Genomic DNA, 144179 nt, shown 5'->3' with positions numbered 1-144179 from the left:
CTGGGCCTTGACTTTAATACCCCTGTGCTACAATTAGCTATTCAGGTAGTCCTCGACTTACAACTGTTCATTTAGTGACCATTTAAAGTTACAACAGCACCGAAAAATGTGACTTAATGACTATTGTGACCTTTGCAGCATCCCCATCATCACGTGATCAAAATTCAGATGCTTGGCAACTGGCTCATATTTGCAACCTTCTGACAAGCAAAGTCAGTGGGGGGGACGCCTGATTCACTTAACAACCGGGTTACTAACTTATCAGCTGCAGTGATTCACTTAACAACTGTGGCAAGGAATGTCATAAAATGGGGCAAAACTGACTGAACAAATGTTTCACTTAACAACAGAAATTTTGGACTCAATTGGGGTCATAAGTCAAGAACTACCTGTAGTTGTTTAACCGTGGCTTGTTCAGCAAAGCTGGGCATTTAGTCCCAAGCCCTGGTTTACAAACTCTAAAGGCTATGCTCACAAATCAAACCATACGATGAAATGATGATAAGTGAATTGATTGACTGAATACATATTGTGAATGGCAACAATCCGAAACATAATCTTCAGCATCTCCAAATAGGGCTGGGAAACACTTGTGTCTAAAACCCATTAAATAATTGCTACCTGCCAATTTGGATTCCTCCTCGGTGTTTTCTGTGGATCTTGCATTGGAGAGCTGGCCAGCAGACTCTCAAATCAGGTCAATGAGCCCATTCTAACCAGGGGTGGGCTTCAAAATGTTGAGCAAGGGGTTCTCTGCCCAGTAGCTGGCTGGGTGTGGCCATGATGGGCGTGGCCTAGTCGGCTTCCTGCACCACAGTGTGTGTGTGTTGCCCTCCCAGGGCTCCAGAGGCTTTCCTCGAGCCTTCAGGAAGGCGAAAATGGCTGAACTTACCGAACCTCCGGTAGGCCAGTTTTTTTCCCTCCCAAGGCTCCACGCGCGTCCTGAATGTACCTGCATCCAAAATGGGCAGCATGGGGATTCCTGGGAGGAGAGCAGCAGGGTGGGTGGGGCCAGCCAGGAGTGGGGTTTGGGGGTTCTCCAAACTGCACAGAATCTTAGCTAGAGGTTCTCCCGAACTGCTGCGAACCCCCAGCAGCCCATCCCTGATTTCTAACTACTTCAAACTGCAAGTAGGTAAACAACTAAGGATTGTATTAACATATCAGCAAAACAAACAGTGTAACCTGCTTCACCTGCAGGACCTATCAGAGGCCAAAAGTGTCGAATACATGGAGGGATTCCAGCTTACCGGCAGTCCTTGACTTACAACAGTTCGTTTAGTGACTGTTCGAAGTTACAAAGGCACTGAAAAAAGTGACTTATGACCGTTTTTCACAGTTATGGCCTTGCAGCATCCCCATGGTCACATGGTCAAAATTCAGGGGCTTGGGCCACTGACTCACGTTTATGACAGTTGCAGTGTCCTGAGGTCCTGTGATCTCTTTTGCAACCTTCTGACAAGCAAAGTGTGTGTGTGGGGGGGAGATTCACTTAACAACCGGTTTACTAACTTATCAACTGCAGTGATTCAGTTAATAACTGAGGCAGGAAAGGTCTTAAAATGGGCAAAAACACCCCTCCCCCTCCGGCTGTGGTGCAGCAGGCTGACTAGGCCACGCCCGGTTGCTGGGTGGGCGTGGCAAAACCCACTTAACAAATGTCTGACTTAGCAACACAAATTTTGGGCTCAGTTGTGGTTGTAAGTTGAGGTCTATCTGTATTTCTGAAAAGCACAGACGCATAGACATAGATACTGTGTTAAGCCACAATATAATTCAGTGATGGTAAACCTTTTCGGCCCTGAGTGCCAAAACTGGAGCGTGTGCCGGGACCCGGAAGGAGGTAGCTGGCCAGAGCGCATCTGCACAGCAGCCAGCTGCTCTTCCAGGTTCCAGCGGACAGCTGGCATGTGCATGCCAGAACCCAAAAGAGAGAGCTGGCCGGCGCACATGCGTGCGACGCAGGGGTGGGTTGCTGCTGGCATTACTGCTGGTTTGCTGCATGTATGCTTTACGCGTGAGTCCTCCGTGTGCTGCTTAGGCATGCAGAGTTGCCTATTAATTGTTCTGCGCATGCATGGCCAGCCAGGCGGCCCTACCAGTTCGGCAACCTAGTCCCGATGTCCACTACAGTTTCACCCGAACCGATGCGAACCGGTAGCAACCCACCTCTGGTGCGACAGAACCCAGAAGAGCAGCTGGTGACGGCACCCGTGCCCACAGAGAGGCGTGGGCATCAGGGGTATAGTTCCTTTATGGGTAACTTAATGCAAGCCAATAAACCACCGTTAAACAATTCATGTCTTAGTATGGCACAAAACAGTCTGAATTGATAACATTAAGGTACCTGTCACAATAGCTTGACTTTACAGTTAATAAAAACAGTAGCTGCCTTTTCAGGTTACACTTTTTCACCGTTCCATTCATAAATATAAAAAGCGCTGAAGCCATATGGTGGGCCATCTGTTTGAATAGGATAGTAGTTAACTGGGCTTAGAGCTTATGTTTAGCTATTATGTTTAGCTACCGTGTATCTCTGGCTCTACACAAAACAATGGAACAATGAAGTCTATATTAGACTTCCTACACATATACACGCCTCCTTTTTTCTTTGGCACTTTGGTAGATGAGTTTGCTACAATTCCTTTAGTAGTGCACTATGTTACATATCAGTTAACACATCTAGAAACACATTTGATTCAGAAATATAAATTGTATGCTAAGAAATGTTGCATAATACAATATAAATTTCTCCAAATTTTGTTGAAATGCAGAATTTCACTATTGTACTCCTTTCAGCTAGTCTTCCAATCTTAGTTATATACATCCCCCCTCCCCCGCCATCTTTCTAATCCCTCCTCATTTGAAATTGCTTTCTTCTGGCTACAGCTGATCTGGTCAGCCACAGCAGCAGCTGTAGGAACAAGCAAATGCCAGACGGTAATTCATGTTTCAAGAATGTCTCCTGTGGGGGTTGGAGCAATAATTATCCAGTGTTTTTCAGAGTCCCCTCAAATAACCAGTAATAGAAAAAAGGTGTGGTGGACAGGTTTTCTTTCTTTCCATGTCACAAAGACACTAATCACTCATGTCAAAATGCATCTACCATTTTAAAAATAAAATTGAATATGCCTGCAGTTTTAACTATTTTATTGCATTTATTGTATTCGGTAAAAGACCCACTTCATATCTTTTGACTAATGAGGAACGAATGCCTAATGTTGAATAAGGAAATGAAAAATGTAATGCAACCCTTATGATTTTTGGGGGGGAGAGGGAGAGAAATGTCTTAGCACTAAGAAAAGGTCACAAATCCTAATAGCACATACTCTGGGTAATAGTGATTTGTGAAATCCTGAACCTTATTGGAGATGGTAAGGTTTCTTCAAGAATGAAATTAACATCCCTTTCCTCTAGGCTTAAAACTTCTTTTCTGAAAATGCTTATGTCAGAACCTAAGACTTCCGGCCCATGTTGTCTGGACATTTCACTGTTACTCACAATGGGAAGTTATGGTGAATTGCACCTGAGTGGAATCAGGAATGACTAATTCCACTCTTTTTAGACTAAGTAAAATTCCCCATCTTGTTTCCTGATTGAGGTGACCTTTCAATCCATGTTTAACGCCAGGTTCTAACTCCTCCTATTATATATAATATAGCTCAATAATCCTGTTATTCATCTCTGTCTCTGCCTCCACAGTGCCATTCAGAAACTGTCTGAATAACAGTTTCCATGTGGTAAAGCCACTGTAGTTGAGGAAGGATAGGTTGCAGATCAGTTGTGAAAGGTCAGCAAAGCCTTTGGGAAAGAAAGGTGCAAACATGTACTGTGATCTAGATGTCACTTTCAGTACAATTATGTAGGAGGTATCCAGAATAGCAACTACACAGATTCCAAAGACTCAGTTCCAGAGGTTGTAATGGGAGGCTTGGGCCATGCTGTTGGGATACCGAAAGGTTCCATGAGTCCAAAGCTCTTTAATATCTATTTCAAATTGTTGGCCATCTGAGTTCACTTTCTCTGTATTATCTGAACTGCGCTGTAGAGGATTTGAGCTATTGTCTTGAATCCTTAATGAATCAAAGGTGGGTCTATAATCTTGGTAGGAATAAGTATTCAACAGGCCAGGGGTGGGTTCCTCCCGGCATTACTACTGGTTCAGTGCCTGAAAAATTTTGCTCCACATGCGTGCACATTTGCACCTAAAAAGGTCTGCGCATACGCACACCATTTTAAAAAGGGGGGGTGACATTTTTTCAATAAAGATTGTTCTGCGCATGTGCAGAACAGAAAATAAGATTGCAGCGCCGAGGATAGAACCGGTATGGTCATTTGTCTGGCCGAGTTACTACCTATTCAGCTGAACCTCCCCGAACCGGCAGGAACCCTCCTCTGCAACAGGCCATGTTTGGAACCACATTTCCTGTCTCTATCAATATAGACATTTACGTGGCTTTAGTGATTTGGAACATCTTTGATCTGATCAAACTAAAGCCATTCCTGGACAGGGATAGCCTGATCATATTAATCTGTTACCCTGGTGTGGCCCTATTGTATCATTTTGCAGGAATTCGCGTCCTCATGTACTGTCAAGCCCACTTCAGGATGCTGATGGCTGGCTTTAAATCCCACAGAGGGTTGGCATCCAAATATTTGGAGGAATATCTCTTCCTCTTGTATTTTAAGGCCTTCAAAATAAGTCCTTGTTCCATTGAACTATGTTAAGTTCATATAAGATGTAAAGAGCTACAACTAGCATCAATTCAATGTTCTTTTTGATACTGAGTTTGATGCTGATGCTTGTTTGCCTAGGTGTTTCAATAGGTTGCCTCCCTGTTCAATAGCATTGCCTCTTAATTTATTGTATTGATTTTTGTGTATCTATACAATACACACACACACACACACACAACCTATTGGTCATCCTTTTAGAGATATTTTCTTACTTAAACAGAGAAACAGAAGGACCACAGGCAGATTGCTATTGTTTTGAGTTTTAAAATTAAAGTAGAAAATATCATTTTTCTAAAGAAGAAACATGCACAGCAAGATACATATGGATGTTTTTTGTTTAACAAAGGCTGCTTTTGATGACAACATTTATGGTTGATCTGCTATTCTTTTTACCACAATGCTGCATGTTGCCATTTTTACCTCAGAACAGTATGTAATCCCTGCCAGCTTCTCCAGTGAGTTTTAGGAAGCTGTCAAAGACAGATTAAAAATAGGATCGTGTGAGTTCCCGAGGACTAGGGCGGGAATGATCTTCCAGGCGAAGAAGGTGCCAGTTGGAAGGAAGCAATTGAAAAATGAAACATGAGCAAACATATGTGGCAGCCAAAAAAGCCAATGCTATCCTAAACTGCATTAACAGTGGGCTACAATCAAGATCAAGTGAGGTACTAATACCACTCTTTAAAGCCTTAGTAAGATCACACCTAGAATATTGCATCCCATTTTAATCACCACAATATAAAAAAGATGTTGAGACTCTAGAAAAAGTGCAGGGGAGAGCAAATAGGATGATTAGGGGACTGGAGACTAAAACATACGTTGAACAGTTGCTGGAATTGGGCATGGCTAGTTTAGTGAAGAGAAGGACCGGGGGAGACATGATAGCAGTGTTTCAAAATTTGAGGGGCTGCCACAGAGAGGAAGGGATCAAGCTATTTTCCAAAGCACCTGAAGGCCAGACAATGAATAATGGATGGAAACTGACCAAGGAGAGATTTAACCTAGAAACGAGGAAAAATTTTCTGACAGTGAGAACAATCAACCAACGGAACAGTTTGCTTTCAGAGGTTGTGGGAGCTTCATCACTGGAGGCTTTCAGGAAGAGATTAGACTGCCATTTGTTGGAAATGGTATAGGGTCTCCTGCTTGAACGGGGAGTTGGACGAGATAACCTATAAGGTCCCTTCCAATTCTGTTAATCTAATCTAAGACAAAACTATAATAGCTAATGGGTTTGACTGACTCCAGAGATATTCAGTTTCTACTCCATCTGCAGTCTTAACATCCCACTTGGTGACTTTTAGCTCAATCTACCTCATAGGGTGTTGAGAAGAAATATAAGCTGATAGAGCACTATGTATATACCTTGAGTTCCTGAACAAAGATGAAGTATCGATAGATGATAGAGATACAAGAGAAGGAACACATAAAGCAATAAAAATATCCAGGCCTTTCTTCTTGTACCTTATCAATGTTGGTTCTTTAAGAACTGGGTAGGGGAGGAAGGGAAGGATTACAAGACTGGCTGGGAAACTGTCACAGAACATTGAAAATGAACATCGCATTACCATTGCAGTAGCCCAGCAGTCACAACTTCCCCAAATTTTACTATCTCAGAAGTCATGGGTCCCAGATTTTGAACACACATTTGGTAAGTTAACCCATTTGAGGTACCGTGGTTCAAAAATTGTGGTCCTATTTTACACCATTTTGCCCAGTTCTAGGTTGTGACAATAACAGGATGGATGGGTGGATGGGTGGGTGGGTGGGTGGGTGGATGATGGATGGATGGATGATAGATGGAGGGATGGAGGGATGATAGATGGAGGGATGGATGGAGGGATGGAGGGATGGTGGTGGGATGGATGGAGGGATGTTGGAGGGATGGATGGATGGATGGATGGACAGACAGATGCTGTAGATAAATATAATGTAAATAATTTGTATATTCTTCTGGGATTCTTGGAGTACTTATGTATTTGTTTCAATGAATTTTCATGTGCCTTTCTTCATTGGTTATGATCCTGACAAATTATAAGTATTGCACTTACCAGCAATAGTTTTTCTTTTCTTTAAACAACAGTTCACAAAATTATCTTTTTATGTATTTCCTTAATGTTTGCTAGAATGGAAGTTATTCTCCAAACATACAGTCTACTGTACCCTGTTTTGAGGACTTGGTGTTTATGTTTAAAAACATTTTAAAAACCATAATGTTGGGTTATTTTTTAAAAAACAACAACAACAAAATAATAAATAAATATGTAGTATTTGATATGTAAGAAGGTTTTGACCCCCCCCCCCCAAAAAAAATTATCCTTCATTATGAACTACAAATCAAATACCCATTTTTGGCTGGGGAAAAAGCCATGAAGTAATAATACAATTTGTTCATATTTGATTAAATATGAAATTAGAAAAATAGTTTACATATAAGATAGTATTGGTTTAAGATCTTATTGAACCTTATAAAGATCGAACAAGGATGCTTTAAAAACTGATTTGCTGCTTACAGGTCAGTACCTTATGTAATGAACTGTAATTTCTTTAATATGCTATTGTTTTGTTCAGATTTTTCAACTCTGAAAAATAGAAAATACAGTTCTACTACAAAACATTAGTGAATAGATACTAATTCATCAAGGTTTCTTTTGTCTCTTAATCTGTGCTATTTTGCTTGTGATTCCATAAGGCACCAATCAGTTTTTTTTTAAATTCCATCTGCCAACTATCAGACAATTTATCACACCAGACCCTGAAATTTTTGCTTAGGGGTTTTTTTTCCCCAAAAGAAGAATTTGTAATGAGAAGATTGTGCATTTTCTCAAAACTAAGCTACAATATTTTCTTCTTAAGAAAATGCAAATACATTCCTAATTTGCACAGTTAGTTCATTAGAAGACAATGGCCATATAATCTTTTGGCACAACTCCCAGTTGTAACAGCTAATTTGGCCAATGGTGAAGGATGCTTGTCATTCAGTAGCATCTGGACAAACATAGGTTATCTACCCTGATTTAGCCCAGAGCCTCTTACTGCCTCTCTGACCCACCCATTACCACTTTGCAGCTGCATTGCACATCTGGTCTATTCAAGCCTCCGAATAAAATCCGGGGGTGATAGAATAGCCAGCATCATCTCATCGCTTCATCATACATTTTGATGTGTTAAAAACTTCCATTTTAGAAGAAGAAGAGGGGGAAAGGTTGCATTCCACCCCTCTTCCTGTCAAGTTAGTTTCTATTTGCAGAAGGCTTTCTTTTCTTTCCAGATGGGAAGCATTTAAATATATATTCCTCTGATCTGAAATGCATATCAAAACTGTGCCATCTTATTCCCATCTCTTTCCCTTGTTTAACTGAGACTAACAACGAGGCAGATTTTTTCCAGTAAGAGCACTGTTAATGAATGCTTAGATTTTATCTTCGTTGTTTAGCTGAAATCTCAGCAGCTCAAGCAGTATATGTTTCAAGAGTCACTCATGGAACTGTCTATATTTCCCAAGTCTGGATTTGCCTGATATTTTTTTCAACGGGTTGTGTCATTTAATGGTCTCTATATCTTTCCTCTATAGGGACACGGTGGCTCAGTGGCTAAGACGCTGAGCTTGTCAATCAGAAGGTTGGCAGTTCAGCGGTTTGAATCCCTAGTGCCGCGTAACGGAATGAGCTCCCATTACTTGTCCCAGCTTCTGCCAACCTAACAATTCAAAAGCAGGTAAAAATGCAAGTAGAAAAATAGGGACCATTTTGGTGGGAAGGTAACAGCGCTCTGTGCACCTTCGGTGTTTAGTCATACCGTCCACATGACCATGGAGATGTCTGCAGACAGCAATAGCTCTTCAGCTTAGAAACGGAGATGAGAACCGCCCCCTAGAGCTGGAAACAATTAGCACACATGTTGGGGGAACCTTTACCTTTATATCTGTTGTGGTCCAGCAGTGGCCGGCTGAGCTGTTGATGCACCCTGACAGCTCAGACCATTATGGGACTGCTCTGGAGGATGAGGAAGACTCTAAAGGATGTTTGGAGTCAGAGCAGGAACTAGAGAGGTCTGTTGGCCACCAGGTGGTATCAGAATCAGAGAGCAGTGAGGAGGAACAGAGGGAGGTTGTCCCTGATGTGCGTATGCATAGAATTGATAAGAGAAAGGAACAGCTGTGGAGAAGATGTCATAGAAGGAAGTAAGGACAGCTGGTTAAGGGTGTGGCCCCTCCCAAAGAGTTTATAGGTGAAGAGAGGGGAATCTTTGCAGGAAACAACAGTCCATTATACGAGCTGTTGCAAAAGCAATCTGTAAGTTTTATCTTGGGTTCTTGAAGATAACTTTCTAGGCTCCTAGCCAAGGGGTGGCTTTCTCTATGTAATTAGTTGTGGCAGACAGCCAAGCCTGTGTCTGCATATTCATTGGAATCACTGGACAGAACAATATATTTCCTCACAACTCTGATCCATAAACTCTTAACACTTAATATTTCACCAGTTAAATTACTTTATTTAAATGGCCTATGATGAAGTGGAACACTCAAAGCATTGAAATAATACAAGGTCTGGGAAATAGAAAGGAGAGGAGGAGGAGGAGGAGGAGGAGGAGGAGGAGGAGGAGGAGGAGGAGGAGGAGGAGGAGGAGGAGGAGGTGGAGGAGGAGGAATATGAACCCTTCAAGGAGTAACACGAGGGAGGAGAAATGAAATATAATGTCTGATACAGAATTTGTACACTAAAGACAAAGTCAAAGATGGTAGCTTCTATAGAATCTTCTTTGGAGAATCTCCGTTACACTAAATAATATTCCATAAAAGTTAATTGGCTGTGTACCATGGAATAAAATTTAGAAAGTGGTAGAAGATGGATAATTCTGAAGGAAGAGTAATGTGCAGTGTTCCAGAGATTTTAACATGACATTTTCCTAGAAGTTGGCACACAGCTGAATCCAGCTATAGCTGAAGTGTCCTAAATCGTACTGGTTTTAATGGAGGAAATGAAACATTTCCCCACAATTTAAATAAATGGGAATAATTAATTCTATCTGGTTTATGCTCCTATTGCCTATGGAGCCATGAAAACACTTGACTCAAAATAGGTAGCACACAAGGAATCAAATGTTGGAGTAAGAAAGTCATCACATGGTAATAAGTTAGCTTTTCAATTTTTAATACGTCTATAAATACGAATAATAAATAAATAAATAAATAAATAATGATATAATCCAATTAAAGAAAATTTTAAGAATTCAAGAACTAGAGTTTATTATCTATTTTTCTAAAGATCTATCAGTGAATTTTAATTAAATAAGAAGTCCTGGTTCTGATCCTATGTATGTATCTTTAGAGTATGCTCCAGTTAGTAAACCTAACTAACTTTTGAATCAATGTACCCAACAATTTCTGCCAATCTAGCAGTTCGAAAGCACATTAAAAATGCAAGTAGATGGGAGAGCAGCAGAATTAGAATTAACACAGTTGTGGAGGCGGAGGCTTTCACTAAAAAACATAGTGCTCTCCTAGATGAAATGGGGGATGCTACACAAGAGACGAGGGAGGGAGGGGCTGAGTCTCTTCCAACAGACCGGGGGGGGGGGGTGTAGCAACCAGAAGACTCAGATCACAAAAGTGACTTGAAACATTATTGCAATTGTTATTATAATGTACCTTTATGGAAGTGATACAAAAAATGATTGAAGCATACTGATGACTTAGTGTTAAACATAAAACTGCTAATTTTTTATCCAAATGTTGATGTATTTCTATTTTTTTGTAAAAGTTGTGAGACTTGGGGGGACTGCTCTCCCCCGCACGATGTAGCTGTCAAAATTTATTATATTCTTTTTAACCCTTTTTTCCTGGAAAAATTTGCAAAAACCAATAAAACTTGTAAAAAAAAATGCAAGTAGAAAAATAGGGACCACTTTGGTGGGAAAGTAACAGCGTACTGTGCATCTTCGGCATTTAGTCATGCTGACCACATGACCACAAAGACATCTTTGGGCAGTGCTGGCTCTTCGGCTTTGAAATGGAGATGAGCACTGCCCCCTAAAGTCAGGAACGACTAGCACGCATGTGTGGGAGAACCTTTACCTTTACCCAACAATGGAATAAAAACCAGAGCAATAGACATTTCCAATGCATTCAAACTTACTTGAATCTATTAAAAGAACATGGAGAAGATTAGTCAGCATCAATTACAAAGCCAACTGGATCAGCAAAAGCAATCTCTTGATACATATTACATGCCATCTGGAGAAAATACATTTGAGCTTATAAAATTCTGTTATCTATCATTGTCCAGCCAATTTTCTAGTAATTTCCATGGCATAAAAATATTTCATTTATAGAAATCCATCAACAATAAATTGAGATACTTGCAGATTGGGGAAAAAAACAAAACGAAGAGTCCAGTAAATCAAAAATAATTATTAATTTGACTTCATAATGGGACAATGATGTCCTTTTTCAGCAGCATTCCTCAACATGTTGCCCTATAAATATCTTAAACTTCAATATACACTCCAACCATCATGGAAGGACAGAAGAGCTCCTTTGCCCTAGTTTTTGTCTATTCCTGTAGTGCTGTATTTCACCTGACAATGTTAATGTTATGGTCGAATAGTATATATGCAATAAATGCAGTATAAAGTTAGTTTCTTCTTTGGTTTCATTCTTTGGATGAAGTCTTTGTAAAAATAGATTGTGTACTTGACATAATTTTCTTGGCCCTCTGGTCAACAGCTTTTAAATCATATCTGGCTTTCATTAAACTATATATTTTATTTTTAATTAAAAAGGATAAAAGGAAATTCTGAACCCACTAAAAGAACTTTGCAACAGATACATGAGCAAAATATAAGGAAAAATCTAAAAAGTGAGTAGGAGGAGTTGGAGAAATCTGAAAAGCTCCAGGAAAATAAGAGAGCAGTGGGCTGAAGATCACCAAACAATTGTCGGAAAACTTAGTATATTAAACTATTTCAGGTTAAATAGTATAACTAGTCCTTCTTAGCAATAGTTGGATTGGAGAAAGTCTATTTCATTAGATCTTCCTAGCTTCCATTTGAAGGAAAAGAATTATATGAACTCACTAACTTTTCATGGGTATATCTCGACAAATAATAACGTAACATTTTAGGTGGAAACACAAGGAAACTTTTATTCACATGGAAGCATCCACATTATCTGATCCTGCTTCTAGACGTTTTTGGGTTGGTAGGTTGACCTGGCCTGGCTTTGTCAATCTTCTTGGCGCATTGAAAAGAAAGTCAAGAAATGAAAGCGTCTGTTTCAGACACCAGGAAAACTGAGAAGGTAAGAAAAGTTGAAGTTCTAAAAAGACCCCTTTTCACCGAGCTTGCTAATAAAGACGATCCATCTCTTCATTACCATGTTATACATCCACCTCAGTTAGACTTCACAAAAGCGGGAGAAAAGCGGTCTTTATAGTTGTACATGATTATATTTTCCTTTTGTGTTGAGTTCAAAGCCTTTTTTTTTTTTTGAAAAAGCATGGGTAGATTGCTCACAATGTAATGGGCCATTCCCAGGAAATGAGGGGGAAATGGCCTTTGCGGTTTTATATGAATACAATAGGTTATGTATAAAAACAGCTTTAAAAAAAATTAATGCATATTAGCTTCGAACAGCCATATTCTAACACCGTGTGGCTCTTCCAGTAGAGCAGATGAATGGAGGTATAGAAGAAGAAACCTTCAATGACAAAGAGATAAAGGCTTAGCTAAAAGGACCTGGATCTGTGTTTCAGGTAGCTCTATAGGTTCCATCAGGAAATGAGTTATTAGGAGTAAAGAAATCAGAGATCGGCAATACAAAAACTTTTCAGATCCTTCAGAACAAGGCAACGACACTGGCCTTTTACTTCTCCACTTTGTGATGATTTCCTTTGAATGGCGGTTCAGAAAAAGCTGCGAGACGTCTTCCTGTTAGTGCTTTTTCATCTGTTCCAAACATTGGCCAATAATAACCCCAAACCTATTCTTCCCTTTCTTTTTTTTAAAAAAAAACATATATTGACTATAATGACTATCAATTATCTAGTCAATGCATCTGATTTGAGAAAGAGTTAGAGCTCCTCTGTGCTGCCGCCAGATGCCAATATAGAAGTTTGCTAAGATAGAGCAGGAACATAGCGTTTTGCACGGCTGTTCCTTTCCCAACTGTATCCTCCATTGTGGAAAGAAAAACATGTCAACACTGTGACATATTGGCAAAAATTGTGGCCAATTGTTGCTAGCAGCTTTTAGAAACAACTCTTCCGTTGAAAGAAGTGCTTCCTTCTTAGGCTGACATTTGCAAGAAAGCAGGGAAATATGCTAAATGGCTTTCAGAAGAACTCTTCTTCTGTAATGTCCTCACCAGCTAAGGGCAAAGTTAAAAGGATGGGTTAAGAGCTCATTTATTGTATTAATTTTTTATGCTGTTCATCTTCTCTGTTAGTCAAGAGTTCCCTACAAAGAGTTGGCCTTTTGGCTACCTTTATCTATTTGCTTATTACAGTTAAGGCTATCTAATAATGAAAGAACTCTAGAATATGTAAGGAATGGGTAAATTAAACTTAACATTCAAAATAATTAAGAAATAGGCAATCTTTCTCAATATGATGACCTATTGGAGATATATTATAGGCCCGTGATGGCGAACCTCTGGCACGTTGGGTTGCATTTGCATGTTGGGCTGTTTTTCGCCTTCCTGAAGCCTTCAGAGGGAGAAAAACGGCCCAACAGGCAACCCGGAAGTCAGAAAATGGACCATTTCCGGCCTCTGGGGGGGGGGCCTCCAGGGAGTGGGGAAAGTCGTTTTCACCCTCCTCAGGTTCCTAGAAAGCCTCTGGAGCCTGGGGACGGCAACAAACGGAACTACTGGACTCACCGGAAGTCGGAAAACAGGCCTCCCCGAGCTCCAAGAAAGCCGTGCGTGCATGCATGGGGCAGCGTGTGTGTGTGTGTGTGTGTGTGTGTGTGTCACACATGCATGTGCAGGGTGCACGATGCAGGGGGGCATTAAATTAGAGGGTGGGCATGCTGACATGCGTGATAGCGCTTATGCGCGTGCTTTTGGCACCTGAGGCGAAAAAGGTTCGCCATCACTGTTACAGCCATTTGTCCAACAAATATGATGGCATCAGAGTGATGTAGAAAGTGCTATACAATCTTATTATATTGATATTTTGGGACCTTTTTCACCCCATAATCCAGATTCAATGTTTTTCCGATTTCTCTCATATTTTCCCCTGCGGAACCAGTAAGCTGTTTAAGGATGGCTCTTTAAAATCTTTTTAGTTCTTTGCTTCTATCCCATTGGCTTGCTAAGGGCTCACAGGGTTGACCCTAACTAAATTCTAGGGATGCTTTGAAATTTTGAGCCTCAATGTATCAGCACAGCTGTGTACCCAGTTGAAATTGCTGCCTACAATTACGCGTATGGAAAGCTCAGTGAAATAGGGTGTTTTTTTTTTCATCAAAACTCTGCCTTTATGGAAACTTGGCAGAAGTTGACATTTTAAATTAGAAGTTTGTTGGAAGGATGTTGTATTTTTTTTTTTTAGAAAAATTATTTTATTTTTGGAGAACTGCACATGATCATATTAATATAGCAGATACAATTTGTGTCATAGAAAATAAGATGGAAGAGGTCATGGTTGCAACAGCCCTTGTCAAGCCCACTTGGCAGGATTTGCATGAAATTAAGACGAAACAATGGTTATCTTGTGAAACTAATATAATGTCATTATCTGGGCTTACAAATGCACAATTTAAATGCACGGTTTGACCCACAAAGATCTAGGAAGAAGGAAAAATTGGCTGGGGGAAATCAAAATATATTTTAAAAGTTCAAAATTTCACTATTAGTTTCCAGTGGAATGGCATATTTTAAGAATGTAGAGTTAGGATTCCTTCAAGCATGTAAGCAATTGCCTTTTTCCAAGACAGCACCGATCAATTAAAAAGATGATAACTGAACTGGAAGAAATTTTAAAGGTTAGCCCAAAATCCTAATCTGTGCAGGCTCCATTATAGCATCACTGAAAGATGAGCAGCAGCATCTTAAAGACCTCCAAAATAAGAGAATTTAATGTATTGTTTGCCTTACAACATTGCTATAAAATTAATCAGTTATACCATTACATTGTAAGGAATAGCTAAAATATAGAAGCATATATAGCAATAGCACTTAGACTTATATACCACTTCACAGTGCTTTTACAGTCCTCTCTAAGCGGTTTTACAGAGTCAGCCTCATGCCCCCAACAATCTGGGTCCTCATTGTATCCACTTTGGAAGGATGGAAGGCTGAGTCAACCTTGAGCCAGTGAGATTTGAACTGCCGAACAGCAGCTAGCAGTCAGCTGAAGTAGCCTGCAGTACTGCACACTAACCACTGCACCACCTTGGCTCTATATATCCTAGTGTCTTTATCCTAGCTACATTAATGTGCATTCCTCCAGTCTCTGAGTTGGCAGAAGAGTTAGTTAGCCAGCATGGTAGACAGATGCAAGATTCACTGTTTTCATCAAATGCCTTCTTTTCATATGTGCATGCGATGTCCGAACATGAGTACAAAAGATGGAACTTGCATTGCATTGATAAGTGAACTGTTTTCATCATTCCTCTTACCTTTTGGTGGCACCAAATTAATGGCTCTTTCTCTCTCCTGCCTAGGTCTATTTTATCTCAGTAATGAGGGTATAGCGATGGATGCAGTTTTTGCAACTGGATAGGAGAAAAGTTAAAGAAAATTGTTAGTGAACTCCCCTGGCTTCATTTGCCTTATCACCAAGTGTCACCTGCCAACAGGGGGGCAGGGTGGAATCTATCAATAATTTTCCTTAGCACAAAATTGGTTGAGGAGGAGACAAATCTTCGGCATAAGGTAAAGGTTCATCTCGCACATATGTGCTAGTCGTTCCGAAGAGCCAGCGCTGTCTGTGGTCATGTGGCCAGCATGACTAAACGCCGAAGGCACATGGAACACTGTTACCTTCCCACGAAAGGTGGTTCCTATTTTTCTACTTGCATTTTTACATGCTTTCAAACTGTTAGGTTGGCAGAAGCTGGAACAAATAACTGGAGCTCAATCTGTTACATGGCACTAAGGATTTGAACCGCTGAACTGCCTACCTTTCTGATCAAGAAGCTCAGTGTCTTAGCCAATGAGCCACTTTGGCATAGATGCATTCAAAAGAATCTGGATTATCAACTAAGACTTGGATAAAATTTTAGTAATATCCCAAATTGTGGCACAGTATTGCAATTTTGCAACTGTGCTAAACATTTAAAAAAAAACTCACTCATAAGTAACTGCTGCAGAATAAAGTACCTGCAAGGTAAAATGGGGATGAGCTTTCCTGCTGCATCCAACAGGCATGTTATTTGGCTGTCTTTCCTTACAAGCTAGACTTCAGGATTAACTTGGAAGTGGGGAGAATGCAGAGAAACATGAAGAAGAAGAAAAAATAAATGAGAGAGACTGTCATAAAATTAACCTCCTGCAAATCATTGTTTTGCTTCTCTGCCAGAGGTGGGTTGCCAATTTTTTTACTACTGTTTCGGGCGTGATCCCGCCTAGCGCAACGCTTCTGCATTTGTGCAGAAGCATCTGGGTGAGTGGGTGGAGCCTCCTGCTGATACTACCGGTTTGCCCAATCCGGGCTGAACCAGGAACAATGCACTTCTGTTCTTTGCCCTCACCCTTCTCCAATACCGTACAAAAAGTCTGGTGTAATTTAATAAAAATTAAAAGACCCAATCAATTTCTATTAAATTGATCTTCACCAGGTATCAGGCATGCCTTAGGCACAGAGTTCTTTTGATACGGAGGAGCTTATTCCAGTTGACTCGCCCAGTTTATGGACAAAATCTGATGCAACTTTGATGTTTTCATTTGAAACAGAACTAGCATTTGACTCTGCCAAATTTATGTGGGTTTTTTTGTGGGTTTTTTTGGCCAGGGTTTTGATCTATACTTCTTTTTCTCTGTTTTGTGGCTTTCTTCAGGCTGGGTATATGCTACTCTGAAATCCCAAACCTCTGGCTACCTAAATTGGAATGACATATGAATAATTATTTCCTCAAAATGCTATTGTTATTATTAGGCATGACATGAATAAACTTATTGAGAATTCCTCTTGTACGCTTTAAAATCCTCATCTGTTTTTAGATCACTTTTTGTGGTCCTTTCTCTTTCATAGTCTTTGTATCAATATTAAGAATTGTTATAGCTATCTTGGATCTTGATTTAGAAGTATTGTGTTAAAACGCCCTGCTTTTAATTATATTTTATTTCTTATAGGTTCTCTGCCATTACTGAAATGGGAGTGATTTTTCTTGCTTGTATTTTATGCTGATCATGACCAAAATAGAGGCTTCATTTGATGTTGCCATCGTTGTTATTTCGGAGAATGCACACTTTGTCCAGCAAGCAGCAGACAGCACAAACACAATCATCTAAGAGAGTTGTTTTTCACACCAGCTGGTCTTTATCTTGTTCATTTTCAATGATGTAATTTGCAGGGAGGATCATTCTGACTGACACCATCATGTGTGAGTGGGTGGGACAAGCTTAAACCTGTCACCCCCACAGGCACTTGCTTTGAAAATTCATCCCCCCACTTTTCAGATGCTGTTAAAACAAAGGGAGCCGAGAGAGCGAAAAAGGGAGAGAGAATGTAACTCTGCTTGGGGGTAATTCAGCCTCGAGCATATATCTCAACACATTCTTTGATATCTGCTCAGTTTATCAAACCAAAAATAATTATTTAATTGTAATAATGGAAGTATGAAACCAATTTTGTTGTATTTAAGTACAATGACAATAAAGATTATATTTACTTATGTGTACCACTTGATACCGTAATAATATGAGTATGTATATGTCACTCAAGATATCTGGGCAGGGAAGATTGCAGTGAAAGTAGTTCCTGTAAATTCAAAAACTTCATATCTGAATTGTGTGTGTGTGAGAGAGAGAGTGGGGGGGGGGATATATTCAATCTGTTTGGAATTACAAACTTCTTATGCTTCACTTTTCAGTGCTTCTTTTTAACACATGTAAAACAAGATTTGATTAACCATCCTACAATCGCTGAGCTTTTCAATTGTTCCGTTAAGTTTAGACTATCTTAATAAATTGACACTTACTTTCAGAACGAAAATTATGGGATTATTTATCTGTTTCCTGTCATTTCAACCGATTTGATGCCTTGAATTTGCTAGAGTGTTAAAAAAAAAAGTCATTTTGGTCCCTTCTCTTAAATGTATGTTGCTGTAATTACAATAAAAGTACAAAAATGCTACACCAACTTAAAACTCTAATTTCTTATTGGGGATCTTTGTACTTCTTTACTGTTGTCCATAGCGTTTTCAAGGATTTTGCAATCCAAATTATATAAAGTGCCATGGGAATTAAAGAAAACAACAAGCCTACCAATATATCTTTGGTGCTGCTGAAGTAAAACAAATGAACAAACAAACATTTATTACGATCACAGACCAGCATAAGAATCTCAATATATTTTAATGGAGTAAATTTGTGCACCACCCCACACAGAAGCTACACAAAGGCTGAAATAAGCCTCAGAACATTAGCTGCTATTTGAGCAACAGCAACACTGGGGGCAGTAGCATCATTCAACAGACTCAGGAGCAGGTGCTGTTGATGGAGGGGAAGAAGAAACATCTTGCCCTTGGGTTTTGGTGGAATATGCTATGCTTTCACCACTCAAGAGTGCCAAAACAAGATTCCAGAATGCTTTTAACCACTTAGCAGGTGCCTTCTTCCCAATTAAGAGGCACATCAGCCTTTGCAATTTTGGCGTTGTCTACGAGTTTTCCACAGTGCAGTCTCAAATTGCTTGAGGCCATTTTAAGGAATTTATTTCCTGATTTCTCCACTAGGCCTCAGGAATACCCTGATATTCAGTCCACACCATACCACCTTTGATTGGCAGTTTCTTCTGCTTCGTTACACCTCTTGTGCTGGTTTAATATAACAACAATACCTTTTACCATTATGCCTGCCATTTAAGCTAGAAGGGGAAAGTAGCAGAATGCTGACCAGTTTTGTCTTGGGGGGAAAAAAGGGAAATGTATAGTATAGCCTTTATTGTGATTGTACATTGTGTATACAATGAAATTATACATCATGTATACAACGAAAGTGCCATTGTTTCATACAGCAATGAACTTGTTAAAAAAAAGGGCCAACTTTTCATCATGCCTTGGGTGAAGCAGTTGTGGGATTCAAAATATTTTACTACTGGTTCTGTGGGCATGGCTTGGTGGGCGTGACAGGGGAAGGATACTGTAAAATCCTCATTCCCTCCCCACCCCAGGGGAAGGTTATTGCAAAATTCCCATTCCCTCCTGATCAGCTGGGATTCGGGAGGCAGAGAATAGATGCTGGTGGGGCCAGCCAGATGTGGTATTTACCGGTTCACTGAACTACTCAAAATTTCTGCTTCTCCAGAACTGGTCAGAACCTGCTGAATATCACCTCCAGGATGAAGTTGTAAAAAATATAGCCTGGGTTGACAACAATCAGGGACAGAAAATTTTCTGCTGTAGAGCACACAGCCAGTTGGAATGGTGGCTGTTGTGGCCCAGCAGGAGCTGTTGGAGCTGCCATCAGACTCCGACAGCGAGGGTCCCTATGGGTCGGCTCTGGAGGATGTGGAGGACCCTGGACAGGGTTCCAACTCCGAGCAGGGTGCAGAGAGGCTGATTGGCCACCAGGAGGCGCCTGAGCCTTGGACCAGTGGGAAGGAGACAAGGGAGTGTGATCCAGATGTCAGAAGTGAGCGGTTCCTGGATGCTCGGCACCGGAGAGCGTGTCGAGAAACGGGTAGAGCCCAATCTGGGGAGACTTTAGGTCGGGCGCAGGCCGAAATAGAGGTGGACAGCCCTCCATGGCACATGATCTCAGCAGCGCACATACTCTTGTCGGGCAGTCTGCAGGGAATTCCAGCCCATGCCTTGGTTGATTCCGGGGCTACCACAAACTTTATGGATGAGGCGTTTGCTACAAAGTATGATGTCCCTCTGTGTCCGGTGGACCCACCGATGCGTGTCGAGACCATTTTACGAGGAAGCCGATCCTGAAACACCCTGATCCCCATCGTCCCTTTGTAGTGGAGGCGGACACATCTGACATCGCGCTGGGGGCGGTGTTACTGCAGGCTCACGCCCCTGATGGTACCCTTTTCCCTTGCACTTACTACTCTCGGAAACTCAATCCTTCCGAGGGCAATTACACCATCTGGGAGAAGGAGTTGTTGGCTATCAAGTTGGTGTTCGAGGCCTGGAGGCATCACCTGGAGGGGGCCAGGCATCAGGTCGAGGTCCAGACGGACCATAGGAATTTAGAGTTTTTGACCACGGCGCGTAAGCTGAACCAACGCCAGATCCGATGGTCTCTTTTCTTTGCCCAGTTCAATTTTAAAGTGACGTACATCCCTAGTGCGCTGAATCAAAGGGCGGATGCCCTGTCTAGGAAACCGGAGTACTCTGACCCTGCAGACTCATTTCCACCCTGGACTGTTCTACCTGTCGAATCCTTCGCTGCAGTTCAGGAACTCGTGGACTTACAGTCTCTGATACGGGATGCGCAGCAGGACGATGAGTGGGTGGAACAACGGAGGGCAGAGGTAGGGCCGGCTTCCTCGTGGACCTTTGATGATGACCTTTTGAGGTATCGGGAATGGCTCTATGTGCCTGCAGGGCCCCTCCGTGGACTGGTTCTCTCCCAGTGACACTCCAGCAGCAGAACATTTTGGCCTTTTCAAGACATTGCACCTGGTCTCCCATACTTTCTGGTGGCCCCGCTTGCGACACAACGTGCGGATGTACGTCACGCCGTGTGTGCAGTGTCGACAGGCCAAGTCAGCAACGGGAGCTCCTCCAGGCTTGTGGCAGCCATTGCTGACCCTGGACAGACCCTGGGGAGCTGTGTCCATGGACTTCTTGATGGAACTGCCTCTGTCTTCAGGTTTTACCATGGTCATCGTGGTGGTGGACATGCTCACCAAGATGGCACTTCATCCCCTGTCAGAGATTGCTGACAGCCCGCGCCACCGCCCACATGTTCATCCAGCACGTGTTCCGGCTGCTCGGCCTACCTGACCGGGTCGTATCAGATCATGGGACACAATTCACAGCCCAGTTCTGGAAAGGGCTGATGGTGGCTCTAGATGTCAGAGGTTTGTTTGTCCTTGGCGCACCATCCCGAAACCGATGGGGGGACGGAGAAGTTGATTGGGATTCTGGAACAGTACCTGTGCTGCTTCGTGAACCAGCAGCAGAACAACTGGGTGGAGTACCTAGCCGTGGCGGAGTTCACGTTTAACAACTCGCAGCATACCTCCACACGGACAATGCCCTTCATGGCGAACATCGGGTACCACCCTCACTTTTTCCCTCTCACCCCAGTGGACTCTCTGGTTCCCGCAGTGCAGGACTTCCTCTCTGAGCTCCAGGCGATCCACCAAGTGGTGCGCCGCTATCTGAATCAGGCAAAGGAGGACTACAAAAGGGTAGCAGATAAATCTTGATGTGCGGTGCCAGAGTTGGCTGTGTGAGATCATGTGTGGCTGTCCACACAGCATCTTCCATCCCACCGGCCGACTAAGAAGTTGGACCACTGGTATCTTGGGCCATTCCCCGTGGAGGCCATCATCAATCCAGTGGCCTATCGCCTAACTCTCCCACGCTTGATGCGAGTGCACCCGGTATTCCATCGCTCGCTCCTGATCCCTGAGCGGTCGGCTTGTCCTATCCGCCGACCCTCTTCCCCCCAGTCGTCATCGGGTGAGGTGGACATGCGGCCACCGCACGAAGTGACCCGGATCCGTGACTCGAGATGGCTCAAGGGATGGTTCCAGTATTTGGTAGACTGGTCGGTCGAGGGGTCGGATGGGGGAACCTGGACCGATGTGACGGCCATTTATGCCCCTGCTCTGGTGCGAGCCTATCATGCGCAATATCCCTCGAGGCCACATCCCAAGTGTCAGACCCGGGGGAAGGGCCCTGCAGTGAGGGATAGTGTTGTGGCCCAGCAGGAGCCCTTGGAGCTGCCATCAGACTCCGACAGCGAGGGTCCCTATGGGTCGGCTCTGGAGGATGTGGAGGACCCTGAACAGGGTTCCAACTCCGGAGAGCTAATAGGTTGCGCAGTTACAGGAGGTAATTGTACTCGGCTGGTGACAATTAGGTTCCTCTCCAGACTATAAAAGGACTGCTTGTGCACACGCCCCTTTTGCAGAAGTCAATGCATTAACTCATATTGGAGAACAGTATTGTGAGCTTGGCAGGCTGGATTGCTGCCAAGACGTATCTGTGGTAGACTGCTGCCCAGGCTTGTCTGTGCCGGTTTGCTGCCAAGGACCTGTCTGTCTGTTAATAAATTCCGTAAAGTCTCTTTGGCTCGGAGTGTGTTGGTGTGGGATGAGGGGGGGTGTCAGAACAGGTGGCCATGAAATGAAGCAGACAAGTCAAACCAGACAGAATCAGAAAACATCATTTTTGACCCATCACAGCAAAAAAATGGGTGGAGCTTGTCTTTGCTGGAGTGATGAGTGGGGTAAAAGTCAAAATCCTCCTTTTGAGAAATGGTCAGTAGCCACTACTTGTGCTACTGGGACAAACTACTGTAGTTCTGTTGACCAGCCCTGTGGTATTAATTACCTGAACAATAGGCAATGTTTCAGAAGTTCATAAAAATCTATAAAAGAGAATTGAATTGACATTGCATCTCTGAATTGCTTTGAGACAGGGGCGTCTTTCCTCTACCAATGTAAGTCTCATGTTGACAAAATATAAATATCCATACTTGGGGAACGCTATGATTTTGTATTTGCACATGTATCCCACTATTATCTAACTACACTATGTCATACGGGCAGAGGAAAAATAAGTAGTCTCTTTAAGCATAATTATGTTTAGTCAAAATTTTAAGTTGTGCTAAAATTAAGCTCATACCTTTAAAAAAGAAAAGAGGTGGGAATAAAAACATGAGAAAAAAACAAATTCAGCTTTGAAGACAGTGCTTTTTGGAAAAGCTTAGCGTTAACACCAACACTATTCAAGTCCCTAGTTGATCGGTTGAAAAAAAAATCTTCACTGGAAAAAGGCTTTTAATATGAATGAAAAGGTGCATTCAAAAAGAAACTGCATCCAAAAACAAAGAGCATTTTTTTAAAAAAAAAAGTACTGCTAAAACTGTAGTTCACAAGAGTAAACATGTGTTTAGTTGCAGGTACATAAAAATAGGTTTTGCTGCCCTGTATACCATTGTACTGCCAAAAAGATAGATTATATGAAAGTGTGCTGAAAATAAAGAATTTCTATTATTTCCTTTCTCAAAACAATAATATTTTCTAATGTTTTTAAAAAAACTTGAGAGGACTACAGGCAAAACCGACAAACAAACCAGAAAGCAATCTGGTGACAATGCCATGGAGATCCATTGTTAAAAGTAAAACCTGGAAGAGATTCTACGTCACTGCACACCAGTGAACATATGTGTCTGTCATTCAGAGACGGTTGCCTAGCTGTTGCATTTATACTTATCTTCTAATTCCTCCATGTTTCAATTGGAACCGAAAAATGTTCATCCACCTGCCTCCCAAAAGGAAGTTGGACCAACTAATCAGCATGCAGGACTCACATCCCCACACAACATGTCGTTGAGATTTCTGAGGTATGAACGTCAGTCTTGTCTGCAATCATCTACAGACGGATGGTTACCCATCAACCCCTTCAGAGTGTAGTTATGCGTCAACACCTACCCGCCCCACCATTGTGGACAAGTCTAAACCAAGCTTAAGGGAACAAGGATTAGCCAATCTGGAATGAACATCTTGTGTCAAAACATCTTTGCTTATTTTATGTATCACATAAAGTATCATCCTGGTTTGGCTGCAACAAATTGATGTGGCTAACCCTACCAAAAGATGCCATGGTTGTTCTAGATTGTTTTGCATATTTAAAGCCTTCTGCAACTTTCTGTCTCAGATGCTGGTTAAATGTAGAGATGGCTTGAAAATCCACCTCCTGTGTTTTGGATATTAATATGCAATGCTGAATTAACCGGATAAAAGCCCTTCATATTACTTCCTCATCCTGGCATAAATGTTACAACTGTTTAACAGTTTATTACAATCAAAATACCCATTCACAAATCTACTTTTAGAAGTCTGACTCATGGAGTTATTTGACTATTTTAGAGGCACCCATAAGCAGCAAGACAACAGCAAACTGCAATTATGCACCACAGTTGTACATGCTTGATTGCCTCGGTTATCAAATGCGAAGATAAACAGCTGCATGGCCATTGCCTCCTTCTACAAATGGAATCAAAATAATCCTGCATTCAATTTTCCATCATCAATTCCCCCACTTAAAAGGACAACCTGGTCATTTCCCCTATCCCCCTCCAACAGAGATGCATGGCTACATTTTAAAAAAAAATCAAATGCAGAGATCCAGAAAGCTTGTGCCATCTATATATACAAGGCAATGAACAGAGCAATGCATAAGAAAACCAAGGAGTCTACGAAATACCATGCAAAATCTGCCCTGCAACATACATAGGACAAATGAACAGGAAAATAAATGCACGCATCGCAGAACACAAGAACTCAGTAAGAAAAAAAGAAAAAAAGTTCCTCCCTTTTCCAGCACCTTAAAGCTACAGGACATGAAATTAATTTTGAAGGAACCAGGTTAATCTCCAAAACAGAACACTTCAACAAGAGAATAATTATGGAAGCTATCCAAATAGAGAAACACTCCCACAACATGAATAAACGTGACGATATCTCCTGCTACCAGACATCTGGAAACCAGCCCTAGTCAACAAACGAGCCCTACCCACCACCTAGGTCATTACAACACGAAACAACAATAGACACACAGCCAGTACCAATCAGCACCAAACTACCAATCATGATACAACCACACAACCAATCATTCCACTTACTGAAACAAAGCCAGCACTCCACACACACACACACAACAAGATTTATAGAAAGACGGCAGCTCCAATCACACTTTAAGCCCAAAACCCAGCCTGAATATGGTGAGTGAGACCTCACTGAAACGTTGCCAAGACAATCTCAATCTTACACGGGAAAAGACCCGAATACAACAAGACTAGCGTACCTACACCCGTGAAAATCTATGAATATATATATAACAAAGTCCAGGTTCGAATCCCAGTAAGGGTATGACTAGCTGATGAGAGCTAAATAGCTTGTCTCTACTAGTCTCCCTTTATTTATTTATCAGCAGAAATACAACATATATATATATATATATATATATATATATATATATATATATATATATATATATATATATATATATATATATATATATATATATACACTGTATGTATATATATGTGTGTGTGTGTGTGTGTGTGTGTGTGTGTGTGTATGTATGTATATAGGTTGGATAGTAGGTTGGATAGTTTGGCTTGGTAGTCCAACCTACTCCAAGACCCTGCTTACAAACCTAAAAACACAGACCCTGCCACATGGAAAAGAAAAACTGGACAACTTCCTCACACATCTCAACAACCTACACCCCAAAATACAATTCACCATGGAAATAGAAGCAAACAACCAACTTCCCTTTCTGGATGTCCTAATCTACAAAAAACCCAATGGCTCCCTAGGACACACCATCTACCAGAAAAAAACACACACCAACCGCCACTTAAATGCACAATCCCATCACCACCCTGCACAGATCAACTCTGTAGCCAAGACCCTCATCTCCAGAACCAAACGCCTAGCCGACAAAGACCACCTGAAAACTGAATTACACAAACTCACAAATGTATTAATCTCCAATGGATTCCAAAGAAAAACAATCACCAACCTAATCCAAAAGGAGACTCCCCCAAAAAACCAAGATACAGAACAGGAAAATGGCATCGCCCTCCTCCCTTACATCAAAGGCACCACAGATAAAATCAGCAAAATTCTCCACAAGCACAATATCAGGACAGCCTTCACCACTGACCAAAGAATAGCCAACATCTTAAGAAACCCCAAATACAAAATCCAGCTAGAAAACCAAGGAGTCTACAAAATACCATGCAAAATCTGCCCAGCAATATACATAGGACAAACAAACAGGAGAATAAATGCACGCATCACAGAACACAAAAATGCAGTAAGAAAAAAAGAAAAAACTTCTTCCCTTTTCCAGCACCTTAAAGCTACAGGACACGAAATCAACTTTGAAGGAGCCAGGTTAATCTCCAAAACAGAACACCTCCACAAGAGAATAATCATGGAAGCCATCGAAATAGAGAAACACCCCCACAGCATGAACAAACGTGATGATACCTCCCGCCTACCAAACATCTGGAAACCAGCCCTAGCCAACAAACGAACACCACCCACCACCCAAGCCGTTAAAATACAAAACAACAATGCACACACAACCTGCACCAATCAGCACCAATCTACCAATCATGATACAACCACACAACCAATCATTCCACTTACTGAAACAAAGCCAGCACCCCATCCCCTCCCACCAAGACTTACAGAAAGACGGCAGCTCCATTCCCATTTTAAGCCCACAGCTTGAAGATGGCAGGTGTGATCCTGCCGAAACGTTGCAAAGACAATCTCAACCTTACACGGGAAAAGACCCGAATACAACAAAACCAGCATACCTACACCCGTGAAAATCTACGAAAACAAATATATATATATATATATATATATATATATATATATATATATATATATATATATATATATATATATATATATATATATATATATATATATATACATACATACATACATACATACATACATACATACATACATACATACATATACATACACACACACACACACACACACACACACAAATACATACATACATATACACATACACATACATATACACTAGCTGTACCCGGCCACGCATTGCTGTGGCCCAGTCTGGTTAAATGGAAAAGAAAGAAAAGAGAAAGCACAAGTTTCTAATATGTTTAATTTCACAATGCTTGTGGGTATACAATATTTTTTGTTGTTCCATTGTCTGTGCAGGTATAGAGATTGTCTGGTTGCCAGAAGCTGGAGAGAGGCCGAACTGTTCTGAATATACTATACTTACAAAATGAACACTATGGTAAACGACACAGCTCAATTCCAACGCAATGTCACATGAAATAATTAAATCAAAATGAAAATAAATCGAAATCTATAAAAATCAATATAACAATGCAATTGGAAACATTGAAATGGAATCGTGAAATATTTAGTATAACGTGTGTTGCTTTGACGTCCAGCAGATGGTGCTGATTTTCAAACAAGCATGTTTTTACAAAAAAGCATGTTTTTACCTGTCACAGGTGTGATATCTATATAATATACGTATATAAAAACATGTGCGTGTTCGAATGCAACGTTGTGTCAAAATTTCAAAGCAATCGGTGAAGAACTTTAGGAGATTTGAGATTTTGAGCAAACAAACATTACATTTTCATTTATATAGATAAAAAGCTGGATACCAGTGCTTTGTGATGAAACCATGTAATCAGGCTATACAGAAGAAATTGGCTCAGTGGTGGTTGGTGATTGAAATACATAAGGGAATATTTCTCCTACAGTCTTGAGCTTGGACACAGTTCCATAAGTGGAAGGCGTAGACATTTTGGTGAGGTAGCGACATTTAGTACTGTAAGGAGCCTCAGAGCGCTCCTGAGTGAAGGAGTGAAGTGTCTGCCAGTTTGAACTGAGGTAACAGAACGGGAGGCAACTGGCAATTGGAACAGAGTTCTTTTCAGGTGGGGAGGGGGAGTAGAACTCCTTAGCATCAGAGCGTGTTAATTACCATATAAGAAATACTAATGATCTGATGATCATTTTGAAAAATATTTTCTTAGCGAGCACCTAGAAGCCAAGAGGAACATATGTACCAAATTTCATGTTTGTAGGCTTTACAGTTCTGGAGATTTTGTGATGAGTGAGTGGTATTTGGCTTTTATATATATACTGTAGATTAGAGTAGCAGTCCCCAACCTTTTTGGCTCTGTGGACTGGCAGTAGTGGTGGTGGTAGGGTATGATTTTGTGTGTGTGCGCACACCATTTGTGCAAATGGAACTTCGCACACTCTCCCATCACTTGTGTGGGCCAGTTGCCAATGGGTCGAGGATCGGTAACGATTTGCAGACCAGGGGTTGGGAGCCTCTGTACTAGAGGACATTTAAGTTCTCAAAATACTAGAATTCAATTCAGTCTTCCCCAATTTGACAGTGTTCTGGTATGTTGGACAGAATGGCCAAAAAATGTACTGCTAACAATGGCCATTCCTGAGCTGGTTAGGGACTCGTTTTAAGCAAGAACTGGATTCTTGTGCCATAGTAGCAAGCAAGAACGCTACTGAGGCCCTTGGAATGCTAGAGGAAGAACAAATCTCTTAAGCTTGCATTCTTCATGGGCACACAGACAGGACTGCCTGTTTTTGTTTTCATCACAACTTCAACCATCACTGTAGTAATATATTGCCACAGCTAGCTAATTTAGATCAGGGGTCCACAACCTTTTGGGCACTAGGGACCGGTTCCGTGGAGAGATATTTTTTTGCGGACCAGAGTGGGCATAGCTTTGTGCGCTGCCTGCATCCCATGGATGGGGCTTTGCTTGTTTGTGTGGCCTGGTTTCTGGCATGCCATGACTTGGTGCTGGTCCATGGACCAGGGGTTGGGCACCCTAATTTAGGTTACCTTTCTCATGGAGTTTTCCTTCTTTTAGATTCTCGCGGCCTCATATGTTTTTGGCTGGATTCACAGATAATCCTTGACTTACAACCATTTGTTTAATGACCATTCAAAGTTACAACAGCATTGGAAAAAGTGGCCTATGGTTGTTTTTCACACTATGAAAAACACTGCAGCATCCCAGTGGTCATATGTTCAAAATTCACTTGGCAACTGCCATGTATGCTTGGGCAGGGGGTTGGACTAGATGATCTACAAGGTCCCTTCCAACTCCGTTAATCTGTATCTTTAAAGACAACCTGAGTAAGCTCTTGTCATTTACAGACACCACAAGGTGTATTCTATAAGTTTAGTGGAAGTACTGTTTTAGTTTCAGAGGCCATTTCATCCTTAACCTACTGATTTTTTAAACACGGTATGCTTAACAAAACAAACAGTCCTTTCAGTGATGGGCTTTTTTTCCTGCTGGCATGGAAATGTAGAGAGAAAAGGGGAATCATGACTTTCAACTCTTTCAATTTTCCTTTATGTTGACCATGCATGAAATATGCACCCGATTCAGTGGTGGGATTCAATTTTTTTTACTATAGGTTCTGTGGGCGTGGCTTGGTGGGCGTGGCTTGGCTTGGTGGGCGTGGCTTGGTGGGCGTGGCAGGGAAAGGATGCTGTAAAATCCCCATTCCCTCCCCACTCCAGGGGAAGATTACTGCAAAATCCCCATTTCCAACCGATCAGCTGGGACTCGGGAGGCAGAGAATAGATGGGGGCGGGGCCAATCAGAGGTGGTATTTACCAATTCTCCAAACTACTCAAAATTTCCGCTAACAGTTCTCCAGAACTGGTCAGAACCTGCTGAATACCATCTCTGACCCAATTGAAGCATTTCCCCCTCGAAGGAACTCCCATTACTGTCAGTGACTCTTTCATTACAAGTGCTTTGAACAGCAAGTTAAGGCCTCACTTGCAAAACAGGTATGAACTCACAATCCTAAGTACACTTTTCAACTCATTTAACACAATCAAAAAAGTGTTTAGATAAGGCTGAGCTGCATTTCAAAGCGAGCTTGCTTTCCTGGAAGACATTCTCCACCCAAAAGAATAAACACTATCTGTAGTTATTCCAAGCATGCACCTCCGGTGACTCGTAGCTGGAGGCTAAAAGTTGCAAGGCGGTGCCTGGCTTCACTTGCATATTTGTATCTAAACGGTGTTTGCTGAATTCACCTTTTCAGGTATAAAGATGGAGGAGGACATTCCGCGGACATTTTTTCCAACTCAATCTGTAAAGCCTGCCTGAAGGAGCAATATTAAGAAACACCCACGACTCTGAAGGATTTTAAAGTCTGTCTCGCTTATAGCCTGACCTCATAGTTCCACAAAGGTAAAAAAACGATGAATTAAAGAACTTTAAAAGCATTTTGGAATTTATATATGGGGTATAAATTAAATGCCTCAATTTCTATTTTACAGATTATCTGATTGACTTTCAATAGTAAGTTGGGATTTCAATGTATTCAGTCCAGTTCAGTCTGATCTTGCCTTTTCTAATAAATTTTGTTGCACTTTTTTGTGTGTGAGCTGCAGCTCATTTCATCAGACGCATCCTGCAATTAAAAAAAACAAACACCATATGACTTTTATTCAGATAAGGCACTACAGGCTGATTATTATTATTTTTTACTATAAACCAGTATGGCTTTCTTCCTACAATTTACTGTAAAGCAATCGCAGTAGCTCTTGACTTATATACTGCTACACGGTGCTTTATAGCCCTCTCTAAGTCTTTTACAGAGTCAGCCTATTGCCTCCAACAATCTGGCTCCTCATTTTACTGACCTCCAAAGGATGGAAGGCTGAGTCAACCCTGAGCCGGTGAGAATCGAACTGCAGCAGCTGGCAGTCAGAAGAAATAGCTTGCAATGCTGCATTCTAACTATTGCACCACTGCAGCTCTTAAGTATTCCTGTTAAAATCCAAGAAAGCAAATACCAGTAGCTGAAATGTTTTACAAGAGAGGGGGGGGGTTGTAAATTCTTTATCTTTCATGCCTTCAAGTCAGTCTTGACTCCTGGCCACTGCCTGGACAAGTCCCTGTAGTTTTCTTGGCAAGATTTCTGGAAATGGTTTGCTGCTGCCTCTCCCTAGATTGAGAGAAAGAGATTAAATGGCTTTGTGTCTAAGCAGGACTAGAACTCATGGTCTCCACTTTCTAGCCTGGTGCCCTGAATCACTGTTAACAAACTAATGCTCAAGGATAGAAAGCAGTAATTCATACAATATACCACAATTCATACAATATATAGGAAATGTCCTTCCCTCCTTCCCTGTCGTTTTCAGATCAACTTTCAGAAGCACCACTTAAGTATGAAAGAATGTTTCAGCAACCCATCAACTCACACAACCAACAAAAGCAAATTAAACAAATCCATTAATGTTGCAAGGAGAAATATACTTACAGAAACATCTTGTCTCGAATGTCTATTCATCAGAATATTCTCAAATGATTTAGAATCAGTTTAGGCTATTCTAAAATGATTAGGCTATTGTGTCATTCCTATAAATCTACTTTGCAGTGAATAGTATAATTCGAATAAGTATTTCTGATAAGTAACTGATTTTTTAAAAAATTACAACTAAAGGCATTGAGATATCTGACTCTCTGATTATACATGTGTGCAGGCAGAACAGTAGCATGGTAAGGAACCGTTCAGACTTATGACAGAGTAGTACAGTTTGTGGGCGCACTGAGGGATTATAAAGGAAACCAGAAAACCACAACAACTATTCAAACCACAAACCACTTGAATTTCTAGCCATGACAATCTATTGCTACATTCCTTTGTGGCTGTTTTGTATTCAGAAACATGAAATGCAATGACAATGCTGGGCTAGGACCAACCTAGATTGCCTCGTATGGTGCATTGAGAGCAGGATTTCGAGGCAGAGTCCACCACTCTGTTTAGCTGGCTGATTGCTTCTTTTGGGACTGAGTAACAATACTACCTAAGTGTCTCCCAAACAACATTTCTTGAAGTAAAAAAAGGAACTTCCCTATGATAAAAACAGGCAATCTTACCCTCGTCAAATTTTTGAAGTACAATTGCCTCTAACTAGATATATTACCTAAGGGGACGCAGTAGCTCAATGGCTAAGATGCTGAGCTTGTCGATCAGAAGGTTGGCAGTTCAGCAGTTCGAATCCCTAGCGCCACATAACAGGGTGAACTCCCGTTACTTGTCCCAGCTTCTGCCAACCTAGCAGTTTGAAAGTACACAAAAAATGCAAGTAGAAAAATAGGAACCACCTTTGATGGGAAGGTAACAGCATTCCATGTGCCTTCTGCATTTAGTCCTGCTGGCCACATGACCGTGGAGAATGTCTTTGAACAGTGTTGGCCATTTGGCTTTAAAAAAAGAGATGAGCCCTGCCCCTAGAGCTGGAAACGACTAGCACGCATGTACGGGGGGAAACTTTACCTTTTGAGATATAGTACCTAAGAGTACTAGAAGTTAAAAAGTCCAGACGAGAGGAAGTCTATCTTTTAAAAGACTACTGCCATCCCAAAGTCATGAATTTTGGGTTCGGGTCATCACTAACTGTGTATAATGTGATAACTTCAACAATCCCATGATGGCTTGAATCCTATCAGAGCCGTGGTGGTGCCGTGGTTAGAATGCCGTATTGCAGGCAAACTCTACTGACTGCCAGGAGTTCGATCCTGACAGGGCTCAAGTTTGACTCAGCCTTCCATCCTTCTGAGGTCAATAAAATGAGGACCCAGATTGTTGGGGAAAATAAGCTGACTCTGTGAACAGCTTAGAGAGGGCTGTGAAGCACTATGAAGACTAAGTGCTATTGCTAGTGCTGTTAAAAAGGAGCTTCTCTGAGCTAGACTATATTGCCTAATATAGAAGAAGTTACTGAAGACAAATTGGATACTTTTCAGTTGTGTTGGACCCATTCCTAATGAACCTGCCATGATTCCTAATTCTAGTGACCCTACTGGGGAAGGCTATTAAACAAAGTCTGAATCTTCTGCGGAGGTATGGACAACCGAGTGCATATCATTTATCACTGAATAATGGAAAAAAATGTAAACTGATCCGTCAACCTGTTGACCAACCAAACATGGTATAGAGAATTTCTTGCATGAGATCATGTAAGATTGGATAACGATTTGTCTGAAGTGGGGTAGGTTTTTTTGCCTAAGCAGGGGGTTGGACTAAAAGACCTCCAAGCAGAGGTGGTATTCAGCAGGTTCTGACCAGTCCTGGAGAAGCAGAAATTTTGAATAGTTCGGAGAACCGGTAAATACCACCTCTGACTGGCTTCACCCCTATCTATTCTCTGCCTCCCGAGTCCCAGCTGATCAGGAGGGAATGGGGATTTTGCACTAACCTTCCCTTGGAGTGGGAAGGAAATGGAGATTTTACAGTATCCTTCCCCTGCCACGCCCACCAAGCCACGCCCACAGAACTGGTAGTAAAAAATATTGAATCCCACCACTGCCTCCAAGGTCCCTTTGAACTCTGTTATTCTATTCTAAGAGTATTTGTTTATGAAAATCTGCTAAAATATAGCATGCTTGGGAGACCTGGAATGAAGTAAAGAAGAGTCTGAAATATTACACAATATTTTGCACATACACCTAGGATCCGAAAGGCTGTGGATTTTTGTAAGGCATAATGGCTTTGGCTTAGGCATTGAATCTGGGCATTGTGATTTGTACAGTGCATTTTATGGCTTAGTTATTATAGTGTGTGACTCAACCGAATGTGGGCCATTCAGTTAACTAAAACATGGCTTAGAACATTGTGCACATGCCTCATGCTTCTCTTCAAAGTGCAGAGAATAATCAGTAAAATGGATCATAGCAGTTAAATTATTAGGAAATTACGATCAACTCATATTTAGGACATACATAGGTGCATAATGGTGAATGTTCTATAAATAATAAATATAATATAAATAAACACTTCTGGAAGAGAAACAATGGGGCAAAGGTGAAAGGAAATTAGTCTTCTGCTACAGGAATCCTTTCCTGCATGGTATAAAAGAGGTTGCAGTTGCAAGAGGAATTGACTCAGAGGCTAGTTTGTTATAGTACATAATAAGGATAAAGGGGGAGGATTTATTATGTGACATAAAAAGCAAATTTCAATGGATAATAATCAAGATTGTATGAGAGTGGCAGTATTCACATAACAAGCAAAGGAAAAGAAAGGGGAAGTACTGGAACTTGGAAAGCTGATAAGATTGAGAGAGTGAAAGAGAGAATGATTCAGAGGTGGAATCCAGCAGCTTCTGACAAGTTCTGGAGAACCGGTAGCAGAAATTTTGAGTAGTATGGAGAACCGGTAAATACTACCTCTGACTGGCCATGCCCCCTATCTAATCTCTGCTTCCAGATTCCCAGATCGGGAGGAAATGGGGATTTTGCAGTAAGCTTCCCCTGGAGTGGGGAAGGAATGGAGATTTTACAGTAACCTTCCCCTGCCATGTCCACCAAGCCACGTCCACAGAACTGGTAGTAAAAAAAAATTGAATCCCACCACTGGTTACAAGGTGAACACTTCCAAGTTGTTGCTGAAAAGTACACGGTGAACAAGTGGAATGATTGACAATCTCTCTGAATACTTAAACTTAATCTCTGCTATGATACCAAGAACTCATCATTCATGCTGAGACTAAAATGTAAGTACAGTATCAACTAAACTGAATATCATGGCTGTCTAAGAACTACAGAGCTGTCCAGATCAAAAAGGTCAGCAGTTTGGCTGTTCGAATCTCTAATACAAGTCTCCTGCATGAGTAGGGGGTTGGACTAGATGACCTCCAAGGTCCCTTCCAGCTCTGTTACTGTTTACTGACATAACATCAACCTGACCTCTATAGCACAATATACTTTTTATTTGAACAAAATTTTTTATTAGTTTTACAGAATTTTAAGGAAAAAGGGTAATGGGTAAGGTTACAAATTTTGACAGCTACATTATGCAGGAAATGGCACTCCCCCCGGTTTTCATAACTTTCACTTGTTAATACATTAGATAATTATTACTTAGCAATATTTTGACAGCATATTTTTACCTTATATCTTCCAATAAATTCAATCTATTTTATATTAAACAGAAAAAAAATTCCCTGTATCAGCAATTGCATTATTTTTCTAACTCACTTTTGTGATCTAAGTTTTCTCAATGTTGCCTCTTTCCCCCCCCCCCCCAGCAAAGCTTCGGCACCTCCCATGTCTTGTGTGTCTCGTGTTGTATCATCAGCTTTATCTAGGAGAGCTTTGTTTTTTTCCATGAAGGCCTCCGCCTCCGTAGTTGTATTAATTCTAACTCTACTGCCCTCCCAGAATATCAGCATACCTTCTGGCAAAAGCCACCGGAACCAAACCCCTTTTTCAAATAGTTTTTTTGCTAAAAGCGAATATTTTTTTCTTTTATCTCTGACTTTCTTTGGGATTTGTTTCAGGATGACTGTCTCTCTATCCTTGTATTTTAACATTTGCCCCCTTTGTGCACTCAGGATCTCATCTCTTGTAGTCTTTCTAAGAAATTTAATGTGAACCTCTCTTGGAACATTGTGTGTTCTAGATAAGCTGAATTAACTCTATAGATCAGGTCAATATCCCATCCCAACTGCTGTCTGTCTTTTTTGATATATTCAGCCAATAATTTTGTCATAATCTCCCTCAAATATTCATCATCAGCCTCAATTACATTTTGAAATCTAAGGGAAAAAGGCATCCTTTCAAATTCCATTTTTATCTGATGATTCTCAAGTTCTTGGTTTCCTCTCTGGACCCCCCTCACCTCCCCCCTCACAATATACTTTTTGATTTGACATTTCCATCTGTCAGAGAAGATGGTGGAGGGAGATGTTCCGTTATCATGGTTAGTTTTCTATCTGGAAAGGCAATCAACAGTCACCCCTCCCCCATGTAATTAAAATGGATGATCCTGATGATGAAAGAATCTGAGGGGGAAAAATCTCAGAGCATTTTTTGTGTGCGGCTTGTTGTTTTTGGAAACTTGGATCTCCTATCAACGCCCCATCCATTCTGTTTATGGTATGGCGAAGTTCCAGTTCAATGGAAAATTATATATTAGAAGAAAAGATCTGAGCACAAGAGGAAAGCTTGTAGCTCCTACTCATGAAAATTATCCAATAACATATGTGGTTTTGGTTTTTCAGCTACAAAGTACAGGCTAATACGACATTTGTCTATAATTCAAATATTTCCTCTACCATAAAAGGTTAGGAGATAGGGGATGGGTTGATCAAGTCGATAATAACTGGATCTAAAGATTCACAGAGTGGAAAGTGCATATATTTATGAGAACATAGAACACAAACCAGGAAGTAAATAAAGCAAAGATAGATCATCTTTAAAACATGTACTTCTGTTTAATTCAATAATCTCCTAGTGACCTTTACTTCAAAGGTAACATGAGGCTAAATCTGTTTTTTTTTTTAATATGCATTAACTGAAGACCATATCATTACCTGGAGTGTACATAAACATTACCTTCTATTTTACCAGTTTTTCATTTTTTAATGTACCCTTTTGATCATTGCTAATATTTTATTATTGTCGACTAGTCTATTACAATTCGACTAAAAAATTCCAGAGGTATCCTTTCTCCAGACGTTTTTTAAAAGTCCATGACTATTGATACCCATTTTTCAATATAATAATGAAATGGAGTCATAATGTCAGATAATATGATTTTTTTCAATATTCGAAAGACACATCTACTAAAGATCAACTCTAAGTTATCTAAACAATCATTCCTGTTCAGTGAAGACTCAGTTTTCCACTTACTTGAAAATATACTTTGTTATTTCTATATGAACAGATTTATATAGCTGTCCAATTCACACAACTCAGTATTTCCACTGATATTTATTTCCAACTAATAATATAGATAGTTCTCAGTTTACACCCACAATTAAACCCAAAATTTATGTTGCTAAGTCAGATACTTGTTAAGGGAGTTTTGCCCCATTTTATGAACCTTCTTGCCACAGTTTTTAAGCGAATCACTGCAGTTGATAAATTAGTAACATGGTTAAATGAATTTGGATTCCCTCTTGCTAGTTAGACCCCGGGGCAGGGGGTGCGATGTTGTCACAGGGGGTCCACAAAGGCTTGAAGAAATGTTGTGATTTAAATCTTGAGTTAAGTCTTGGGGGTACATGGCCCCAAAAGGTGAATTTTGTGGTGAAGAAGTCTATGGAAGTCTATGGTGAAGAAAAGGTTAAGAACCACTAGGATAGAAGGCCGGTTTTTCTATACACGTGTTGAGATAAATAATCTGCAGACACCAGTTCTGAAAAGTTGGGAGGGAAGGAATCTAATTTTTTGCAGAGAATTTTGTCCCTGCTCTCTAGGGACAACTTTGTTACACTTTAATCTGCCTTGGCTGATCTCATGCATCCTGTTATTAAAGGTTTCATTGCAAATAACATCTGCTTTCATTGTTCAAAAACAAAGGAATATCAGCATCATGGTAGGATGATAGGAAGACACAATGCTGACTATAACATCTCTGAATTACAGCTTTAAAAGGCATTTTAAAGAGAACATTTAAAAGTATGTGAAAAACTACTATGCAGTCTTAATCAATATGTTCAGCACATCGACGAGGGAAGCCATGGGAAGGAAAAGAGATTAAAGTACAGGTAGTCCTCAAGTTACGACCACAATTGAGCCTAAAATTTATGCTGCTATGTAAAACATTTGTTAAGCGATTTTTGCCCCATTTTATGACTTTCCTTGCCACAGTTGTTAAGTGAATCATTGCATTTGTTAAGTTAGTAACATGGCTGTTAAGTGAATCTGGCTTCCCCATTGACTTTCCTTGTCAGAAGGTCGCAAAAGGGAGTCACGTCGTGACTCTACAACCGTCATAAATGTGAGTCAGTTCCCAAGCATTGGGATTTTGATCATGTAACCATGGGGATGCTGCATCGGTCGTAAGTGTGAAAAAGGGTCATAAGTCAGTTTTTTCCAATGCCGTTATAACTTTGAATGGTCACTAAATGAATAGTTGTAAGTCAAGGGCTCCCTGTAGCTGGGACTGATTTTGCCTGTAGCCTGTCATATTATGGCTTCTCATACAGGTGGCTATGACATAGTTCTTTGCAATAAATTCATATTATATGGGAGCCATATTGCTTTTCCATCTCTTGATGTTTAGGGATCTGCAAAGTCATAAAGCAAATAAGACTTGTTGAAAATAGGTACCTTCTGTGGCATCTGGAAAGGTTGATTTTCACCCTAAAACACTTCATTATTTTACTGCTAGTTTGCAAATGTGTAATAAGAGGTGGAAAGTGGTAAGTGATGATTGAGGGGAGCAAATGCATTTGTTTATATATAATGCATCTATTCCCCACCTTAGTTCTGAAAACTTAAAATGGCTGACAAGAGGATCTACCCTAACCATAATCTGGTGAATCCCTCAATAAGTTCTTTGGTCAAGTGGAGACATGAACCTCCGTCTTTTGGTTCAACTCCAACTCTTATTCACTACCGTTCTTTTTCTGCCACCGCTTGACAATGTTGTCACTTTTCCGAGAGCCATACGTTTTCATTTCTAAAAGCCTTGTGAAGCTACACTAATATTGCTCTGCAGGGAACTGTAGACCATTGGAGAACACTTGGTCCAACTGTGGTGGGTTTTGACAATCTCTGATGTTCTGTGTGTGGGTGTGCCCAAATTAAGCAGGCTTTTTTTGATCTGCTTCACTTGTCACATGAAATTTGAGAAATTTGGTTTGACCCTTGTTAGAACCTCCTGTCATCAGATCGCTTCCCTTTCTTCATCTCTTTGAATGAGTCACTGTTCTGAAAAATATTAAGGGTGACATTAAGTCCATTCTGGTGCTTAAATTGCATCTGGAAAATGCAAATATCAGTCACTGGGGGAAGCACATCATTATCGGAATCTCAGATGGCAGAGAGAGTTCAAAGTGCTCCTTTGAAGTTAGCATCGCACTGCGAGGAAGTCTCCCAAAGGCACCAAAGTTTTGAATGCTCCATAGCTTTGATTATTATGAATAATAATAGTAATAATCCTTTGCCATATTTTAATTTTTTTTTCACATGTATATCTTTAGCAGATACTTTGGTTCACAGAGGGAGTCAGATTTCTTTGGGAATAATCATCTTTGCCAGATTTATATGCCGCCTTTCATTTAGAAGCTCATGAGAAATATACCACATTCCCTCCTTTGTATTTTTTTTCTTCCTCAAACTCTGTGTGTGTGTGTGTGTGTGTGTGTGAGTGTATTAGAAAGCAATATACAAACTTTTTTTTATAGAAGATCTCTCAATGGTAGTTTTTCTCAAACTATAAATATCTCCTTGGGGCCCTTGTTTTGTCATGGGTAAGATAATTTTCTCCAACATGCTCCATAACCAAATAAATGAAAATTATCTGTCTCGTAATTAGTAATTTACCAGGCCGGGGGGGGGGGGGGGATACACACAAAAATCACTAGGAGGGATGATTATCAGATGGACTTCATGGATTAGACCACAGAGAAGGCAGGAGCTTGGTTACTTCTATGTCTATTATCACCAGGGCAAGTGATGTTTTTGAGCCACCAGCTTGCTAGAGCTACTCTCAAAGCAGTGGTGGGATTCAATTTTTTTTACTACCGGTTCTCTTGGTGGGTGTAGTGTGTCTTGGTGGGGGGTGGCAGGGGAAGGTTACTGCAAAATCCCCATTTCCTCCCAATCAACTGGGACTTGGGAGGCAGAGAATAGATGGGGTGGGGCCAGTCAGAGGTGATATTTACCGGTTCTTCAAACTACTCCAAATTTCTGCTACCGGTTCTCCAGAACTGGTCAGAACCTGCTGAATACCACCTCTGACTCAAAGTGTCAGTCATTAGGGCCAGAGAGGATGGCATTTAAAAATGTCTGCTGGAGTGTTTCATTAACATCCATTTACCAGATACTGATGAGTGAAAGTACACTTTGTCATCCCTTCTGAATCTCCAGAATATTCTCTATGACCCCTACTTACCATTCTCCTTTCTTCTAAACAGATAGGTAGATTCCTACAGGAACTAATCCAATTTTCATTTTCTAAGAATATTTATGGGCATATATAGCTTTATAAAGCTTTTTCCTTTAAAGTGAAATAAAAAACAAACAAAAGGCGCACAGGATCATCAGGCACAAAGGGAGACAATAAGTATTTTGGTGCCCACGTTGCCTATCCCTCTCCTTGTAATAAGAGAAATTTTGTACTGTACCAACAAAGCCTAGATTTGTCTTGATGAGGTGTGCAAGTCAAGACAAATTCTCCTGGCTGTATTCCCAGAAAATAAACATTAATATTTAGTATTAACATTTGTTATAGATTACAATTCAAAGAGACTGCCACATTGCAACACCACACACTCTGAACAACAATTATTCTGAGAAGTATTATAGATCTCAGGTGGGCTCTGAAAAGAAGATTAGGTTCTCCACTCCCCTCAAAAAGCCTTTAAAACAGGAGGGCCCTATTTTCTAAGAGTAAGACATTGTACATGATTTTCCCTACTTTTTGAAGATACCTAGGTGTCAACCTAGGTATATACTTAAACCTCAGAACCAATGCTTTGGACTTTACCTGGAAACCTATTGTCAACCAGTGCAGGACCCGCAGCCTATAACATGGCCAAAGTAGTTTTTATCTCCAGCATGTGGACTCTTCCACTTTGCAGCCACTGTAAGTTCCAACCAGTTCTCAAAGGAGCCCCATGTGGAGAGCATTGCCATAATTCCTTCTGGTGGTGATGAGAGCATGAGATACCATTCTATGTTCCCTCATTCCCTATATGACAACAGATATTGTATTGTATACCCAAGATTGTCCCTAGCCATTGTCTCTCTGGCAACCCAACAGCAGTAGCCGTGAATTCAGGAGGAAACTCAAGTCACAGACCTGCCATTTCAAGGAGACTTTCACCCTTCCAATGTTATAGCCTGGACAAAGAAAGAATAAAATGGTTTTCTCTCTTGTTAGGGTTTGAATTCAGCTTGTTTTATCCTATCCAGACCCCTACAGCCTTTGAGTAAGAGGTTGATATGCATGGTACCTCGGTAGAAACAATCACCAATGTTCTGATGGTTGTTGTTGTTAGTGGTGAAGTCGTGTCCAACCCATCGCGACCACATGGACAACATTCCTCCAGGCCTTCCTGTCCTCTACCATCCTCTGGAGTACATTTAAGCTCACACCTATTGCTTCAGTGACTCCAGCCAGCCACCTCATTCTCTGTCGTCCCATTTTTCTTTTGCCCTCAATCGTTCCCAGCATTAGGCTCTTCTCCAGTGAGTCCTTCCTTCTCATTAGGTGGCTAAAGTATTTGAGTTTTATCTTCAGGATCTAGTCTTCTAAAGAGCAGTCAGGGTTGATCTCCTGTAGGATTGACTGGTTTGATTGCCTTGCAATCCAAGGAACTCGCAGGAGTTTTCTCCAGGACCATAATTCAAAGGCCTCCATTCTTTGGCGCTCAGCCTTTTTTATGGTCCAACTTTCACACCTATACATTGCAACTGGGAAAACCATAGCTTTCCCCAGTTCCGATGGTATCTCATCCTAAATTGACAGATAATACCTCCTCCTCCCCCAAAGCTGGATCATGTAGATATTAAAACATATGGAAGAGAGAATTGAATCCTGATCACTGCAACAACTTTTCTTCTCCTCTGCCCTTGATTAGAATTGCTTTTTTGGAAATATCAAAAATAGTATTCTCAACCTACAAGTGATCAGTAATGGATGGAGTGCCCCTATGGAGGTTCTGAGAAATGATGATCAGCCACAACAACCAATGCTGTCTCAGATCAAAATTATGACTGAAAGGTTTTCCTTTCCTTCAAGGCACTCTGCAGCAGAAGCAATATCACCTGTTAGACCACCTTTCTGGAAAAGGGAAAGATGGAGAAAAGTTGATAAATGTCCAAGACAGCTAAGTACAGGGAAGAACTTTTGAGAAAGGATGTACCAACACCTCATTAAAGGCATCAGACACAGTTTCTTTTTCCCAGAGATACTGACTACTGTATTTTCCTCAATCAGCTACAAAGTTGGGTATAAAATAAGTATAAAAATGGTTCAAGCAAGCTATTGGCTTAAGACGATTTTTCAAATTTAAAAACCTCAACAATACAAAATTTGAAAATAGCCATTCATAAAACAAGTTCTCACTCTTAGAGAATCTTCAAGCTTACACATTCCCATCTGGAATCAGTTGAACTGATTTTAATAACAAAATCTCTTCCAGGAGCAACCCAAGCACAAAATCTTTATTGCAAATGTCCAAGTGATTAGCTTACAAAGCAGTTGTTTTGAGCCTTCTTTTAGGCAAACTTACTGCCAAAAATGTTTATTTTTGCTACTGATGTTGCTTATTTCAGGTCTTACATGATAATGACAGTTGTAACAGAAACTAAGTTGAGGGGCCTCAAGAGCAGCCATAGTTACATCTGCTTGAATCCTTTGAGTTTGTGCGGTGTTGTGATGGCCACCCACATGTTGTTTAGACCCCTGCCCAACCTGTCTGGGTGCTGGCTGAAATAGTAAACATATCACTTCAAGAGTAAAAGGTCCTTCTTTATGTTTTTTTAAAAAGCAACTGGTTGTTGGCTCCAAAATAAAATAAAATAAAATAACTAACAACTCATTCTCTTTCTAAGCAATCAGTCAAATAAACAAATATGTAATGGTAAAGGAATTGTTGGAAAACCTGTTTGGTATAGTCATTAAAGACATGAAGTTAGGAACAGGAGACTGTGAGTTCTAGTCCTGTCTTAGGCACAAAGTCAAAGTGGATGACCTTGGATCAGTCACTTTCTCTCAACCCTAGGAAGAAAGCAATGACAAAGCATTTTTGAAAAAAATTGTCAAGAAAAGTTTCAGGGACTAGTCCAGGCAGTCTCTGAGAACATGAATGAATGGAAGAAGAAGAAAAAATGAATTATTAGTATAAAAATACCATACATCATATCTTTCTACAAGATCATTCAGCTCAGTTCCAGACTGGAGCTCAAACTCAGACCTTAAACTGTTACCGAGAACCCTTATACAGTCACATGAAGTACATTAATATTTGATTGTATGCAGTGGTGGGTTTCAAATTTTTTTAGAACCTCTTCTGTAGGTGTGGCCTGCTTTGTGGGAGTGGCTTGCCGGCCATGAGACCGAGTGGAAGTGGTTTGGCAGTCATGTGACTGGGTGGGCGTGGCCAACTTGTAAAATGTGGTGAAACTCACTTAACAACTCTCTTGCTTAGCAACCAAAATTTTGGCTCAGAAACTCTGGCATTTGAAGCACGCAAGTCTTAAAGCTGTCAAGTTACAAGACCCTTGTACCCCTAACTCTTTAGAAGAAAAAAACCCATGGGTGTTCAAACTTGACAGCTTTAAGACTTTAAGGTTTCGATAGGACTCTTAGAGGTGTGGGGGGGGTGATTGGTGAGCCAGCCAATCAGTGAGCGGCGGGCAGGGCAAGCGTGGTCCGGACGGGTGGTGGGAGGGAGCTGGAACCGGTTCTAAATGGCACGGTAGATTTGTGGAACCTTTTCCATAGAAGAAGTTAGAACTGCAGGAACCCACCCCTGATTGAATGTAAATAAATGTAAAGAAATACGGATATTCCTATTATACAGTATATTACAAAGAGCTGTTCCCTCAACAAGAATACCCTTGGCATTATTCTGAATACTTCACTGAAAGAATAATTTTCTTTGTGTAGGCTCAAGGCATAATAAGATTATTGAAAAGCAAATAAACGAAATACCTAAGAGTGAAATCAGATAAAATAAGCATGCTGCTCCTAACACTTCCCTTCTATACATATACAAATCCAAAGTGGACAAGTTTAACAGTAGTCTGATTTAAATCTGCCCGACTGCAAAAAGCTTGGAAGCACAGTGATAACATTTTGATTTCAAAACCATCATTTTTTTCCTTGACATTGCATTGTGCCTAGGACTTTCAAACTGTCTTAAGTCTTCCCTGCTACAAGGTTTCTTTCATTTAGCTTCCACTTCCAATTTGCTAACTGGGGACACTTCCAAACAGCCTCCTTATCCCAATGTGAAAGTGTTCCACCAGCATTTCCAGAAGATATGACCAGAAGCTGCAGTATCTCATCATCTACCTTCAGGTAAAGGAATTTCAAACTAACTCTATATGCTATATTCTGAAATTGGTGTTTTCCCTCTTATCCCCTTGTCGATCTAGACCAGTGATTCTCAAATGTTTTGGTCCCAGGACAGCCTTAGTTTAATTGGGTTATATCTTATCAATGCTGTATTAGAAATTAAAGCTGAGAAATTTTAAAATGTATCTATCATCTATCTATCTGTCTGTCTGTCTGTCTTTCTGTCTGTCTGTCTGTCTGTCTGTCTATCTATCTATCTATCTATCTATCTATCTATCTATCTATCTATCCATCCATCCATCCATCCATCCATCCATCCATCCATCCATCCACCCACCCACCCAACCAACCAACCACCCACCCATCAATCAATTATTTGTTTGTTTTCATGGACTCTTTGAAAGGGTCTCAGGGACTTCCAAAGTCACCAGACCACACTTTGAGAAATAATTTTGCAAGAATGTATTTGTCCAGATGTGTTGGACATTTTGGAATATTTGGAGCAACCTACTGAAAAACAAGCTGCATTGCTCTTAGATGTAGAGGCCTTTGACAATTTGAACTGGACGTTCAAAGTTTTGGAAGTTGTGAACTTTGGAGATGTAGGAGAAGAGCAGGTGGGAGGGGAGGTAAGGGGTGGAGTTAAACACATCATCAGTTTAGAGTCCTTACATTCCCACAAGAGCTGCAAGTCCAATTCCTTCTCAATTCCGTTGACCCATATCTAATGCCAATTTAATGTTGAACTTTAATTGACCAGATTCTTGTGTATAGGCTTGAATAAATTTTCGATGCTATAATCTTATGAATGGTCCTGATTCTTTGCGCCTGATAGGAAGGAATTTTGTAAAATGTGTAAGATCAATTAACACTTCGCAGAAAACTAAAAAAAAACCTGGAGATTTAATGAAGGTTTGTGTGAAACAAAAAGGAGCAAGATAGGATGTCCACTGTCTCCTCTCTTGTTTACTTTGGTTCTTCAAATACTAAATAGAAATAAAGCCCGAAATTAGGAAAAAGAAATACCAATAACAGAAAGCTGTAAAAGTGTAATTGTGATTTTAATGTTTGGAAAAGCATTTTTTAAAAATAATAATAAAAAAAAGAAATATAGGATGAGAGAACCATGGGAGTTAAGTTTAAAAAAGAAACTTATAAGAGCTTTTGTTATCACTTGATGTTGGTTTTGGGAAATTATTTAATGGGAATTGAAACATCAATGGCAAAACTAAAACCATTTGTTGCATTAGACAGTTTTAAGCTCAAAGAAATAAAAATACAAAAATGTCAACAAAAACATGAAAATAGAAGATCAAACGGAACTGATGAATAAAATGGCTTTTAAAATCAAGGAATAATAAAAGATTTGAGTATCATGAAGACAAATATGAATTATATGTTATCTCAAAATAACTATATCAAAACACAGAAAGAAGTTAAAAAAGACATAAGATGGGAAAAACTACAACTGTCATTGCTGAGGGGAATTTCTGTGATAAAATGGAAGCTTTTCCTAGAATTATGTCTCTTTCAGATAATCTGTTTTGACAAATCATTTAAACAGAAGGGTATACCTACATTTGTGTGGCAGGGAAAACAATCTTTATTTTAATATAAGGTGCTACAAAATGCAAAGGAAACAGGAGGATTGGGTCTATCCAATTTTGAAACTGCATTTTGCAGCTTCTTGTTTGTTTTGGATGAAAGAGTGGGTGTGGCTAAGAAATAGAAGGAATTAGAAGGTTAAGACCTGCAATTTGGATGGCATAGATATTTATGGTATGATAAAGTTAATGTGGATTTTAAAAATCATTATATTAGACATAACATATTGAAATATGGAATAAATAAAAATCTAGGATATACCTGTGGCTCTCAGCACAGGAAATATTTTATAGATAGGAAATAATAGGCTAACCTAAACTTTATGGTTTTTTGCATTGCAAGACCATGTTTGAAGTAGAATTGTATACAAATGAGAAACATGTAATTGCTAAAATAAATAAACTTTTATTGAAATTTGAAACAAAAGGGGAACAAATAAAAGAATGTATGATAAAATGGGATTAAAAATTTGCTTATAATATACAAATGGAACATTGAGAAAATACGTAGTTGAAAGATTGAAATTTATATTATGTTATAATCTTTAATATACGCCACCAGAGAAATTGTTTAGAATGTATGTATAAAGCCACTTCAAATTTATGTTGGAAATATGAACGACAAAAAGTGACATTTTAACCATGCCTGATGGACAAGTAAAAATGGCAGAAAATTTTTGATTCAAATGCATACTTATTTGGCAGATTTTAAAGACTATTATAAAATTGAAACCAGAGGTTTTTCTTTTGGCATTGATGGATAAATAGTTGGGGGGAAAGTCATGGAACTTTGTTTTTGCATATAGTAACTGCAATGAGATAACAGAGTGTCACGATTTGGCCTTGCCCACAATGGGGAAATGATTGGTGAAGATAATGGAACTTGCTGAGATGGCCAAATTGACTTTTTTGATCAGAGGAAAAATAATATCTATGTTTATTGCTGTCTGAAAATCCCTTGTGGACTTTTTGCATAAAACAGAAAAAAATAAATGTATGATATATGGTTTTGACAATTAGACAGGATAGATTAGAGAAAGAAGAGAGTTATTTTGCAACTATATAGTAAATTCATAATTGTTGTGGTAATTAATGTGATTACAGACTGCAGAGATATATTAGGGTAGAGAATATATTGTAAATGATATAAAAAAATATAAATAAAATGTGCAAAATCCTATGAGATCACCAAAATGTCACAGGCTCTAACATTTTCATGATTTTTTCAGGTAGCTTTTAATATTTTTATTAGATTGATAAATAGATAGAAACATGATCTGATGTGGACTAAAATTCTAGTTTAACCACTCTATCAATATTATAGAACAGAATATTTAAAAGGCTTGACGTCCAAATAAAGTTTAATTATAGCAGATATTCAACTGAGCTGGGATCATATTAAACTTATTAAACAATTAAACCTCAGGCATTATGATGATTTCATATTCTTGTCTAGATATACAGCAATAATGAAGTAAATGTGAAATATCAAACAGAAGTATAAACCAGAAAGCTGGTTTAGCTAAGATGAGAAACAGTGGAGACAGGGAGTTACACTTGCAGCATTAAAAAAAAGTCCTTCAGAAAATAACAGGTTTGTTGGTACTATGACTAGCAGTCTGAAAGTTTTGAAAAGTTTACATTTTGAACACAAGAGATTGTTTGTCTATAAAATGTATAAACAAAAGCAATAAATATTTTTTTCTGGTGTAGCATGTATTTTTATCTACCAGATCTGTTCCAGTCCATGGTACTCTAGGCAAGGCTAGGAAGGACAGCTGGTTAAAACCCTGGTAAACTCTGCAAAGTAAACTAAATATATATGCAGTGATATACAATAGCATCATTTCTATGCAAAATAACAGTCATTTTATAAACTCTTATGAAACACAATAAATGAAAGTGACCATGTTAAAGGAGAATGAATATTAAGTAACATAACTGGATCCTCCAAATTAAGAAAAGCTGAATTTAATTTAGTCTGCTTTTTTCTTAGAGCATATTTTGTATACATGTTAAATGTTTTAAATTATAAGAAAAATACATGGTTAAGATTGCACATTGCGGTTTAGAAAAACAAATAATTGTGATCAGCTTTTCATTGCATTTTGGCCTACAGTTGTACACTATTAGTCATTGCTTCATACTATCTTATTAAAAATAGAAGTGACTACATTTTTGTGTTTCTTTTTTCATGCATGTACTACATCACCATAATAGGATTTGGTAGAACTTGAACTAGAGTTGCTATGATTGTTTTAAATTATAACCTTCAGGTCTGACTACAGTATAATCTATAATTACAGACCTAGTTTAAGCTTACAGAAATTGTGGTCTAATTGTATATAAGGAGAAATTCCGTTGCCTTTCAATTGACTAAGCCAGTCTACAATTGAAACTTGATACCACTTCAACCAGTAAGCTTTCCTTAAACCTCAAACACTTCCTTTTATGACATATGATACCAGAAGAGCATGCACTTTTTAAATTGTATACACATATCTGTGCAAGAAATTAGAAAAGTTAAAATTTGGAGAAAAAAAAACCCTTTTCAGGCAGGTTTCTTCATTCTTCCAATGGAACTTTTCTAAAGCTCTAAGTATATCGAAATGCACTACTACTTCAGAGGGATTTGTTTATCTATGAAAACTTTAAGACAGAAAAATAATGCAAAAATGTAGGACATAAATATAATCTTATAGATTTAAAGCTATTGCATTAAATTTCAATAAATTATCATTTAAATATATGTAAATTAAAATACAGCTTCATATTTATTTGTTATCGCCATGCTTTTACATCAACTGGAAAATGGGAGCGTGTTTAATTTCTTAGTGAATGGTATTTTCTTATATATTCAGAAAAGAAAGAAAAACAAGGAGAGAGAATCTATGGCTCTAAAAATGTTGCTGAATAAACTATTCCAGGGCCCTTAGTTTAGCCCTTAGCTGGCTGAAAACTGCTAGGAATTAGAGTTGGAGCAACAATTCAAGGACCCTACATACAGTATCTCTCCATTGGAACAGAAAAACATTTCGGTTGGAATTATACACAGCATAATGCGCTATGATTAATAGAAAAAATCTAAATTGACTGGATTCATGCAACATGTTAAGCCATATATCATGATGGAGAGATCACAATTATTAGGTTCCAACAACATACCAACTGCAACATATTCAACCAACTGTAAACAAACCACTATAGTTTAAGGACGTTGGTTAGTTTCGGGAATCTCGTCAACTTAAAATATAGTTGGTTTAATTTTGACCGAGCTGAACTCAAATATTGTGCTTTATTCAACAAACGAAAAGTATAAATAATAAATAAATAAATAAATAAATAAATAAATAAATAAATAAATAAATAAATAAATAAATAAATAAATAAACAAACAAATAAATAAAGTGGTTCCCCAAACCCTGGAGAAGCATCGATTCTCTGTAAACCAACTATGATGTCTAAAACGCTCAAATAATGGCCAGAAAAATCCACATGGATGTCAAAGCACAGGATTTTGCTAGCAATTCCAGCAGAAATCTTGTTTGTGCAAAAATATTGCAAAAAATTGTACACACACACACACTCACTCACAATCTCAAATACCTCCTTCTGGGACAAGATACTTGGGTGCCTGTGCAGCTGCAAATGTTTTCAAAGGTTGCATATTTTTAATATATCATGATGACATGACATAAAATACCATGATGACATGACGGAGACGTTTCTTCACCACATTTGCTCTCTCACTACCTCAGTAGCTTTCAGTATCACTCATCATGGTATTTTGCTAGTCCAATCATATGAATTGGGGGTTGGGAATCAGGGAAATGTGGCATGGCCATTACTATTTGCAAGAATGCTCTTAAAATACGGAACAGATTATCTGTATCACTGTTTCTCACAATCATACTGTTATTTACTTCAGTATGAAACTGAGTGAGTAGCTTTTTTCATAGATCTGAATGAGGAGAGGTTATGCATGTCCTCAACTGGTGTCTGGATTCAGTGAATGGCTAGATGACAGCCAATTAACTGAGACCGAATCCCAATAAGATCCCTTTGAATGGTGGTTCTCTGGTTTGGGAACTAAATAATCTCTCTCTTAAAAATATATACTATTGTGTATTTTAGTGCCATTTTTGAGATTCTTTGATAGAGGAAGTATATGTGCTAGTCACTCCCGACTATATGGGGTGGTGCTCATCTCCATTTCTAAGCTGAAGAGTCAGTGCTATCCAAAGAGTCTCCGTGGTCATGTGGCCGACATGACTAAGTGGCGAAGGCACACGGAACGCTGATACCTCATTTTTGTATCTGAACAGTGGACGAGTGATCTGGGAATAGGGGACTTAGTCATCACGCCCCTGTCATGGTCAGACCACTCATCCCTCCGGCTGGACTTCCCTGGCGCTATCCCCCACCGCGAGGAGGCGGAACCAGACTCTACAAGCTGGTACCACCCCAGGCACCTGATGGAATCTGATAGATTCCAGACGGAGCTTGGGCCAATACCTGTAGCCTTGTCCCGCTCCCGCTCCGAGGACCTAGTGACTGCCTGGAATAGGGCGACGACTGGGGCCTTGGACCGGGTTGCGCCTTTGCGACCTCCCCTGCGGCATCGACCCACCCGGGCTCCTTGGTTCACTGAGGAGCTAAGGGTGATGAAGCGCCACAGGAGACGTCTAGAGAGCAGGTGGAGGTCCTCACGCTCCGAATCTGACCGAACACAGGTAAGAGCCTATTTGCGGACTTACCTTGTGGCAATAAGAGCGGCCAAGCGCAGACATTGTGCTGCCCTTATTGCGTCCGCGGATAACCACCCTGCCGCCCTGTTTCGGGTGACCCGCTCCCTTTTATCGCAGGGGACGCGAGAGACACCCTTACAGGGAAGAGCAGAGGAGTTTGGGGAATATCTTCAGGACAAAATCGATCAGATCCGGAGCGGATGGACCTCCGTCAGTGGACCAGATGAGCCGTCAACAGCGAGTCTTGAGAGACCATTCTGGGAGGAGTTTGACTCTGTTGCCCCCGAGGATCTGGACAGGTTGCGTGGACGGCTACGACCCACCACATGTTCAATGGACCCGTGCCCCTCCTGGCTGGTACTGGCAGCCTGGGAGGTGACACGAGGCTGGCTTCTGGGCCTGGTGAACGCCTCATTGGGTGAGGGTTACTTACCAACCGCCTTGAAAGAGGCGGTGGTGAGACCCTTGCTCAAGAGACCTTCGCTCGACCCAATGGAGCTAGCTAATTACCGTCCAGTCTCCAACCTCCCCTTCTTGGCGAAGGTTGTTGAGAATGTGGTGGCGCAGCAGTTTCCACGACACCTGGACGAATCCGACTATCTAGACCCACGCCAGTCTGGCTTCCGACCCGGGCACAGCACTGAGACAGCCTTGGTCGCGTTGGTTGATGATCTCTGGAGGGCCAGAGATAGGGGTTGTTCCTCTATCCTGGTCCTATTAGACCTCTCGGCGGCTTTTGATACCATCGACCATGGTATCCTATTGCGCCGGTTGGAGGGGATGGGAGTCGGAGGCACCGTTTTGCGGTGATTCGGCTCCTACCTCTCCGACCGGAAGCAATGTGTGTTGACAGGGGGGCAGAGGTCGTCCCTGAGGCCACTCACTTGTGGGGTGCCGCAGGGGTCGGTCCTCTCGCCTCTCCTGTTCAACGCATATGTGAAGCCACTGGGTGAGATCATCCGTGGCTTTGGGGTTGAGTACCACCTGTACGCTGATGACACTCAGCTGTACATTTCAACCCCAAACCACCCCAACGAGGCTGTCGAAGTGATGTCCCGGTGTTTGGAAGCCGTCGGGGTCTGGATGGGGGACAACAGACTCAAACTCAACCCCTCCAAGACCGAGTGGCTATGGGTACCGGCACCTCGGTTCAGCCAGCTGACACCATCGCTGGCCATAGGGGGCGAACAACTGTCCCCTGTGGAGCGGGCGCGCAATTTGGGCATCCTCCTTGATGCCCAGCTGTCACTGGAGGACCATGTGGCAGCCGTGGCAAGGGGGGCGTTCCACCAGGTTCGCCTGGTGCGCCAAGTGCGCCCCCTACTGGACCGGAGTGCCCTGCGCACGGTCACTCATGCGCTGGTGACGTCTCGCCTGGACTACTGCAATGCCCTCTACATGGGGCTTCCCTTGGGACGCATCCGGAGACTGCAGCTAGTTCAGAACGCAGCCGCGCGAGTTATCATGGGGAGTACACGTTACTCCCACGTAACACCGCTCCTGCGCGAGCTGCACTGGCTACCTGTGGCCTTTCGGGTGCGTTTCAAGGTATTGATCACTATCTTTAAAGCGCTCCATGGCATAGGACCTAGATATCTGCAGGATCGCATCCTACCACACACGTCCCTGCGACCTATTCGCTCACACAGGGAGGGACTCCTCCTGGTGCCGTCCGCTAGGCAGTGTCAGCGGGCGACACCTAGGAGTAGGTCCTTCTCTGTGATGGGCCCAACCCTCTGGAATGACCTCCCCCCCGACATTCGAACCACCACCGACCTCCGTTCCTTCCGTCAAAAGTTAAAGACTCACCTATTTCAATCAGCTGGCCTGGGACTTTCTTAGTTTTACCTCCCGGGGATTTATTTTAATTGGGTTTGGGTTTTTAATCGGGGATGTTTTTAGGGTTTTAGAATATATTTATTTCTTGTACAGCCTATCTCCTCCATCCAAATGTATTTAATTGTTTTATGATTGTATTTTTATCTGCATTGACTGTACACCGCCCCGAGTCCCTTTTTGGGAGAGGGGGCGGTCTAGAAATCCAATAAATAAATAAATAAATAAATACCTTCCCACCAAACTGGTCCCTATTTTTCTATTTGCATTTTTTACGTGCTTTCAAACTGCTAGGTTGGCAGAATCTGGGACAAGTAACGGGAGCTCACTCCATTACACGGCGCTAGGGATTCGAACTGCTGAACTGCCGACCTTCTGATCGACAAGCTCAGCATCTTAGCCACTGAGCCCCCGTGTCCCAGTAGAGGAAGTAGCACGTGTTATATAAATTCATAAATTAAAACAAGAGATTGTGGTATCATATCATTTAGTTTTTGTTTGTTAAGTGCAATGGTAGGTTCCTGCGGGTACGGTCTGGTATGGCCGTACCCGTAGTAGCGGGAGCAGCTGATAGCATACTGGTATAGTGGCTCGTTTGGCCTATCCACCCGCATTTTATACCTGTTTTTAAAGAAACCAGCCAATTGTGCACAGCGTGCAGTGGCTGCGCGAGCCCCAACAAGCAACTGGGCATTGCAGGGGCAGTGGATTGCACATGTGCACGCAGCGCATGTGCAAGAACAGTACGTGCGGCTCCATGAGCAGTGTACCAGTATTACCAGTACCAGTAAGAGCAACCCACCACTGGTTAAGTGTCTTAAACTTTGTAAGAGTATAAAGAGTATTTTAGATATAAAGTTTCCAGCATCCTCTCAAGGAGGCAGCTGATCCAATGCAGGCTCTTAGCTGAGATTTGGGCAATCTCTCTGAATATCCTTGATGACTACCGCCTCTAATTTTGTATCTACACTGTGCTGTATAAGTGTCTTATAGTTCAACACATCTTTAAATAAAAATGGTATGCTTTCAAAAATAATACAAAAACATACCAAGATCTAATTATATCTTTTAATCTTTATTTTGTGAAAATTCTACAAAAAGTAAAATAAAAAAAATAACAGACGTTACATTATTATAACACTAATGAGGTTAATTATATATCTAACTAAAACAATCTTTATAACTCATTAAATTTAAGGCTGCAATTCTAAACTTTTTTATTAGGAAGAAAGCTTCAATGATGGCATAAAGTAGGGTTTTCTTCAGAATAAACATGAATTTAAAAAATCTCATATAAGATAAAGTGAATAACTATAAATGTAAGCACTCAAGACTGCTTATGGGAAGAGTAGGAGTATGTGTAAAAGGTATGAGGAACTGGAAATGTTTTAACCTTAGCAATACATAAATGTTACATATTATTGGGCTTTACTCATTATTATTATAATTATTTTTCAGGGTAACCCTTTCCACAAAGCAAATAACTTAAGATTTTTTTAAAAGCAAATACAATACAATCTAATACAATACAAACAGCTTTAAAAAAATCTAAGCAAAAATATTGTATGCTATCAGTCTCCCCATCTCAAGAGTGTTTATGGTTCAAGAAGACTCTTGTTATTCTGTTCTTTTCCAAGAACCTATCAGTAAGATTTAGATTGCATTTTATACGGTACATAATTATATATTGTGCAACATCTTGCAGTTCTGAGGAGTTATTGACTGTATAATGATTATAACCTCAATAGAGAAAACAGAATACAATATTCAAACCAAGAGTTTAAATTTTAGCTTCTGTCTTGGGACCAAATATTTTACATTTTTCATAGCTGTTGCCTTGATATGAAATTGGAGATAATTAGATTTCCTACAGATTTATTGGCAGTTACTGTTTTCCAATTAGCATCTTCCAGATATGCTGCTGCTGGCAATAAATTGAAAAACAGGAAAATGTGAGGAATTCCAGATGGCAGGACCTTAGTTTCACCTTCTTCAAGATCTTTTTCAGACTGGAATGTTGAAATATGTTCCACAACCTTTGGAGTAAGATGAAGATGAGGGACCGCTCGTTTCATGGAGTTCAAATTTCCATGGTTTTACTTTACTACCAAGTGACAATGTTATATCCTACACTAGCCTTTTTCAGTGTGGTTCATCCTAAATGCATTTCCCAACAATTCCTGTAATTCTCAGTCAGTGCAGCTAATGCTAGGCTGAGTATGACAGAAAGTATGTCAGATCTTATTATAGCTTTTAGACATGTTTAATATGAGGAAAAGTTTGTCCACGTAGCTCATCCAATTTAAACAATTGTTTGGATTGTTTGGATTAAAATATTATACACACACACACACACACACACACACACACACAAATAGTGAACATACTGTAAATGTACTGCATGGTGACATTTCTTAAGGTGTACACAACCTTATCCAACATACAGATTTTCTCTAATTTTTCTCCATTGATATTCCTAATGTAGATGCAAAATGTAGATTTATACACATTGACTTCAGTACAATTTACTCTCAAATCAGTATGCTGTGATTACAGTTATAACTTCAACTTGTCATTGATATAAAATATGGTGATGAAACTTTAATTTAAAAAAAAACTGGGGGAGGAAAGCAGGTGACAAATTCTGTGGAAATTTGGTCCAGAAAAATTCTTCCTTCTTCTTTGATAGGAGCATTACTAACAATTATGTATTGTTTAGTTTCCATTACCATTTTTTCAATTTTTGTCATTCTTTTTAAAAATTTCTCATCTAGAGCTGCTTGAAAAATCTTAGTAAAAATATTTTATTATATTATATATTTTTGATTTTAAAATCTTAGGTTGTTTGTATTGTATTGTATTTGCTTTTTTAAAAAATCTTATTTGCTTTGTGGAAAGGGTTACCTTGAAAAATAATTATAATAATGAATAAAGTTCAATAATAGGTAACATTTATGTATTGCTAAGGTTAAACCATTTCTAGTTTCTCATACCCCTTTATACATACTGAGCAAATAAAATCTGGGTTGTCCAAAAAGTGAATAAACGGTAAGTTAGCCCCAAAATGCCAACCACTTGTGCTGTTGAAAAAGCCAACCCCTTCCCCTATCTTCTTGATTCTGACTCTGAACTGCCTAGGAAATAGAAAAAAACAGAATCTTTTATTTATTTATTTTTAAATAATTATGCCTCGTCACGTTTTATTAGGCAGGGAGCGAAAACGCCAGCAGGGTGGCAAACTCAATAGAACAATAGACGCGGCCAAGTTTTCCTGACCTTTTCCCTGGTTGGTATCGCCCAAAGCTCTTCCCCCCCTTTTATCCCGGGATGGTACATCCCAACAGATGCAGGCGTTTCCTTCGAACTTAGACTCGCTCGCTTTTCGCCTTTCCCCCTTCAGGTCTCTCACCTCTGATCCCGCCCCCTGCTTCGCTGCCTTCGTCTCCCTCGGGAAAGAGGGGAAGGGGAGGGGGCAGAGAAAGAAAGTCGTGCTCGCGCTGGGCCGGATAGAACTCTTTGTGCGGGGGAAAGAAGTGAAGCGCGCGCTCGCCCGCGCGGTCCCGAGGGAAGAAGAAGAAGAAGAAAAAGAACCGAATTCTAAAGCGATCGCGCGGGTGGGCGAGCGGGCGGGCGCGCGAAACCGAGAGTCGGACGGGTAGAAGAGTTGGGAGTGGAGGAGGAGGCGGCATGAAAGAAAAACGCAACCGATGAAAAACAACGGCCGGCCCGGGGGCAGCTGCTGTCGAGGGGGGAGGCGCGAGTCGGACGATCCGTTGCGCGGCTTGGCTGGTGGGGAGAGCCAGGACGGGAAGCTGCAATTAACTGGAGAAAGGGGAAGAGCCGCCGCCGCCGCTGCTTAGGATCCGCTCTTTATCTCAGGTAAGTGCGAGGAGGAGGAGGAAAATAAAACAAGGGAACGGTTAGTTTGAAAAGTTGGGAGGGAGGGAGAGACGGAGGGCCTCGAGCGCTTCGCCAACGGGGGACCGAAAGAGGGAGGAGAAATCCGAGTTGGCAGCGGCTCCATTGTGAGCCGCTCAAATCGCTGCTTCTTGACTCGGCTCCTCCACCTTTCCCGAGGGGGGCTGCTCGAATGAGGGGCTACTGCTCGTTCGTGATCCTGGTGGAAACACCGATTTTTTTATGATTGGCATTTCTGGTAGGGAATGCAAGAAACCCAGATTCGTGGGTAAAGGAGAGGAGGAGGAGGGGTAGGTGGGTGTTGGTGGAATAAGTGCTCCGGGGGGGAATGAGAGATTAGTTGTAATGAAATCCAGGTCTCCCTTTAATTTTCTATAATTTCTACTTTTCCCTCTCTAAGGGCCTTAGACCAGTGGCTCCCAAACTTTTTTTGGCCATACGCCACCTAAATATCTTTAAAATCCTGATGCCTCCCGCCCCCTGTCATATAATTCTTCACTTTATTCAAAAAGTGAACTCTACCGATGCGGAGGAAGCCTAAAAGGCCATTAACTTGGTTTCAACAAGGTTCAAATTGCCCCCATTAAAAATCAAATTGCCCCCCTATGGGGTGTGGGCCCGCGCATTTGGAACCACTGGCCTAGGAGAAGGAAATGGCTAGTTAATAAATTACCTTTTGGAAAGGAAAGAAGAGTTTTTGTGGGAGGGAGGGAGGGAGGGAGGACAGGCAGGGAGAGCGAGAGAGACAGAGACTCCAAATCTTCAGAAATGCTTCATGCCTGGAACGAACAATTTCTTTCCCAGTGAAAAATGTTGTAGTTGGATCCTGCGTGAAGGTTGCACACTTTCAATAGTACACTCCTTAATCCTGAAAGGGGAAGAACTTGCCATAGTTGTTCATCGAAGAGGGGAAGAAGAATCAATTATTTTTTGCACAGGTTGAAAGCTATTATCTGCTTTTCCATTGTTTACTATTTCATGTGTTACAAAGGCAAGCCTTGGCAATGAAAATATCTTTCACTGTGTGGGGCAGAGTCTCTGTAAGATCCGCCTTGTGTGAACTTTGAGTTTTAAAGATTTTTTAGTTATTTTACCCCCGTCCCTTGGCTGATAGATCACATTTTAAATAATTTTCGTCCTGTTCCTTAGGCTATGGAATTCCATTTAGGGCACAGGATGAAATACGTAGTATAAATGAGTGATATCTCTGGCTCACAAAGTGTTGTTGGTTTTTTTTGCAGATATTTTTCAGGATAAGAATGGATCAGCTATGGTGCTAGAATCTCATTTTTCTAGATACATTCCTGAAGTGCTTGTTGTTTTTGTGTGCGCCTCTCCTCCTCCTTCCCACCACATATTTCATTGCTCTTATGGAAGAATAAAATGGTGAGAGGCGTCTTCCAGTCTCATTCTCTCTCCAGGCTGTAAGAGGACTGTATCACATTGTGGGAGCAGCACTGGCAGCTGCTGTTGGTTTTCACCTCTTCAGACTCTCATTTGTAAAGAATTAAAGGCTTTCTCCATTTGACCATGATGAAGACTGAAGGCAAAGGAGACAGGACTTTAAGAAGTGCTTCTCCACACAGAAATACCTATAAAACTGATTTTCATGCAATTAAGTGCAGCTTTGATTCAGTGACTATTGATAATGCTTCCAACAAGTCTAATCCTCAGCAAAAGTTGACCAACTCATCCAATGGAGACGGTAATGATCCACATGTCCGTGGCAGAGCTGTCTCATATGGCAACAGAGTGCACAAGATCAAAAACATGTTCATGCAGATGGGTGGCTCTTCCAATTCACCATGTTGTGAAAACAGTTCACCCTCTGAGCCCCGAATTATTAATAAAATAACTTCAGCTGATCTTGCACTTCCTCCTCCTAGTAGCCCATCTTACCTCTGTGTTCAAAAAAATAACCTACTCAATAGTGGTTCCTTTGGTAGTTCCCCGGATCCTTTACCTGCATGCTCATTCACTGATAAAATTATCTGCAGCAAAGAAGAGGGAAATTTAGACAAAGCTACACTAGCGGAGAAGTTTTCTGAGACCAGGAAACTGTTTGAAAGGAACATTAAAAAACCAAGTTCACTGGATAGAAGTCCTCCCATTAAAGGTGAAAGAATTGAAGACAGGAGACGACATGGTTCTACTTCTTCTGATGGCAGCAGCGTGACAGATCACTTTAATTTCAATATTGATGTAACTTCTCAGGTTGCTGTAGATAAAACAGAGAATCAAGGAAATAGTGATCAAAAGGGGCATCAATCTACTGGCAGTTGTAAATCCTCTTCACTGAATGCAGGACCTATTTCTCGAAGACTGGAGAGTTTCTTGGCTGACATTGACAATGACGACTTCAAAGATACTTTGAAAATGAAGGATACCCCAAACCTTGTTCAAACAGTGTTCTGTGGCTGGGAATCACCAGGAGATAGGAAAGAAGTGTATTTGCCGCAAAATCAGCCCGTTGTAGAATCTGCCCTTTTGATAAGCAGCACTTCTACTGAAAGGAGTGAGTTAAGTGATACAACTGAAGTAACTTCTCAAACAGATCAAACTGCCGAAAGGGAACAACAATATAAACCCAGCATATCCTCTAAAGTGGATAGAGCCCCTATAAAAATTTCCCAAGTAGAGGTAGCTAGAGCTGAACTGATCATGGTGCAGAACAAAACTTTAGGGGATAACAATGAAATCACTGGGGAAGTCAATGTATTTCAGAAGGAGAGGCCACTCAGATTTCCAAGTTGGAAAGAGGAGAAAAATGACTGTACATTTGAGGAAATGGAAGAATCTAATGAAGATGGTGCAGTTAATCAAAAAGGAGCAAGAGAGTTAGCGTTTCTGGATAAAATTCAGGAACAAGAGCAGGTCCATGTAAAACCTGTAGGAGATGGTGAAAAAGAAGAACAAGAACAGAGAAAGAAGTTGAGTGGGTTTTCTTCCAGTGCTTTTGGGATAGAGAACGCCGCTTTCGATGATGACAGAGAACCAGAACTACTTAGCCAGGGCCCTGAAACAGAAGAAACCTTGCAAGAGGAGGAATATAACTATAATAGTGATTACGAGGAACTTTCTGGACTTTCTGAGGAAGAAGATCCTGATCCAGCTAGAAGAGTGAAGTTTTCTACAGCCCCAATCAAGGTAAAGCTTCATGAATGGGTATAAAATATAATTATTGTTGCTAGTTATTTAAATATAGTAATTATAACAATGAGGTCTATTAGTATATTCATTAGTAAATGGATGCTTTGAAATTGGTCTCTTAATTACAGTCTCCCTTCCAGATAAGGATTTCTAAAGTATTTTGAGTTCTAAAGTACCTTTCCGTTTAAAAAACCAAACAAACACTGGTTCAGTTAAGCAGAAATGAAATCATGACCAACCTGACTGCTGGGACAGGCTAAGTCATTGGTTCCCAGCCTTTTTTTGGCCATGCCCCACCTAAGCATCTCTAAAATCCTGTGACATATAATTCTTACTTTACTCAGCAAGTGACCTCTGCTCACCTGGAGGAAGCCTAAAAGGCCATTAACTTGGTTTAAACAAGGTTCAGATTGCCCCCCATTAAAAATCAAATCACTCCCCTGTGGGGCCCACATGGAAACCACTGTGCTAAGTGTATAATGCCCGTGTTTCATATCCTGTACTGACTGATTCAGCTGCACTGATGTCTAGGCCCATTCTTGGTGGTGTTATTTAAAGCTTTGAATGGCATGAAACAAATAAAAAGGAAATGGCTTTTTAATTATCTTTGGTGCGCTCAGCTATATGGGAGAAGGCCTTCTCAATTGTTATGAAATGTCTTTTCCAGAGAGGTATATTTGGCACCCCCAATTATGATCTATAAGATCTGTGGTGGCGCAGTGGTTAGAATATAGTATTGGAGGCTAATTTTGCAGTTTGGCAGTTCAATTCTCACTGGCTCAAGGTTGTCTCAGCCTTCCATCCTTCCAAGGTCGGTAAAATGAGGACCCAGATTGTTGGGGGCAATAGGCTGACTCTGTAAACCGCTTAAAGAAGGCTATAAAGCACTATGAAGCAGTATATAAGTCTTAAGTGCTATTGCTATTTGGTGCCAGCAAATGTACTGCTCATAGATATTTCTGGGTTTTGTACATAGATTTTACATTCTTACACTGTGCTGTAATAGTTCCTTTTACATATAAATATATTTCTGGTGTGATTTATTGTATTTTTATTCTTTAGCTTTATTTGATTATTTTTAATTTAAAGTCCACAAATGAACTTTAGCTCTTAAAGTAATGTGGGCAGTCTTCAGTTAACAATGGTAATTAACACTGGAATTTCTGTGACTAAGCGTCACAGTTATAAAGTGCAATATCACATGACTATGCCACTTAGCAATGAAAATTACAATATTCACAGTTGCAGTTATTAAGTGAATCACAACAAGTCATCATGGTCACTATTTGCACCATCTTTTCTGGCTTCCCTGTTGACTTTGCCTGTAGGAAACTAGCAAAGAAGGTTACAAATTGTAATCACATGGATGCAGGGCAGTGTGTGATTGCAAGCCAGGTCCACATTGCAATTACATGACTATGGGGACCTTAACCAATGTTAAGGACAAAGCCCAGTCATAACTACTATTCATTGACACTGTCATAAGTTTGAGCAGTCACTGAATGAATAGTTCTTAAGCGACGACCATCTGTAATGGCAATAGTAGTAATAATTTAGGATATACCTTATGTGGGTATAATATCAACTTTTGAGAGGTATAGAACTATTTTCTATGTTAGATTAAATGAGGGAGGGAGGTATTGTGTTGGCATTTTGGTTGCCAGTCACGGGTCAATAAATTCTTTTAAGATTTAAAGACAGTAGGCTCAGATCAGAGTGAAATGCCAAAGAAAAAGAATAGAAAAAAGGACTAGGGGTAATATGATAGCAGTGTTTTAATATCGAAGCAGCTACCACAAAGTTAATTAATTAGAATAGAACTGGAACGGACCTTGGAGGTCTTCTAGTCCAAGCTCCTGCTCAAGCAGGACGCCCTATACCCGTGATGACATGGGTGGCCACCTCTACACATGTGGAACATGGAGCCATTTCTTAGGGCATGTGAGGCGTTGACCTGTCAGCTCCAGTGCATGCCAGCTCATTTCAGCCTTCATTTTCAGCCGTTTTTTGCCCAAGGGCGAAAAATAACTCAGTTTTCAGTTCAGGAACAGACTTCCGGTTTGTGTGTTGGGCGTTTTTCTCCCTCTGGAGGCTTCAGGGAAGCCACCTGAAACCTCAGGAGAGTGAAAAACAATCCAATGCGGAAACCAGAAGTTGGGGAATGGACTTCCGGGTTGCTTGGACAGCCATTTTTCTCTCTTCAGAGGCTTCAGGGCCTCCGGAGGGGGGGGGGGAGGTGGTTTTCACCCTCCCCAGGCTTCTAGAAAACCCTGTGTGCATGTGCGGGGCAGTGGGGTGGGGGAGTTCACGCACACATGCGCAGGGGGCACAGCACAGGGGGGGCATTAAGTTAAGGGGGTGGGCACATGAGCGCGCATGATAGTGTGCATGCTCGTGCTTTGGGTACCCGAGGCGAAAGAGGTTCGCCATCACTGCCCTATACAATTTGAGACAAGTTGCTGTCCAGTCTCTTCTTAAAAACCTCCAGTGCTGAAGCACCCACGATTTACAAAGGCAAGCTGTTTCACTGGTAAATTGTCCTCACTGTTAGGAAGTTTTTCCTTAATTCCAGGTTGCTTCTCTCCTTGATTAGTTTCCATCCGTTGTTTCTTTTCTTGCCTTCCGGTGCTTTGGAGAATAGCTTGAGTCCCTCTTCTTTGTGGCAGCCCCTCAAATACTGGAATTCTGCTATCATATCACCCTTTGTCCTTCATTTCTCTAGACTACCCAAACCCAGTTTCATTCTTCCTATGTTTTAGTCTCTAGGCCTTTTAAACATCCTAGTTGCTCTTCTTTGCACTTTTCCCCCCCAAAGTCTCAGCATCTTTTTATAATATGTTGACCAAAACAGGATGCAGTATTCCAGGTGTGGTCTTATCAAGGTTTCATTAAGCAGCGCTAATATGTCACGTGCTTTTGATTCTATGTCTCTGTTTATTTACACACCCACCCTCACACCTTTCAGAAAATAATAGTTATGCAGCATCCCCCCCAGGGCTTCAGGTTTATGGTGAGGTTCAAATTGTCTGAATTCTTTTACTACTTTTTATTCTTGAAACAGAGTATAAACAAGAGATGGAGATGACTTCATAGCACCTCTTATCAGGGACTTGATCATGAATTTAGATAGTGAATTTTTAGGGAAGATGGATTCTCTAGTAGTCATAGTCATGGAATCAATACCTTTGGAATCCTACTTCTTTGTTAATGGGAACATTGCTCTTATTCCCCTTTCCCTTGGAAAGTATTAGATTAGGGAGCTGGTGTGGTCCTCTTTATCTTAATAGTTATAAGTGATGATAAGTAACAGATAAATGGTAATCCAGAGAGATTAACGATAACAATGATGCAGTCTGCAAAATTATGCTAAGTAACTTCTTTTAAGTGCATGTGTGGAATAATATACAATGTTAGCTGGCTAGCAATTTTGCCCAGGGATATATTGATTAACTACGATGAACATCAACCATGTTTTTTAAAAAAAGAAAGAGAAAAGTTTGTGAATTCAGGACATGTGACTCATCCCTGTTTCTTTGAGCTGTACTAAGTTATGGTTTAGTACATCTTTTTCATTGCTTCACCCACAGATAACATTGCACATTCCTTTCATTTTCAACTACTGTGGGCAAAGCGCAGGTTGGCTAGCAATTATGCAAGCTGAATTCCAGCTTATCCAGAGAACATCATATGGAAGCCAGATACAGTGAAATGTACAAACATTACTAGTATGTTAAAAGAAGAAATGAATCAGTATTTTTTAGCACAGTAATATTATCGTTAATGTTGTAATAAATATAATATTAATTAAGATTCCCTTTAATATTTCTGCCAAGAGTGATAAAATGTCTTTGGCTGTAGGTTCCAAGTGAGCAAGACTTGCATATTTAAAAGTGGAAAAATAACTTGTGCATATTAGTTAGATCATTACGTTGGAAACATTAAAGTTTTCCTGATTGTGATTTTTTTAAAATTTGGAAATAGTTCAAAATTGAGTGTAATTTGCAAACTATAAAAGTAGGATTGCTTGTTTTTCATTTCCAAACAGAGATAAAGAATGAAATTACTATGCATGATGGTTGTAAATATCCCAAATTCACTTGGGTGAGATGGGTGGTGCTGAAATGTAATAAATAAATTCTATAAATCAATCAATATTTGAGGCTGGCCTGGTTCAGGTTATCATTCCACATTTGATAAAAAGTAATAGGAAAAAAATAGCTGATTGCCGTATGTAATATATCACTTTTAAAAATAAAAATGAAGTACAGGTACTTCTTGACTTTACAACCATTCGTTTAGTGACCATTCAAAGTTAGAATGTTGCTGAAAAAAGTGACGTATGGCTGTTTTTCACTCTTCAACCATTGTAGCATTTCCATGGTCATGTTATCAAAATTTGGACCCTTGGCATCTGGCATGTATTTATGATGGTTGCGGTGTCCTGGGGTCATGTGATCCCCTTTTGCAACTTTCTGACAAGCAAAGTCAACGGGGAAGCCAGATTCACTTAATTGGGTTAATTCATTTAATAGTTATGGCAAGAAAAGTCCTAAAATGGGGCAAAACTCACTTAATAACTGTCTTGCTTAGCAGTAGAAAATCTGGGCTCAATTGTGGTCAGAAATCTTAAGTGTATTTCTTGAATGGCTGATGCTTTCTCCTAAAGTTTATAGTTGAAGTTGTGGAAGATTGATTGGATGCCTATATCCCGGTCAGTTCCTCTTTAGCAGTTAAAAATTGACTCTGTTGTTGGCAAGAAAATCAATTGGAGCAGGACTTTTTCCTTTGTTTTATGTTTGTGTTTCAGTCTTACTATTATCTATTGTTTTTTTTTCCAAGGTTACCCTAGCTCCCCCCCATCCCCCAAAAGATTTTAAGATGGTTATCAAAATGCTCTATGTTTCTCTTTGGCCCCATGTTAAGATCTGTTAATATCTGTTTGTTTATTTTTTAACAAAGTAGATTTTATTTCTTAAACATTGAAATTTATAGCTAGGAAATGCATTAAATGAACATTTTATCTCTATACTATTTGGGGACTTTTCCATTTGTTCTAGGTTTCTTCTGATAATACATTGCAGTATTATCCACCTCTGTGCTCTTTACATTTTTTTAAAAAAATTATCACATTCATAGCGTCTATTTGTAAATATTTAGCAGTGTCGTTTTTTCTTTCTTTAGTAAGAAAGATGCTTCTTTTCTCAATACATAAAACACATGGAATTATTCTGTTTTTTTGCACCTCACATTAAGATTTATAGTAACAATTTCTCATCTAGACTACCATAACCAATCTTGTATTTATTTTGTACAATGACAATAAAGACAATACTATACTACATCATATTTGTATATTTCAGGATTTCAAGTAACACCTTCAATGAAAGAAGACTCCGAGGCTTGAGTTTCCTCAAAGTTCCATTTTTATTAGAGAGGTCATATTGGCACATCTGGGAAACCCCAAATCTGAAAGTTTCCAGGTTTTCCCCACTCTAGTGAAAGTTTAAGTTTCTGCCCAGCACACACATGTCCAACCCATTGTCCAATCAGGCACCATCCCAACTAGAGATGCCTCCCAGTCACACCACTCAAGGTGTAGGGCAAGATGATCTTTTCTGAGAAAGGAATTTTATTTAGATTATATATCTCCCATACTCCATATAATTCCCCCCTCCCATTTTCCCACAGTAGAAAATGTGGCAGGCCTAAAGGCCCAATATAAACGATGTCTTCCAGGCCTGACACCATATATAATTTAACAAAAAAAACCTCTTGCAATATCTATCCTTTTAATCTGTTTAATCAGCCATATTGGTATATATGGAGATGAAGTTGTTGCATAAACACAGATCAAGTGGGTTTTTTAAAAAATAAACTACTTATTGCTGTAATTTATGTTTTTTAATTACAAACTTATCTGTACTAATTTCTACAGGGTGTATTTTGTTGTTGTGCGATGGTGGTATATTAGGCCTGTTAAACTCTCTAAATTAATAGAAAGTAAAAATTAATATTAAATATAACATAGGTACCCAGAATATTGTGTATATTTTTTAGATTATTTTTATAAATAACTCAAGGCGATGAATTTATCTAATACTCCTTTGTTCTCCTGTTTTCCCTACAACTATAAGAGGTAAGTTGGTTGAGAGAGAATGACTGGCTCAAAGTCACCCAGCCAGCTTTCATGCCTAAGGCATGATTAGAATTCAGCCTTCAACTGGTTCAAATTGATTCTTATGAACAAAAATCAAAGAAGTTAATATACCTACTGTTTTTTCTGTGTTACAAAGTGCTTGCGCTGATGCAAATGGACAATTAGAAGAAGCACCTGTTTGGTTAAATGCAGTAAATTAGCATAATCCATAATAACTACTGGTGCTATTCATATATCAAAATTCAAAAGGACAAAAAAACTATGGAGTTCAGACAGTCCTTACAAAAGAAAAAAAGGATGTGGTGGCATAAAAATATTTACTAATGTATGGATGGTACATGTTCAGACATGCTTCTGTTAGCATCTGCAAAGCAGGCACAGTTTTTATATTGATGTTTCAATCAGTCAGGCTTGTTTGCATTTGGCTGACTTACTCAGACATATAAGAGCTTTCATTAAAATATTCCCAAATAAGATGTCTTATATAGTTTGCGGCACTGAAAATGAAGGCACAGATCAGGAACAGAAACACATTCCTCAAATCATCAGGGATTTAGGAATATGTCCTATTCATTGCTGCTTTTGCTTTCTATAATTCTCCTGCTTTCTTTTATAACCATGGTTCTCCTCAGAAACAATGTTATCAATCCAGCCCATGGTTAGGATTTTCTTTTGATGAAAACCTACAGCTAGTCCTTGACGAAGGACCATTCATTCAGTGTCTATTCCAAGTTAAGACAGTCCTGAAAAATGGACTTACAGCCTGTGTTTAAAGTTATGGCAGTGCAGTACTTTAGATGTCACATATCAAAATTCAGGAGCTTGGCACCTTGCCCACATTTACAACTATAGGGGCACTTCAGCTCACCTATCTCATTTACTCCCTTTTGGATGCTGTGTACGCTGCCTTGTATGGCAGCAAGCAGTCCCAAAACTATGTACCTCTGGGACTGCTTCCCCATGCTCTGGGGAGCCTCAGCTGCCCCAGCCTGCACCGACAAGCATTTGTTCACCCAGCTGCCTTCTCTCAGTTTCCTACACTGATCTTTTGCGCCCAGCCACTGAAGCAGTATTTGCTGCCTTGCTGTGTTTGCTGTCTCCTTTTTGGACCCTTGTCCACTATGTTACCCTGGGCACTCCAACTTTTCCAGCTTCCTATACATGGCTCCCCGGCATTGCACTATCCATGAAGCCCTAGTAAGCATCAGCAAGCATTCATTTACCCAGCTGCCTTCTTTTCCATTTCCCTGCACTGACTTTTCTCTTTTTGAGCCCAGCTGCCACGGGCTGAAATAGAGGCACTTTGTTGTCTTCTTTTTGGACCTAGCTTCTCCAGTGAAGATATCCTACGTATGGTTTGTTGAACAGTGTCTTCATTAAACACTGTTGGAGGATGCTGCCCTCCAACAAGCAAACAGCACATTGACTCCAGATTCAGTTGCTAATTTTGAACTTCATTCGGTGCTAGACTCTATTCTTTGAAACATTTCTGAAAGCGTATTTCATTTTATTTGTTTTAAAAATTATGTGGCCAATCATCTTGTGAGACACAATTCAAACTAGTCAATTTTTTTGTTCTTTGTTTCTATGAAAGCCCTGTCGTGTACTTCTAGCCTAAGTTCTCAAGAGGATTGCAGATGTTAGATACAGCATAACTGAGAATACATAAATACTTCTCAGTCCAAAAATTAAGTCTATTATTGCCTCAAGATTGAAGACATACAAAAACAGGTTTTTTTGTAGCTCAGCTAAAAAGTATGTGACAACTCATGGTTTTTTGCAAAGAAAAAGACAATATACATCCATGCTCCTTCAGTTTCTACTCCAACTTACATAAATAAGCTGACTAAATGGTTCCATGTCCTGCATAGTAACAGCCTATGCTTATTTACCCAGAAGAGTCTTAAGGATTTAATACAGAGGAAATATCTATAGCTTTATCCCCCTGGTTTATGTGGTGTTGCATTTTTCCTCGTGTGAATGTTCATATGTGGACTTCTGCATATTTATATTTGAGAGAGTAGTTAGTGTGTGAGAGAAAGTAGTTTGTAGACTACTTTGTAGATTGTAGAAGCATATGGAAGATCAATTTTACTAACAGATACCTTATTTTACAGTTTAATCACTTGGCAATTCAGTTAATACTAATTTAAATTTTTGTCTTTTGGGGGGATGTAGATAGTGACCAGTATGTTTGCTCATAGGTCCACATTTGTTGCAGGGGATTAGTTTCAGTGGGAGTTAGCAAATACTGTTAACAAAGAAAGACGTCAGAAAGCATGGATTTTTCTGTGTTTATCACCTTTTTTTCCTGTCTATTTTTCCATTGGTGGGGTATTAAATTTTAAATTCAGCAATATTATCTCTTTGTGTAAATGTAATTATCGTTTTCTGAAATCGGTTCCTAGTTTTGTTAAGCATATCATTCAGTACATTTTGCTTCTCAGCCTTTTGGCTAAGATCAAGTGCTTCAGGTATAATATAGAATAACATAACATAAATCCTCTAATATTTTTTAAATTTAAAAGCTGCACTATCAATATGTGATAGTCCTATTATTGAAAAATATCATTTTTCAAATGACAAGATTAAAGATTTTATGGGCTTTTAGAAATTACCAGGAGGTAATTTGCTGTGTGGTCCACATACCCTCAAACATTGATTTGCAAATGGGTATAACATAGGCATGTTCTAAATTGGTATTTAATTGACATTTAAAACTATTCAACTTGCATGGATAAAAAACGTTTTTAAAAATACTGTATTTTTTTTAGGTATTTAGTACTTACTCAAATGAAGACTATGATAGACGCAATGAGGAGGTGGATCCTGTGGCCGCATCAGCAGAATATGAACTTGAGAAAAGGGTGGAAAAAATGGAGGTTTTTCCTGTGGAAATTGAAAAAGGTACAAATCTCGAATGTCTGTCCTAGAAAAACAGCAAGGCCTTTTTAATGTTTATGCCTTAATTTTGCATCATTGATATTGCAAAACCTCTAATTAGGTATAGCATTACAAAGTCAAGAATATAAATTGCTTTTAAGCTTAAGATCGTCTTCTTAAAAATTTGGATGTATAAGGGCTGGAAAATATTTTAGAAACGTTGAAAGCGCTATAAAAAGCAAACATTTTTAATATATTAGTCCTGAGAGAAAAAGTCAAAACCCATATTGAGGCAATGTCATTAGCAAACCTTAAGGCAATGTGTGAACTTTCAGACTTCATCTCATTTATGTTTTCTGAATGCATCAAGAAAAATAGGGTGAGAATTAGAGAAACGTGGTTGTGCTAAGTAGTATTGGGGTTGATGTTAGCCAATATTTAAATAGTAATGTTAAGTATCACCAAGTTTAAAGCTTAAATCTGTTAGTTTGGGTTAGTTTAGGCAAATTCCAGTTCTTAAGTCTGTACAAAAATTACCTAGCTTGGCATTATAGTTTATCCTTTGGATTCTTTAAATACATCAATATTTCAGTTTTTATTATAAGCATAGGTTGATTTGTCTTTTAATATCTATCTTAGCTTTAGGGAAATAACCAAAGAAGTTATTACATTTAAAGCATAAAAATAATGCCAAAATTGATTCATTAAAAATGAAAGACCTGGTGAAGAAGGTCTATCTTTATTCTTTTTTTCACTGGACAGTGGGAACTGAACCCAGCTCCCAAGGGACTGTATTCCATAGCCTTGGATCAATAGGTGCTATATAGATAGGTTTCTGAAAACATGGACATCTTCAAAAAGGCCTTCTATTGCTATTCATATGACTGCAAATAGTCCCTAAATTGTTTAGGATTTAAAGGCCATAGTAACACATTAACTTTTGCCAGTGAGCAATTAGCAAGTTCAACAGGCATTTTGTGACCCTTGTAACTTACATAAGTTACACTTAGCTGCCACATTACATACCATTTGTGACTTAGGGCATTGCTCAATCAGTTGCAGTAGTCAAGAAGAGATATAATGATGATATAGATAATTGTTGTCAAATAAGATTTAGCAAACATATTCTGGCATATTTACCACCTGTGCTGGTGGTAGATGAAAATCAAGGACTACTTCCAGGCTGTTGACGTGCTTGTCAAGAGAGAATGCAATTCTGTGAAACTCTTGTCTCATTGCCTAGACGAGGCTGCTGCAATCTTTCATCAGGGGGAAAAAACCCTGATGAAGCATGGCTGCAATTTGGGGTGGGCTTGGAGGTGGGCTTCCTCGATTCACACTTGATGCTTGAAAGGCAGAAAAAGATTGTGGCTGGGAGGGCATTCATCTAGTGCTAGCTGGTTCCCCAGTTGCAACCTTACTTCTCTACAATATTGTCTTTGTGTATTAACTCATGTCTTGATCGTTGCCTATCTAGATTGCTGCAATGTGCTCTACATTGCTGTTGTGATGGCTTGGAAAACGCCACAACAGCAATTAATGCAGAATGTGGCAGCTCACATAATGGCAAATACTAACCAACAGAAATACACAACATCTTTGCCCTTTATTGTTTGCCTAGAAGTTTCCTTGTAAAATGTACAGTGCTAGTTTTGGCATATTAAGCCAGGAAGTGCTATTTTTTTCCCATCCAGTTCTGGCCTCATGAAATGATTTCCTCTCAAAAATTAGACTTGCTCCTTCCAGAAAATACTAGAGAATGTTAAAAGATTAGTTTTCCAGGGGGCACTCTCCCCCTTCTGTGCAGTGTTTTTATAATTGTGAACTGTCAGGAGTCTCTAATTGATTATAAATTCCTATGGAATCCATTGTATTGAAACTCTTCTGCAAGCCCCAAAGAATGCAAAATAAGGGGACATGTGGTTGCTGAGGTTTCCTCCATAGGATTTGCCCGAACACTTGGAATCCCATTTAAAACAGATTTCATTGACATCATTTGCAAAAAAAAAAAGGAGGAAAATTGCCAGAAAGATTCTCCAACTCTCCCACATCCTTCTCCCACCCAAAGAAGAAGAAGCTTCACTGTATGAAGCAAACACTTTTTTGATCTGTTTGCAGTGGAAGCCAAGAAGTAAGCTGTGTTCCCTGCTTTTATTGCTTCAGATGGGCCTCAAATCATTGTGCCCCACTGTAAAATCCCTTCATTTATGTTCCAGCTGCCCCAGCCACTTCATTAGTCTCAGCCATTGGCTATGATAACAGCATGTTCACAAGTTATAAAAACAGGGTCATTTTGCTTGTGTTTTTCTTACAGGTGACAATGGCTTGGGTATCAGTATAATAGGAATGGGTGTTGGTGCAGATCAGGGACTGGAAAAATTGGGTATCTTTGTAAAAACAATAACTGACGGTGGCGCTGCTCAGGAAGATGGCCGGTAAGTTTCAATTAAGACTGCTTTTTGCACAGTATAATAAATGAGGTATAAGGAGGACTGGAATTTCCCGTTCCTTTATCTTCTACTTCTGTATGAGAGACAAGCTTTAGACAATCTGCGTTCTTTATGGGGATTTTTAAGATTCTTGTAACTAGAATAAAGGCATGGTTTTATATGCCAAACTTAAAATGGTATAGGAAACTGAAATTACAAATGTACTCCAATGTGTTTTATGTATATACCAATTAAATACCAAAAATTTGATTTAACTTGTGAACGGTGTCTAAACTGAACAAATAACACATCTAAACTGTCTTTTTGTCATGTCTATTTGGAATTTGAGGTTCCTCTTTTACTCCTTAAATCCACTTCAGCCATTTGAATTAATATGGTTAATTAATTCAATAATGAAGAGTCGTAAAATGGGGCAAAATTCACTTAACAACTGCCTTGTTTAGCAATAAATGCTGGGATCAGTTGTGGTCGTAATTCGAGGACTATCTGTAAATGGAAAGATTAATGACCCAGTCTACTCATAGGGATGTATACATCTGTCACTTACTGATTCAGATCTTATAGATATAACTCATGTGTAATCTTGAGAGTGGATACTCCAATACTAGCCAAATAAATAGTGAATAAAAAGGCATGTATTATTTTATGTAATTTATATTGAAAACGCTTCACACAAATCAAGTTGACCTGCATATTCTATTTATGATGAGCTAAGTGTTAAAAAAAACTATGTCACAGGATGTTTGTTCATTACTTTGTGGGAAATGATGTAGATTTTTTGATTGAAAGTGATAAATATGATTTATATATTTATTCCTAGGTTTTTTGCATCAAATATAATGCAATATGCAAAATCTAATGTTTGTTTCTTGCCTTGCAGAATCCAAGTAAATGATCAGATTGTTGAAGTTGATGGGATAAGCCTGGTGGGGGTAACCCAGTTTTTTGCAGCAACTGTATTAAAAAACACAAAAGGCACAGTCAGGTATGAATAATTACATATAATTAAGCAATCATTGATTTATTCCCTTATTTACAGTATATTTGAATGTGTATGCAAAGCACCTAACAAAATGATAGTCCAAATAGTTAACATTAAGTTAATGCTAAAAGTACATTTTCATCAATTTTCTAAATTTAGAGATAATGAAAGGCAAACACAGCTCTTGAGAGAATGCTATTCATAGTTTGGGTGGAATGCAAAAAAAAAAAAAAAGTTTGTGTGTTTTGTGCCAGATGAGGAAACTTCTGACAGCAGGGAAATCTTCCAAATGTACTGTCCTTAAATTCAAACAAGACCTTAAATGCAGACAAGTTTTAATGGGACATGAGGCAGTCCTTCAGATAATCTGGTCCAAACGTTTTAGGAATATTTAAGTTGACTGTCAAAAGTTTATATTGTGCCCATTAATGCAGATATATTAATACTACAGTAGCATTATGTGATACAAAGCAGTATATAAGTCTAAGTGTTATTGCTATCTCGGTATTATACTACACTTTGCCTCCATTGCAATTTCTGACCATATTTCAAAGATTGTTCAAAATGTCATGTAAGAAAACAAAGCATAGTTAACTGTTGCGAAGGTATAAGAAAATATTAAAAGCACCATTGTAATTTTTTGGTCGTTGATGTATTAATATTGGTTAATTTTTCACCTTAGATTTCTGATTGGAAGAGAAAAACCAGGAACTCAGAGTGAAGTAGCTCGCCTTATCAGCGAGACATTAGAACAAGAGAGATACTTATATGAACAGCAATATGCCCATGAAACAGAACAGGTAACAAGATGGATGTGTGTCTGTGTATGTGTATGTGTACATATACATGCACACACACAAATATATGCATACCTATTCATGTTGGGTTTGGAGTAAATTGTTGTTTTTCAAAACAGTATTTCTACATTAGCTTTTTCCTGTATGTATGAGAAAGAATAATGAGTTTACCAGAAACCTTGGAGCAACAGATAGAAAAAGTTATCTAAGTTGTTATCTGACAGTTAGAAATCATTCATGAATTCTTATCTAAGGTGATCATCAGTTGAGGAAGAAATAAGTGGGATGGGGAGAAGAAGAAGAAAATTTTCAACAGCAATTTATGAATTGCATAAATTTGATAAAGAGATTACATGGCAGGCAAGTCAAACATTTTTTTAAAATTGAAAAAAGCCCTTCAAGAAAAACCTGGCACATGGGTGGAGAGTTGTGTCCTCATTGCATCCCACATTATTTGTTCCTTCTGTCTCATTCATAGACTTAACAAAGTCATTCCCAGTTCTTCCTGTGAATTATTACATTTTGTTCTCCTTTTTTCTTTTTCTTTTTCTTTTTCTTATTAAGCTGCATTTTTTTCTCCCTGTCTCCATTTTTCTTTCAACCATGGACAAGCTTCAGATTCCTTCTTTTATATCTTATTTTAAATGGGATCTAGGAAAGTTGTTTTTTCTGTGGTTGCCCCATTCTCTGGAATGACACCCACCCCAAGATATTTCACAAGTTTTTTTGTGTTTAGGAAAGCTATGTAGCTGTCTCTTCCCTCAGGTGTTAGGGGCCAGTTGAGTGGGAGTCCCCTGTAACTGCTGTGTTATGTCCTTGGTTGCCATTTATAGTTGATATTTATGTATTATTTATTGTTACCCTCCTTGTTATTTATTCATTTTTATGTTGTATGCCTCGCATGATCATATTGGTTGAGTTGGGCAGAGTTTTAAATCATACAAATAAATGCTATATTCTTTTTCCTCTTACACCTTTGTCCACATGTTGCAATCTGTCTACGTAAAATTGTCCTTGACATGTGTCTCCTATCTACATACCATGTTTCCCTGAAAATACAACCTGTCCCGAAACTAAAGCCTTGCCACATTTTTCACGTGGGCAAAAATATAAGCCCACCCCCGAAAATAAACCCCCTGGACAACACCCCCCTCCGGCCAGGCAGAGCACCGCTCACTGACCTAGCGTTATCCCGAAAGCGCCAAGTCGCAGGAGCGGGGGGGAGCGCTCACGTTGCTTGCCGCCTTCGGGATGCCACTAGGTTGGGGAGTGGTGTTCTGCCTGGCCAGAGGGGAGAGTTGCCGGGCGGCTGCTCCCTTGTGAACTGCCTCCCGAAGAGCCGGGCACAGCCTCAGGGTTACCATGCTCACGAGCAGCCGCCTGGCAAATCCCCTCTCCAGCCGGGCAGAGCGCCATCCACTGACCTAGGAGGTATCCCTAAGGTACCAAGCCATGTGGTGCTGTGCACGCCCCCCCAGCTCCTGCGGCTTGGCACATTCAGGATACCCCCTAGGTCAGTGCATGGAGCTCTGCCCGGCTGGAGAAAGGGGTTGCATAAGTGCCTGTTCCGCCAACAGCCTCACCAAGCCCTTGCGCAGCTCTCCCAGGCCACCGCTGCCGGCCGCCGCCGCCCCGCTCCGAGCATAACTTCCAAACTCCAAAACTTGGGGCCGAGTCTTCCAGCATCAGCCGCTCTAGGAGTGCTCTCTATGGTGGCCAGGCTGCTGGAAGACACTCTGTGCGGAAGACTCTCTGTTCAGAAGACTCTCTGTCTGGCAGCCAGCGGGCGGAACAGGTGCTCACGCAACCCCCTTCTCCAGCTGGGCAGAGCTCCATGCACTGACCTAGGGGATATCCCGAATGTGCCAAGCCACGGGAGCTGGGGGCGGGCAGAGCACCACATGGCTTGGCACCTTAGGGATACCCCCTAGGTCAGTGAATGGCGCTCTGTCCAGCTGGAGAGGGGATTTGCTGGGCGGCTGCTCGTGAGCATGGTTATCTCATGGCTGCTTCGCCCCTGAGGCTGTGCCCGGCTCTTCGGGAGCCAGTTCACAAGAGAGCAGCCGCCCGGCAGCCCCAAAACAATAAGCCCTCCCTGATAATAAGCCCAAGGCCATGTTTCGTGGGGCAAAAGAAAATAAACCCCTGTCATATTTTCGGGGAAACACGGTATATAACAATGTAGTCGTTCAGTTTCAGTAATTAAATGTAGTTCATCCAATGAGTAATTTGCTCCTTCTCCCATTTCTTCTTCCCCATGCAGTTTTGTGGTTTAATCGTAGAAGATTGTTTCTTTTATAAGATCACTTTATAGATCTATAAAATCCTTTTGAAAGGGGTTATTTCCAGTAAATATTCATGCTGTAAGGGGTGAGGAACCTGTAGCCACACAAATCAAGAGCACTTCCCACGTTCAGCTATGTTTATTCCGCTGATAAAATACAAATTGTTAATGTCTGCATTTGATTGAAACAATAAGCCATACATCTTGGTTTAATAAGCACTGGACATAATACAATTTATCTATCATTTAATATTATTCTTATAAATGCTGTCATTTATAAGAACATAAATATAAGAATGGTAAGGCCATACTTGGAATACTGCTTTCAGTTTTGGTCGCCATGATGTAAAAAAGATGTTGAGATTCTAGAAAAAGAGCAACAAAGATTATTTGGGGGGGGGGGGGGGCTGGAGGCTAAAACATATGAAGAACGGTTGCAGGAACTGGGTATGTTTAGTTTAATGAAAAGAAGGACTAGGGGAGACATGATAGCAGTGGTCCAATATTTCCAGGGTTGGCACAAAGAAGAAGGAGTCAAAGCACCTGAGGGTAGGACAAGAAGCAATGGGTGGAAACTAATCTAGAAGAGAAGCAACTTAGAACTAAGGAGAAATTTCCTGACAGTTACAACAATTAATCAATGGAACAACTTGCCTCCAGAAGTTGTGAATGCTCCAACACTGGAAGTTTTAAAGAAGATTTTGGATATATTTGTCTGAAGTGGTGTAGGGGATTGGATTAGAAGACCTCCAAGGTCCCTTCCAACTGTGTTATTCTATTCTATTCTAATACATGGAAGTCTGGTTGGTTATGTTTGCTTTGACATATGTAGTGCCCTTATAAAGATCACACTGGACTATAAATTAAATAATTATTTAAGCATTGCATCAAAAAATTAAAAGCAAGGCAAGTGTACATTTTCTTCATTTTCTTTGTTTTTTTTCTGCTACACTTTGCACCCGTTTGTGTTTTCCTGATTTGAAAAGTCCCTTTGCTCAAAAAGAGGAACAAAGCGAGAACAGTCGGGCAACATGGACTAGCAGATTTCTTGCTCAAAATATACTTTCAGACAAATTTGATGTTCAGATTCAATGTTTATTTTGGTCAGAGATTAATGTAACCAAATTTGATGGTTTACAATGTCATATGAAGCAACAACTAAATGTATAAATATAAACTATTAAGCGTTTACTTTTTTAAATGTCCTATTTTAAGCTTTGCATGTTGATAAAAATGTAAAAAATGCTGAATATAATAGCATTATATATTTATTGTTGTATTAACATCATTTTAAGAAAATTTGATATTGTTTTAATAAAATATTGAATTTAATATTGTTTCAGGATGAAGATTATGATGAAGATGACGTTTCTTTTGAATCACATTTACAAGAAAAATCAGTAGAAGTATTTTATCTTCCTGAAAATGAAGATATTACTTTCCCATTAGACATGGATTCAGCACAGTTCATGCTGAAGTTTAAAGAGGTAGAGTGTAATTTTGTTATCTCTTAAAATGGATGATAGGGTGTTTACTGTGAATTAACTATTGTATGTTAGAAAATCTGATGTTACAATTTAATGATACCTTTTTCAACTGAAGAACCCAATAAAAATTTATGGAATATATTGTATCTGTAAAATATTTTCTAGATGTGTATGTAGGAATTCTACTTCTGGGGCAAAGTTCACTTAACAAATGTCTTGCTTAGCAACAGAAATTTTGGGCTCAATTGTGGTCGTTAGGGAGTACCCGTATTGCAATAATCCAAGCATATAAGCACAATAAGGGCATAAGTTACTGTTCAGCACATGCAACATTTTCCACGTAATGTCACCTATGGGATTACACTATGTTCTTCTTCTACCTCTTCCCAATCCTCACTCCATCTCTTTCATTCCATTCTTCAGTCCTTTCTGGGGCAAAATCCAGATAGCTGATTCAGCTGCGGTGCTCAAATCTCAGCTTTCTCCAGTCTATTCCTTTTGGCTGCCTCAGCAGAACAGTTGTGACATCATGCTGTTGATATGACACTGTCCCCCCTCACATCCCAAGCCACTGTTCCCAAAGGAGTTGCCTTTTCAGATTCTGTTACTTCCTTCCATTGTACTTTTAGCTAATAACACTTTGAAGGCTCTTCTCTTTTGAGAGAAGAGAAAAGCACATCCTTTTTGTATAAAGCATATATTTTATATCTTTTTTTTAATTTAGCTGTATAGTAGGCTTGAGAGAATTAATTTTTATCTTTTAAGCCTCCTAATGAATACTTCTTGCCATCAGTAATAATGCTGATCATGCAAAGAAATATTTTCAGGCAGTTTATATCAGAAAGTATATTAATATATCAGTTGGAACCATTTTTATCTAGCAATATATCATGAAATAATTCAAAGAGAGGAAGAGCTGCCTGAAATTTGGATGTCAGCAAAATTGGTGGGAAAAACAAGTTATAACTACTTCCTCTGACTAGTTCTAGCTTTTTAGGTTTAGATAAACTATTGTCTCTAAGCCACAGAATGGGAATCTGCAGTCCATGCAGATATTGCTGAATTTTATCACTTAGCAGATTTAGCCAGCATGGCTAATAGTGAGGTATTCATGAACCGTAGTTTAGCAGTATCTTGGAACCAATTGGTCTAGTGAAAGTATACAATAAACGAGTGGTTTTATTCTGCTTGAGGAGAAGAGCAAGTGGGCACTTTGAGATTATGAAACCTTATTGCTTCCAATGTGATGGAAAAAATGTGAACAGTAATAGATATATAAAATGAATTTTCAAATATCCGTTGCACCTTTTTTTTCTTCACTAAAACTTTCCATGCACTTTTTTTCTAGTTACAATTAAAGCATGCAGTTACAGTGGCTGAAGTTAATCAACTTAAGGAAAAGGTAAATCTTCAATATATACTTTTTAAAAAATATTTAAATTCAGTTATTTGTAAATTCAAATTGAATATATTAAGGACAAACAAGATAAAACCGAATTCTTAATTTCAACTAAAAACAGAAAATATTATTGATGTAATTTGTGCGAACCTGTGAGGAATATTTTCTGTGGAATTTTATTACACATGTCACACTTGTTGAAATAAAAATAAATAAGCATTGCTGGATACATGCAAATTAAAATCACAAATAAATAGGAGGAATAATTTGTTTTGTGAGGATAACAACATGTCATTTGTAAGTAAGGGCAGTGCCTTATTCTCATCCAGGGTACATGGGTTAGAATTGTTTGATACTTTGAGATTTTTTAATATTCTGCTATAGAATATCTTTTTACAGAAGCCCTGTCTCCCTTCCCTAATCAATTAAATAGCTGTTCCACTGCTTGTAATGCATTTTTGATAGCAGAAAAGGCAAACAGCATGTTTTATAGTGTATGGATCTTCTATAAGTTCTAGGCCATTTGCTTTCATGTAATTAAAACATAATGTATGACTTGGATTACTGAAACTAAATCACAGATGCACTCCTAAAACTTTAAAACCTTTGCCGTATGAACTGAAAACAGTTTCTAAAAGTTCTGCAGTGATAGAAAAGTATCAGGTAATCCAGTGGGGTTTTTTCTAGCAATGAAGCTAAAAATTTGCTGACTATGTTCCTTGAAGTTTTGAGTTTGACAATTTAAGTAAGAATATTTTCCTTATTTGTATGCATTCTTCATTTAGTATATTTAGTATACATTCTTCACATAGTGTAACCTATGAGAAATTGCCATCAAGAAACTAGGCAATTGTGTAAGAGGGAAACATTTGTTTCAAAGGTAGCATATTAATATCAGCAAAAATATAAAACATGTCCATAAAGTTTAGCTTACAAGTGAAATTTTGGGAAATAAGGTAAATGTTTATTTTGCTTTCGGAGTTGTAGATCTTTTATATCGGTTAGAACAGTTTGAATATTAGAAATTAAGGGCAATATTTTTAGATGACCAGAGATTTAAAAAAAGCATGAATTACTATAAAATGAATTAATCTGTGTGGATTTTATGCAAATGGACAGCTGCTGATACCTAAAACTAAGGCAAAATTAATAATTGTTCCTTGTTACATTTTGGAGATAAACTTAATTTGTTTGGCTTAAAATATAATCAATTAATCTATATACATGAATGAGTAATTACTAAAGACTAATAATCTGAACTTTTTTTTAAGCTAAAAGCAACAGAAGCTGAAAAGATTGAATGGGAGTTAAAGAAATCGCAGCTCCAGGAAACTATAGATGATAACAAAGAAAAAATAAAAAAGCTAGAGACCTACTGGTTAGAAGCCCAGAGTTTATGCAAAACTGTAAATGAGCATCTTAAAGAAACTCAAGAACAGTATGATGTGCTGGAAAAAAAGTATAGCAAAGCGAAGAAGTTACTCAAAGAATATCAGCAGAAGTGAGTGCGTTGTTATGCTCTGTCAGTTAAGCTCATAGATATCTATGTGTGTAATTTCTTACATGTAAAAATGTTGTGTGCTATTGCTATATGTTTGTTTCTGTATGTTTGTAGGTAATTCGCATCAGGGTCTTGAATTAGGTTAAAATCCCTATGTTCTAGTACATAGGGACACAGTGGCATAGTGGCTTAAGATGCTGAGCTTGTCGATCAGAAGGTTGGCAGTTCAGCGGTTCAAATCCCTAGCACTGCGTAACGGAGTGAGCTCATTTTACTTGTCCCAGCTTCTCCCAACCTAGCAGTTTGAAAACATGTAAAAATGCAAGTAGAAAAATAGGAACCACTTTGGTGGGAAGGTAACAGTGTTCTGTGCACCTTTGGCGTTTAGTCATGCCGGCCACATGACCACGGAGAATGTCTTCGGACAGCGCTGACTCTTCGGCTTAGAAACGGAAATGAGCACTGCCCCCTAGAGTCCGGAATGACTAGCATGCATGTGCGGGGAAACCTTTACCTTTACCTTACAGTATTAGTGCTTTATTTTGGACCCTAGGAAAAAATGTAGGACAACATGAATTATATAATTCAAGGAAAAGAAGAAAATACTGAAAAGATATATTGTAGGCAGTGATGGCGTTGCAGTCTTATCAAAATAGATGGATAATGTGTTCTTCAGTTATTGCCCAATTATATCTTTCATCATCGGTTGCACTGGTTGAAGGTGCCAGGGGTTAAAGTTCAGTAATATCTAGAGGTCATAGGTTCCTCATCTCTGATGTAATGTCATTAAAGAGGTTGTTTTCAAAAAAATATTAAACAATTTCAAAATATGGGTATTCAGGCCACCAAATGCAACTTAATTCTTGAGTTGTTCAGTTGTTGAGGGATGATTGTGTGTTTTAGTTAGGTTATTAAGCTCAGCAGCATTGCTCGTGAGATTGGTATTAGATGGTAAAAAGAGGCAATCTATTCTGCAAAGGGGAATGGGGGAAAAGAGAGACATGGTGAAGATGAAAGAGCAAAGGTCAGGTGGGGAAAAAAGGGACAGGAAAAAGGTTGAAACTCTATATCACATTTATACCATCTGTCCAAAGTGTATTATTTCATATATATTTATAGGCAAATATGCCTAATAAATAATACAATATAAACAATAAATTGAAGGTAAAAGGAAATTGTCTCTTTTTTAAAGAAGAAAAATGATTGGTTGCTAAGAAGCTCAATTTAATAAACTTCACTTTTTTCTTGTTACTCCTTTATGTTGCCTAATTATATGTTTGTTCCCTCTTCCAGAGAAGAACTTACGATAAAAGAAGATACTACAAAAATTATTGAAGAGAACAATCAGGAACATGCAAATCAATTAAAATTTTTGCAGGAGAAGGTCTGGACAAAATGATATTTTAAATGTTATTTTAAAGGTCTTTGCAAATATGTCTCGGTTTTTAAAATGATGTTTATCATCTTTAGATCACAGAGCTTGAAGACAAATTAAAAATATATGAGAAACTCCCTTATATGTTTGGAAATAGTATGTTATTAGACTCTGTCACACCAAATACTGAACAACTGGCAGAACATTTTGAAATTAAGGATGATATGCAGGAAATAGAATCTTCGGTGGAGAAATTAGATTTTTCTGGTGAGTAATAAAAATATCTATTGGTATGCTCTGCAAACTATGATATCAAAACCTATGACAAAGTCCTAATTGGTAGATACTACACTAATTGGGACCAAAAATTCCATTGTTAAGCAACGTGGTCATAAGTCAAAAAACCATGTAACTGCACCGTTTAGGGATGGCCAGTCCTGCTTGCCACCATCAAGTAAGAATCCCACTTGATCTTGACTTCCAACTTTCTGCTGGCTTCCCCATCAACTTTGCTTGTGGGAAGCGGGCAGGGAAGCCTGCAAATCATGATCATGGGAGCTGCGAAGTTGTAGTTTGCAAGCCCACAATCAGGACACCAGGGACTACAATGTCTCATTGTAATCACTGCTTGTTGCCGTTGTAAATTTGAACAGACTCTGAATGAACAGTCATTAAATGAGGACCACTTAAATGGCCTGCAATACATTTTTATAATATGACATTAAGTTGTCCTTCTACTACAGCTGGTACAGTGATACTTATCTTCTTTTGTAAAATAAAATATCAGAATCTAAATTGTTATTTATCTAATTGTTACAAAGAAAAGGGAATGTTGAATAATTTCACAATAAAATGAGGTGATGAATAAATACTATAGTAACTTTTGGATAAGTGACTATGCATTTGTTGCAGATTTTGATACCTTTGTTGGAGACATACCAAGGTTAGATACAAGTGCGCATAAAGCTAAGGCCCAGCTTGCCTTGAAAGTAAAACGTCAGCCACCTTCTCGGTCAAAGCTAAAGGAATCTCTTGGTGCCAAACAAAAAGATAGAATCTCACAGGTATAGTGTTCATTTTATTTTTCTAGATATAATATGGTACTTTGTCTATAATTAAAGTATGCATGAGATAAAATATATAATTTACTTGGCATTTCTGGCAAATGATCTAAAACAAGTGTTTTTAGCCGTATTTCACATTCATTCATTCCTTCATTCATTTTGTGTAGCCACCCAATTCAACTAAGTGACTGGATGTCTTGCAATTGATGTAGATACCGTTCATTCTTCTCAGCTTTCCAGTAATTATCAAATTTCAACTGCTGGTGCATTTGACAGACTTTGAGAGGAATATTAGGCTAATAGGCATATACAGTTCCTTTAAAATATGGATTCAGTTAACAGGGACACAAGGGGTTTTATATTATCTCTTTAGTCTCACTTCTTTCCAGATGTGCAAGTACTTTCTTTCTTGGAAAACAGCTAATTTAAATTGGGTAGAAGAGGATAAAGTAATATTATATTTGTTACATTTAGTTTGGGGATTTGGGTTTGGCTAGAAGGTATATAATTTCACAGGCCTTTTTTTACTGCTTAAGGAAATACTCATTTCTCATAAAACTGATTTTTTCCCCTTACATTTATTTCATCTCTATGAAAATCATTGCTAATGTGGAATATAGAAAGGACTTTAAAAATCAATTTAAAGCATTCAGCTCAGCCCTGCTTGTGATTAGTCCTATAATCTATACTGAAACAGCTGATTATGGTAGAAAATAAAGATTTATAATAGCTTATGTTTAAGATACATGAAAACAAAGCTTTAGTATGCTCTTGAGTACTATATCTGGGCTGCTAGGAGGTTGAAACAGACAATTAAAATAGGTTGACTTGCACTGTAATTTGCCATTTATTTATATAGCAATAGCCCTCAGACTTATATACCACTTCATAGTGCTTTACAACCCTCTCTAAGTGGTTTACAGAATCAGCATATTGCCAACTATCTGGGTCCTCATTTTACCCACTTCGGAAGGATGGAAGACTGAATCAACCTTGAGCCTGGTGAGAATCGAACTGCCAAACTACTGGCAGAATTAGTCTGCAATGCTGCATTCTAACCCCTGTGCCACCACGGCACAATATAAGATTTTTTAAAGCTGGAAATGCCACTTAAGACATCACAGTCTTAGGATTTATTAGTTTCATAATTAATACTAAATTATGAATGCCTTTTTATCTGAACTCTTAACTGATATTCTACTGCTTGGTATTTTATTTATTTTGGCTGCCTTTTTATGTGTATGTATACATACAAAAGAAATATCATTTGTGTGTGTGTGTGTATGTGTATAGGTATGCTGGTCTTGTTGTATTCGGGTCTTTTCCCGTGTAAGATTGAGATTGTCTTGGCAACATTTCGGTGGGGTCCCACTTGCCATCTTCAGGCTGGTGTTTTCGGCTTCATGTTTGTGCGAGTAAGGCATGGTCGGAGCTGTCGTCTTTCTATAAATCTTGGTGGGGTATGTGTGGAGTGCTGGCTTTGTTGCTGTAAGTGGGTTGATTGGTTGTGTGGTTGCATCCTGATTGGTAGATGGAGTTGATGTTTGTAGATTGGTCAGCTGTTTTGTATCATCCTGTGTGGCTGAGGTGCTGGCTGTGTGTCCGTTGTTCTTTTGTGTTGTAACGACCTGGGTGGTGGGTGAGCTTCGTTTGTTGACTAAGGCTGGTTTCCAGATGTCTGGTAGGCGAGAGGTATTGTCACGTTTATTCATGTTGTGGGGGTGTTTCTCCATTTCGATGGCTTCCATAATTATTGTCTTGTTGAAGTGTTCTGTTTTGGAGATTAATTTGGTTCCTTCAAATCAATTACATGTCCTGTTGCTTTAAGGTGCTGGAAAAGGGAGAAAGTTTTTTCTTTTTTTCTGTGTTCTTGTGTTCTGCGATGCGTGCATTTATTCTCCTATTAGTTTGTCCAATGTATGTGGGAGGGCAGATTTTGCATGGTATTTCGTAGACTCCTTGGTTTTCTAGCTGCATCTTGTCTTTGGGATTTCTTAAGATGCTGGCTATTTTTTGGTCAGTGCTGAAGGCTGTCTTGATATTGTGCTTGTGGAGAATTGTGCTGATTTTATCTGTGGTGCCTTTGATGCAAGGGAGGAGGGCGATGCCGTTGTCCTGTTCTGTGTCTCGGGGGGAGTCTCCCTTTGGATTAGGTTGGTAATTGTTTTTCTTTGGAATCCGTTGGACATTAATACGTTTGTGAGATTCAGTTTTCAGGTGGTCTTTGTCGGCTAAGTGTTTGGTTCTGGAGATGAGGGTCTTGGCTACAGAGTTGATCTGTGCAGGGTGGTGATGGGATTGTGTGTTTAAGTAGCGGTTGATGGTTTGTTTTTTTCCGGTGGATGGTGTGTCCTAGGGAGTCATTGGGTTTTTTGTAGATGGCAAGTGTTGCCGAAACGTTGCCAAGACAATCTCCATCTTACACAGGAAAAGACCCGAATACAACAAGACCAGCATGTGTGTGTGTGTGTGAGAGAGAGAGAGTTTAATTATATCAATATATAATAACATAAATAGTTATTCATGTTATTAAAAACAATATATAATGTTTGCATAATATAATGTGTAATTACAATTACATTTTAACATTTTATTTCATATTAATATAATTACATTGCTTATTTTTATATGTTAGTACACAGAGATGAAAAGATGTGATGAAAGTGAAGTTGTAACAAATTAAGTAATGTTCTGGTTATGACAACTTAAGCAATTTAAGTTGGTGTTATGAAGAAAGAGTGGTATGCAGCAAGGGAATATTTCTAGAAAAAACTTTCACAACGAAGGCATCACAAAAAGGATATTGTCATGATGTCACCTTAAGTTATTTCAGCAAGGTGATTCACAGCGAATTATGGATAACAGCTTTAACAAATGAGCAATGTAGGAAAACCTAGATGTTGAAAAATCATAGTCCTAAAGTTGCTTAGAATATTAATGTTGTTTCCTTACTTATGTTTTAGAATATTAATGATGATTCGGAAGAAACCTTGAGTAAGTTTCCAGATGTGACAGAAAAGATCATTTCATCACAGCAAAGTGATACAGATAAAGATGATAAATTGGAGTGTGCTGAAAACAGTGATCTTTCATTCGAACCAAGTCCACCACTTTCTGTGCACTCTTCTCCGGTGTATAAACTACAGACAGAAGACACTGCTGGAATATCTCAGTCAGTACCTAATGATGATTCTGCTCCAAATTCTCCTGCTGGATATTGCCGAAATGTTAAGCAAAGAGAATCAAAAGGAAAGGGGAAAGTGAACAAAGGTAAGATTAAGATGATTGTATTATGTTCAGCCAACTGGGTATCATTGTGGTTGAAAGAATTTCTTATGTCTGCACTGTCACAGAACCTGAAGGTTTTCTTGGAGAAATGTGGATATCTGCTTCAGAAAAGGCACAAAGAGAATGGAGTCCATAGCAATTTTGTAACACATAAAGGCAGAATATTTATTCAGTGTAATGTTTGCATGGGGCCATTTCAATTATTGGGTTCCTTCAGGATCCATAACTGGAAAAACATGAAAGGAGCTTGCAACTGGAAGTCCCCCCCGGACAACGATGATGTTACCAGCTAATCCTTTCAACTTGGAAGTGTACCCATGCTTCTGACACAAGTAGAATGACAATCATAATAAACATTTGATATTAGCTGAATCTGTTCAGTGAAGATAAAATATAAGTCCTGCTCATATATTAAAGCTATCCATAAACTATAAGACCAAAGTGCAAGGGATGGAACTCTGGCCACGATCTGAAGTAATACAATTTACAAAACTCAAGTAATAAGCTACCATGGGATTGTAACGGCAAATTTTTGCTAAGTTTAGCAAGGCTGAATTTTGTTATAATTCATATTATAATTTCTATTGCAGTTACACAAATGCCTAGACGTTGTGGAATAATTATTACTTTATCATTTTAAAACATGAAGGACTTTACCAAATATTACATCGTATTTCCATTCGTGCAATGATAATTCTCCATTTCCCTCTCCTCCTTTCCTTTATTGTATATTGCTGTCAGAATATTTTTATAGAATGATTTACATTACATGTAATACAAATGATAGATGGGAAACATAGATAGATAGATGGATGTGTATCAGTTGATATCTCCTCACCAAGACAATCCTGTACATATTAGGTTCGTGATAATTATGTGTTGACACTGTGTGAACCATCCTTATTTTGGTGGGATTATTCTTCTTGCCACACAGGCCTTCCCTGCCACCACATTGGTTTTTCTTCTCTCAAGTAGTCTTTCTCAAGTGATGATCAGCAGTCTTATTACCTCTTATTTTCTAAAAACAGTGCAATAAAAAGAAAGCATTAAATGGATCATGGGAAGTGGAAGAGATTTAGAAAAGTCATTCCCTAGAATTCAACAGGATATATTTGTTAGGTTAGGATAGTATAGGTTTAGTCTGGCAAAATTCTAACTATACAGTGTATGTACAGTGTACAGTGTATGTAAATAAAGACTGAACTTTGGCTGATCTAGGCCCAACAGATCCTCAAAGTCCCAGTTATTGCAGCATCCTTGCAGTCATTTTCTAATAATTTTATTAAAGATTATACAGATAAAACTAATAAAACTAGACTTGCAGCCCTCAAGGTTTTCAATCTTTAATGAGCAATAAAAATATACTCCAAAGTAATTAAAAAGCTCAGGTTTGGTTGAACCTTGAGTCCATAAAAGACTATGTTAATGGCTCTGAGCTCATTGCAGTCTGAGGATTCTCAGATGTTTGTAAGACATTGTAAAAAGGTGCAATTTTGCCTTCTACAGACCTTCTCCCCGCTCCCCCCCTCCACTTTCTGGAGTTCATATGTATAATCTGAAGATCTCTCCTTGCTCCAGAGAGAATTCAGCAACCTGGATATAGCATCTAATTGTTTTTTGGCCATAATGTCTCCCGCTGCCCACAGGGCATCAGGCCACCATTCCTCACCAGAAGCAACTATCCCACAAGCAAAGCCAGTGAGGAAGGCAGCAGGAAGTCAGACGTCACAGTTACGTGAGGTCCTCATTTAATGACCTGTGTAATCTTGCTTCACAACAGTGGCATGAACTGCTCTTGCTAAATGATGAGGTCACTTGATGAGGTCATACTTTATGAGGTTATACTTTGCCATTGTAAGCAGAGAATTACCTGTATTTGAGATTCTTGTTATATTTTTTTATTTTAGATTGATTTAACCTGTAAATCATGATTTGCTAGAACAGTGGGCCCCTCTTTTTTTCAATTTACAGTTCAGTAAACTTGAAGATTGCTCTCATTATTGTTATTATATGCTGATAATATTTTGCATTTTATAGGCTAGAAATGTATGTCCCCAATCTTATTAATATATGATATATAACATATACATTCTATAAACTGCAGTAAATCAGACTTGATGCTGTAACAGCATTTAGAAAAGTGTAAGGACTGGGCTTTTTAGTTTACGGTATATATTGTCTTCTTTATTACAACATGAAAATTCCCACAGTATTTTCAGCTGATGACCTTTCCCCATTTTGGAGATGAAAGATAATCCAGACAGATAATCAATGATTACTTTGAGTACTTGGTGTAAGATGTATACTTAACATAAATGCAGTACAGCAGTTGATTTATATTTTAAGAGGCTTTTACATATTTATTATTTCAACCAATTACCTTAAACAAATTTGTAAGGTAATGAATAGATTTCTATGGCAAGGACTTACAGGAAGATTTCATTGCATACATTACAAATACCTGCTAAGAGACATGGATTTAACTTTCCACATGTTCCAGTTCATTCTTGTTTCTTTATTATAATGTTGACTACTGTCTGGAATAAGGAATTTCAAATTTTATCCTCACTGGCTCAAATTGAGAGTTATTGTCATATACCATGTTGAAATTTTGGCAAGTAATAGGAGCTCAGCAAAGACAGTTTAAAATGAATGAACCCTTCAACTATGCAAGACAAACAGTATTAAAAAAAGTACAATGGTACCTTAACAGAATAATAGAGTTGGAAGTGACTTTGGAGGTCTTCTAGTCCAACCCCCTGCTCAGGAAGGAAACTCTGTACCATTTCAAACAAATGGGTTATCCAATCTCCTCTTAAAAACATCCATTGTTGGAGCATTTACAATTTCTGGAGGCAAATTGTTCCTGATTAATTGTTCTAACTGTCAGGAAATTTCTTAGTTCTAGATTGCTTCTCTCCTTGATTAGTTTCCATCTATTGCTCCTTGGCCTGCCTTCAGGTGCTTTGAAGAATAGCTTGATTCCCTCTTCTTTGTGGCAACCCCTGAGATACTGGAACTCTGCTATCATGTCACCCCAGTTGTTCTTTTCATTAAACTAGACATACCCAATTCCTGCAACCATTCTTTATATGTTTCAGCCTCCAATCCCATAATCATCTGTGTTGCTCTTCTCTGCGCCCTTTCTAGAGTCTCAATATCTTTTTTACAAGTGTGGCCTTACCAAGGTATTATAAAGTGATATTAACATTTCACATGATCATGATTCTATGTCTCTGTTAATGCAGTCTAGGACTGCATTGGCTTTTTTGGCAACTGCAGCACACTGTTGGCTCATATTTAAGTGATTATCCACTAGGACTCTTAAGATCCCTCTCACAGTTACTACTATTGAGCCAGTTTCCACTTATATTATACCTGTATATTTGGGTTTTCTTGACTAAATGTAGACTCTTACTCCCCCGTAAATTTCACTTCCTTAGATAGTGGCCAGTGTTCAAGCCTGCCAAAGATCTTCTGTGTCTTAAACCTATCTTCTGGACTCTTCCTGCCAGCTTGGTGCCAGCTTGGTACTCAACTGCTTAGAAACTCATTGAATTTGGTATTCAGTGCATTTTGATGTGAAAATTTTGTCCTGGTACTCGTTTGTTTGGTTCTCGATCACAAACTAGAGCTTGCTGATGTCAGCTACCTTGTGACTACATTATTCATTATGGGGAAAATTGTTTTATACTCATTGCTTTGGTATTCATTGCGCCTCCTGGAACCAATTAATGTTGAGTATCCAGGTACCACTAACAACAGTTGAGTCACAGATATAACTGAACCATTTACCCATAAAATGTCATGTACAATCACAGTTAAAAATAATATATTTCTGGCAAACAAAGACTTTAAGATAATACAAGCCAATGGTAAGTGTGCACATGCAGCCTACATAATTTATGCTTTACTAATAAATTAATTTACTGTATACTATATGGACCAGGATATTCTGCACAGTTTAGAATGGTGCATCATTCTTGTCTTTTCTTACTGTATTTTTGACCTTTCTGCTCATCTTGCTGCACTATATTTTATCCTATTTTTATTATGATAAGCTTGATGGTTCTGTAACATGTAATAAAATACTCAGCTTCAAAATAGCATCTACGTTTTTTTTGTGTATTTAATACTATTATCACTTTGAGTCAACTCAACTCTAAGGAAAGGGTTTTCAAAACCTGATTTTCTTTTTTAAAAAAAACCCATCCTGGTTCTTAGCAGCATATTTAAGTTAAGTACATTATTTAGCTTATTTCATTCACATGTAGTTGCTGCTTTTGAAGCCCTATAATGATTAGAGGTTCCAGAAACGTTATCTGTTGCTCCTTAGCTTACCACTCTTTATAGTGAGTTTGAAGGAATTTCATAGTAGTTATCTCTAGGCCTTAGCTATAGTGTTTAAAGGTGTCTAATCTGATAAATCAATGGAGGATCACACTAAATAATATAAAATTATTTTCCTATTATCTTAAATTGATTTTGATACAACATCATGCATCATCTATATTGGATACCTCAAAGAATGTTTGAAAAGATGTGACTACAATTAATGTTTGGGTAATTGTAGATTCCCTCAGGAGTCAGAATGTAAACACATATGGTTTAACTGTATCCTATTATTATTGAGCTTGGGGCAGACATCAGACATTGACATGACTCTGTTTCTATTGCATTATGGTAAGAATATGCATATTATTCTTGGCTATATCCCCAGTATTTGGAATATATTGAGAAAGAGTGGATTTAGAGAGCGTGGGAGTTCACCAGAAAAATTAGACAACACTAGAAGGAAAAAATGATTTGCAACAGTATTTTGAACCAATTTTTGAAGTAGCTTATTTTTGGCAGGACTTCAAGGAATATTATCAGTGTTTGAAACTACTTATTAATGCAATTTTAAGGCCTTTTTTCTTTTCATTTATATGTTGCTATATTTATTAAAGTTGTGGTCCATTAGTATTGTTATACACATTTATATAATCGTATTTGTTTGCATACTATTGTTACCAAAAAGTTCCACAAATGAAATATTTTCAATAGTACTCAGCAACTTTCTACTTCTCACTCATAATCCCAATCTTACAATTTAGCTGCACTTTATTTAAGATTCTTGAAAGAAGAAAGAAGAAAAAGACAGGAAATGATAATATTGTTTTGTTTATCAATCTTTTTTTAACCTATGTTTTAACTATGTTAGCCCATGTTATAAATGCTAGTAATGCAATTTTAGCAACTGTTATTTTGGGACCTTTATTTAATAAGAGATATTGAATGTAAAATTCACCTGAGTGGCCTGGGAGTAAAAGCTCCAATATGGTAAAGAGCTTCTAAGAAGTCTATAGAAAATGCAGTGAAGCGGGTCATGAGACAAGAATTTAATGCCCCTGAGCTACATGAACAGAATGAATCTCTCTCTCTCTCTCTCTCTCTCTCTCTCTCTCTCTCTCCTTCCTTCCTTCCTTCCTTCCTTCCTTCCTTCCTTCCTTCCTTCCTTCCTTTCTATATCGGCCTTCAAGAACTGCTGATGGAAAAAATAGAACAGTGGAAAAGCTTTTCAATATTTAACGATCATTAAGCAAATATCACTCTGGCTTGGGGGGATTCATACAACTTCCTAAAACTGTCCTGCCAAAATCACCCAGCTTTTTACTGGAATCAGACAACATCAGGATTTTCCTACTCATCTTTTGAATGGGCATCTTTCAAATTAGATAGGCAGAATTAACCTGTAGATACTAGGCCTTGTCTTGAGAACTCGCTATCTTTAGAAATCGTCACCATTGGTAATTGCAAAGATATTTGTTTTTAGAATCTGTTATTTTAAAAACATGGTGTAAGTTTTTTTTTTTATCTTGGAGGAAAGCTTATTTTAATTTTCCTATATCTGTTACCGTAATTATTTCCTGTATTTTATTCACTGTTCTTAAGATCTATGAGTTTAACCTTATCAACTTAAGAAAGTATTGCTCAGTAATATCTCGTTTAACCTTATGTAGAATTGCTCCATTTTCTCTCGTTTGATTAAATGATCATTATGGTACATAATGTATATCAGTAAATATATTTATTACAGATGACAAAAGAGCTGAAGAAAAGGCTGAATCCGGGGATGTTCCTTCTGTGGGGAAATCCAAAAGACGTTTTCCAGATTTTGGGTATGACTTGTTTGGTTTTAACAACAGAAAGTTAATATTCTTGCATTGGTTTCTTAAACTACAGTTCTGTTACATTCAAATTAGACATTCATCTGAATAATTATTAGAATAGAATAGAGTAGAATTCTTTATTGGCCAAGTTATTGCTGCTAATAATACATATATTAAAATATCACTTTAAGTGTATCCTGGAATTTATTATATTATCATGGCAAACTTTTTTTTGCCTTTTGCCACTAAAAAATATTATTTATCCTCAAAGATTGAGTTTTGGATTTTGTTTTGACTTGTTACAGTTTTTTTAAAATTATTATTATTATGTGGTTAATCTTTGGTGAGATTCACAACCTTTGGGGCTAGTTGGTAGCTCAACAGCTCGAGTCCTAACCAAGGACCTAGGAACTGTTAAGGTAACGTCGGAGGATATAAGTTGTTCCAAGTAGGGTGGTTTTTTGTAGAGTCAGAATGTTCAAGCCAGGTAAATTTAGAATTTTCAAATAGCGAGGTAGCCCTTTAGGTGTTGTTGTTGTTGTTGTTGTTGTTGTTGTTGTTGTTGTTGTTCTGCTTAATACGATATCAGTGAATATGATTATTGTGTATTATATACATGATACAGGCAGTCTTTGCTTAACAACCAGTTATTTAATGAACTTTCAAAGTTATGTTGGACTCAAAATTATGACCCAATTTCAAAGTTAACACCCCCTCCCCGCGGTATGGTCATACAATCACATTTTGGGAGCTTGGCAACTGGTTTGTATTTGTGACCGGTTACAGCATCCCATGGCCATGTCATCATATTTGTGACATTGATTTGCCAGTTTTCTGTCATTTTCCAGCAAAAAACAGCCATTCAGAAGAATGGAATCTTTTAACAACCAGGTGATTCACTTTAACAACCATAGTGACTCATTTTACAACCATTGTAAAAATGGTAATAAAAATCAAGGCAGGTCCTAGGGTGATCTACCTAACAATCGCAACAATTTGTGACCAAAATTCTGCACCCAATTGTGCTTGCTAAGTGAGGACTACTTATATATATTTAAATAATGAAAATTATTTGGTTCAGACTAATTTTAAATTGTAAGGGGACTATCATTTGGATTTAGATTTAATTAAAAGTAAAACTTCTCCACTTCTTCTCCAGAGACTTTGCCTATAATGTGTTTGAAGTAGTTCAAAATCTAGAAGAATAGTTATCAGATTTTTATTATATAGCAAATTGCTGAGATAGAGGACAATTTAACATAACTGTGTTATACACAATGCTGAAAAGTATTCAGAACCACTGCTGGTATATAAGTCATAGAAATTCTGGATGACAATAGCATTATACTCCCAACAAGAGAAAATCAAGTCATTTGTGGCCTAGAATTTTGGAATGTCTTGGGGGTTGGGTGAGGCTTTATATCTTATATCTAGGCAGCCAGGAAACCATTTCTCTTTACGTTATATTATTGATTTATATTATAATGTGTCATTTCTCATTCTTCAGCAAATAAAATTTCATAAAGTATTCAGTGTAGCATATATTCTATTGTGAAAGTTTCGAACTGTAAAATATATTGTGATGTATGTGTTTATCAGAGTAGAGTAATAAACTGCTATATTTTGGCTTATGATGTAAGCACTTTGGAACAACTCAATCCTGTACATACCTATTCAAGTCCTTGCCTTAGTTAATAAGTCTTACTTCGAGGTAAGGATTGCAGTTTAAGATTTATGAAGTGCTTAAGTTATTGGTCCAATATAATTTCAGGGGGCTAAGAAAATCAGGAGGTAAAGGCAAAAAGCAAGAAAAAGAAAATGCAAGGGGCTCTCTGGACAGCAGGTATGTTAATATACATTCTTATTAGTATATTCCAAGTTGAAGTATTTCTTTGGAACTGGAATGTTTTTTTCTGAATGAATTCATAGTTCAGTGTTGCATACTTTATTGAGAATTTCAGTCTTCAGGGAATAAAATGTCCAGTGCAAGCATTTCATCCATCTATCATATAGGTTGTTTCCATGTTGTTGTTTTTAAAGATTTAATAATTTGTAAGATCTTTTTCCAGAAAATCTAGAGTCCAAGCACTTACTCTACCAAAGCTTCAATGAATTTCTTTCTTTGTACTTCATGGAAGTGTTTGTGGCGATTCATTGGAAGTGATTTTAATAGAAAAGAGAACAAATGTTCTATATTTTTAAATTCTATATTTAAAAGTTCAAGTTGCACTGCAGTTTGCTTTAAATATTTCCAAGTTATTAATCATATGTTTACAATATTATAACTTCTGGTAAAATTGTTTGTATTGTATTGCTAAATCACTATAAAGGTTCCATTTTAATTACACACTCTCTGGCATAGCATTGAATAATTTGAGCCACGTGAGAAAGTACAATTAGGTGAAGTATTTTATGTAGTATTTTAAGAACCATTTCTTATATTTTTGAAGAAGAATTAGTCTGTGTGTCTTGATATGCACTGTGTTCTAAGTTTAACAGCAGGCTGTATCATTTAGCTGTGGTATCTGCTGATGCTGTTATATAGCAGTTGACTCAAAAATGGGTTAAGGTTTGAAGAGCTTGGGTTTAACTTCAGAATATTGTATAAAATGATTGATTTGTGCCTATTATACCCAATTTAAATTGCGTCTTCAAAAGATTTGTATTGCTGCTTTTATTTTGGAAATAGCTTCATAAACATGTTTAGATTCCATATACATACATACATACACACATACATACACATACATACATACATACATATACATACACACACACACACACACACACACACACACACATAAATAAAAAGCTAATAGTGAAATTAAAAAGGGAGTTTCGTGGATTAAATTTTGAGGTCATTTTTTTCCATACAGAAAACATAACACCTGAAAGGCTGTTTCTATACCCAGTCTTATATAAATTTTCCTAAAAAAAGAAAAGTATAACATATTCAGAGATTTTATATATACACTTTCTGTGTATGCCCTCCAGAGTTATTGCTAAAAGTTTTTCAGCACTGGCAGTTCTTCGTTTGCTAGAATAAGACAGAAATCCCTTAGTAACAGAACTATTTTTTAAATGTTTTAAAAATAGCAAGCCAAGCTTATTCACAGTTTCTTAAATTGATTTACGTTTGGTCTATAAATGGTTATACTGACTGTTAAAATAGAATTGTGACAAACATGTTAAATAATATAGCTTGATTTGCATGTACAGTAAATGTTGATATATGATTTTATGGACATGATATTATTTCAGAGGTTCCCGCGAATTATTGGAAGACCCTGACAACAATTTATCTGCGTCAGATTCCGATTCGCCTATTCCGACTTGTATGCCTTTCTCTTGGTTTGGAGACAGCCATAAAGAACATAGCTCTAGTAGCACCCTGAGTTTTTCTCAGGGTGGGCAGGACATTGCCATTGAACAAAGTCAAGAGAAGACCAGAATTAAGGTAAATGTAGTCTGTTTGAATATGCACATTTAGATATGCCGACTTCCTCAATAATTTTATACAACTATCTTATGTCGTCTTTGAACCCAAAGGACTACCTTAGATCTTGTATACAAGCTGGAAATGCAGTTTACATGTTCGTCATCACTATATTTCTAGGGATGTTTATGTGAGAACTGCAGAGATCTTACTTAATGTGTGAAATTTCAGTATGGCATGAAATGCTAGTTAAATTTAGCTTCTACACTACAGCCTGGAAAGGGTTACTGAAATGTGTAGGGTTGGATTCAGAGCTTCTCCTGATAAGGCAGTACTTCATTTGCAGTAATTCAAGTCATGGGAAAGACCCCTTTCTCCATAGTGAGGGGAGGAGTATCGAGGATGGGTTGACCTTGTCCTCTCTTGATTGGACTGAGTCAGATAAGCTCTTTTAGCCATGCCTTGGTCACCAGACTCCACCCAGTTATCGACTCAGTCCATCAACAGACGCCTGTGTTCATCCTGCCCGCACTGGCAGCAATCGCTAGAGAACAAGGTGAGAGCCGGAGAGGCTCAGAAAGAGCTGCGGGAGGCAGAGAGAGAGCCCCCAGCGGCAGCGGCAGCCATGCGGAAGCCTGCAAAGGCACAAGCCACTTCCACGTGCTCCCAGGAAGAGGAGCTTTTTGAATTTGGAGCCGGGAACCATTTTGAAACCACGTGGTCCAAGATGGCGGCCCCCAGCAGCTCAGAGGAGGCTGGCAGGAGCCAAGCACTCAGCCCTGCTGCCAGCAACCCCACCGGAGGCACTGAGGAGCCCTTAAAAAGGTTAGAAACCATCTCTGAGGCATCAGCCAAGGGCAGGGGAGGCAAGGCATATCTCCACCAAGGGTGCTAAAGAGGCAGGCTGTGGATCCAAATCCCACAAGCCTAGCTCCAAGTATGAAAGGCAGAGGCACCAAGCCTTAGAGCGCCTCTGCCACAAGGCCAGCAACAGGAAGAACCCCCCCCCTCCCCGGTCTGGAACCTGAAGGAAAATTACCTTTGACACCTCGGGTTTTGTCATCCTGTGTTCCGGCAACCTTGCTATCACAATTTATGCAAGCTCTATTCAATCCTTTTCTGTGCGGTAGATCTAAGACACTGACTCACCATCTGATGGTCAGGCGGTTCCTCAAGGGGGCCTCCAATCTTAAACCGCCCACGGTGCACAGATACCCTTCCTGGGACTTACACAAGGTGTTGGATGCTCTGACACGCCCTCCGTTCGATCCATTACGTACTGTCTCTCTGAAGTGCTTGACACTTAAGGTGGCCTTTTTGGTGGCCATCACCTCCGCCAGGAGGATATCCAAACTGCAGGCTCTGTCTACCAGGGAAGATCTCTGCGTGTTCCACAAGGACAGGGTAGTGCTAAGGTTGGACCCCTCCTTCATACTCAAAGTGTGTTCTTGCTTCCATCACTCGCAGGAGCTCATATTGCCCAATTTCTGCCCGGACCCTTCTCACCCATTAGAGAGGAAGTGACACACCTTGGACGTGAGGAGGGCTCTGAGGATTTACCTCAGAAGAACCAGGCCGAACAGGAAGTCGGAAGCCCCATTTGTTTCCTTTCAGCCGGGGTCCCTGGGGAACAAGGTGACTTCCACCACGATAGGCAGGTGGTTAAGAATCTGTATTGCTTCTGCCTATCAGGCATGGGGTCTGCAAAAACCGAGCTCTATCACAGCGCATTCTACACAAAGCGGCCTGGGCCATGCAAGCCTCACTATCTGAGATCTGTAGGGCAGCCATGGGGTCTTCCCCCTCACCATTCGTGAGGAATTACAAGTTGGACTCCTTTGCTTCTGCGGAAGCCTCATTTGGACATAGGGTGTTGCAGGCTGTTCACAAGGCGGGGGAGATGTCTCACCAGGCATAAGTTTGGGCATATACTCAAATGTGTAACCCTCCCTAGGGACATGTAGGCTTTGGTACGTCCCATCCTGGATACTCCTCCCCTCACTATGGAGAAAGGGTGTTGGTACTTACCTGATACGCCCCTTCTCATAGTGGGGGAGGAGTATCCAGCCTCTCCCTGATATGGGTATGTTGCGAAATTGTTATGTTGTTTGTTGAACTGTTCTGTTGAAGTAATAAATAAAGGTTTGAAACTAAAATAAAGTCTACAGTGGATGACACAGTGAGTCGGATAGAGTTCTTTGCTGATAACTGGGTGGAGTCTGGTGACCAAGGCGTGGCTAAAAGAGCATATTTAACTCAGTCCAATCAAAAGAGGACAAGGTCAATCCATCCTGGATACTCCTCCCCCTCTATGAGAAGAGGCGTATCAGGAAAGTACCAACGCCCTTTTTCTTTCTCTTTAGTCAAATTTTCTGTCACTCCACTATTTAAGGGATAACCCAGTCCTTCCTTAGGGCATTGGACATAGCAGTATAAAGGATTGCTAAGAGAGAGAGAATTGTTGAGGTCTGTTCCATGAGGAGGAATATTTTGCTAGATCAAAATCTTTCCAGGTTCAGCAGTCCTTTCCTATTGTTTATTAAAGGTAGTTTATTACAAGCTGTAAGATAATTATTTCTTTCTCCTAACTTCTTTAAAATTTTATTTAAAAAATAATTAAAACAAATTGTTTTTGACAGCTTTTCCAAACATTTATAAAAATACGCATATTTGTACAACAGTTAAAGCAACTAACCACAAGTACAGGCGGGGCGGAGGGATTTACTAATACTAACTTTCCTTAAATTAACACGTCTCGACCTGGCAAATCTTGATTAGTAATCATGGATCCAAGAACTTTTAAAATGGCTGTCAAGATGTTGAAAAAAGAATATGAAATGTGGGAAGGCATAAATCCATGTCTTTTAAATTTTTTGTTGTTAAATCAAACATTACTATTAAACTCCCTGCCTCAAATTTAACAGAACTGCTAAAGTACTGAGTCAAAAGTTGATTTATGTGGCTTTATTTCCTGCCTGCTGCAGTAATTTAATTAATTTAGTTAATCAATACTAGTTAATAATAATAAGCAAACTACTTTTTGATACCAGTGATCCACCATATCATTCTGAAAAAAAATCTATCAACGCTGCAGCTTTCTTGGTTAAGATACAAACAACATATTCAAAATAGTAAAATTGTTCAATATATTTAGTTAAACTTTAGGCAAATTTAAACTCTAAACTCCTTAAGCAGCAACACATGGAAGACAATGGGATTCCTCTGCTATAATAAAAAATATGTTCAGTAAATTTGCTAAAATATTATCATTGAGAGGGGCTCTTGCATATTTTTATGTATCAGCAGTTGACAAATAATATTTAGATAAATAATAAATAGCTAAATCTGTTAAAAGCTACATTTTCTGTGCTTACAGAAAGTAATTATTCCAAAGCAGAATCTAATAATGTCATCATCTAGTCTAGTGCTTTGTTTTATATCCCTTAGAACCGTGATGGCGAACCTATGGCACGCGTGCCACAAGTGGCACGCGGAGCCATTTGTCAGGGCACGTGAGGCGCTGCCCTGTCAGCTGAGTTCACCTTTTTAAAAGCTATTTTTCACCTTCCCCAGGCTCCAGAGGCTTTATAGGAGCCTGGGGAGGGCGAAAAGAGCCTCCCCCGCCCCCCCGGAGGCTTCAGGGACCATCCCTGACGCCTTCGGAGCACTTAAAATGACCCTCCGAGCAACCCGGAAGTCACTTCTGGTTTGCTCGGAGGGTGGTTTTAAGCGCTCCGAAGGCTTCAGGGAAGCCTCTGGACAGTCCCTGAAGCCTCCGGAGGGCCTCCGGGGGGTCGGGGGAGGCTCTTTTCGCCCTCCCCAGGCTCCTATAAAGCCCCTGGAGCCTGGGGAGGGCAAAAAAAAAACATGTAAAAATGGGGGGGTCGCGCGTTTTGCGCGCATGCGCACTGGGGTGGTCGCACGTTGTATTATGGGTGCGGCATGCCCGCACTCGACCCCCCTGCGCTCCCCCCACTTGTGGCACACGAGCCAAAAAAGGTTCGCCATCACTGCCTTAGAATGTTTATAAGCTTGCATTCTACATCCTTTTTGAAAATGTTAATTTAGTGAGTAAATCTTTTTGTAGCTTGGTTTTCTTTTATAGATTATTTTGTTATTTCAGTTTGGTGATAATCTTGGGTATGCATTCCAAGCCATGTTTTTTTTCCATTTTGTCTGTCTTTTCTTTGACAGATCATTTCTTATACTTGCGAAGTATTTGCAGTATAATTTTAACCAATTTATGCCTACTTGCAAATGGCTGAATGGTTTCCTTTCACTAGGGAAAACTTCTTTTGTATGGCTTGTCAGTTAGCAAAATAGAGTGAATCAATCAGGAAAGTAGCTGCCTGGTTAGATTCACAATCATCCTAAGGTTTAGCTAAACCATAATATAGTTTTGTTTGACTTAGGAGGTTGTGTGAACTTAGCCAGTCAGTTTGTAATTCATCAGTGAAGCAATAATGGGTTGGATCCAGACTGACTATTCTGTGCATCCATTAGCACAATGCATACATTCATCTATGTATGTCCAAGAGTCTTGTGGGATGCAAAACAAACTTGTTTCCCCAGATATCACATCCCCACTGTAGAGCCTGACTGGCACTCCCCTTTTTTCATCCAAATTAGTTAATATTAGTACCACATTAAATACATTAATACAAGAAATAGGAAATGCAAATTGATTGAGTCATCTCAAATGGGATTATTTAGTTGATGCAAAGTAACAGTTGTAGAATCACCACTTAATTTTTGTGTGGATATCGAATCCATATTGTAATTCATCTTGCACAATTTAGTTATTGCACAAATGCTTTTTGCAAATTATTAAACAAGTAGTTTCACATTCTATTATGATGACATCCTGCGAGTTGCTGTTAAAACTAGTTATACTTTCTTTATTTTGTTATTAAGTCGACTGGGTAGAGTTCACTGTTTAAAATTTTAATATTTTTCTCATGCTGTTTCTTTCCTTCTTCAAGGAAAATATAAGTAGTTTTAAAAAGTGTGTTCCTAATCAATTCTGCCCATTGCTCTTCAAATCCTCATTGAAGATAAATACCTAATAAAAGTATTTAATAAAGTAGTCTAATTTTAGTTCCCTGAGTGATTCTGATGATTAATCTTTTGTTTGTAATGCAGCCTAAATAAAAAGCACTAAATGAGTTGTACTAGCACATAATGTTCAGCAACTTAAAAGTTTTAAAGAAGTTTAGTGTCTCTGGGGTATGAAATATTAGAATACAGGTAGTCCTCAACTTACTACCGCAATTGAGCTTGGAATTTTGGTCATGTCATTGCTGTCATAAATTGAGTCACCGTATTATCAGAATGATTTCACAGCCATTTTTATGACAGTCCAATCACAGGATCGTAAGTCGAAATCAAGCTCATCCAATGGGCATTTTTTGCCACAAAAAAAAAAAAAAGCCACAGGAAAAAATATCACAAAACATAACCATATGATTGCAGGATGCTGCAACCAGGTGTAAATGTAAGTTGGTTGTCAAGTGTCCAAAATGTGATCACATGATTGCGGGATGGTAGGACAGTTGTAACTTTGAGGACAAGTCGTAAGTAACTTTTTTTGAGCATGTTGTAACTTCGAACAGTTGTTAAGTGAATGTTCATAAATGAAGGAGTACCTGTACATATTTTTCACCTTTGTAGCAACAGCTATGATATACATTTGGAGTTTATTTATTAAACTAATATGCTGCTCATCTTGCCAAAGGCAATTCTAGGCAATTTAAAATCAATAAAAACTCCAATGTAAAACAGTAATGTACTAAATAGAAACATTAAATTTGAATTTAAATTGACCAAGATGGAGAGGAAGGGAGCAAGATATTTACTTCTTTTCCATACATTATTTCCCTGAAACAGTGAAAAAATAAATAATTAAATGTATTTCAAACTGGGACAAAAAGTCTGTTTTGCGCAGAGAGGCAGGATATAGGCATAAAAATAAATATAAACCACGTCCTTTCCACTTAATATACAAGTATGTACCTGGATTTTTACCTTATATTTAACGGGCATAATTAGAATCAAAATAGTTATCCTATATTTTTTTGGTCTCTCTGTTCCCTCTTTCAAGTTAACCGTTTATATATATATCAACCCCTAACTGACCAGATGATGTTGTCAAAATCTTGTCACAGTGTCTGGAGTGTGTGAAGAAATGTAGGGGGAGGAATAAGCTTAACCATGGCAAAATTGAATGTTTCTTTGGACCAACTGGATTTGGAAATGTTCTCTCTTTAATCCTGAAATATTAGGACTGTTACATAACCTGTGAATATTCCTGAACTATAGTTTCTACTCAAAGAGCCAATGGCAGCTGGGGCCAATTCATGCTTGGTTACCTCATGCTTGAACTACTGCAGCAGTGTTCATGAGTAGAGACCACTTACCGCAACTGATCCAAAATGCATTGGCATGGGTAGTGATGAGCATGCCCACATAACATCTCCAATTCTTGAAGTGCCCTGGTTGTTAGAAAGCTTCCAGGTATCAGTGTGTTAGTGATTATGTATAAAGGCTGGTATGGGTTTGCTTATCTACCTGTCTTCTATAACGGGGGTCCCCAACCCCTGGCCCGCAGACAAGTACTGGTCTGTTTCCTGTTAGGAACTGGGCCACATAGGTGGAGATTAGCATGGACAAGCAAAAATGTGCATGCATGGGATCTAGGTTGCACGTCTCTGTGCCTCCCTCCCCCCCCCTGCCCCCAGACTGTGGAAAAACATTTCCCATAAGATTTGGTGTTAATATTTTCAGGAGAAAGGATTTCTGTCTCCTCTGCCCATTTGGGCACTACTTCTTATCAATCCAATAAAACTTCTTATCAATCCAATAAAAATATATTTCTGAGGTTTGAAAGGAAACTCCAAAATAAAAAAGCTGCAGCAGGAAGGGGCAACCAACAAAATTGCTTCTCCTTTGCATAATTGGAAAGCAACCAGTAGCTAATGCTGCTAGTGGAAATCTCCATTTTACATTAACATTTATAACTTTATACCTGAGATGACCACTGGTCTCAAGGAATAACTTCCTCACTAACCCTGTATTCCTAAAATACTTCCTTTCTACTGATAAAACCTCAATATTTATATATTACATGTTGGGAAATAATACATAAATGATTGTATAAATGATGAATATCATTGTAGATATATAGCTTAATGCTATTGTTAAGTAGGTGCTTTTTTATTTTTACATTTTAAAAAAGGTACTTTGTCTCCTTGTGATTAATTCCAAGGGATAAGTTAACAAACCATTATTTTCACTTGTTTGCAGAGTAGAATTTTCATAGATGATTCATATCATAGCAAGCCAAGTTGTGATCTGTCAGGGTTAGTGGCAGAGCCTAATCTTTCAGGGCGTTCACACACTTTAACCTTCTCTTCAGATGAGGTGAGTTTCAGTGTGTCTATGTGTGTTGTTAATGTCAGTTCAGACCACCTTGTCATTTCAGTTTGCTAACATAACAATAATCGTAATTAGTTATCCTAGCCAGTTTTTGTCTGCTACTTAAATTCAACATTTTCCTTTTTTTTTCTTTGTCAATATCATCATTCTTTTCCATGGAGTTTTGTAAATAACAAATGTACAATAAATTTATGACATGTATTTCAAAATATAATAAATGGTGTTTTTATTTAAATTCTTAAATGAAGTGATAATTTGATCAATGATTTGTTATAATTTATTTTTGTAGTAAATGCTACAATCCATATAACAATAAAACCATCATTTAGAAAATATATCTCTGAAAAGATAAAGACGTTTATCTTTCCAAACATGGATCCAATCATTTTTAATTGCAACTGAAATCTATGATTTATTGATTTTGAGTAGCTCTGATGAATCCAATATACTTCATAAGGATGCTGGTGATAGGATTGATATGAATGGCATGTAATGGCATTTCTAACAGAACTACAGAGTTCTCAAGTGCCATTTTCCATGCTAAGATGCTTCTTCAGTCTTTAGACTATAGAGTATAATTCTAGCCATTGAAATTATTTTAGAATCTTTATGAAGTTTTTTTTTTAAGTGGGAAAACTGTGTCTTTCAAAATTATGCAGGATTGAATGAAGGCTTTTGTTTTGTTTTTGTTTGTGACAAAAGATAAGACCAGCATTTGCTGATAAGTGTTAAGAGTCCTTTATGTGGTTTTATAGCCTGCATATAGTTTACTTTAACAAAACATTTTTGCTAGTAATTTCTGTTTTTATGCTCTTGGGGCTTCTTTGTAAGAATTTAGTTTAAATTCTTTTCCTGTATCTGTGTCTTCCAATTGTCTTAAGAATGTTGTATTTTTAAAGTAGTTTAATTATGTTTGGCTGTTTATTTTCTTTGTTGGAAACATGAGTTGATTTTGGTTGGATGAGAATGATGGCTCCATCCATGTTTTGTTTTAAATTATGGCTTTCCTATTTAAAAGAAATAAACTGGTCTCTGGTTTGCTTGATTTCCCTAAAGTAGGGAAAGGCAATTTTAGTTTGTGCACTGCTTATAGTCTCCAAGCTTCTCCAACTTTGCAATATGTATTAAAATTTGATAATGAACTCCTGAATAATGGTACTGTAGCCAAAAAATTAAAATGGGATTGGCAGAGCCATTTAATTCCCATTTTACAACATGTTAAATACGGTGAACAAAAATACTTTAAAGTTTACAGCAGGGTCCCCAACCCCCGGGCCATGGCCCACTACCAGGCCATGGCCTATTAGGAATTGGGCTGCAGAAGCGGTGGGCTGGTCTGTGCACGCGCAGCCTTTGCACAAGTGGCAGGCCAGTGTGCAAGGGCTGCATTCATGTAAGGGCCAGCCCACTGCTCACGTGGCCCTGTTCCCCTACCCCCCAGCCAGATCACCAAGCCGCAAAGGTTGGGGACTGCTGGTTTACAGTATTAGCTGACTACCTATATCTGAAAGCTGGTATGTATGTTGGCCAGACATACCAGCTTGTGTTTTAACTCATTTTAATTCATATTATGGCTTTATGCAATGCACAAGCTAGTTTATACTTCAGTCTGAGCAGGGCCACCGAGATTAATATAGTAATTGTGTTTAAACTTTTGAGGCATTTTAGACTTCCTCTTACGTTGTGACTTTGAAATGAATGGCATATCTTGCTCCAGAAAGAACATGCAAATTAAAATAGTTTTAGCAAACAAGATGAAATTCCAGGATCAAATGTGTCGCTCAAATTATCAGCTACTTGCTAAAAGTGTAATCTGCTATAGGAGGAATATGTAAAGTAATTTGGGTTATAATGACAGGTGATAATTGATCTCAGAAAAATTATTGGAATGCTCTGTCAACGTTTTTAAGTATAGCATTCTGCATAGAGAATGGACATTTGTATTGTGCTCAGTAGATGTCACTGATTAAGATTATTTTCTTTAGTTAGATTGTATCCATTTTTTAGAAAATCTTTATTTTTGAATAGAAATTGCTTGCTAGAAGTGATGGTAATGACAAAGAACGTGGTTTCTGTAGTTCCATTAGCAATATCTTCATGAGATACTGCAAACTAGGGCAAGCAAACCAATTCGCCAATAAAAGAATAATTTTATTATATATTAATTATATATTAAAAACAACATAGAATTATGTATACACAAATAAACATTACAATTGCTTTCATTGGTCCATCCACTGAATAAACAGAAATTGCATGTCTGAGCCAAGCAATATAAAAACGGTTTCAAATTTCATTAATTTTTTTTCCTTTTATTTTTTTACTTGATCCATCTTTAAATTCCAAGAAGCTTTGCAATGTAAAGCCAACAACCATAGATTTTTCAATCATTATTCTTTACTTAGAAGACCAAAGGATTTTTACCATTAATTTCAAATTATTATTTTTCATTTGTCCATTTTAATTATATAATTAGTGAAGTTAATAACAGACGTAATTTACCAAATTGTACCTGTAAGTACCAGGGTTTGGACAAGGTTTGTTCATTGTCTTAATGGTGCTTACTTTGAGCTGTTACGCACATAAAAACAGCATGGAATATTGTTTAACTTCAAAAGCGTAACTGACTCGTCTATTCAAAAGGTGTTAACCTTTTATATGGAAAACAATGTAAGGAATGGTCTCAGAGATCTAATGATTCAACCTGTGTTGACACAGGTATGTTTTAATATCTTTAGGTTAAGTCCATTGTGAAAGCCTTGTAAGATTTTAAAATACTGGAAATGTTCATTATTTTCTAGTTTTAAAGTCAATGAAATTAAACTATTGTTCATTGGGGGAAATTGATTAATTTGATTTCACTCCATCAGACCATAGATGATGAACCGTCAGCTACTGGAAAACAAAACCAGTGGCACAACAGGCCCATTTCTGAATGGACCACACAACAGGTCTGCCACTGGTTAATGGGAATGAACATGGAGCAGTACATCTCGGAATTCACCACCAAGAATATTGATGGGCAACAATTGATGTTGCTTGACAGTGAAAAGTTGAAGGTAAGCACATATTTCTGTGTAAATTTGTTATTATGCTTAAGGTAATGGTATAATAAGGGACACGGTGGCTCAGTGGCTAAGACACTGAGCTTGTCTATCAGAAAGGTCGACAGTTCAGTGTTTTGAATCCCTAGCACTGCGTAACAGAATGAGCCCCCATTACTTGTCCCAGCTTTTGCCAACCTAGCAGTTTGAAAGCATGTAAAAATGCAAGTAGAAAAATAGGAACCACTTTGGTGGGAAGGTAACAGTGTTCTGTGCACCTTTGGCATTTAGTCATGCCGGCCACATGACCATGTCTGCAAACAGTAGTGGCTCTTCAGCTTAGAAACGGAGATGAGCGCCGCTCCCTAGAGTTGGGAACGGCTAGCACATATGTGCGAGGGGAACCTTTAATGGTATAATGGGATACTATTTTTACTATATTTAGTAAATCCTGGGTGGAACAGTGTATTGTATTAAATTGACTTTTTACTTACAGAATAATACAGTAATATTTAAACTCATCCTTCCCATCTAGAGTTTATAACATTAATTTGCAATTTGTTCTATATTCTACATACTCTTTCCGTGACAGAATAACCACATTGAATATTGTATTTCCCTAAATGATTAAAAATGGCGTAGTACATTCCATAGAAAGGCAACCCATATGCTTGCTATTTGACACAGTTCGTTTTCTTAGAAAAGAGCTCCAGGATTATGTTGTAAAACCCCTTTAGGATTTATTTCTAAATTATAAGAAACAATCTAAGGCAAGACTATCAGAAGCAAGTCACATTGCATTCAATGAGGATTATTCACTATTAAACATTTTAGGGTTATAATCTATCCAAATTCACTTTGTTTTTATTTGGGTTGAGAAAGAGGGAATTGTAAGTGCATGATGTAATGTGCTAAAAAAGCCAAAATGGGTTTATAGTCTTATCAGAGGTTGCCACCTGCTGATTAAAATTTGTATTACATCTGTTTAGAACATTACTGTGATTTCATCTATCCTTTTTAAGAAATACAGCATGGTATATATGGGTTTCCTTTTAATTTTGATAATTTTCCTCTGAAGTTGAAGTTATTCCAGAAATTGCTGTTAGAGTAAGCCAGTGATCTTGATGACTGAGGAAGTGTTAGAATCCTAATTGTTTTCTATTGGCTACACTTAATTTGGTACATCTATTTACTTACATATCCTCTGAATGATATTCCATTTTCCCCCCTTCAAAATCCTCTGCCACAATAATTTTTTTGAAAGCTCCCTCAGAATTTGCAGCAGTCTGTACATAGTAATAAAAAGCAGCTGCTATTTACAAATTTATGAACACATGTTTAGAACTGGTTATTGGGTTTTAGTAGTGGTGAAATCTAATTTCCCCCCCCTACTGGTTCTGTGGGCGTGGCTTGGTGTGAGTGTCATGTGACTGAGTGGGCGTGGCTATGTACTCATGTGACTGGGGGGTTCAAAGGACAGAAACTCACTTTAACAATGTCCTGCTGGAGCAGGGACTATGTCGCCTTTCAAGTCCCTTCCAGCCCTGGATTTCTGTGTTCTTTCAAAGTATCCTCTGAAGCTGTGTCTAGTGCCAGGTCTGTGGTCCTTACTCCCTCTCCTTTTTCCCTCCCACCCGTCCTTCTTTCTTTCCTTCCTTCTTCCTACTTCTTTTTTTCTCCCTTCCCTCTCTTTTTTTCTTCCATCTCTCTCTTTCTTTCTTTCTTTCTTTCTTTCTTTCTTTCTTTCTTTCTTTCTTTCTTTCCATACCCCCCCACCCGTTTTTGTCCCTCAGGGAAGCCTCCTGGGAGCAAAAATGAACCCCCCCTCACTCCCCTGTTTTTGGCCTAGCAAACCTCAGGGAAGCCTCCTGGGAGCAAAAACTGACCCCAAATGCTAAAAAAAAAGTTTTTAAAAAGTTCCTACCATCGCGCAGCACAGCTGATTGTTGGAACTTTTTTTTTTACTTTGTTAAGCATTTTTTTACTACTGGTTCAGGCGAACTAGCCCAAACTGGTAGCATTTCACCTTTGGGTTTTAGATTCTATAGAACTAACAGTTTTTAGAAGAAAGATTCTGAAAAGATGTTCTATAGTCCAATGCATTTTAGCTACACTGAAACACATTGGGGTTGAATCCAGACTTAGATTTGGAACAGTCTAAGAATTTCAAAGAATCAATAAAGATGTAAAGATCATCATGACAAACAATGTTAATAGGTTTGCTACATTTGTTTGTTTATAGGATCAGTCTAAAATGGAGTTAGCGATGTATACAATAAGAAGCTGCTATTATTATTATTATTATTATTATTATTATTATTATTATTATTATTATTATTATTATTATTATTATTATTATTATTTCTGGCACCTGTAACCCCCATGTAAAAACATTTCATTCTATTTTTTTCCAAAATGGAGTAAAAATCTTCTAAGCCATGACCTCCACTTTCCAGCAAGAGCCATGAGTCAAATACACCATCCTAGACTGAGTTTTCTCTCCCTGGCGCCTCATCAAGTCATGGGTTGCTGAATCCATAGCAGCTCCAGCCTGTTTGGGTTAGGTCTGAGCCTGTTATTTCCCATCCAGGACCTGATAGGTTCCAGACAACAGTCAGATGTTTAACATACCTGCCATTTAGCCCAGAGCGATGCTAAAGAACTGGGTGCCTCTCACATATTGATGACTTCTTTTCAATGTTGCCAATTGCTTCTGTAGAGGAAGCCATAAAAGTTGGCCTTTTTTAATTTCTGCTGTCGCTGATACAGGGAAGACATTTTAACATTTGATTTTTTTTTTGTTTATGAAAATTAATGCTGTAAGAGACACTCTTTTTTACTATATTCTGCTCTGCTCTGCTCAACATACTTTTTCTTTTAAAGGCTTTAGGAGTATCCAGTCAAAATGACCGATCAACAATAAAGAAAAAAATTAAAGATATTAAAAAAACACAAGAAAAACTGGAGAAACAGAAAGAAAAGTTTCAGAAGAAGGAGAAGGAAGTGCGGAAAACTGGCAAATTGGTGGCTGCTGTGGAATCAAACTGCTAACATGATTTGATAACATACTACTTTCTTCTGGAATAGCTGGAGCTAATCTAGAGCTGTACCAATATAATGCTTCATTCTTTATTGGATAAGAATCCAACTCGAGAAAATGTAACAACTGTATATTTCTGTATAATTATGGAGGAAAGAAAATGGTAGTTTTACAGTGTCAGGCTTAGTTTAGCTCTGATTTCTATAGTCCTTTCCCATTTATACAGTTGCATTAAAATATTTTCGATTTTTATATTTAGATTATTAACTTGTACTAATGGATATTAAATTAACTATTTTTCAAAAAAATATGTATATATGTGTCTGGCTAATTCCCTGAAGTGTCTTTGGAAATGGCATATTCAATTTATTAAAACACAAGGTGTCATACAAATTACAGTATAACAGAGGTATGTGGTGAACAGATCAAGTCATTATGTTCTGTTGGAGATAGTTTGTTGCTCATAGTATTGTATAGAAAGAAATTAAGTTTTAAAAAGTGATAGAAAATTAATTTAATCTAATGTAATGAAGTGTTTACAATCTGTATTTTTCAGAGTTCACTTTAATTTCAAAGCATTGTAATAATATAATTCGTTAATATTTTCTAAAATACATTTTTCTATGTTTTGAATATGTTAAGCATGGCTTCAAAAGTTATCTTTTATATACTTTTGTATACAATGGTTTTTATAGTTTATGTGATTAATAAGGTCAGAATACATAACTCTTTCCTACTTAAATATTTGAGGACCAAATTATATTTTTGATGGTTTTTACATGCTGTTGGTCTTCCAGATTTACAGTTTCAAAATAGAATTATTCTTATCTCTCCATTTAAATTAAACACGAGGTTTCTGCATTATACCTATTATACACTGTAGATTTCAACGTCTTTGTTTTCATGAATATTATTTGTTCTCCAGAATGGTGTAAATCACAATTGATTTGCCACTGAGCAGCAGCACAATCTTTTGTAAAATACACTATCTTAGAATGACACTTTTGAAAAATGGAATAAATTTTGTTCAAAAAAGAGAAATCTGAATTTTGGAATGTTATTAATTCTTGTGAAAACTGCACAGTGTAATCCAATAGGCAAACTGTTGAAAAAAAACTGTTTCAAAGAACCCAAATTATGATTCATTTTTCACCTAAGATTTTCACATTTTTTCACAGAAAATTACAATCTTGTTAAATCTGTTAAGTTATGCGCCCAGAAAATCTACTTGTATGGCCTCAAAAGTGTATTCCAATGATCTGGAGGAAAACCCAGGTTATTGGATTTTTGAAATCTGGGAAAGAACTAAACAATCTAAAGAACTTTTGTAAAACTTTCCTCATCTGTCATCCCTTTAAACTCTACGAGAGAGATTTCTAATAAACAGAATGTTTCCTGTTATTGAACCAACTCTTACCTCCCCAAAAGCTGGTTTCTGCACAGGTCAGATACTTAAACCTGTCCAGCATATAGAGCATGGTTTTCCATCAAGTCTAATCACAGCTGTTTTCATAGACATCTGCAGCTTATGACACAGGAAACTTCTGAAATTATGTACCACACGCGACTTTGCTTTGACTAACTGCTTTGACTCAATCTTTTAGTCTGGGTAGCTGACATACAATTAGAAAGTTCAAACCATAAAACTTCATTCAGAATGAGTCTGATTGTCCACTACCTGGACTGAGAGATCAGGTTTAAATTTTCTTGTAACTTGTCTCTGAACCTTTGGGATGAGGTTTCTTTCTGTTCTCTACAAAATGTAAATGCTTCAGTCAGAGAAGTAGACTACAAACATTTCTTGTGACCAGAATGAATTGAAAATTCTTCTGAAACAGGAGCTGCCATCCATTCAATACGCTGTAGGCCTTTTTTAAAAAAAAAAAGTCAAACTTTATTATTTTTTTACAAAAATTAGTGTCATTTTTCTTACAAATCCAACTTTTCATAGTACAAGACTAATATTCTAAAAACAAAAAGTGTGATTGCTTTCCATTTTACTTTTCAACTATGAGGACAATGATTTTTGTATCTAGTACTATCAATGAGAGAAATTCCCATAAAGGTGTATTATTATTATTTTATATACTGTGTTAATAGAAATCAAACTTCAAAATAACAGCAAGTCCACTTTGTAGCATAAACAATTATTTCTCTAAACTTTCTATAATATGTATTGTCAAACACCCAATACCATTTTATTTCAGTAAGGACAAAATATACATATATCCAAAGGCCTATATGCAAATCTAGTGGTGTTTGTTAAACCTATTTGTATCATTTTCAGTCCAGCATGTGGCAGATAATTTCATTATTGGATTATCAGACCATAGGCTTTCTTGAGTGCTACTGACATTTGTAATTCATTCAAGGATAGATAATACTAACAGTCTTTCTCTGGTCCCTTGCCCCAGATTGTATTTTTATGAGGTTCAAATGGACACCTGAGCTTGAAAAATTAACTTTTCAAGGGCCAAATCCATCTACCATGCTCCTGTGATTGATGATTCACGTAATGAATTATTTCCTTCTGACAATGATTAATTCCATAATGTAGGTTTACTATGTACTGTAGCTTATTTGTAAACTACCAGCACTGATCTACCGGTATCAAAAGGATAATCTTATCCTATGATTTAGTATATTTATCTTAGTTTCTTGATAGAGGAAATGTAAAGTTTCCCAACACGAAGACAGCTCTAGTCTGCTATTTTCTTGATCATCTAACATCCATACATACGTTGGCACTGTCATGTTTTAAGGCTTTCTTTTAAGTAAAAATGGGTTAAGGATTATGGCCTTAAGCATTGGAATTGAGAAGGATGTTCCTTAGTTGCCATCACTAGACTCTCCATTATTCTTCTAACAACTGCCTACAGGGGAAAAAACACAAAATAGAAACACTGTTTTTCCACAAAACAACCTGAACCTTTTCATAAGGAATTTAACAGGGCTGCTCTTAGAACATTTTCCAAGAAATTTCACCAATTAGCCTCGAAGAGATCAGCAATTTCCATTTAAAAAACAAATAAAAGTAGAATGCAAAGTGTTTCATAAAAACACTTGCACTGAGACATTTAAAAGGCTTTGCACTCAAAATAGCTTTTTCAAGTTTGCTAAACATGGAACAAAAAAGCCTGTTTTCCAAATGAGTCCTGACTTTTCTGACACCTTTGATCTACCTTTCATTCTCCCAAACGTGGAGCTTATAACCAAGGCCGTAGTTTCATAAAGCAAGGGGCAGAGGGTCTATCACTGCTGTTGTCCAGAGCTGTTTGAGCAGGAGGGGACCAGTGCCAAGGAGGTTGGTTTATGGGCAAGTCGATAAACGAGATTTTGGACAAAAGGAAGATAGGTAAGCATGATGAATTTTAAAAATTCCTTGTTATGGAGGGGTTTGTCATTTTGCTGCCTTTCTTCCATGAATGGCTGACCACTGACGGTGCTTCCTCACTGGGCTCTGTTCTATGGCTGGGCTGAACGATTGTTTTCATTATCGGTTACAGGTTTCAAAAAACATGTTAAACGTGGCCATTTTCTCTATTGGTACGAAGGACTCAGGATGGACTGCCACCACCTTTTCTTGGGAGGTTCTAAGGCAAAAGAAGGAAGCTAATTCGAACTGTCATTGTTCCCTATAGCAATAAGATTCACAGTAGGTGACGTTTTGTTCCATCAAAGATTTGAAAATGTTCTATCACAACTGCAGATGAGGATGACTATGTATCATCAGTCTGTCCAAGTAACGGGGGATTATGGGGGGAGGGGGGAATGAGGTATATAAAAAGGTGCATTTCCAAAATAAAAAGCTTGAGATTTGAAATCATACTGGAACACAATAAAGCACAAAGGAAAGAAATCAACTAATTTTAGCATTGAGTAATTATTTTATGTATCTATCTAGTGACTAACTGGCTTTGCACTCTTATTGTTTTAATTGTCCTTATTAGCTATCTATAATATTTTTTTTTACAATTCAGGGCTCATTTTGCTGGGAGAGAAGAGATATTTCATCTTCTGACCAATAATTATTTTTTGTAGGTACAATATATTATTACTTCAAGATTCCTGATGGAACACAGGATATTGTCTCCTACCTCTAAATGGAGCGATACAATGACTAGGAACTATTGCTCAACAACATCCTCCCTGATGAGAGAAACCCAAAAGCTGTAAAACAGACAAATGAGGCTGGTTTTTGTTTTAATTTCAAAGTATATTGTTTCATTTTGCACACAACCCATTCTGTACTGATCGGTCTGAAATTCATTACATATTATCTCCTTATATGGTCTTCTGAAACTTTCATCTGTCGGTCAGACAAAAAAATGTTCTAGTTATCTTTTGACTTGAAATGAAAATGGGAAACAGGTCCCAAATCCGCAGTGGTGAGGGGCTTCAAATCACTCAGGGTGTGTATGATGCTTTCCCAAGTACATATCAGCTGAGGAAGTTAAGCCAGTCGTCTTCTCTGTGTCCCACTAAGTCCAGGAATATTCAATGGGACTTAGGATGTCGTGTGTTTAAGCCTGCAGTTTCAAAATACATCTTTTACTCATGCAACGGGATTGTGTTTTTGAGTAGATGTACCACTTTAGGTAACTACAATAGTAAAGGATTGATTAGCAGTGATATCAGTATTCAACTGATTTCGGTGGAATGAAATTTGGGTTGAACACCTAGGTCATTTGTCAAATCTGCCTTGCAGAAAGGGAAAAACATAACTGGAATCGTTAAAATATGCCATAAAGCAATATAAATAAAATGACAACAGTATACCGCTCCAATTTCTGTTTTCTTAGAAAGCAAGCATATCTCACTCTTCTATGGAAATATTAGAATAAATGTGAAAAGAAACGAATTCATTGCAATCCCATGGCAACCTTTACGTCGCATATTGTGATCAAACTCTGTGAGACCAACTGCATTTGGCAACACTTGGTGTATGAGTGGTATTCTATGAGGATGGGTTTTATCAACATTACTAAGTTCCCTGAATGTGAATGGAAAATTCAGCCCAAGTTATACACTTTTAAATTCCATTAATATCCCAGAGGAAAATAAGACAAACTTTTGCCTACTTAACTCCTTTCTGAATCCTTAAAAGATCTGCTTTCCCCAGTTGGGAAAACACCACACCTGGACAAGCCAAGTGCTTTAAGTCCTTTAAAGTATCATTTATTTCAGTGACAAAGATTTAAAATAGTTCAATTTTCAAAACAAAATGAACGAGGCTCAAGCACTTCTACGTAGAGATGTAAATATAGGCCTATAAATATATAGAGTTGTTTACGCTGACAGCAACCAATTAATCAATTCCTCATAATGTTTAATACAAAAAAAAGGAACAAACGGGATAAGCTCACATTGTTTCTCTCACATTGGAAAGCCCTTCTGAAGTCCTTGAGAGCAAAAGGCTGCGCTAGTGCAACTGATCCCAGAGGAGGTGTATAGAGTAAACCATCCATCCCATGAATCGTTCACCGGAATGACTGGTGGTTAAGCAGAAGAATATCTCAACACACTGTTCGGGTCTTTTGCCTTCTAGACTTTGCTCAAATAATCTAAGGTGCATTTGCTGAAGGAATTTACGATGCAAAGAAGGAAAAACGCCACTGGTTAGAAATGAACACTCTAGGCAATGATATATGGTTTTCAGACTCCAGTTTGGATATGGAGATGCATCCTTCCCCGTTAAACATGTGATAGTGGCGCTAATAAGGAAGCTGACCATAGGTGACACGGCTCTCTTTGGCTCAGCATGCCTGGACTCCTGCTGCTATGTGCTGCGGAATGTTGTCATGTCCTTTGGTTCGCTACTTGGGACACACCAGTCATCTGCTTCGTGATTGGCCGTGTAATGTTTCCAAGCCGATTTGTTATACACTGGCAATTTTTCAACAGACTCGGTTGATAAAGCCTGCAGCAAAAGAAAGGAGGGCGGAGTTAATCACTTGCTAGGAACAAGTTTTGTGTTTTAACCTGAAAGGGATTTGTCACCACAACTGGTCCCTGACATACCTTTATAAAGACAACAGCATCTGTGCCATAACCCTCTAGAGAATAGAGCTTCAGGTCTCCTTGGAAGTACTGGGCATACAGGCGGGAAATAGGTAAGCCATAACCAAATCCAGCCTAAGCCAAAAACAAAAACAACCCAAAATTTGAAACCTCTGAAGCCAATCTAATGCTCAAAGGACAGATGAAGAGACCAAAACATTACTATTACCACAAAAAAGAAAATGAAGGTACAACCCAATACGAAGACATAATATTCTCGGTGTTTTTTCCCCATTGATGCCAAGGAAGTTTTGCACAACTTGCATTTTGCCCTTTCCTTCTCTCTTTTCCAAAATGCTTGTCCTATAGGAATATTCAGAGTTTAGTGGGGCTCTTTTCAGGCAGGGATTGCAGCTGTTTTGTTTTGCTGCTAATGACTAGTCCTCACAGATAAGGTTGTAAAGTTATTTATGTCTATGAATGTTAACAGAAGATAATGTTATCTCTGCATCTCACAGATCAAGTTGCTATTAAAAGCAGAACACGTTCAATAATTCCCCGCCCCCATCACATAACAAGTACACAGATGTAATACAGAAAAGTAGTCTAAAAAAAGTTGTACTAAAAAAATATGAAACTTTGCCTTCATCCTAGGGGTGGGTTGCTCCTGGCATTACTGCCGGCTCGGTGCGTGCAAAAATGCTCCTGCACATTTGCTCATAAACAGGTCTGTGCATGCGCAGAACGTTAAAAATGAAAACAAATTAAATTTGTTCAATGAAAATTGTTCTGTGCATGCGCAGAACCGAAAATCAAGATGGCGGTGCCATCGGAGAACCAATTCGGGGGCGTGGCAGGACTGGCTCGCAGCTGGTTCCAGCGGCCCAGGCCACCAAACCACTACTGGTTCGGCCAAACCGGTAGGAACTCACCACTGCTTCATCCCCCCCCCCCCCCCCCGCAGCAAACCTGGTGCATTCATCTACTTTTGCTCTACCAAATTATTAAGGCCTTAAATGAGATTAAAGTTTTTCTGTGCTTCTTTTCAAGAAAATGTGAACATAGTATTTCCCAAACCTTCTTTGTATCCCACTTGAGAGCAACACTAAGAAACTCAGAAACAAAATACTGTTTTCCAAGGCATACTATTGCAGGAATAGTAACAAGGGCCTTGCAATGCTTCCAATTTGCATGGAGAGGGGTCATTAATGGTATTCTCTTTTCTTCACTACCAGTTCGGTAGCGGGAGGGCGCACAATAAAAGCCCATGAAATCTGACAAAACATAAGCACTGTGGTTGCTGAATGATGGATCTGAAGAATTGGAGAATTTGCCTGTTCTGAATGGAGCTAAGCTTCCTCGGAATGAACAGGTCCATAGTTTGGGAATGCCCCTAGACACCCAAATGATTTCTATTACTAGACAATTGCTGTACCAGATTCAACTGACAGATTGAGTATTCCCTTCTTTTAATAAAGATAATGCTATTACGGTGGATTATGCACGGATAGCTTTGTGTTCTGACCACTGTAGGGCATTCGTTTCCAGACGCTGCAGCTAATGCAGAATGCAACTGCCACATTGCTAAACGATTAACCAGCTCTATACCTTATTCTACTACTGAAGCAATTAGACTGTCTGCCAACTGAGTCAGACTCAAAGCATTCCCCAAAATGTCCTCCTGAAGTTGAGCTATCTTCATGCACAGGCAACCTTCACTCTGAAATTCATAGGGCAACTATAATGAAATCTAGCGGGCGCCTGTAAAGACCCATGGCCAAGTTGTCTTCGTGTGAATGCTGTATTTATCATGTTGCTTCAGTTCTTTTTACTTTCATTTCTAAGACTGGGATCATGTTAACATTGTTTGAAAGCTATGGTTAATACTTGCAGTTTAACTGATGGTTGCTCACTTTTGGATTTAGAATTGAAAGTAGCAGGCAAATATATCAAGTTAAATAAGTTGCATGCTGCTTAAATGCCCCCACATAGGATCTTCTTAAGCTCATGATTGAAGTTCTTTTTTTTTTTTTTGCCCCTAAAACTCCACAGGATGGATCTTTATTCAAGAATTCAGCACCAGTTTCAAAGTAGCTCCAGGGCTCGGGGTTTCAACAATACGAGCAGTGTTAGAAAGCTAAACTTATTTATTTCCAGTGGTTAAAACTACAGCAAATCTAATGTTTTGTTCATCTGCAGATGCTTCAGCTCCATTTCCCTACCGGAGAAAATGCTTACCTCATCTCTCCTCCAAGCTCCTAAACTTCAGGAGCTGCAAGGATAGTGCCACTCTTAATGGCTACCCAGCACTCTCTATAACCTAGGCAAAATCAGCAAGGATAAGATTGGCAAGTGCTTCTCTGTCTCGCCTCTCTTGGGTCTATGACAATTCGCCACGGCCAATTCACCATGACCCAATTTGCCACAGCCAAGTCACCACAGCCAACTTGCTACAGAACAACTCGCCACGGCCATCTTGCCACCAGACAACTTGCAGTGGGGCAAGAGTTACACTAATATCAAAGAAATTATTCTTTAATAGAATCATTAAAGAAAGGATGCAAAAGGAAGAACAGAATAAAATGGGAATGGCAACAATTAAAATATTTATTTATTTATTTTAAATCATAATTGTTACATTGTCCCACAGCTAGTTGGCCGTGGCAAGTTGTTCTGCAGCGAGTTGGCTGTGATGAGTTGGTTGCAACGAGTTGGCCGTGGCAAGCTGCCCCATTCCCCCTCTCTCAGTAGGAAACCAGCCAGGATCCAAACGGCTAAGCTACTGAGAATGTTTCATTCCCACCCCCTCTCCTTTAAGATGGATTGGCGCGGGTGGGATTTTTTTATTGCTTTAGGGCCTGCAACAATTTTGAGGCAAGACCACACTTCGTTTACCTATGTTCCCAGCATTTCTGAGTTGAGCAAAAGCAAATGCAATCATGGACCGTCTTCAAATTATGTATGGAGGTTGAGAAGGGGTTGTGGAAAAAGAATATTTCTTTATATAGAATGTCCCAGAATTCATTATGCTTTGACTTCCAAATTCAGAGGAACCATATGTTAACAAAAGCTACTGGAAAAATGAGGAGGGCTTGAGTTTTTCATTCCACAACTGATAATGTAAAATATTATACAGGCTACGAACCAGAGGAGTTGCTCGTGATGTCTCCACATGGGGACGTGGTGCAGTTGAATACATATAGTTAAATAGCCGGTCTATTTTCCTCAAAGGAACACCACCGCCACGGTCGCACATCTAAATTGTGGGGGGAGGGGGGAAATATTATACAGTATTGAGCTCCTATGTTTGGTGTGTGCCAATATCTACATACGACGAGTCATTCTTAAGAATATATTCCAGAAACAACAACAAGACAAATTACAATCATACAACCAGCCCCTCATCTAGGTAAATAGACCAACAGACTCTTCTCACTTACTCCAACAGATGAAAAGGTTATTATATTTTATTCAACTGCCGTATTTTTCGGACTATAAGATGCACTGGTGTATAAGACGCACCAAAGATTTCAAAGAGGTAAGTAAGAAAAAAAAGTTTTTGCCTTCCCTCAGCCCCTGCTGAGGGAAGGCAAAAAAGCCTCAGTTTTTGAAAAAAACCTGCCCATTTTTCGCAAAAATGGGATGCAGGGGCTGGGGCTTCAGGTGGCTAAAAATGGCTGTATTCGGTGTATAAGACGCACCAACAATTCCATGCTCTTTTAGGGGGGGGAAAGGTGCATCTTATACTCCGAAAAATACGGCATCCAATACTATGATAAAATGGTGGCATAAAATAAAGTAATTGAAGCTTTAAAATAATTTCCAAAGTGCAACAAAGGCTAATCAGAACATGATGCAAATAAAGCATCCATGACGGTGAATAGGTTGGTCCTATTGCAAAATGGTGCAGCTGGTGACTTTTCTGTTCATGGCTTCCATTTGAATATTTAAGAGCACAAGTGTCAAACTCGCTACGTCACGTTGATGTCATGTGACGTATCACAACATTTTTTGCCTTTCTGGAGCTGGGGTGGGCTTAGCCTGTGCATGACGCATCCGGACCACAGGCCGCCAAGTTGGCACCCCTGATGTAGAGGCAACGCTTAGTCTAAGACCCCGCCCCACCCCAACCCCTCTTCTCTTTCACTCTCAAATTATTTGAATTTCACCTATTCTTGCAATTCTGGGCAATTTATAATAAGTACAATAAAATACAAACAATAAAAAATATAGGAAGTATATAAAAAACTAATACAGGTAGTCCTTAACTTACAACCAAACTTACCACCAAAATGTTGAGCCCAAAATTCCTCTTGCTAAGCCAGACAGTTGTTAAGTCAATTTTGCTTGTTTTTAACCACTTTTCTTGTCACAGCTGTTAAGTGAATCATTGCAGTTGTTAATTTAGTAACAGGTGACTCTGGCTTCGCCATTGGCTTTGCTTGTTGGAAGCCGGCTTGGAAGGTTACAAATGGTGATCACATGATCCTGGGACAATGCAACTGTATAAGTACATGCCAGTTGCCAAGCATCTGAATTTTGACAACATGACCACGGGGATGCTGCAACAATTGTAAATGGAAAAAACTCACTTTTTTTAGTCCCTTTGTGTAACTTTGAACGGTCACAGAATGAACGGTTGTAAGTCAAGGACTACCTGTAGGCAGCTAAAAATAATCAAAACGCTAGAAGTAAAATTATTCATAGTCATTTGATCAGAGTGTAAGTCTTATAAAGAAATGAAGCAGTGGCTCTGCAACAGATCCCTGCATATACATACACACACACACATGCATACACACACCCACATGCATACACACACACACACACACACACACACACACGCTAGTCATTTGCCAGACTTAAGAAACAGAACATGTAAAACTAAATACTTTACCTTCACAGTTAAATCTTCAGTGCCTAAAGCGACTTGGACATGAACTGGAGGGTAGATTCCCCGTTCTGCATGATGTTCCATGGTAGCCCTCATTGCATTCTAATTTTTCAAACAATTACATTTACAGGTCAATTTGTATAGACTTTTGCTTAACAAGTAAAGAAAGCATATTCTACAAATGCATCTGACTTGTTTTCAAAAAATGAGGGAAGCACCTGTTTCGGCAAGGTAGGGATTCTGACTGGTGTGGCCTTCCTGTTCTGATGCAGGATTATCTGTTTATTTGCTTTCCTGCAAGTTCTCAAACGCACAGGCGGCCTCACCCTCAGTGGAGATCTCTAAGGGTGTGGAGAGACACACCTGGCTCTAAAGTGCGGGTAAATGGAGTTACATTTTCAGAAACAGCCAGCAGACTGGCAATGCTCCTGAAGGAGAATCAGACAGAAAATTCAGCAGAGCACCCAAATAGATCTTCTATGAAGGTACAGATCGTGTACTGAACAGAATTTAGTCTCTTGCTTTACCCCCACACATGCTTCTTAACCAATCCAGAGGGAGAGATTATTATATTTGGATAATCTGACTAAGCGAAACAGAGAAAGAGTACATAGAAGAGATCGGGACAAACCTTGAAAAGTTCGAAAACCATGTAGTAGAGATGTGATGGCACATATACCACTTGCATAGGCTGCCCTGGTGATTTTACTGCAAAACAAAGTGAGTGAAAAAGATCAGTTGTACACCAATAGCCACGGTTAATCTTGGTAGCTTCTCCATGGGTCAACAGCTGAAAGATTACTGAGATCCATTTACTTTGGTCCTGGCTAAGAGTTCACACGAGACTGTAGAGTTATGTACAGAGCTACTGTAGAGCTACTCTCACTCATAGCACGCTGCAAACTCAATTTGAAATTCTCCTAAGAGCAGTCCTTCTTGTAGTTGTGGAAGTCATTTATTTGAGAGCTATAAGTCAAATGGGCAAGTGGCATTACTGTTGTGTTTGTTGGAATCCCAATACATTTTACTCTCAAGTCTGTAAATGTGTGCATATAGATGTAATCCTCTACTTATGACTAACTCAGCCTGGAATTATGCTTGTAAATCATGGAAGTTAAGCAGGTCATGTGACGATGCCTGATTTTATGACTTTTGTGGTGGTATTAAACAAACACCATGGTTGTTAAGCAAATGCCACAGTTATTAAAGAAACCAATAGATGGGTGTGTGTGTTTTTACCAGAAACTGGTGGGTTTTTTGGGGGGGGCAGGGGGGGAATCACAATAATGGGACTGAAGGATGCTGCAAACAGCCATAAATGTGGTCAAGCACCCAAAATGGAATCACAAAACTAGGGGGTAGCTTCAAGAATTTCAAAACCAGGTCGTAAGTCGAGGACATGTGTGTGTGTATGTGTAATTAAAATCAATGTTTGAGAAAATTTCTGTTCTCAACAGCAGATATTTAAAGTACATTTTAAAAAAAAGTCAATTTAAGATACTCATGAAGGAATGACATGTCAGAACAAAATTGCTTATTCTTCATCTCATTTGGAAACCAAGGACCCAGAGTATGGAGGAAGAATGGAGAGGCCAATCAAGCACAGTAATCCCACGGTCATTGAACCAGTTTTTGGGGCTTTTGGCAAAAGTTGCTCTCATCAGAAAAGAGGACTTTGGACCACTGAGCAACAGGACTTTGGACCACTGTGCTTCATTAAGACCAGGGTCAACATAGCTGCCTACCAGGAGATTTTGGAGCACTTCATGCTTCCTTCTGCAGACAAGCTTTATGGGGATGCTGACTCATTTTCCAGCTGCCCACACTGCCAAAAGCACCAAAACCTGGTTCAATAACCGTGGGATTACTGTGCTTGATTGGCCAGCAAACTCGCCTGACGTGAACCCCATAGAGAATCTATGGGGCATTGCCAAGGGAAAGATGAGAGACATGAGACCGAACAATGCAGAAGAGCTGAAGGCCGCTATTGAAGCATCCGGGTCTTCCATAACACCTCAGCAATGCCACAGGCCGATAGCTTCCATGCCACGCCGCATTGAGGCAGTAATTGCTGCAAAAGGGGCCCAAACCAAGTACTGAGTACATATGCATGCTTATACTTTTCAGAGGTCCGATATTGTTCTATGTACAATCCTTGTTTTATTGATTGCATGTAATATTCTAATTTTCTGAGATGGTGGATTTGGGGTTTTCATGAGCTGTAAGCCATAATCATCACAATTATGACAAATCACGGCTTGAACTATCTTGCTTTGCATGTAATGAGTCTTAACTCATATATTAGTTTCACCTTTTAAGTTGCATTACTGGAATAAATGAACTTTTGCACAATGTTCTAATTTTTCAAGTTTCACCTGTACTTTTGCAAATTCATACTACAGATCCGTTTGGATTATGATATGCCTGTATTGGTCATTACATATAGAACCACCATACCTGTTTCTAGTCATAACCACAGAAAGCTGTTGCAGCTTTTTCACAGGCCAAAAGTTCTCTATGTGATGTATGTCCAAATGTAATGAAGAATGGAGAATATGTGCTATATATACATCAAGATATAGAAGCTCAAAATGCATTTTGAACAAAGGTTAGCTAAAATGTCACAAGATTAAAGAACAAAAGCAAATGAAGGATTTCTTGGCACTTATTGTACTATTTGTGGTAATGTGTGACAGAATGTATGATGTAATTAAAAGAGAAACTCTAATTTAGGTTTAGCTTGATTGAAACTGAAGGCTGTCCATTTTCAGTCAGTATATTAATTTTACACTGAATTCTAGCCATAGCCCACAGGCATGTTTGAAAACATGACACAGATAACTGCACTTAGCTTCCTAAAACCAATTTCTGCAGTGAAATGAGTATGTGCAAACAGTCATTGTTATAGGATGTACTCTGAACAGATGCTAAATATTGTCTATCTCTCTATCAAATGATTATAGAATTATCATGACCTAGAGTCAAAGTGTACTTGCAATATAAGCAGGCTAGTTCTATAACCAACTTAAAAACTATCTACTATTACAGAAATATTTAAATTAAGTCCAAGGCAAAGTAGAGGGATATGGTAAAACTTACTAGGAATTGGTTAAGAACAGTCAATGAATAAGCCAATCCTCCCCTTTCCATGCTTACCATTTTTCTCTTCAAGAATAAGTTCTGGAGAACTCATATAATATAAGTCACAGAGGCTCTTTGCATTTTCATAACCATCTGAAAAAAGAAATACAATTTTGCTTTAAAGATGCACACAAAGACACATGCATACACACAAAGACACACGGACAGACACCTCACCCATCCAGAGTTTATTCAATTAGCTGGCAGCAGTTCTTAAAACAGAGTTCTGAGAAGAAACAGTCATTCGCATTCCATCTTTTACTGCTATTCTATGAATAGCAGCTGACATTTCTCGTGCATACTTCTGTCTTACTTCAATTACCACTTTAACAAGAACAATGTCTATGTTTAAATTCTCTGCATGAATAGAAGACCATTTATCTACCTCCTGCATAGTCTATATTAATATCTTAAAAACATGTGGAAGATGTCCGGTACAAATCTCAGATGGCAAAGCTTTCCAGTAGTTGGAAGGTGGGGCTCCACTGATTACTTCCTACTTTGCTCCCCTTCAACCCAACAAACTCATCCAAGCAAAATTAGACAAACAGCTGCATTTTTTAAAATCTATCTATTCATCACATTTTTGAACCACTCTTCTCCCCGAGAGAGAGGCTTTCCGTACTCTTGAATTCTATAAATACATCTAGGACGTGTAGCTGCAGGGATTTAAGATGATGGAGGAGGGATTGAATCAGGGGTGGGTTCCTACCAGCATTGGTACTGGTTCGCTTCGCGCGTGTGCAGAGTTTAATGTAAATTGTTCTGGGCATGAGTGAAGAACATGAGGAACTAATAAAAGGGCAACAGCAGCGGAGACAGGGAACCAGTTCGGGGGCATGGCCAGCCTGAGTCGCTGCCAGTTCTGCGACCCAGGCCAAATTACCACTACTGGTTCGCCTGAACCAGGGCGAACATGTAGAAACCCACCTCTGGATTGAATGCAATATCTCCATATCCTTGGGAATTCTGATGTAGCACACTGTCCTTCCTCTATCAGGCATTTTAGACTAATCCTTCTTTTTGGAAGGCTAGAGATTTGGAGAAACATAAATGGCTCCACCCTTAAACATAGCCCAATAATTGCATGATCTTATGCATGTTTGCTCAGAAGTCTTTTCCACTGCCCTTGCTAGCTTTTAATGGTATGGCATGACACCTGCCTTGATTTTTCAACATACAAGTTAGAATAAAAATTACATTAAATAATGCATTACATTAAATTAATGGCAATAGGAACACCTAATAAAAGTCTTTCAATTACTTGGTCATTATTACAAAAATTGGATTAAAATTGCATTGTTTTTTACACGCAGAATGACATATCAAGGGTAAACATTGTGTCTCAGCACAATAGAAACTTTCCGGGTCTGAAAGAATGAGCTTGCACAAAGTCATCAGTCCAGAAAGTCTGTTTCCTGCCACGTTTATTTTTCTCACCATGTCTGTCTGAATGTACCTTTTATAACATCAACAACATTGCATTTAGGGTCAATACTTCCAATGTGTTTGGGATGTGCTGGATTAACTTCAACGTTTCCTCCAAACAACAAAGCTGCCAACAACAAAAACAAAGCAACATAAACGATTTCACAATAAAGAGGCCATGAACAGCATATAATTTATAGGTAGGGGCCTGATAATGACGGAAGAAAAACAATAGCCAAGGATTTACCACTTCAAAACAAGGATGATACTAAGCTATACTATATACCATGTATATAGAAGATTCCTTCTTATTCTTAAAAGTAAACTATTTGCACTTGTTTTACATTAGGGATTGTTATCCTATGGCCATTTTTATTGCCCCCCCCCCCAAATTCCCCTCTCTGATCTGGAAGAACTAAGGACTGTTTCCTACCATTTTGAGTCACAGAAAAATTATAGTTTAACTTCTCCACAAAGCCTTAAGAAGAAAAAATGGAAAACCTCAGCTCTGCTTGCATGCATGATACGGCGTTGCAGTCTCAATATCAGCATTATGCCGACTGTGAATCTTGGCTCACCAAAATCCAATTGAAATCCTTCACTTCTAAAAGTTTCCTGACCTTACTCCATAAAAACAATTCATCAAGTTAATAAAAGTACTTACTGTGCTGATTAAGCAACATTCGGATTGAAATCCGGCTCATGAAGAAGCGATCTAAAAAATACTGCACATTCTGACTAGTCACTGGGTCAACCCCATAGTTGTCCTTGTACTCAATCACACCTTGAGCCATGGTAGGAATGACATCATTGTGACGGTTCCGGATTGTTATCACAGTATCTTTAAAACTGAAAGCAAGTATGGCATATTTGTATTAAAATACGAGTACACCTGTCACTAAAAGCATATCGAATTTTAACTACCGCAAAAGCAAGACACTAAAGAAAGCATCCTACTAATCAACAAAAATTGTGTCGTGTTTAAAACAGTGTAAAAAAGCAATCTTTTAAAATGGGTTTTGGACTTCTAAACTCAAGGTATTCTAATAGCATAGTCACAATTATTTTTAGGTCAAGGTTATCATCCATATTTATGTTATGTCCTGCTTTGGTTTAGATACTTAAGAAATAGTGGCTGAGATTTAATGCGTAGACCTCAGCTAATAGGATGTTTCCAACAATCACAGGGCTTATTTTTTACCTATTTCTTTTTCTCTCAGTAGTCCTATGAATATTTTCACTACGTTTTGGAGAAATGATAGTGGTGGGTTTTAGAGGTCGCCGATATTTCTCTGTCAGCAGGAATTTGAAAGCTAACAGAAAGCACAAGTGCACTTTCAATTTCACTTTGTCAAATAAAACTTCTTCCTGTTCTATCATTTCTTCCAAAACATCTTTCAGACACAATCTAGCCATAGAAGCAAACATCTGTATTTATTGATATTTACTTCCGATTCCATTTTTTCAAAAGTCCAATTTTTTACTTTTTTTTCCTGTCATGTGGAGAAAATTCAAAGCAGGTCGACTTTCTCACGGGAAGGACTCTTTATAATTAATTCTAAATCTTACTTCAAATTTACCTGAACTTCTAATCCACTTAACACTTTTCTAAAATCAACATCTTAATTAGCTTTTTGCTGTTTATTTCAATTATTTTCAGTTCTGAAGCTTAAAAAAAGTAAGTTTCTTGACTTGTTAAGAGTTAAAATTTTAAAATGTTCTTCCAATAGGGCTGAAAGTATTTTTTAGACTTGTTGATCCAATTTCTAATATGTGCAAAGTAGTTAAGCAATTTTAGAATAGGATTAGTAAAAGAAACATGGAAACTTAGTGTCCTTTTAAAGACACCAACTCTGATTAGAGCAAGATGGCTATTTCCTCATCCCCCAGTGCTCAAAGCACTCCTCACAAGGATCAACTGTCTGGAGTACTTGTGGGTGATCTCCCATCTTCTTTTGACAGAGAGGTTGAAAGAGCCAGTCTACATTCTTTGCTATAGTTGTTGGTCCCCTTGTTTTTCACAGAGCTGCCTTCAGTCCACTATTTCTTCCTTCAAAGTCCATCTCACCATTCTTTTAACACAAAACACCATTAGAATTTTTCAGCCCAGCAGCTATTCAAATTCTAACAGATAAAAGTGTCCTCCTAATCCAGGAGTGTCCAAACTTGGGAACTTTAAGACTTGTAGACTTCAACTCCCAGAATTCCCCAGCCAGCCATGCTGGCTGGGGAATTCTGGGAGTTGAAGTCCACAAGTCTTAAAGTTCCCAAGTTTGGACACCCCTAACCTAATCTATCTCATCTCTGAGAGATTATGTACCCTAAGAAGGTCCATTTCCTTGGAAAATAATTTAATTTAATCTCTTCACAGCTAGCATGCCCCAATACGCTATAAATACATGACAATATAAGTAACAATTTATTACAACCTAAATCTCAGTAAGAATTTTTCTTAAGGATGAATGTCTGTGATTGGGTTTTGGACAGAACAATGTTATTGTGGTTGAATCTGAAACGAGTAAATTGAAGCAGAGCCATTAAAATTAAGTTACTCGAATTCTATACAAATTCACTAATTTCAATGGATAAACTCAAAATAAGACTATATCACTTCATTATTAATAAACCTTAAAGAAAAATTAAGAGACTAATCAATTGAACTAAAAACATTGATTGTACATATAGGTCAAACCTTGCTAATTTTAATACAGAAGTAATTCTAAATGAATTTCATAGAGTAGAATTTATTTCGTAAGTTTATTATTTTTAGACAGCCCCCCTGATAACTTACAAAGAATAAATTATTTAAAAGAATTTTTTCTTCATACTTAATATCCCCCTATTTTTTGAGATCTACATAATAAAAGAAATATAATAAAACTATGGCTCTGAATGTCTCATGTCACAGGACTGGCATAAGAAAAACTTAGATAATCCATTGTCTTTGAGAAGGCCAAAATGTCTCACCAAGAAACAGCTTCTGCATCATCAGCATTTTTGTCTTTAAAATCAAGGATCTCCTGCAGACTTTGCACATACCTAAAAACACAATTTCTGCATGTTTTATTTTTGTCATAAAGAAAAATAAACAATTTCTTTTCACCTAATAAAAGACAAGAATATAAATTTGCCAACGTAGTATTTCTATGACTACTTTCAAATTTCAGCACATTCTAATTTTTTTTAACAAGAGATAATTTTCAAATTTTTATTATTAATAGTCTTCATATGTAAGATAATAATTACTATTCATTTCTACAAGTGTGTATGAATGTCCATTATCTCTTAATCCAACCAAGGAGCAGGACATCTACTATTCGTAATAGTAGTAGGACATGGATTTTGAAAAGTAAAACACTTCCTAACTTTATCATTCTACATTCTAGCTACCCACTAAGTGAAGATTTTTTTCCTCACAACAAAAGGACTCCAATATATCAAAAACTCCTTCGAAAGGAAAGGGGAGCATTTTTTCCAGGTTTCCCCTTCCTTTTGCAAACCCTTCCTTTCTCATCATGTAAATTTGTTTCCATCCTACAATAGAGGCCCTCTTTCTAACAACTATTCAAAACCTGTTTCAAATGTTGCAGTGCTAGGTCCATTCACTTGGAAATAAGCTTGGCTAAATGAACTGTTTACATTCATGCAGCACTCTAAAGATAATTGGGTACAGAGATCAACCAGATGGTATCATTAATTCAAATAGGCCAAATCTGACTTCTTGAACAATTTAGGAAGGAACAGAACATCACTATGTAATGTTATTGCTACTGCCAATTTAGCACAATAATCTTGAGCAGAAAAAAAAAAACAGAGACAAGAGTTGCTATGTTCTCTCTTCAGCAAGAAGAACTTTTCATTCGAATCATGCTTTGATGCCTAGGCCTCGTTTTGTAAATATTAATATTAATTGAAGTCAGGCTCAGAAACCACAAGATGAAGTTGTATATGTGGGCAAGATATTTGCCCTTAGGATTTCTTCAAGTAAAGGATGATGGTTGACAGATTATGATATGTTAGGAGTCTGGGCTGTGAGTTCATGACCAGTGTTGGTATCTCCTGCCTCTGGCACAGAGCTATGTAGGTGGTGGGGGAGAAAATACAAGCCAGATGTCTACTCACTGTGCTAGATCAGTGCATGGATACTATTAGGTGCCTGATAAACAACCATAAGTCTAAGCTTCTAATATTTTGAATCTTAACATATCTTCGTAAAATATTCAAATTTGGTTTCTTGAGGCTTTGTTTAAAAAAGAAACAGGTTCTTACCAACTCTGAACAAGCTGAACTGAAGGTGTTTTAAGAAGGTTGTCTGGAAGCAGACTTATTTCTTTCATTATGTTTGCCAATCTTACAGGCAACTCTTGTCGCAGAAACATAAAAGAGGTTTTCTCACAAGCATTGTCAGATCCTATGGGGAAAATGTCATAAGGAAACAATTTTAGAACCACAGTTAAATAGATTATAAACAATTCATTATGCAGTTCATTCAGGATCATAGGGTGGTAAATAATAACAGCTTCTCTATGAAATCCTGGGTAACATTTTACCATTACAGTAAATATAGGTTTACATAAATTCAGAAAGTAGTAATCTGATGTTCAGAACTGTAGTAGTAGTTAGACTAATGTGGCTTGGTCTCCCATGAAGACCACATTGGATTCTTAACATTCATGATATTAGTTCAAGATACATAACATTTTATGTTACTGATTGCGGCTTTTTAGATATTTTAAACTATTCTTTTTTGAAGAAGCTAAGGATCAGTGAAAGATATTACAAAAATAAATTCTTCTTCACCACTACAGATAGTACTCAACTTAAAACAGTTTTTAGTGACTGTTCAAAGTTATGGCGGCACTGAAAAAAGTGACTTATGATTGTTTTTACACTTACGATTGCTCGCGTGGCCAAAATTCAAATGCTTGGCCACTGACTCATATTTATGACCGTTGCAATGTCCCGGGGTTATGTGGTCACCTTTTGCGACTTTCTGACAAGCAAAGGCAATGGGGAAGCCAGATTCACTTAACAACCATGTTACTAACTTAACTGCAGTGATTCACTTAACAACTCTGGTGTTAAGAGCCGGAAGTTAAGGGGATTTTTAGTAAAATGTTTTTATCTTTTTTAGGGGGTTCCAGGGTGGGGGGGGGTCAATCAGACCGGGAGGAGAGCCAGTGCCAGGCAAACAGGTGAGTCCAGGAAGGACGGGGGTGAGGTGGAGGGGGGGAAAACAAAGGTCACTCGAACAGAGGGTTGTTCTATTACAACGGTCGTGGGGAGGGGGGGATGCGAGGACAGGATAAGATCCCAAGGTCGGTTGGGAGACTGTGGCTATTGGTTACGCCCGGTCGCTTGTACCAACCCCTGCAGTCTAGGTGGACAGGAACTACAGAGCCAGGGCCTGCGGCTGATGCTTTGCAATGCAAGGTCTGTTACCAACAAGGCCCCCCTCATCAATGAGTTGATCTCAGAGGGGGAGCTAGACCTTGCAGGGATAACGGAGACCTGGTTGGGCCACGAGGGTGGTTTACCCCTCGTGGAAATGTGCCCACCAGGTTTCCGGGCATTCCATCAGCCCCGGGCCCTGGGTAAGGGTGGTGGGGTGGCGGTGGTTATTCGGGAATGTTTAGAGCCGAGGGAGTTCACTGTCCCTCAGATACCCGGGTGTGAGTCCCTTGGTGTGAACTGGGGCCCAGGGAGGCAGTGGGGCTTGCTGATTGTATACTTGGCTCCTTGCTATGCATCAGCAGCCCTGCCCGAGCTCCTCGAGCTAATCTCAGCGACGGCAGTTGAGACCCCCAGACTCTTGGTCATGGGGGACTTCAACTTGCCGTCGACGGGAGCGGCTTCCGAGGTGGCTCGGGAGTTCATGGCTTCCATGACGGCCATGGACCTGACCCAATTAGTTCAGGGCCCCACTCACGAAGGGGGCCACACACTGGACCTCATTTTTGTATCTGAACAGTGGACGAGTGATCTGGGAATAGGGGACTTAGTCATCACGCCCCTGTGATGGTCAGATCACTCATCCCTCCGGCTGGACTTCCCTGGCGCTATCCCCCACCGCGAGGAGGCGGAACCAGACTCTACAAGCTGGTACCGCCCCAGGCACCTCATGGAATCGGATAGATTCCAGACGGAGCTTGGGCCAATACCTGTAGCCCTGTCCCGCTCCCGCTCCGAGGACCTAGTGACTGCCTGGAATAGGGCAACGACTGGGGCCTTGGACCGGGTTGCGCCTTTGCGACCTCTCCTGCGGCATTGACCCACCCGGGCTCCTTGGTTTACTGAGGAGCTAAGGGTGATGAAGCGCCACAGGAGACGTCTAGAGAGCAGGTGGTGGTCCTCACGCTCCGAATCTGACCGAACACAGGTGGGAGCCTATTTGCGGACTTACCTTGTGGCAATGAGAGCGGCCAAGCGTAGGCATTGTGCCGCCCTTATTGCGTCCGCGGATAACCGCCCTGCCGCCCTGTTTCGGGTGACACGCTCCCTTTTATCGCAGGGGACGCGGGGGGCGCCCTTACAGGGAAGAGCGGAGGAGTTTGGGGAATATCTGCAGGACAAAATTGCTCAGATCCGGAGCGGATGGACCTCCGTCAGTGGACCAGACGAGCCGTCAACAGCGAGTCTTGAGAGACCATTCTGGGAGGAGTTTGACTCTGTTGCCCCCGAGGATTTGGACAGGTTGCGTGGACGGCTGCGGCCCACTACATGTTCAATGGACCCGTGTCCCTCCTGGCTGGTACTGGCAGCCTGGGAGGTGACACGAGGCTGGCTTCTGGGCCTGGTGAACGCCTCATTGGGTGAGGGATACTTACCAACCGCCTTGAAAGAGGCGGTGGTGAGACCCTTGCTCAAGAGGCCTTCGCTCGACCCAATGGAGCTAGCTAATTACCGTCCAGTCTCCAACCTCCCCTTTTTGGCGAAGGTTGTTGAGAATGTGGTGGCGCAGCAGTCTCCACGACACCTGGACGAATCCGATTATCTAGACCCACGCCAGTCCGGCTTCCGACCCGGGCACAGCACAGAGACAGCCTTGGTCGCGTTGGTCGATGATCTCTGGAGGGCCAGAGATAGGGGTTGTTCCTCTATCCTGGTCCTATTAGACCTCTCGGCGGCTTTTGATACCATCGACCATGGTATCCTATTGCGCCGGTTGGAGGGGATGGGAGTCGGAGGCACCGTTTTGCGGTGGTTCGGCTCCTACCTCTCCGACTGGAAGCAATGTGTGTTGACAGGGGGGCAGAGGTCGACCCTGAGGCCACTCACTTGTGGGGTGCCACAGGGGTCGGTCCTCTCGCCTCTCCTGTTCAACGCATATGTGAAGCCGCTGGGTGAGATCATCCGTGGTTTTGGGGTTGCGTACCACCTGTACGCTGATGATACTCAGCTGTACATTTCAACCCCAAACCACCCCAACGAGGCTGTCGAAGTGATGTCCCGGTGTTTGGAAGCCGTCGGGTTCTGGATGGGGGACAACAGACTCAAACTCAACCCCTCCAAGACTGAGTGGCTGTGGCTACCGGCACCTCGGTTCAGCCAGCTGACACCCTCCCCCCCGACATCAGAACCACCACCGACCTCCGCTCCTTCCGTCAAAAATTAAAGACTCACCTGTTTCAATCAGCTGGCCTGGCACTCTCTTAGTTTTGCCTCCCGGGGATATATTTTAACTGGGTTTGGGTATTTTAATTGGGGATGTTTTTTAGGGTTTCTATAGCATATTTATTTCTTGTACAGTCTCATCTCCTCCATTTAAATGTTTAGTATTTAATTGTTTTTATATTATTTATATTGTTATTCATGTATTTTATCTGCATTTTATCTGACTGTACACCGCCCCGAGTCCCTTTTTGGGAGAGGGGGCGGTTTAGAAATCCAAAGAAATAAATAATAAATAAATAACTGTGGCAGCAAAGGTCATAAAATGGAGCAAAATTCACTTAACTGTCTTGTTTAGCAACAGAAAGTTTGGGTTCAATTGTGGTCATAAGTTGAGGACTATCTGTGTTGAAGAGCACAGCCATTTCCGAAGTAAACAATGGCTTGATACAGATGTGGGAAAAGAGATAAAGCATATCAGAAGTCTTCAAGTGAGTATAGCTTTGTGGCAAAGTCTACAGATAACTTGAAAGGAATACCATTTCAGGGTATTAGAAAGAGATAAGAAAAAAATGTTGTGGACTATGTTGATAAGATTTAAAAATATCTTTCCAAGGAACATGATTAACAGGATCAATCCTAACTTTAGGTGGAACAAAATAGCATTTTGAATCTGGTTCAGCCCCCCCCCCCCCAAATTGGCTCATTATGCCTGTTAAATGTTTTGCATTCATCATTTCAAGAGGGGATCTTCAGTGTTGCGATGATGATGAGGTAACAGTGATATCTGCCTTCAAAAGCCATCTCAGAAGGCACCACTCCTAAAGATATCCTTAAAGGAAGATGTAGGAGATAATGCAGGAAAAGTGCAGAGCTCCATCAGCTACTCCTACATTTAGGAATAGGAGAACCACAGAATTTTCAATATATAAACTGAACCTTGCTCTCTACCCTGTACTGGTTATTACTCAATGCAAAACATTGAGGATAAAGGTAAAGGTTCCCCTCGCACATTTTGCTAGTTGTTCCCGACTCTAGGGGGCGGTGCTCATCTCAGTTTCAAAGCCGAAGAGCCAGTGCTGTACGAAGACATCTCCCTGGTCATGTGACCGGCATGACTACACGCCAAAGGGGCACAGAACGTTGCTACCTTCCCACCAAAGGTGGTCCCTATTTTTCTACTTGCATTTTTGCATGCTTTCGAACTGGTAGGTTGGCAGAAGCTGGGACAAGTAACCAAAGCTCACTCCGTTACGTGGCGCTAAGGATTTGAACCGCCGAACTGCCAACCTTTCTGATCAACAAACTCAGTGTCATAGCCATTGAGCCACTGCGTCCCTTTTAAATGCAGGATACATTGGTGTCAATATCTGATTGTTTTGATTATGATACCAATACCATATGCATTAAAACTTCTAAAGCTAAATAACAGTATTAATAGTGATCAGTGCAATATCCAATTGGATATTTTTTACTAAAGTTCAGCAGAAATTGTAGTCATGTTACAGAATTCACATTTGGTAGAACCAAAAGAATTATGATTTTTTTTCTCCAAGGGTTTCTATAATTTTTTTCATACAACACTGCACATGAAAGAGTTACATTGCTAGACTATAACTTATCAGTCCTGTCATCTCAAACAAACATACTGAAGCAAATGGCAGTTGTAGGTTTGAGAGATACTGCTGGGGAAAAAAAAATATCCAAAGACAATCCTATATTCTTTTGGATTGTGAAATGAAAGCTACAGTAATTTTGAGTAATTTTAGCAATATGCAGTACTGGTAGTTTGCTCTATGCATATTAATACAGTGGAATATTATAATTTCTTAAGCAATATTAGCTAGAGTAGTAGGCCTATCATTTAGCTAAAGTAACTATTATTAAGAGAAAAAGAAAAATCACTAAGGATGTATGTGGACAAATATTTGTGACCCAAACATGCATTTTTATACACACAGACTTGCACATCCACTTAAGACAGAACTTCAAAAATACGAAATGCTAATGTAACAACCTGTAAAATAACAATCCTCTGGAAAATGGGACGGTCTTTGAAACCGAAGATTTGCCCTTGAAAAACACCAGCTGTGACCTTAGCATAGCCAAATGTTCCATATGTTTCAGGCTCATTCAAACTCCAGCCATCACAGTTCAAATGGAATTTGGTGCAGGTAGTCCTTGACTTACGATCACAATCAAGCCCAACATTTCTGTTTTTAAAGTGTTTTAAGTAATTCACTTAATTTTACCCATTTTACGAACTTTCTTGCCACAGTTGTTAAGTGACTCTGGCTTCCCCATTGCCTTTACTTCTCAGAAGTTCGCAAAAGGGGATCACATGATTCCAGGACACGGAAATGGTCATAAAGACAAGTCAGTTGCCAAGCACCCGAATTTTGATCACAGGACCAGGAGGCCACTGCAACAGTTGTTATCTAAAAGTGTAAAAAATGGTCATCGGTCACTTTCAGCGAGGGGGGTCCTCTGTGCCGTTGTTAACTTTGAACGGTCACTAAACGAACCGTTGTAAATCGAGGACTAACCCGGCCGCCCAAAACGTGAGACACCATACCGTGAGTCTAGAATTCTTTGCATGACAACACCCTTCGTTGCACAACGCCTTTGGGTAATAAGCACAACTTTTGTGTTGCATTTCGGGGATAAAGGGGCGCGCCAACATTCCTTTTTCCATCTCTACTCGCGTCCCTGGAAGTCGTGGAGAAGGAAACGGGTCGACAGGGCGAAGGCGAGGGCGGGGGCACGCTCCTCCGCGGCTAGAGCGGGAAGGGGCGGCTTCGGCTGCAGCCTCCGCGCGAGGCCTCGCTCCGCTCGCCGCCTTCGAGGCCCGGGGTTGGTAGTGGAAGCGCCTTTCCCCGCAGAGAGGGGGGTGACGGTTCTCCCTCTGGGGAAAGAAAATGGTCGGCCTAAGGGGGAAGGGGGGAAGACTCGCAGAGGAAGGAACCGCGCAGAGGAGGAGGAGGAGGAACCCGGGCCGGGCGGTGGGGAAGCGACCCCGTCGCCACTCACCGAAATCCAGGAACTGCTTCATGGAAAGCGGGGACGGGGAGAAGCGGCAGTAGAAATCCACCTGCTGAGGGATGGTGTTCAGAGGGGAGACGCTCCTCAGCAGCGCCCGCAGCAATCGCATGGCGGCGGCGGCGGCGGCGGCGGCGAACACCCGGAGGGGCGCCGGGCAAAGCAGCGGGACGACGGGAGCGTGGCTGGGATTCCGCCTCCCTCCTTGCAGCTCGCTTGCAGCCTCTTGTCAGAAAGGGGCGGCCGCCTAACCGGGCCCCTTTCCCGGCCCGGCGAAGGAAGGTCCTAAGCCCTAAGGGATAAAGGAGCTCCAGCTCGGGCCAGGGCCCGGGCTATTTCTTGCCCTCCGTAGGGAGAGGAGGAGGCGGGCGGAAAGGCGGAGCCGCTCGGGTCGGCCGGGGAGGAGCGAAAGTGCGGAGCCCGAGCGGTAAGAAAGGAAGAGCGAGAGCCCTCGCTCGGCTCCTCCAAGCTGGGAGGATCCAGGTCCTGCGACTAGGAACTCAAGCCTCCCCGCCGTTTTTTCCTTTGCAAACAGGGGGCTCTGCGTCGCCCAGGAGGTGGGCTCTCTTTCCCTCCATTCCCCTTGCAGAGTTTTCAGCGGGACGGTGCCTGGTTGCTCCTGCCTGCGAGGTACGAGCGGCTTGACGCCCAGGGCGCCTAGGTGAGCAGCCCTGCCTGGATCTAGGCCAGTAGAGGTAGTCCTCGACTTACGACCTCAGTTGAGCCCAAATATTTCTTGAGTGAATTTTGCCCCATTTTACCACCTTTCTTTTGGGACGCGGTGGCTCGGTGGCTAAGATGCTGAGCTTGTCGACCAGAAGTTTGGCGGTTCGAATCCCTAGCGCCCCATAACAGAGTGCACTCCCATTACTTGTCCCAGCTTCTGCCAACCTAGCAATTTGAAAGGATGTAAAAGTGCAAGTAGGAAAATAGGAACATTTGGTGGGAAGATAACAGGGTTCCGTGGGCCTTTGGCATTTAGTCATGCCAGCCACATGACCATGGAGACCATCGGACAGCGCTGGCTCTTCGGCTTTGAAACGGAGATGAGCATCGCCCCCTAGAGTTGGGAACATATTGTGAGGGGAACCTTTACCTTGCCACCTTTCTTATTACCGTTGTTAAGTGAATGGCTGCAGATGTTAAGTTAGTAACACTGTCGTTAAGTGAACCTAGGTTCCCCATTAGTTTTGCTTGTCAGAAGGTGATCACATGTCTCCAGGCCACTGCAACCGTCATACATATGAGTCAGTTGCCAAGCAGCTGAATTTTGATCGTGTGACCATGGGGATGCTGCAATGATTTGTAAGTGTGAAAAATGGTCGTGTCACTTTTTCACAGCCATTGTAACTTTGAATGTTGACTAAATGAACTGTCGTAAGTCGAGGACTGCCTATTGGCTCTACTGTCCATTTCCCTTGAGATTTATGAATCAGAACATCATGACAAGTCAATTCCAATTTATTCTGTTAATAAATTGGAATGTCCCAGGGCTTCTATAGCAACTGGAAAATTAAAGCACGTTTCTTTGGAATTGTCATAATTTTGGACAAAGTTTCTCTACGTGTGCAGGCATAATAGCTTTTACATTTTATTCTTAAGATTGTAAATATACCATAAAACTGTGCAGTTTTCCCCTCATTAAAAAGCATCTAGTTTGTTAATTGTTCTCGATTATTTTGATACAGGTAGTCCTTGACTAATGACCACAATTGAGCCCAAAATTTCTGTTGCTAAGTGAGACATTTGCTAAGTGAGTTTTCCACTTTGTGACTTTTCTTGCCACAGATGTTAAATCGCTGCAGTTGTTGTTAGTAATATGGTTGTTAAGTGAATTTGGTTTCCCCTTTGACTTTGCTTGTCAGAAGGTTGCAAAAAAGTGATGACGTGTCCCCGGGACACTGCAACCATCATAAATATGAATCAGTTTCCAAGCATCTGAATTTTGGTCACATGACCATGGGGATGCTGCCATTGTCATAAGTGTGAAAAATGGTAATTAGTCACTTTTTTCAATGCTATTGTAACTTTGATCACTAAATGAATTGTTGTAAGTCACGGACTACCTGTATTTTGCTTTGCTGAAACAAACATCAGTACAAGTCAGTTTCATTAATTTCCCAGAAAATATAGACACGTGCTGCAATCTGATGCATGTAGTGTATAGAAGAAAGACAATAGTTATGAAGTCTAGAATTTCTCAATTCGCATGGTAAGTAATTATCCATTGGAAGGGAGTAGATATCTTTGCAAGTTCGTGTGCCTTCTTTAAGGCAATCTTCGGTGGTAGTTAAGATTTTGGCCTAATGATGCAAAATTGAGTGAGGAAGCAAGCAGGACCAAGCTTTTTAAACACTTTTTATTGGCTTTTGTTAAGCATAGTTAAAGCCGTGTAGGACAGAAAAAATGGTCTAAGTGCAGGCTTCAGGTAGGAGCCGATTATTTGATAATTTGCAAGTATTATAAATCTTACAATGCCACTACTAACCTTGTGTTCTCAGTTGGGGATCTGTATAGAAATGCCTACTTTATAGTCTGATTTGTATTAGCAAATGATTAGAATTAACAATGATTGGAAGTATCACTCAAAGCATAGTACATTTAGTTTACATTTCAGAGGAAGCAGAGGTGGGCTGCTGCCATTTCGGACAGCTTCGCCCGAACCGCTTGTTCCAATTCTGTGCAGTTTGGAGAACCGGAAAATCGGACCACCAGCTAGCCCGCCCATTTTTTGAGCTGTTTTTCAGGCCATTTTTGGGCCAATTGCAGGCCTGTTTTGGGGGCATTTTCAGGCCATTTTTGGGCTGGGTTTGCCCGGGAAAATGGCCTGAAAATGCCCCCAAAACCAGGCTAATCTTTGGGCCATTTTCAGGCAGTTTTCAGGCAATTTTTCGGCCAAAATCGGCCTGAAAAACACCCTAAAAAAGGCTTGAAAATGGCCCAAAAAACCTGGATACAAGAGGAAGAGAAGCCAAGTGAGACAGATCCAGATGTGTCCCGGGTCCCCATGTCCCAGCAGCAGCAACCTCACACTCTTCTCTGCTGTTCCCCTTCTTCACACAGGATCGCCCAGCAATGGAGACGGAGAAGAAAAAGCAGGCGGGCAGCATTTCTGTGTGGCACTCTCCCCTCAATGCTAGGAGCCGCCGCTGCCCCCTTCTCCCTCTCTGTCTCTGCTGCTGGCAATCCTGTGCGAAGAAGGGGCCTAGCAGAGAGGGGAGAGTGTGAGGTTGCTGCTTCTGGGATGAGGGGACGTATCTGGGTCCAGCTTACCCAGCTTCTCTCCCTCTTGCAGCCAACTTTCCCAGTCTAGTTTGACACAGTCTCTCTCTGTCTGTCTGTCTCTCTCTCTCACACACACACGCACTCAGGCACACACACAAACAGATTGGATCTTTCTTTCCTCCCTCCCCCTCCCCCACTGGAGACTCCTGGATTCCCTCCCCAACCCTACCTGTTCTATACAGGTACCACCCACACAAGTGACATAGAGTTGGCCACGATACTCAGTCACATGACACTCCCCACCCACACTCACTCAGCCAGTTATTAGGGCCGAGAACCGGTTGGTAAAAAATTTGGACCCCACCTCTGAGAGGAAGGAGAGACTTGAAGAACTTTAGGAATACTGCCCTCTATTGGAGAGCAATATATTATCAAGATAGGCAAATATGGATTGGCTATAATCAGCCAAACCTGTAAATTAAATGGTATTTTAATTATTAACCAAATGGTTTTTACTGATCTTCCTCTCATTCCCCCTAGTCATGTTATCTCAGAGGCAAAATAAAAGAGGAGAAAAAATTCTAAAGCCAAGCAGGGCTTTGAGAAGTATCAGAAATAAATTCTGTTGAAATCTCTCAGGGTTAATAGGGTTTCAGTTAATTTTAGCAAGTACCCCACAACCAGGAGGTGTGCAGTAGTTACGTATATATCACAGTGCAACATTTACCGTAGCTAGGACCTGGTTTCTTCTTTTGCTGGGGGTGGTTAAAGGGTTTGGATTTTTTTAAATTAATTGATAAAATTTAAAAAAATACTGCACTTTAAAGTTCTGGAATTAAAGTGTTATAAAATAACTTCTAATAGATTTAGCTTGGTAAGTAAAATATGCTTTATAGCCACATGGTTTAAATACATTTGAGTAATGTATTTGAATTAGGCCCAACAAAAGACAATACCTGTTGAATTAACCACCAAGTCTTGTTTTAGTCAGGTGAGAGGATAATATTCTGTTATGCCCATGAGTAAGAACCTTGTTTGGAGTTTACAAGGCAAACTTTCTAGCTTACAACCCTTTCCACGCCTTGCCACTTATCTTTTTCCCTAGTGAGCACTGAATTAAGTAACTGTCTAATAACACAGCTGTCTTCATGACTCAGCTGGAAAGAAATTTATAACTAGTTCTGGATTCCTAATTCACGTGTTCAGTGAGGTAAAATATGTCAGAAACATATTCTGTTTAATAGCACATACATCTTAGCCTCCTGCCAAGCTGAAATAGTTAACTTAATCATCCCAGCATAATTTAACCACCCCTATATATTTTGTTTTATGCTACTTATAACACTTCATTTTAATCAATTACTCTTTATAGTGAAGAAAAATACTCATATTTAATTCTGCTGTCTCTTAATTTTACTATGTATATATGTAACTGCCCATAATTCCTGGGTTTAAATTTAAACCAAAAACTGGCTTGCTAGCTTTAAATCTCCCAAGCTTTTTTTCAATTCACTTGTTGAGCATATATAGAGGGAGGTAAACATTCAATTTAACAGATTAGGGAAGGGGGGAGGGGGAAATCATTGCATCCAAATATTTGTTAAAAGCTACAAAATTGCAAATGGGATTTTATGCATGCATAGTACTGTTTTGTGCACTGTTAATGAATAGATTCTGCCTACCGCATGTGATACCTGCTAAACTAAAGTCTGATAAATTGAGAACTTATTCTGTATTTATTCAGTCCAAACAAATGTGTTTGGCTCTGAGAATTAAACCATAAACCAGTCAGCCACTTTTCAACTGAACTGCTGTGTGACTATATTCAATATAGTTATTTGGTGAAGGAAGTCATGCAAACACCAAAAATGATGTAAGTGGAATAAATTCTGGTTAAGATAACTATTGATAAACATGCACACACAGCCTCTGAATATTATTTGAGAGCATAGCTAGCTTAGTTTTACCTTGCCTGTTAAGATGTAACTTTTTTGATAACTCTCTAATCACCAAAATCTTATGACAGATTCTGAAGCCGTATCTCAATTATTAGTCCTCTGTGGGGATTTCTATAAAAAGGCATTCTTAGTCCTCAGTAACTACTGTGACCCTTAACTGAAGTTGAAATTAAAGAGGCAATAAAAGATCTGAAATTGGATAAAATTCTATAGATATAACAATATTGTGTGTAATATCCTAGGAGACGTTCCAAAACTTTCTGGCTAAAACTGTATCTCAAATAATGAAATAGTTTTAGGAATATGAAGAACTTTTTTATGGAAATAAAGTTTTTTATTTATACAGAAGGAAATTAGGAGAGTCGGACTGACTTTTGTTTAATCAAATGAAAGAGATAAGCTTTTCATTGCAATATTTGCAGAAGAGAATATATTTTATAACTGAAATGTTACATCCTGATCAGACTAGTTTTGTTTCAAAAAGATGTCTGAGGTAAAATGTCAGATCTATTTTGAAGGAAATCAGAAAGATGTTTTTAAAATGTGGCTACAATCTTCCTTAATGTGGAAAAAGAATGATAATCTAGAATGATTTTATTGTTTGCACCATTCACAAATGAGTTGCGGTTCTAACTTTTTAACATGGATACAGAATATTTATAAAACAAAAAGCCAAGATAATAACTTTTTATCACAATGTTATAAAAGGATCCACTTTTCCTGATTTGTCTTGTTTATTACTAAAAAAAGAGGCATCGTTCAATATCAGTTTTTTATGCTTGTAAAATGTTGAGGGTAATTGTGTGACATTAATAATTAATAACTGTGTAACATTAATAATTAATAAATTGAATAGTACTTTGGACAGAACGTTTGTTACCAAGTCTACTAAAATAGATGAATAGAATAAGCTATTTGAATGATGCATTTAACACTTGCTGGTTTTTAATGTAAGAGGTTCCCAATCTAAATCTAAAATATTTATTTCTGTACTCGGAATAGAACTCCATTTTTGCTATAGACCAAATATCACAGCTGTATTAGATAAATGTTTTGTTATACATATTATATAGAGCAGGGGTGTCCAACTCACATTGTCACGGCAGTGTCACGTGACTTATCAGGACTTTCCCCCCCCTTTCGCTAAACTGGGCGAGGGCATGGTCAGCGTGTGACGCATCCAGCCCATGGGACAGGAGTTTGACAGCCCTGATGTAGAGCCTCCTGAAGGCAAGGAGAAATTGGATAGTGGTATATTCCTCTTCTCTTTAGGTACATGGTACATAGAATTCTATGTGATTTTATATTTACATATAAATAGTTCAGTATATCGTGCAGAATTCAGCCAGGCCTTATTTACTAAAGGCCATATTTTGTTTTGCCCTGTACTTGATTGGTCTCCAATCTTTCTGGCTTTGTGGACTGGCAGCAGGATGGGGGAGAGGGGATGGTTCTGTGTGCGCACTCATGCGTATATTCCATTCATGCAAAAGGCAGGCACTCACGTGCCACTTGCACAGCCCAGTTCCTAGAGACCCTTAGTGTACTTGATGAGATATTGGTATAGAGTAGGATAATTTTTCTCATCTTCAGTTGAGAACCTTGAGAAATAGATACTTAACTTTAGGATGATCTCAAAGACCCCCTGAGACCTGATTCCTTGGTAAGGCTCTTCAACTTTGAACCTTGATTGTTTCAGTCTTGGTAAAATGGCAAATCATTCCAAGATAAAATATTTATCCTTCTTGTTCTTCGTAAAAATCCAGCGGACACAATGCAATTTAAAAGTTGGTATGTTTAATTATGCTTCAGAACTTATATAGTCAACACCCTCTCCCTTGCTTCATGGAATGGAGCTTCAGGAGGTTGCTACACATTTGCTGACCTTTCAAGATTGATCTGCCATTATGTTTCCCATGTTACTAATTGGAAGATAAATATTTGCAATTATTGTCTTGTGTTTAATAGTTTGCCAGACCCAAGCGCTGTGCAACCGGGTCAGCACCCATTCCTGTCCCAGTTCCTGCCCACCTAGCAGCCGAAAGCGTGCAAATGCAAGTAGATGAATAGGTACCACTTTGGTGAGAAGGTAACAATGTTCTGTACACCTTTGATGTATGGCCATGCTGGCCACATGACCATGGAAATTGTCTTCCGATAACGCTGGCTCCCTCATCAAGAAACAGAGATGAGCACCGCCCCCTAGAGTTGGGCATGACTGGACAGGGAAACTTTATTGCTGCTTTGGCTTATGTTATATTCTTCAGTATTCCTGTATATTCCCTATTTTCTGTCTCATGTGATTATATTATTTTCATATACAGGTATTCCTTGCTTAACAATGATATTGTGATTACCAATTCTGTAGCCAAGCAACACAGTCATAAAGCGGGATGTCATGTGATTATGTCAACTTCTAGAGGTGGTTGTAGCAGTTCCAACTGCTGTCTTTAGGTGAATCCTATACAGTCGTAGTGTCCCAAGCTCACATGATCACCATTTTCAACTTCCTGTCAGCTTCCCCACTGACTTTGCTTTTTGGATGTCAGCAGTAAAGGTCACAAATGATGACCATGTCACTATGGGACACACTGCAACTGTTGTTATTGTAACCCTGTTGCCAACCAACTGAATCACAATCCCATGCCCATGGAGACATTGTAACCACAACTATAAGGAATCCTCATAGGTCCCTCTCATTCAGCACCATTATAACTTCAAACAATTGCTCAATAAGTGGTTGTTCAACAAGGACTACCTGTATTACCTTAGAATTAAGCCTTAAATATTGTTATTGGCTTGAGTATTGTTTCCAAATCCAAAAGAATTATAGAACCTGTGATGCAACCCTCCAAATTTAGATAAGTATATAAAAATTACTAACTAACCAACACATAATTATTACCAGCATAGAAATTGTTTTCATACAAAATTTATTTCACATATTTATTGACATATCCACATGTAATTTTCAGGCATGATGCAACATTAGATGTTAGTAACAATTAATGTGGAAAATAAATATCTACCAGTGATGTGACTCAAGATGATACTTTTACTTATTGATTACATATTTATTTTTTTCTGGCAAACCACCAGAATAACCAGTTAGTTTTAATGAAAAATTATAGTAGTGTTTCAGTTACTTTTTCGATTGAATAAGCCCATTACAGAGATGGAGTTTTAAATAACATTTATCCATCACATCTAAGGTTGTGGGATGATTTTTATGGGCCACATATAAATAAAGTGGATGGAGGAGACAAAACAGCAGCATTTAGTGGATTAATGTCAGGCACCAAATTTGTACCCGAAGCTTCAAAAAAGAGCTTATACCTTTTAAGTTAAAAAAGCTTTATGAAAAATAATTTGTATAAAATGTGTGGTCAAAAAGGTATCTGGATAACCATAAAAAGTGGAATGATAGAAATTGACGTTAATAACTAGAAATCAAACCTTGGAACAAACTGTCATCCTGCACCAAACAACATATTTTTATTCTGACCTACACAGCACAAGACATATATATATATATTAGGGCGTGTCAAATTTTTCAACTTTCAATTTCCAAACATTAAGGGTGCTCAAAAGTTGTGACATGCCTTGGGGTTTGTAAAGATATTTTGGTTACTTTAATACAATTTAGATGTGCTTGGTAAGTACAACTAAATATCATAACTTTTTAACATTTCATTTGTTTTGTGAATACCTGTTTTTTAAGGTAAATACTTACAGGTTTGCATAGTTTATATATGTTGTTAAATTAGATCTGTTAGCGCTGTGCTATGTTTAGCATTTGATTCCAAGAAAGCACTTCAGGGCACACAAGACCACAAATGCAGCATCCATCTAAAGCTCACCAGAAAAGATAAGGCTACATTTATAGAGCTACAGTGCAATGTTCAGTCCCATGTGACCTGAACATTCTACGTGGAATTAAATTGCAAAGCCCTGCATTGCACAGTTCCAAAATCTACCTTCTGATGGACCATTGGAATTTCATATGCTGTAAATGCTAGCATATGTATATAATACTTAATCAGTACCAACATTTTGATATAATAAGACCATAATTACATTTATTACAAGTTTCAAATGGCATTTTATATGGAACTATTCTTAAATTTTAGAAATGTAGAAATTACTCAGTAGTCCTTAACCCGTCCATTAAAACACCATAGTTAATTTAGTGAATTTATATTTTGGTTCAAGGGCTATCACTTCTGTACTATTTAACCTTGTTCCAAACACAGAACAAAGAAAACCGTTGCCCCTCCCCACTCCAATAAGCACTTGCTATATTTTCAATTAAGTTAGTCATATAAAACTTCTATAAATATCTGTAAGTATGCATTAGCGCACAAATTACTTAGAAGATACATCTCTAGTACATAATTTAGAAATACATAAAGAAGAGGTTTCTGAGAATATTCTAGTCATTGGAATTTAAAAAGTTATTGGCACATTTGGTGGGAAAAAGTTCACTTTTATTCACTGAACTTGAGATGCTATTGCTCACTAATCAAAAATCTTTGGCTTAACCATTAGTTAAAGACAAAGATTTATGGTAAAAATAAATATATAAGAATGACTTACAGTATATACAAAAAGTACAACCAATATTCAAGCTTTAAAAAAGACAAAACCTATGTATATATCAATGCAGGCTTTCATAGGCAATGTTAATCCAATGGTGAGGAGATGTGGGGCTAAAGAATGTGGTCTAATTCTTTAGGATCCTGATATTTTGCCAGCAATTGTGGCTGCTGTCTTCAGAGGTGAAAGTGGCCTGCTCTCTAGTACACAATTGTTGACAAAATGAATTAGACCATAATCTATTAACCCAGACACACATCATCATCAGAAAATCTGTATATATTTGGTGTAAGCAACATTCAGCAATGCTAATTTTTAAAACATGACCTATTGCACATTAAAGATTGTTTTTAAGCCTGATGCTCACACACCTAGTCTTAGAATGTGGAATTAGCAGATTTAGAGACCGCAAATTTACCTGAAAAACACGTGTCCATATCACTGTGTACAATAGCGGAATTTTCTGCACACTCGATTAGTACATAATCAGAGTAAATAGTGCCTTTAAAACAGATGCAGAATGCCAAGGTCTCCCTCCTCAGAAACATAAATTACTATTTCTAGACAAGAAGGCTTTTGCGGGAA

At 39.2% G+C, this 144179-nt stretch overlaps 2 protein-coding genes across 5 annotated transcripts; one reads left to right on the top strand and one right to left on the bottom strand.

The window, feature by feature from the left end:
* The first annotated feature begins 55220 nt into the window (after positions 1 to 55220).
* LOC309382770 (neurabin-1-like) lies at positions 55221 to 108743 on the top strand. 3 transcript variants are annotated; one of them, XM_081934616.1, is made up of 19 exons: positions 55221 to 55740; positions 57021 to 58926; positions 67861 to 67993; positions 70284 to 70404; positions 71300 to 71404; positions 72084 to 72201; positions 75826 to 75969; positions 77318 to 77371; positions 78640 to 78869; positions 80163 to 80253; positions 80340 to 80511; positions 81157 to 81308; positions 84272 to 84578; positions 90676 to 90757; positions 92520 to 92591; positions 94010 to 94205; positions 101487 to 101603; positions 104489 to 104677; positions 107546 to 108743. In XM_081934616.1, the coding sequence occupies exons 2-19, from the start codon at positions 57310 to 57312 to the stop codon at positions 107711 to 107713; spliced, it is 4068 nt and encodes a 1355-aa protein (XP_081790742.1). In that variant the 5' UTR covers positions 55221 to 55740; positions 57021 to 57309; the 3' UTR covers positions 107714 to 108743. The 3 variants fall into 3 exon arrangements, with proteins under 3 accessions (XP_081790742.1, XP_081790744.1, XP_081790743.1); XM_081934617.1 differs by lacking the exon at positions 55221 to 55740 and adding an exon at positions 55862 to 56017; XM_081934618.1 differs by lacking the exon at positions 101487 to 101603 and having other exon boundaries at positions 55223 to 55740.
* An 829-nt stretch (positions 108744 to 109572) lies between these two features.
* Positions 109573 to 134190, bottom strand: PDK1 (pyruvate dehydrogenase kinase 1). Of its 2 annotated transcripts, XM_081935452.1 has the most exons (11): positions 133807 to 134188; positions 127435 to 127576; positions 126133 to 126204; positions 123830 to 124014; positions 123197 to 123292; positions 121753 to 121830; positions 119228 to 119304; positions 118600 to 118698; positions 116848 to 116958; positions 113724 to 113837; positions 109573 to 113622 (listed from the first exon to the last, which is right to left on the bottom strand). In XM_081935452.1, exons 1-11 carry the CDS (start codon positions 133925 to 133927, stop codon positions 113482 to 113484), a joined length of 1236 nt encoding a protein of 411 aa, XP_081791578.1. In that variant the 5' UTR covers positions 133928 to 134188; the 3' UTR covers positions 109573 to 113481. The 2 variants fall into 2 exon arrangements, with proteins under 2 accessions (XP_081791578.1, XP_081791579.1); XM_081935453.1 differs by lacking the exon at positions 113724 to 113837 and having other exon boundaries at positions 133807 to 134190.
* Positions 134191 to 144179: the final 9989 nt, after the last annotated feature.

Source organism: Natrix helvetica (assembly GCF_964273705.1).
Source record: "Natrix helvetica genome assembly, chromosome: 1".
Lineage (NCBI taxonomy): Eukaryota > Metazoa > Chordata > Lepidosauria > Squamata > Natricidae > Natrix > Natrix helvetica.
This window is presented reverse-complemented; position numbering and strand designations above follow the sequence as displayed.

Coding starts and splice junctions, on each gene's coding strand:
- LOC309382770 (XM_081934616.1), top strand. CDS start 57,310: ATGATGAAGACTGAAGGCAAAGGAGACAGGACTTTAAGAAGTGCTTCT. Junction 77,372..78,639: donor TTAATCAACTTAAGGAAAAG/GTAAATCTTCAA, acceptor CTTTTTTTTAAG/CTAAAAGCAACAGAAGCTGA. Junction 80,512..81,156: donor GGAGAAATTAGATTTTTCTG/GTGAGTAATAAA, acceptor CATTTGTTGCAG/ATTTTGATACCTTTGTTGGA.
- PDK1 (XM_081935452.1), bottom strand. CDS start 133,927: ATGCGATTGCTGCGGGCGCTGCTGAGGAGCGTCTCCCCTCTGAACACC. Junction 113,838..116,847: donor CATCACGAGCAACTCCTCTG/GTTCGTAGCCTG, acceptor TTTTTGGCTTAG/GCTGGATTTGGTTATGGCTT. Junction 113,623..113,723: donor ATGCTGTTGTCTTTATAAAG/GTATGTCAGGGA, acceptor CTTTTGCTGCAG/GCTTTATCAACCGAGTCTGT.